The sequence below is a fragment of the Abramis brama genome (genome assembly GCF_963993115.1).
Source record: "Abramis brama genome assembly, chromosome: 11".
NCBI classification, from domain to species: domain Eukaryota; kingdom Metazoa; phylum Chordata; class Actinopteri; order Cypriniformes; family Leuciscidae; genus Abramis; species Abramis brama.
Genome location: NC_139973.1, coordinates 37878394 through 38022572, shown reverse-complemented (window position 1 = coordinate 38022572; position 144179 = coordinate 37878394). Strand labels below are relative to the sequence as shown.

The 144179-nt window shown below is 36.5% G+C and overlaps 8 protein-coding genes and 1 long non-coding RNA gene across 13 annotated transcripts in view; 6 read left to right on the top strand and 3 right to left on the bottom strand.

Moving 5' to 3' along the window:
• Window positions 1–112, bottom strand: part of LOC311091852 (cytochrome b-c1 complex subunit 6, mitochondrial-like) — a gene marked incomplete at its 3' end in the record, with an annotated part of 50565 nt that extends 50453 nt beyond the window's left edge. The window contains exon 1 of the mRNA XM_084127958.1: window positions 13–112. Coding sequence (XP_083984084.1) covers window positions 13–15 — 3 coding nt within the window. The 5' untranslated portion in view covers window positions 16–112. The remainder of the gene's footprint in view (window positions 1–12) is intronic.
• Window positions 113–4005: 3893 nt separating this feature from the next.
• Window positions 4006–27965, top strand: LOC311091745 (fatty-acid amide hydrolase 1-like). The gene is made up of 15 exons (XM_084127817.1): window positions 4006–4311; window positions 4980–5093; window positions 14987–15130; window positions 15218–15351; window positions 17076–17282; window positions 19596–19636; window positions 19718–19842; window positions 19934–20059; window positions 21085–21182; window positions 21330–21429; window positions 21561–21604; window positions 22083–22122; window positions 24536–24644; window positions 26046–26191; window positions 27142–27965. The coding sequence occupies exons 1-15, from the start codon at window positions 4099–4101 to the stop codon at window positions 27286–27288; spliced, it is 1788 nt and encodes a 595-aa protein (XP_083983943.1). The 5' UTR covers window positions 4006–4098; the 3' UTR covers window positions 27289–27965.
• LOC311091749 lies at window positions 5826–8552 on the bottom strand. Of its 2 annotated transcripts, XR_014608154.1 has the most exons (5): window positions 8360–8552; window positions 8101–8210; window positions 7622–7700; window positions 7003–7112; window positions 5826–6242 (listed from the first exon to the last, which is right to left on the bottom strand). It is a non-coding gene; the product is annotated as an uncharacterized lncRNA (long non-coding RNA). The 2 variants fall into 2 exon arrangements; XR_014608153.1 differs by having other exon boundaries at window positions 8101–8552.
• Window positions 27966–34279: 6314 nt separating the features above from the next.
• On the bottom strand, window positions 34280–41333 carry dmbx1b (diencephalon/mesencephalon homeobox 1b). The gene is made up of 5 exons (XM_084129597.1): window positions 41207–41333; window positions 38416–38569; window positions 38024–38202; window positions 36877–37246; window positions 34280–35862 (listed from the first exon to the last, which is right to left on the bottom strand). Exons 2-5 carry the CDS (start codon window positions 38567–38569, stop codon window positions 35459–35461), a joined length of 1107 nt encoding a protein of 368 aa, XP_083985723.1. The 5' UTR covers window positions 41207–41333; the 3' UTR covers window positions 34280–35458.
• A 35722-nt stretch (window positions 41334–77055) lies between these two features.
• Window positions 77056–106695, top strand: col28a2b (collagen, type XXVIII, alpha 2b). Its single transcript, XM_084128830.1, has 36 exons — window positions 77056–77185; window positions 77433–77606; window positions 79143–79696; window positions 87995–88015; window positions 88132–88191; window positions 88968–89021; window positions 89101–89145; window positions 89244–89270; window positions 89918–89962; window positions 90043–90087; window positions 90174–90227; window positions 93864–93932; window positions 94011–94079; window positions 94172–94240; window positions 95237–95305; window positions 96393–96461; window positions 96562–96630; window positions 96745–96813; window positions 96967–97038; window positions 97130–97198; window positions 97982–98053; window positions 98176–98244; window positions 99189–99257; window positions 100230–100298; window positions 100433–100501; window positions 100592–100660; window positions 101812–101880; window positions 101968–102036; window positions 102118–102198; window positions 102457–102492; window positions 102571–102607; window positions 103450–104007; window positions 104766–105022; window positions 105150–105345; window positions 106075–106266; window positions 106358–106695. Coding segments are annotated over exons 1-36 (3624 nt in total). The 5' UTR covers window positions 77056–77184; the 3' UTR covers window positions 106366–106695.
• A 1193-nt stretch (window positions 106696–107888) lies between these two features.
• Window positions 107889–114545, top strand: klhl41b (kelch-like family member 41b). The gene is made up of 6 exons (XM_084128833.1): window positions 107889–109470; window positions 110331–110488; window positions 110605–110712; window positions 111757–111942; window positions 112415–112561; window positions 114056–114545. The coding sequence occupies exons 1-6, from the start codon at window positions 108367–108369 to the stop codon at window positions 114165–114167; spliced, it is 1815 nt and encodes a 604-aa protein (XP_083984959.1). The 5' UTR covers window positions 107889–108366; the 3' UTR covers window positions 114168–114545.
• A 2176-nt stretch (window positions 114546–116721) lies between these two features.
• Window positions 116722–124903, top strand: ppig (peptidylprolyl isomerase G (cyclophilin G)). 2 transcript variants are annotated; one of them, XM_084128831.1, is made up of 13 exons: window positions 116722–116852; window positions 117563–117627; window positions 117720–117794; window positions 118217–118324; window positions 118408–118452; window positions 118531–118618; window positions 118884–118913; window positions 119559–119698; window positions 120273–120444; window positions 121208–121417; window positions 121567–121648; window positions 121940–122091; window positions 123501–124903. In XM_084128831.1, the coding sequence occupies exons 2-13, from the start codon at window positions 117567–117569 to the stop codon at window positions 124453–124455; spliced, it is 2118 nt and encodes a 705-aa protein (XP_083984957.1). In that variant the 5' UTR covers window positions 116722–116852; window positions 117563–117566; the 3' UTR covers window positions 124456–124903. The 2 variants fall into 2 exon arrangements, with proteins under 2 accessions (XP_083984957.1, XP_083984958.1); XM_084128832.1 differs by having other exon boundaries at window positions 116736–116852; window positions 118838–118913.
• Window positions 124904–126021: 1118 nt separating this feature from the next.
• phospho2 (phosphatase, orphan 2) lies at window positions 126022–128198 on the top strand. 2 transcript variants are annotated; one of them, XM_084128846.1, is made up of 2 exons: window positions 126022–126128; window positions 126255–128198. In XM_084128846.1, the coding sequence occupies exon 2, from the start codon at window positions 126256–126258 to the stop codon at window positions 126979–126981; it is 726 nt and encodes a 241-aa protein (XP_083984972.1). In that variant the 5' UTR covers window positions 126022–126128; window position 126255; the 3' UTR covers window positions 126982–128198. The 2 variants fall into 2 exon arrangements, with proteins under 2 accessions (XP_083984972.1, XP_083984971.1); XM_084128845.1 differs by having other exon boundaries at window positions 126036–126128; window positions 126250–128198.
• A 3012-nt stretch (window positions 128199–131210) lies between these two features.
• Window positions 131211–138746, top strand: ssb (small RNA binding exonuclease protection factor La). 2 transcript variants are annotated; one of them, XM_084128835.1, is made up of 12 exons: window positions 131211–131313; window positions 131755–131816; window positions 131901–132004; window positions 132830–133004; window positions 133216–133323; window positions 133796–133899; window positions 134000–134071; window positions 134154–134196; window positions 136418–136555; window positions 136672–136864; window positions 136968–137084; window positions 137673–138746. In XM_084128835.1, the coding sequence occupies exons 2-12, from the start codon at window positions 131760–131762 to the stop codon at window positions 137765–137767; spliced, it is 1206 nt and encodes a 401-aa protein (XP_083984961.1). In that variant the 5' UTR covers window positions 131211–131313; window positions 131755–131759; the 3' UTR covers window positions 137768–138746. The 2 variants fall into 2 exon arrangements, with proteins under 2 accessions (XP_083984961.1, XP_083984960.1); XM_084128834.1 differs by having other exon boundaries at window positions 131212–131313; window positions 131758–131816.
• The last annotated feature ends 5433 nt before the right edge of the window (window positions 138747–144179 follow it).

Here is a 144179-nt window from a genome sequence, read left to right as displayed (position 1 = left end):
CTGAAAGGGAACCATGATTTCAGCACAGTTTTCCAGAAGTGACCCTCTGTAGACTGTAATAATCGCCTATGGAGGACAGCGTGACACTTTCCGGAAGTTGTAAGAGCTTAAAGAGGTTCTAGCAAAGAGAGACGTCCACCTCTGCCAACTTCCGGTTCACCGCGTTCATGTCATGCAAACACCAATATTATATATCTGTTGGCTCGGAGAATGAACGTCAGTTGACGTTCCATTAAAAGGTAGAATATTATTATCCAAAACTGAAGGGTTATCAGGTTTAGTGTATACAACTCTTGTATTAGATGTTCCACAATCAGTCATAATAGAAGTGGATAATATTTTGTTTAATTTCATAATTTCAAATTGAAAAATAAAATGCAATTGGTGATTTCACATTTCATTTTCACTACAGTCTCGAGGCAAGACTGACAATATTAAAATGAAAAGCCAAACGTGAAAAAGAAACTACAAATGCAGTTTTTACAATGCTCTTTAGTAACGCTCACGCAATAATAGTGACACAATTCAAATACAAATGTAAATTTTCGTTTTCATTTTAATTCCTCTTTTATTTCACAGTTTTCATTTTCGTTTTCATTTTCAAAGACAACCTGCATGCAAATTCTATGTTAATGAGTGGGTGTGGCTTATTCTAGTAACGGCGCTGAGACACGCCTTCTGTAAAGCTAAGTCATCGACGTCCTGCATGAGTTTAATGTGTGAAACAAAATTATTTAAATGTGATTATATTGTAATTGAGACGACGAGATATGGCGAAATCTGTTAGTGAGCTTTAGCGGGAAGCTGCCGCAGCATTAGAACATGGAAACAACCAGCCTGACCATGTTAGTTATGATGTTAGACTCAGGCTAGACCATAATCTACGATGAGGTTCATTCATGTATTAGGCTGTTTTGGAAATTCAACTATTTGGGTGTACAGAAGTCTTAGTAACACAATTTCTACAACAATTATAGCCAGACATTAATACCCACTGGCTTTAACCGAGACACTCGGCCAATGTTTCATTCGCGTCGTGCCTAACAACGCCCTTCAGCCGTGACTTATTCAGATACAGCACTAGCCTAGAGTAGCCTACCTTATTGCTTTTATAAAACGGTTACCACGCAATACAAATATTAATCCCGAAACATATGTATATATGCAACTTTCATGAAGTAAAATGAATCACTAAAAGCCAATTCCTTCCGCTGGAGAAAAAAAAAATTAGTCCCTGACCATTTGCAACAGAAGAAGTTATATTATTTCTCCATTAGATGGAGACAAAGACTGTCTTAATGAGTGAGTCAGTCAGTCAGTAGAGAAGACTTTTGAAATGACTCAAACTTGTGATCACGGAGAAGAAAGACGCAACTGACATGACTATAGGCACGGACAACCCCTATTAACTGTTAAAAGTACAAGATATCACACCGGGTATTCAAACGGATTTTTTATTATGAATATAGGACTGACCTGAAGGAAATATCTAGCCTACTGTAAATGCAGGTACACTCGCTTTCTCGGTCTCATCCAGAAGTTGTTACTGGAAATGAAAATCAGCATTGTGATTATTTTTGTACACAAACTTAAAATAACCAAAAGACACGTAACAGTTAAACAGCGGACAGATACAGGCTAGTGCTGTATCTGAATAAGTCACGGCTGAAGGGCGTTGTTAGGCACGACGCGAATATGAAACATTGTCCGAGGTCCTCGGTTAAAGCTAGTGGGTATTAATGTCTGGCTATAATTGTTGTAGAAATTGTGTTACTAAGACCTTTGTACACCCAAATAGTTGAATTTCCAAAACAGCCTAATACATGAATGAACCTCATCGTCGATTATGGTAGTCTGAGTCTAACATCATAACTAACATGGTCAGGCTGGTTGTTTCCATGTTCTAATGCTGCGGCAGCTTCCCGCAAAAGCTCACTAACAGATTTCGCCATATCTCGTCGTCTCGATTACTATATTATTTAAATAATTTCGTTTCACACATTCAACTCATGCACACGGGACGTCGACGACTTCGCTTTACAGAAGGCGTGCCTCTAGCGCCGTTACTAGAATAAGCCACACCCACTCATTAACATAGAATTTGCATGCAGGTTGTCTTTGAAAATGAAAACGAAAATGAAAACTGTGAAATAAAAGAGGAATTAAAATGAAAACGAAAATTTACATTTGTATTTGAATTGTCACTATTATTGCGTGAGCATTACTAAAGAGCATTGTAAAAACTGTATTTGTACTTTCTTTTTCACGTTTGGCTTTTCATTTTAATATTGGCAGTCTTGCCTCGAGACTGTAGTGAAAATGAAATGTGAAATCACCAATTGCATTTTATTTTTCAATTTGACAGGGATAATGCTGTGAAAATGAAATCATTTAATTTCATTCTCAATTTTGTCACATATTTTGCGTACTGTTTTCTGTAATGAAATCGTTAATCTGGTTTTAATTTTCATTTTAATCATTTAATTTATTTATTTAAATTTGGCAGAAAATGCCCTCCATAGTTGTGTATATAGGCCTATTTATGGAATATTTTCCCTGAATTGATTTTTGAAAAGTTTTTAATTTAAAAAAAAAAAAATTTAGATGTAATTTTGATATAAATAATGTTCTGGTAAAGCTTTCTTGTTTTCATTGTTTGTTTTATTATTATTATTATTATTATTATTATTACAGATGCTTATTTTTAAACATAACTTTTCTCCACAACAAATATATTATACGTTTAAAAACAAGTCCTTATTCTACAGCAACTGGTGATAATGGCATAATATTGGTGAGACAGTCTATTTAAGAATAAAAGACATCTATTTAATTACTGTGAATTCCTTAATTATTATAAGATCCCTGTAATTGAATTAAAAAAAGAGTTTGCAATAGTATTTGATGCCATTCCTAGTTGCCTTATTCAACTTTTATTAGGTCATATATCCTCTGAGTCTATCTGAGGTAAATAATAACAGTGTGAAGATTAAAGATAAAACATTTTTTTAATAACTTTTATATGAAAAAATTATGCAGAAAAATGTCACTTGCCTAAATGCAAATCATTTTGGAATTCAATGTAACCAGATTGAATGGAAAGAGGTCTGGAGTTTAGTTACTGTCTCACCAGTAAAGTTATGGAAATTACATATAAAGTTATTCATCTGATTTACCCAGTGAGACATGGAGACTACTGTACATGTGTGTCTTTTAGAGGAAGAATCCATATCTGATATTTAAACTCACAAAATTAAAGATTCAGCTATTTGGTAAAGATATATTTTTATTGTATAAGAGTAAGCGTTTGGAGCAAAATTTGGTGATTAATTTAATCATTATGTATGGAAAATACCATATACATAAACAAAAATGGACAAAAAATAAATGTGCATCGTATGTTTTTTATTTAAACTGAACTTATGTATTAGGCTATATTGAGGCCCTAAAAGGAAAACGGATATTTAGAATTTTAGAATCCTTTTCTCGTAAATTTCTTGTAAATTAGTTTTTCCTCCTTTTTTTCTCTTTTTGTTATTATGAACATAACAGTTGAATACATTGTGATCATTGTGAAGTGTATATTATGTTAAGGTTCTTGTTAATGCAATAAAAAAGTTAAATATAGACTGTTTAAATGTTCGTTATGGCAATAATTATATGTATAATAATAATAATTATAAGGCACATTTTTACTAGGAAGGTTAGATCAGCATGGCCTAATTAATATTCATGAGTTATAGACGTGGAGGTAGAAAACTCTTGTCAAAAATAAAGGTGAAGAAAAAAGGATTTCTTTTGAAAATATTTGAACAATTGAAATAATGGCAATTCCTTAATCTTTTTATTAGCAATACACTGTGTTTTACATGTAAACGTAGCCATTGCCTTCCATTCAAACGTACAGCATTTTGAGCGCAGTTTGTAGCCTCCCTCTTTATCGAAGGGCATCTCCATTCTTCCAGGAAATTGGTTAAGAGTTGGTTAATATTTGGTAACACCGGGCGTTCATTTGTTGTGGTTAACACTTGAGTTCTTAAAGACCCAGAGACAGACTACACACTGTCTCAACCGGTCACAACACACTGAGCAACAGTTATGGAGAGTTTTAATTTGCAACAACTTACCTCAGATATGAATATTAACTGGACGCCGATGTTTGCAGCCTTAGTTTGCGGTACAGGTGCGTTAATTCTCTTCTGGAAATGGAGAAATAACCAGAAGATTCAGAAGAAAATACTAAACGCACAGAAGAGACGTGATAAATCACTTCAACAGGCTGAACAAGCGGTGCAACAATTTAAAATACAGGTAATGAAAATCTAACATGCATCAATTATTAATGCATTATGTATAGAGTAAGTGTTTATGAATATGGATGTCATGCATTTAGATCATGGGAAGTCATGCTTCTCACAGCCACTGAAACTCTGAAAATATCATGTTGTCACTATATTGTGTAAGTTGTCACAGCTGAACCTGCCACTGCTGAATAGAATTTTTTAGCAAAATTTATGTTACTGTAAAAGTGGAGGCGGTAACAAAAATCCATTGTTTTTTCTATGATATAATAATTAATACATTTAAAGCAAATCAAATACAATTAAATAATTTATTAAAGTAATCAATCCATAAACTTTAAATAAATTAATAAAATTAAAACTTTCCCCTATCTGACTTTTATGGAGAACAACCCTCAGTTTATCTTCACTATATTGTTGACTTTTGACCTAATGTATGTGAGTGTGGTGTTATTGTGTTCATCTTAACAGAAATTATATTACAAAAATATTATGATACAGGAAAACTTCCCCTATATATTTTTTAACTAAATGTTTGGAAACCAACATAGAAAACCACCTCTAGAGAATATATATATTTTCCTCAAGTTAGTGAGATCAAACCACTGTGACAACTAGCCCCAGTCTCCCCTAGGTGAATATGTAAACATCTGATGTTTGTTTCTTGCATCTTTCCAGAACCCAGACTTTGAGAGCAGTTCAATAGTATCTCTGTCTTTGTCGGAGCTCACTGGGAAACTCCAGGATGGCTCCCTGCAGCCGGATGCTGTTCTACATGCTTACATGGAAAAGGTTGTGACTGCAGCCATATTTTACCTGTCGATAACTCTTTATGGGATTTATGAGTTTATAACCAGCTTCAGAGGTTTACAAATAACTTTTTTTATTGTAAATCTTTTTAAACATTGATCCATCTTTTGCTGTGTTTTCTAGATGCCATTTACTCATATTATAAATCTCATTAAATAAGCAATAAATATGTCTCTTCTTCAAGAAAGAAAAGTTCAAATTTCTAAAAATATAACATTGCAGTTAGTATAGTATATGGCAAATAATTAATTTGAATTGATTTGGTCATAATGTGGGAAATCAAACCAACATTGGGCATTCTGAGTTGATGCATTTAAGAAAAATAGACATGAAGCCCAACATAGTAATAATTAACAGAAAAAAGACAAGAGCGTGTATCCGTCTTTTGCCTGGATCAAATGAACAATCTGCCCATACAGGCTATTTTGAACAAATGTGCATAAATCACAGGCTATGAAGACGCTTGTAAATTACAGTCTCTATAAATGAAAAGAACATAGATTTGAGCCTTCACTGTCATCCCAGCAACACACCTATGTGGGGCCCAAACGGGCTGCAAATGGGCTGATATCCGGGGCCCACCTGGGCTACCCAACTGGGAACCCAGATCATTTTGGCCGCGGTTTCCATGGAGGCCCCACATGTGTTAGCCCAGATGGGTTGATGATGGGCTCTTGATGGGCTCCATATCGGGCCCATATGTGTAACCTAGGTAGCACCCATTTAGGGCCTACAGGAGTCTGCCCACATGGGTTGATGATGGGACCCAGATAGGTCTTATCTAGGGCTCTTATGGGCCACAACGGGTATATATATGGGCTACCATATTTGTCTGTTTGGGTTACCTTATTTTACAGTAAACCCCTAAATACAATCATTACATGTAATCCACTAAACTATACTAAAATGTTAAAGGTATTCAATGAACAGAAAGCAGTAGTTCACTTTTAAAGTTACTTTATTAAGCAAGTACAAGTATCACAAAACAAGAAAAGAAAAAAGTAAAATATATATATACATATATATATATACATACACGTTATATATGCATATCTGAAAAATTAACCATTTCACAAACAAAACAATAACCGTGCAGCTTCTCACTCCTCTGTTGTCGCTCTCCCAACGGCCCTTTGAAAAGAAAAAATAAATCAGTCAACCATTATGCCACTTTTTGAATTCCTTTTCACAGTTCAATCAGATGTGTCAGGTTAGCCTTTTGGTGCCCCACATCAAGTGTATCTAGATAAGGGGTTTGCAAACCTGTCCTGGAACACCCCGTGCACTGCACATTTTGGAAGCACAAAATGTACATTTTGACCAACTTTTACCACTTTTGTGTTGTAGATCATTAAACCGTTATGCTGCCTCATAAGTCTCTCTGAAATCAGAATGGTTACTGCTCAAATACATAAAAACTAAACTAAACTAAATCGGTTTTGTGAGGCACCTTAGTGTGTAAACGCTGCCTGCTAAGTCGTTGCCTGATAGGGCAGCGAGACAATGAGTCAGCTGCCTAAGTTTTCAGATGCAGACTTTGTATGTTTCCCTTATCTAATATACCTGATTCATCACATTAGCTCATTTATAGAAACTGCAAGATCTGAAGTGGGTGTGCAGTACTGAGTGTTCCCAGCCAGGACAAGTTAGAAAACCAAACATTTGCCCATCATTCATCCAACTCAAATATTGCTTATCACTTGACATGCAAGTAGTAGCAACTTTACAAAGTCTGCTCGCTCTAATGTTATGTTACAGAACATATTTATCCTGTTTTACAACATTTGCACTGGCTCTTAGTTCAATTTTAAAAACTAAACAAGTTGGCTCCTTTATATCTTCTTCATATACACTCCCTCCACTACATGCTAAGATCGGCTTCTGCACTTACACTTGTTCTTCCACGCACTCGGACAACTTCCATGGGGTCACAAGCTTTTGGTTGTGCTGCTCCTGATGCCATCACTTCCTCTTCACTTCTTGCCTGCTGTCTATACTATCCTGTATAAATAAAAGCAAGAAAACTCAATACAAAATAAGTCATGTACAAGATTTTCACTTTACAGTTCAATTAGTCGGGTAGAAAACAAAGTATACAACACTATCCATTCTAAAACACATTTTATGTATTCACACAAGCAATTCTTCAGAGCCCCAACATGGAATTGTAAAAAATTTAATATTACTCCCATGTGTCAGTTACGATTACTATAACGATAAGGTCATGATTTCATCTTTAAAACAGATGAAGAAATCAACAAATTGTGGTGTTGAGCTGAGAGGGTTGTGGTCTGTTGCTCTTTGACTTATATCTTTCAATGCAGGTTTATATTGTTTCAACAATTTTTGCCTGACCCCTGGGGGCTCCGTATATTTCTGATAATATTTGTGGAGAACCATTACACTGTTTTAATTCAGAATCCTAACCATACATTGTAGGCTACTAATTAAAAGTAATTTATTAAATCAAGTAAAATAAAAAATAACACAAATGGCCAATGAATCTGTACCAGAAGTGATAGTGCAATGTAGCAGCTAAAGAATAATCCTCCACCAAATTGCCAGTAATCAGCTGGATCCTTGGCGAATCTGAAGGGGGGAAAGAAGAAATTATTCAATGAAAAGTCCTTAAAAAGCAGTATTTTTTTTTATATCATTCCTTTAAACAATCTTAAATTGTCAATCGATTTCTCGATTTTAATTGATTCTCATTTTTACGAAACGATATCAATTCTTAAATCCCAAGAATCGATTAGTCATCCTGTTTTCAGTTGATGAATGAATGGAACATTGTAGCGCGCATCCCATACAATAAATCCAGCCCTAGTAATGTCATCTTTGAGACTGTTAGTTGTTACATGATTAAAAATGTAAACATAAACTTTAAGCATGGCAATCCCATCAGAAATGTGTATCATAGCAAGGGAAGCACACACAAAAAAAACAAAAAAACAATTGGTACCAAAATCAAACCATCAAATAATTTTACCTGCAGCCATTTATCCTATTATGACACGTCTGAGGGTCTTTCCCTTTATGGTGTCCAGTGATTAAAGAAAGGACTGATGAAGGTGACATGAATCCACTTTCAGTGCGCCACTTCAGCAGAAGAAGGACAAAAGGACAAAAAAGTTACTCAGACTTTCTATCAGTAACATTAAATGTCTTACTTTAAAGGTGAAAATCATACTTAATACTATATATTAATCCCAGTGTAGGTTTTTGAACAGTGGGTAAAATTAACTTACTGTAACAGTTAGTTGGTGAATGGGTCTTTCTGTTGGGTGTTCTCCCCAGATAAAAAATATTCCAATGCTTGATCAAAAAAAAAAAAAAAGTAACGTTAAACAAATATTTTAAATACTGTTATCAGTGTTTGAAGAGGTTATGTAAACTTCTAACGAATAAATGACTGTTTTATCACTTTACTCATTCCCACGCTTTTTTACCTCTCATGCGTTTTTAAACTAACGTTAGCTGACAACGTTAACTACCAACAACAAAACACAGCAATGTCAGATGGTACTAAATTACATTGAAATACGTGCTTATATCGCTACAGCAGTACAAAAACACACACAGAGATAACTTATTTAACGTATAAGGTTGCATTAAGCCTATGACCGTTACTCGTGTCCATAAACGTTAATTTAACTGACTGCTAAGGACTGAAAAATGTTTTCTTACCTGATGTCGCCAGTATTTTTACAGACCACGTACGACCCCTTCCTCTGTTCACATTCCAGCTTTTGTTCTTCATTGATATCAACGTAAATTCGCTCAAAATTTAAGAATTCAACAGGCAGATATAAAATAATCCACTCTGACCGAGTAATCAATGCAAGCAGCAGCTGCTCAGTGCTCAGTGCTCACCGACCGAGAGTAACGGACGTATTTTCAAATGTAAAATATTGAGTTTTATTTGCAGTCTGTATTATTATTTAATTAATTAGTCAAATGACATGACAGTGTATGAATACAAATGTAATAATGCAATGTAAACGGTTAGGCAAGCAGACAAAATTGTAAATTCACACAAAATCACATTATGCCTGGTTCAGATTACACGATTTTTTTTTGTCTGTTACGATAGTCACTGTGTCAGATTACACGATTTTGACTCCTAAAAATCTTGTCACGTCGTGGACAAGAAACATGTCAGACTACACGTTGTTTTCCAACCAGTCATCGCGAGCCGTCTCACATACTCATTCACTCGCACATACACTCACATAGCCTAACACGCACTCACACACGCACGCACTCACTTTCTCTCTCTCTCTCTCTCTCTCTCTCTCTCTCACACACACACACTCACTCACTCACTCACTCTCTCTCTCTCTCTCTCTCTCTCTCTCACACAGACACACACACACACACACACACACACATGCTCTCTCACTCACACACTCACTCTCGCGCACACACACACTCGCTCACTCACTTACTCACTCGCGAACACACACTCTCACTCACTCTCCCTCACTCACTCACTCGCGCGCCGTCGTCGTGGAGGACCTTTAAAAAATTAAACATGCTAGTCTTTCTGTCGTGATGTCGTGAGGCATCGCAGACGCGACGTTGGTTGTCGCCCACTATGACACACTATACGAGATGAAACGATCGAATCTTGCGTGCCGACGCCCGTTGTCCTTTGCGAATCCCCACGACACCCTACGTCAAACGGATCGTGCCAAAATCGTGTAATCTGAACCAGGCATAAGGCAAAAGGTTTCTGCTGCACTGCTCTCTTGAGGGTGAAACTATTATTGTTAATAATGATAATTATATTTTAACATATACAGAGCTGTTATATCAAAAAAATTATGAAAATGCTAATTAATTGTCACAATAATGTTAAAAGGCAGATATTTCTGTTGTATGTTGTTTCAACGTACAGATCTTGTAAAAATGTCAACGTTGATTTAGAAGTGTTTTAAGTGTTTTTAATCTTTTACTTTTTTCTTTTCTTGTTTTGTGATACTTGTACCCAGCAACATGTCCATGTGGGCCCCATGTGGGCTTTTGATGGGCTGTAACTTGGGCCCTGCATGGGCCACCCAAATGGGGCCCAGATAAATTTGTCCATCGGCTCCACATGGGCTCCATGTGTGTTAGCCCATATGGGTTAAAGATGGGTACACAGTGGGCTCCAAGTTAGGCCCATGTAGGAGTTCATTTTATGGGCCCACTTGGGTCCCAAATTATATAATATTAATGGGCTGAAAGTGGGTCCCATACTAGTGTTGGGTCCGAGTCCACCATTGTCGAGTCCGAGTCGAGTCCAAGTCCTTAACAATCAAGTCCGAGTCCAAAGAGGGCCGAGTCGCACTTGAGTCCGAGTCCTTAACATCCGAGTCCGAGTCGAGTCCGGCCGAGTCCACAAAGATTTAAATAGTTTTAAATTGACCTTTAACAAAGACCCGCCCCTCTTTCTGTCGCTACGTCTGACAAGCCATTCCGCTCTCACTCCGGAAATATGTTCTCACACAGTGAAATATATATTGCGGAGCAAAGAGGACACTGACAATGCGCCAACAGACAAGACAAGGCTACTTCTGGTATGAAATAGTCTCAGCTTTCAAATTTTGTAATTTTTATGAAATTAAAACAATACACACCGTTTTGTGGTGCTTTAATATAGGCCTCAACTCAAGCAGCACATGAACTGATAATATCTTCTAGTTATAGCACGAATTAAACATGAATGAACATCAGAACTGCAAAAAGAATTCAATACACAGCATTTTTCAAGTTCAAGTCCAATGACTTTAATCTACTATCTGGTTTGGTTTGTTTGTCGGACAAAAATGGCAGGTATCTGCATTATCTGGTCAGATCGCATGTCAATCAAATTCCAGTGAAAGGTCTCAACACTGAGCTCTTAAATTAATATGTTAAACCTTACAAAATGATTCCAATGTATAGTTACAGTCATACGTTTACCTATCGTACATCTTTCAGATTCTGCACGGTAATGCTCAAGAATATAACACGATGCATTAAGAGCCAGGAGTAAACTTTTGAGCAAGATGACGTTGATTTTTTTTATTTTCATTTATTTTGATTATCTTATTTTGTTTTACATGCTAATATCTTATTTAGCCTCTAAATAGCAGGACTAAATTAATTAATGAATTTTTAAATAAAATAAGAGCAATTTACACCAATGATCCAGTTAAAAAATGTACACCCCCTGGCTCCTAATGGTTGCTTCCTTCTTGAGCATCACTAAATGTTTGTAGGGTTTGTAATAGTTGTGTATGAGTCCATCAGTTGTCTTCAGTGTGACAAGATGGATCTCACAATCATAGTCACTGCTAGTAAGGAGAAATATGCAGAAGATGCTGGAAAAGCAAAGAATGTGCAGGAGCTGGAGGATTTTTCCTCATGAACAACCATTAAAAAAAACAAAAAAACAAAACAAAAAACTTGTGGATCATTCAGGTAAAGAAACACAATATTAAAATCAAGCATATGTAATTTGTCTTGTATTTTGTGTTTGTATTTTTTCTTGTGGACTTGGCTATTAAGATTTTTCAGGGCAGTAATAAATAGAAACAATGTTTTTATGATCATCCTCATTAAAAAAATAAAAAAATATTACATTTTGGAGATTCTGCAAGGTGTATGTAAACTTATGACTAAAGTGTAGGCTAAATCAATGTAACAAAAATCATAACATTATTAGACGCCAAAATGTTGCTATGGTTATCACGTTCTCATGTTGCTATGGTTACTGTGTCAATCATCGCAATTTCATGACTCACAGGACTAAAATTCTGCGGATTCTCTCCCACATTTAAATGCAGTTATCACTCTTTTTAATTTACAGTGTGAACGTAACCACTGGTCCTCTACAAGCATGAAAAAATATATTATTTAGATTGTCAATAGCGCTCACTTTAAGCCATCACTTACTTACCGCGTTCTGCACTCTCACTGAAACTCTCGTCATAAACACTGAAGTTGTCCGCACTGCACAGCGAATCTCTTATTTATATCGCGTCAAGACTTTGTTGTTTATGAGGAGATTTGCGGAAGGATAAAACTCGCGCTGATTCTGAACATACGTTTTGAGCGACTTCTCCGCATGGTGACTCAAAACGCCTCTGATTGGCCACTGTGTTCATGCGCTTAATATACATATCTGTGATTGGCTACAATGCTCATCACTGACACAACACAATGTAAGCAGTTTCGTTTCGTTTTTGAATAATATTGTGTCCTCCAGTGCCCGGACTCGACTGTACTCGGCAAATTTTCCGAGTCTAAAATGTCCGAGTCCGTGTCAAGTCCGAGTACAAATTCATCCGAGTGCGTGACAAGTCCGAGTTCATTCAAAATTGGACTCGAGTCCGGACTCGAGTCCGAGTCCGAGTTCGAGTAGCCTACCCCAACTCTATCCCATACATCACCCTTATGGGGCCCTTATGGGTAAATATTACCCATAATTACTGGACGTGTTTTGGAGAAAAACATTTATTTCATAATGTGATTTACCGCCCAATTTCAATTCTTTTACTTCAATGAAAGGTTTGATTTTTGCGAATTTTTTGAATGAAAGATCAAAAGGATAAACAATGCAGATTTATTTTTTTACAACCATTTTTGATCATATTTACCAGGGGTGTCATTAATTCTGACCACCACTGTATGTGCGTGCATATAAACTTATGTAGTAGAAAAAAACACAAAAACAAAGAATATATATAGAATATATGGAAGCTTGTTTCCACCACAGAATAAAAAATAAAAAAAGTTAATTGCGGCTTTTTATCTCACATTTTTGACCTTTTTTTTCTCACAATTGCGTGATATAGTCGCAGTTGTGAGTTATAAAGTCAGAATTGTGAGAATATAGCAAGATTGTAGGCATCAACTTCCCCTCTCTCTCCCACATCTACTCCAACAGAGTGGCAAAGAAGGCCCAATCTATTGCAGCTGACCCTAGCCATCCCTTGTCCTGCCAGTTTTAGATACTTCCCTCAGGCCGTTGGTACTCCATGCCCAGATGCAGGTCCAATAGACTCAGAAACTCTCTTATCCCGACTTCTATTTCGATTTTAAACAATTTGCCAGAACTGTTTTAAATATTTCTTTACTATTGTGTTTCAGAGATGTTTTGCTGTATTGCTGTGTGTTTTGTCCTTGTGTTTATCTGCTGGCTGGACAAATAATTGGTCCTTTGGGGACAATAAAGTTACCTTGACCTTGAGATATAAAGTCGGAATTGTGAGTTATAAAGTCAGAATAGAGAGATATAAACTCACAATTCTGATTAAAAAAAAGTCAGTCTTTTTTTCCTTAGCATTTGCGAGTTTATAGCTCACAATTTTGAGAAAAGATGTCAGAATTGTGAGATGTAAACTCGCAATTGGGAGATAAAAAGTTGCAATTATCTTTTAAAATGTTTTATTATGTGGCGGAAACAAGCTTCCATAAGAGTATATATATACCTGCACCTGTTTGAGGTCGTTAGCTGCATAAAGACACCTGTCCACCCCATACAATCAGTAAGAATCCAACTACTAACATGGCCAAGACCAAAGAGCTGTCCAAAGACACTAGAGACAAAATTGTACACCTCCACAAGACTGGAAAGGGCTACGGGGAAATTGCCAAGCAGCTTGGTGAAAAAAGGTCCACTGTTGGAGCAATCATTAGAAAATGGAAGAAGCTAAACATGACTGTCAATCTCCCTCGGACTGGGGCTCCATGCAAGATCTCACCTCGTGGGGTCTCAATGATCCTAAGAAAGGTGAGAAATCAGCCCAGAATTACACGGGAGGAGCTGGTCAATTACCTGAAAAGAGCTGGGACCACCGTTTCCAAGGTTACTGTTGGTAATACACTAAGACGCCATGGTTTGAAATCATGCATGGCACGGAAGGTTCCCCTGCTTAAGCCAGCACATGTCAAGGCCCGTCTTAAGTTTGCCAATGACCATTTGGATGATCCAGAGGAGTCATGGGAGAAAGTCATGTGGTCAGATGAGACCAAAATAGAACTTTTTGGTCATAATTCCACTAAACGTGTTTGGAGGAAGAAGAATGATGAGTACCATCCCAAGAACACCATCCCTACTGTGAAGCATGGGGGTGGTAGCATCATGCTTTGGGGGTGTTTTTCTGCACATGGGACAGGGCGACTGCACTGTATTAAGGAGAGGATGACCAGGGCCATGTATTGCGAGATTTTGGGGAACAATCTCGTTCCCTCAGTTAGAGCATTGAAGATGGGTCGAGGCTGGGTCTTCCAACATGACAATGACCCGAAGCACACAGCCAGGATAACCAAGGAGTGGCTCTGTAAGAAGCATATCAAGGTTCTGGCGTGGCCTAGCCAGTCTCCAGACCTAAACCCAGTAGAGAATCTTTGGAGGGAGCTCAAACTCCGTGTTTCTCAGCGACAGCCCAGAAACCTGACTGATCTAGAGAAGATCTGTGTGGAGGAGTGGGCCAAAATCCCTCCTGCAGTGTGTGCAAACCTGGTGAAAAACTACAGGAAACGTTTGACCTCTGTAATTGCAAACAAAGGCTACTGTACCAAATATTAACATTGATTTTCTCAGGTGTTCAAATACTTATTTGCAGCTGTATCATACAAATAAATAGTTTAAAAAATCATACATTGTGATTTCTGGATTTTTTTTTTTTTAGATTATGTCTCTCACAGTGGACATGCACCTATGATGACAATTTCAGACCCCTCCATGATTTCCAAGTGGGAGAACTTGCAAAATAGCAGGGTGTTCAAATACTTATTTTCCTCACTGTATATATGTATATATATATGTATGTATTTTGAGGTTGGTACGTTGAATGAAACCACCTGTTATCACAAACTGAGATGTGTAATGTCACACTTCAAAGGCTCTGGAAGTGAACAAGAATCTGAACTGCAGCACTGAGATCTTAATGGAGTCTGTGGAGCAACTGACCGAAATCAACACTCAATCAGAGAAAGGTCTTCTGTATGGAGTGCCGATCAGCATCAAGGACAGTGTTGGATATAAGGTCAATATAAGAGAACAGAGCATTATGCAGGTGAAGACAGGTGACTTCCTGTTTGTGGTGTATGTAACTTCCTGTTTGCGTGTGCAGGGTCATGATTCTTCATGTGGTGTTGTGGGTAAGTTGGATCAGCCTGCGGTCGTGGACAGTGTGGTGGTTACAGTGCTAAAGAAACAGGGCGCCATCCCGTTCATCAAGACCAACATACCACAAGGCCTTTTCAGGTGAGTAAACACTGCACATCATTCCTGTGGGAAAAACCTGGTGATATCAGATGATTTGCAGAGCAAGACGAGCCATGGGAATGAATCTTAAGCCAATGAGAGAGTATGAAGAGATTGTGCAGTTAGCAGCTCTTTTACTGGAGCTTAGTCAATAAAGTTAATATGTATTTTTTCTGACATTATTAATGACAGTAAGCACCTTTATCCTCCAGTTGTTAATGTGAAAACTTATTTTCATTATAATGGGAAAAAAATATATTACTTAAGTTGTAAAGTACAGTTGTAAGTTTAAAATATCAGTGTTTGTTGTACTGAATTTAATTTTGCTCTTTTTAATAGAATAAAAATAAAACATTTGGGGGGAAATGTGCATGTTACAACATTGTCACAATGCAAAAAAAAGATAATAATAATAATAATAATAATAATAATGCTCCTAAAAGATGAGGGTTTTTTTTTTTCATTCTTTAATTTTTTCTTAATGAAGGTAATGTCATTTTCATTTTCATTTTGCAGTGACCTTTCTTCATGAAATTGAACTTTTCACCTCGTAAAGCAATTTATTTGGTACTTTTTTCTATAGAATAGAGACATGCCTCTGTTCAGGCTTTTTTTCTTCTTCTTTTTTTCTTTTTCTAAAAGTACTAGTCTAATATACTAGTACTTCATTTCTCTCCTGCAGACCTCAGTATTCATAACAGAGAATTCACAAAAGAGCTCTTCAAATGACAGGTCTTATTAGCATCTGTTAAAATGATGGTATTATGGCATTATGGGCTGCTATTACATGGGAAATGTGTGATTTGTAAGGCTTAACTTATGCTGAACCATGATTTTCAAGATAAGATCTTTGTACTGAAAAACAAATTCAAGAGTGGCCATCTTGAGTCACCATCACCTGGGGCTCCACAATCATTAAACATTTTATGACATTTTATGACAAGTCAAGTTTCAGGGGTCAGCTAGAGTAGTACAGAAACTAGAGCAGAAGTGAGAATGTGTCTTCAGTTGTCTCTTGAAGGCTGTGATGGTCTCAGGAAATCAGATAAAGGCTGAAAGCTTGTTCTACCACAGAGGAACTGAGAGTGAAGGTTCTGGAAAGCGATTTTGTACCTTTGTATCCATTGAGACTTTTTCGATTAGTTCAATTGTAGGGATACGATATTATTGCGATACTCCAAGACATAAGGTAAAAGGTTTAAAAAAAAATTAACTTGATTAAAATGCTAAATTTGGTTATACATTGGGGGTGGAAATGAATATGGCTAGGACTTGGTGCTGATAACCCAATGCACAGGACAATAGACAATGACACCAGAATAAAAATATTCATGATTCTGAAGCTGAAAAAAACAGAATTATTTCAGACGAATATGCTTGCACTCTGTCACTGACAAGATATCAAAAATAATACTTTTTGCTGGTAACATACAACATTTGGCATTATCACGACCCACACATGATCCTCCATTGCATTATTATACATTATATTCAACATTATATATAGTAGTTTAATGTAGTACTGACACTAAAACTCGGTAAACTTGAATTTTTTTCTCACATAGTAATTTTCATTTTGGGTGAACTATACACAATACTTATTGTCACTATCCACGATACATATTGTTGCATTTTTGTATTGCAATATATTGTGACACGATATATTGTTACACCCCTATTTAATTGTTTCCAACCCAACCCCTCTGTATTTGTATCTACTGTAGTTATGAGTGCAGTAACCCCATTTATGGGCAAGCCTTGAACCCCTGCAACCTCAAGAAGACACCTGGCGGTTCATCTGGAGGAGAGGGAGCTCTGATTGGAGGAGGCGGATCTATCCTGGGCATTGGCACTGATATTGGAGGGAGTGTTCGTATCCCATCAGCCTTCTGTGGGATTTGTGGATTTAAGCCCACATCGAAGAGGATAAGGTTCGTATGTGTCTTTGGTCACATTTGTGTGAGGAGATTATATGTATATGGTGAGGAAAAGTTTCATTTTCAAAAGCAAAGGGTTCACAGCAGTTCTTGCTACAGTAAATGACAACAAAGCTTTTAAAGATTCTGTCAGACAAATAAGTGTTTTATAAAATGCCTTGTGCCACCTCAAGGTAAATTAATGGATGTTGAGATTTTGCTTTGTTTACCTCTGATTATCTTCATTTGTGCCGACACTACTTATCTTTAACATTTAATAACACAATAACATTTAATTTTGTAACAGAATAATAGGGTTTTTTTTTTTTACAAATTTAATTTTACTCTGTTTATTAATGTTTTTACTCAACATTTGTGCAGTTTTTGGAGGATTTAAGATATATTTTAAATTTCTATAAATAAATAAATAAATATTTAAATAGGCTTTTTACAAAAAACAGCATTTTATGTAAAATTCACTTTATAAAAGACCTATATTTCTAACTTTCATTCATGGGGATAACATGGATAATTTTACATGGTTTAGTGTAAAGATTTTGCCCATATTTTGTAAAATGTAGTTTTAAAAGTAAAAAATGATCATTTTAGCCACTAGATGGCTATAGAGCTCCACTATATGCTATTTGCTATTTGACTAACTGAAAGATATCTTTTCACAAGTTTTTCCAGTTGGATTTATATCTAAATATTATAAAATCACATAAATTCTATAAATTATAAATTTATAAATTCTAACAATAAAATTACTTTTTTTTCAAAGTTTAGCATTTTGTGTACTGAAATTTAGTTTTTTTCAATAATGTTACATTATGATTAGAATCAAACCTGAAAAAGATAAAAGTTGAGTTTTTAGAGTTTATCATTTATTTCAATCTTCTTTTTTTCATATAATTGTACAAATGTAATCTACACTTCAGTTACTAACTGTAACAGAACAGATATGTACAGTTATATATTGAGTACAAATACATGACATGAACATCAAAAAATGCAATGAACTGAACAGCATAACAAATGAGCAAATAAAGCAGTAACTTTTGTCTCTTTCTCTCTCTCTCCCTCTCTCTCTCTGTGTGTATGTGTGTGTGTGTGTGTGTGTGTGTGTGTGTGTGTGTGTGTGTGTGTGTGTGTGTGTGTGTGTGTGTGTGTGTGTGTTCACATTATCGATGTGTCAGTGTCACCAAATTTATTTTTGTGGTGGATCCGCATTTTGGACTATTTTATGTGACAAATTATTAGAGAGCAGTTTTTATAGTCTCACAAATGTATTCCTCTGTGTGTGCGTGTGTGAGCATGATAATTTTGCATTGTGGATGTTTTTTGCATTGTTGGAAGTGTGCCACTTTATTTCTGTCTATGTGTTCTGCGTTGTTTCTGATTTTGATGATGAATTTTGTATATTTACATTGCGGGGTCTCCAGGGACCCCGAAGACAACTAGTGTCACTATTTTTTTTCACACTAACATAATAACAGATATCATTCCAATTTATAATTTTTTTTGTAGATCTAGAAAGTGTTGAGAGCCGTAGAAAGTTTCATACCATTTGGAGAAAGAGAACTTTTTTTTTTATTTGAGCAAAAGTCATTTGCGGGTTAAAAAGACCCTGAAGATAACCAGAGGGTTAAACAGTAACAGGGTTAACGTTTCATGATGTTGAGCCATTACTAGCCTTGTGCTCAAGGTCACGACACTACAAGGTGTTAATATAAATATAATTTAATGCCCATATTGCCATATTGTTTACTATAGAAAGTCAAGGCAACAGAGTTGATCATTTAAGAGACAAATCTAACAACATTTGAAAAAACATGTTAACACATTTACAGCATACAGGTGTCACTTCATAGTGATGATGATGTCTTAATTTTTTGTGTGTAAATTCTGATTAAGATTAAGAACACAATCTCATAATCAAGAGTATGATTATGGTCATTAAGGGATAGTTATAATGGCAACAGGGTGGATGCATAACATAGGAAAACAACTTCAAGTATTTGAATAATGCATTATATCTATTAATATCTTTAAAAAAATACAAAAAGAAAGAAAAAAATCTAGAATTTGTTGCATATGTTTTTTCATAATTAAAATGATCTTATTTACTAATATAAAAAGGGGAATTTTGCCTATAATAACATATCTGTAAATACAGATGTTTATATGTTAAAGAGGGACACAAAATCACAGTAAATGTGCTCAATTTCTGAAAATTCTGTAGCTCTTTTGTTGAGATGTTGTGCATATAATCTACTTGTTTTTTCATGTTCTTTGATTTACTTTATTTTTTATATCATCCTTGTTTAGCGGTCAAGGAATCAGTTCTTCTGTCAAAGGCCAGAAGTCAGGTAAGATCAGGTTTATCAAACTGCTGGTTTAGTTTTGAACTGTAAATAAATATAAGACATAATCTATGTGCTGGATTACAGTGTTGTCCTCTGTTGGCACTTTGGCAAGAGACGTCGAGAGCGTAGCTCTGTTTATGCGGGCACTGCTTTGCCAAGATATGTTCACATTGGATCCCAATGTTCCTCCTATACCATTCAACCAAAAGGTCCTGTATAAATAAAGCACATCAAATGCTTGTTTATGGGTCAATTATAGGTGAAATGCAGAATCTATGATACTTTCCTCTTATGAAACAGGTGTATGAGAGCTCAGAGCCCCTGAGGATTGGTTATTATGAGAACGATGGTTTCCAGCAGCCGTCTCCAAGCATGGCCAGGGCCTTCAGGGAGACTAAAGCCCTGCTGGAGAGAGCGGGTCACACGGTACACAACTACACTACATTAATAGTTCTTATATTAGCCATTAGCAGTTTGTTGGCAAGCAAAGGATATACCCTTTTCAAACCATTAACACGCAACAAATAGTTATGTATTTGTAAAATACAGATCACCCATTATTTACTGGATGTAACATCACAGTCTGAATGGCTTTTAAGATCTAAAAAAATATATAATAATAGTAATTCGGACTCAAATATACATGTAGCTATCTTGTTAGAATTTAAATGTAGTTTTCAAATTCTACATGTAACACCAGTAATTGTATTTTTATGAGAGCAGGGACTATTGTTGTAGTAGCCCATGAACGTAATTAATATGTAATTAATTCAAATGAGTAAATGTATGTGTTTCTGTATGTACAGTATATTTGTTTTTATATCCATTATATCACACATTGTTTGGAGGACAACATTGGGCAGGATGTGATTTTTTTTTTTTTTTTTAATTTAAATAATGGGTTAAAATTAATTCATTTTTTTAATAAATAATAAATGTTACTAAATTCCTTGTACAAGTTAGCTTTTTTTGCTTTTGTTTATCATTTTTTAATTTAGTAATTTTAATTTCTGTTTAAAAATGGGAAGCTGTAACGCAGACTCGGACGAGCGTGGGTTGAGATCCATGTGCAGCTTTATTAGTGAAGACAGTAGAATCAAACAAACAGTCAAGGGTCGGCAACCAGCAACGGACAGGACAGGCAGCAAACCATCAGGAACAGAGAGTGACAGCAAACAGAGGAAGGTCAACAAGCAGGATAAACAGTCCGCGCGTCACAACACAGAAATGATAAACTATGGGGTATATGGGACTGATTCTCTTTCTCTCTAGCGGCCAGTCGATGAATTTTAACAGTTTAAGTCACTTCTGTGCTGGATTCAAGAGAGAGACCGGAAAGGTTGCCGCTTGGTTTAAACACTATACATTATACAGAACGTGTGATAAGTTGAGATCTGCAGACTTGAAAAGCAGGTCTGATGTTCTGGTCTGGTGTGTTGTTCACATTTCAGCTGGTTCCTTTCCCACCTCTACGGGTCGACAAAGTCTTCTTTGAGTTCATTATTAAAGGACTCATGGCTGATGGAGGCAGAACGCTCTACAGTCATCTGTACGTCTGGTATCAGCACATTCACACGTCATGATTGATATCCATTAGAACTATTCCAGTGTTTCTGGCCTCATTAAAGACGCTGTAGTCACCTCTGATTCATAGTAATCACACATTATGTTTGTATTCATATGTGTGTGATTTCAGGAAGTCAGGCCCCATTGACCCGTGTCTCCGGAATCAGGCCGCCCTGTTGCGGATCCCAGGCTTCATAAAGAAGTTACTCTCTGTTGTTCTGAAGCCTGTTGTGAGTTCTGTAAATGTTGTTTCTGTTTCTCGTTTGCATCTACTGTAATTAAGCAATCTGTTTTATTCAAGCTAATATGTTTTATAACTTTATATGTATAATAACTCTTATGTTTGGATTAATTTCTCCAGTATCCGCGGTTGTCTGCAAGCCTGAAAGCAAGTGCTGGAGTTGGGTAAGCTACAGACATTTTTTGTTAATATTAATTTGCATAATGAATATAATTATGCTGATAAATCTTGTGTTCTTGAGTGTGATTAAACAGTAAAGACAGTAAAGACCTCTACATTATTACAAACTGTGATTTTTTATTTTTTTATTTTACTTTCTATGCATTAAAGAATCCTGACAAAAATCTATCATGTTTTCTATAATAATCTGAAGCAGCACAACTGTTTTCAACATTGATAATAATCATAAATGTTTCTTGAGCAGCAAATCATCATATTAGAGTGATTTCTGAAGGATCATGTGACACTGAAGACTGGAGTAATGATGCTGAAAATTCAGCTTTGATCACAGGAATAAATTACATTTTAAAATATATTCACGTAGAAAACAGGCATTTTAAATTGTAATAATATTTCACAATAGAACTGAGCAGAATTGAAATGATATCATTCCTTTGAAAGCTTTTTTTTTTCTTTTGCCAGGTCTGTAGCAGAATTATGGAGACATCATGTAAATATTGAGGTATTTTTATTATTTTGATTTTATTATTAATATTACGTGGTCTTCTACAACTTTCATCAACACCACTGAGATTGTAGAGATGATTATCACAGTGTAATAGAGGCCTATGGTTCTCTCTGGTCATTGCTGTAGCACATTGAATCACGTGAAGCATCACATAATGCACATTGTTTCTTCATTTTCATTCCTGGAATAATTTATAATCCCTGCTAGGAAACATTTAAATGCCATCCTGACAAAAAAATTAAATAAAAAAAGATTATTATGTGTCACAATTATATGATTATTATGCCTAATTGCCAGAGGCGGACAGAGTACACAGCTACATTACTTGAGTAAAAGTACAGATACCCCTTGCTAAATTTTACTCAAGTACAAGTAAAAGTACTACAGTCAGATGTCTACTTAAGTAAAAGTACTAAAGTACTTGTTTTTAAAAGTACTTGAGTATCAAGAGTACAAGAGTACATTTTCTAAATATTGCATTACTACTGCCACAGTGCTTACATTGGTAAACACAGCAAACACTTGAAGCGAAAACTATCATTAACTTGTTCAGAAAATTGAAATAGTCTGGCGAGGTGGGGCCACGGCTTGGCACATTCCCGGGATGCAATATTTTTTTTCCCAGGATGGTAGGGGAAGACTCATGAATATTCATTAGGGAAGTCATCCCTGATTGGTCTGATGACCTACCCCTAACCCCACCCCTAAACCTACCCGTCACTGGGGTTAAGACCAATCAGGGATGACTTCCCTGATGAATATTCATGAGTCTTACCCTACCATCCTGGGATACTCCCGGGATGGACCTGCTGCGTCTTCATCCATTGTTTCGTCCATGGTTTCGTCTCTTATCTAAATCTGACCATGGAGTTGACTTTGGCGGAAAGCTGAAGGTGATTGCTGATAGGCTGTCCCAATCAGTGGCGCCTGCACAATCCAATCACATTTGAGAGGGTTTCCGAGATGTTTCTTTTTTCCTTTTTTTTTTTTTTTAGAAGTAACGGGTACTCACAGTTATGGATAGAAATGTAGTGGAGTAAAGAATACAATATTTGCCTCTCAAATGTACTTGAGTAAAGTCATGAGTACTCCCCAAAAATGATACTCGAGTAAAGTACAGATCCCTCAAAATTGTACTTAAGTACTGTACTCAAGTAAATGTACTCCGTTACTGTCCGGCTCTGCTAATTGCATTAATTAGTTACTTTTTATAGACAGTAATGTGTTATGTTCAGGGTTTGAAATTAACTTTTTAACCCACCGGCCAGTTTGGCTACAAATGTTTAAGTTACCGGCCATTCAGAACTTCTACTAACCAAAAAGAAGAAGAAATTAACCAGATTAACTACGTCACAGCTTTTATATATTTTCATACATTCATTTCTTATTAAAACAAAATCCTGTCATCCAGCAGTCTCCTCCTTTCCACATTTATTTTCATCTTTTTTTTTCTTTTTTTTTTTTTTTTTGGTTTTAGGTGGAGAAACGTGTAGGATGATGTAAAGAACATGTAGTGTGTTGGAAAATAGCAATGTCTTTTCTGTTAACCAAATGTTTTTTTAATCTTCGCTATTGCTGAACTTCCCCAGCAAAGTGCAAATTGGCTAGTGATTTGACAGCATTACCCGCATTTGGCGGGTGTTAATTTCAAACCCTGGTTACGTTACTTTTTCTCACCTGGGCTGGGTTTGCTTCTTTGTTTTTTTTTTATTTAAAAAATAATAATAATAATAATAAACAAAAATCTATTCTTGGCAAATGTAAAAGACCTTTCACACCAAAAGTGAATAAGCCTCAGGCTGAAGGAAATATTCACGTCTGTACAGCAGCTCAAACAAACCTTTCAGCCGTGCTGCGATTCTGGACCCGGAAGAAGAAGAAAGTTCAACTCTTACTTTAGCATTAGAAACAAAAAAGAAACGCATATGATGTTTATGACGGAATACCACAATATTTAAAGGTGTTTAGCAGTGATATTTCTATTTACAGCGTAATGATAAAGTTTACAGTGGCTTCATAAATTTATTAAAAATATAAAAAAGCAAAACACCTGATGCACATTTCTTTGGTCTTCATTTTTTAAGAACCCTGCTGTATTTTTGACACAGGGCAGGAGAGCTGTCAGTCAATACATGGGAAAACAAAGAAACCTATTACTTATTTGAAAAAGTAACTCAGATATTTTGTTGTAAAATTAATAGTAATTCGTTACTTCAAAAAAGTAATCCGATTACATAACTCGCGTTACTTGTAATTCGTTACCCCCAACATTGATTGACAGTGCCTCCCTGCAGTTGAGCAAATTAATCTTCCTGGCACATACTGTGTATAAAAGTGATTCTTGTTCTGACATGATTGTATGTATTTTGAGAATGTGTGAAAGGTTTTTTGTTTTTCTCATCTGTAGGAATACACTGATGAGGTGATAGCAGAGTGGAGGAGACTGAATGTGGACGTTTTGTTGTGCCCTATGCTTGGACCAGCCTACAATTTACATTACAGCGGCCGTGTCACCAGTACTTACCTCACATTTACATTACTATTACATTATCTTTGTGTCTGTAACCTTTTTGTCATGAAGTGCAATTTTTTTTAATTTGTGTTGTCAATCACTGTGCCACATCCCACGTCTCCTTGCTTTTAGCTTTCAATTCCCTTATTATGTAAGGGATAATGTAGAGCGAGGCGGTTGTTATAGCGAATACAACCCCGACAGGCTGATCGGGACCCCGACGCGAAGCGGAGCTTGAATCAGCCTGAAGGGGTTGTATTCGCTATAACCGCCTCGCTCTACATTATCCCGCTTATTACATGGCTACCCACCAAATAAATCAATAATTTGACACACAATATTGATTTAAAAAGGAGTTTATTGATTTAAAAACGATTGTATTGCTTCCGCTAAAGAAAATAGTCTGTTCCGTCTCTATGGTTAGAATCCTGCGTCCATAGCAACGCTCTGTTTTTCATGGCAACGGTGTGTTATACTTCGCAGCGTTCTGCTATCAAGAAATAACAGACCGCATTCTACACTGGAATTCAACCAAGCCATGTAATAATACTAGTTAATTTAATTGTGACTAGCAAAAATGTGTTTCCCGTTTCATGATTTACTTAAAGTCGGCCTGAAACAAGTTTTGATAGACTTTTCTTCCCTATTGTGTCGTATACCCGAGTGAAACGGCTTCTGGAACAAGAACAAATGTGGGCGGGGCTTGATTTTGTCCGTGAGGAATTGATTGGATGGTTGTGGTTTGCTATTGGTGGATCTCATGTGAGTGACAGGTTGCTCCGCCCTCATCATCAGAGAAGAGAAGAGATCCTGCAAGTGGAAGGGAAAGTTATTTTGGTTAAAATCCCCCTGTAGTCAATAATTTTATCCCTTAAAACTCATCTTTGATCACCAAAATGACACATTTAAAGTTTTTTTCCTTGAAAAAAATTCTTCATGCCTTAGAATAGCTTGACTGTAACTGAATATGAATATGCAAATGAGCCCCGCCTCCACTTACTCACAGCAGCTCAGAGATCCACTCGTTGACGATCACACGTTGATCTGATTGATTACAAGGTAGTTTGTGACATCAGAAACACCAGCGATTTCAAACCGTGTTTTTGAGACTGTCTTTGGTTCACTGCAGTTTTGAGGATAAAATACTCACTTCTCCTAATTATGTGCACAGATATATAATTTATAACAAATACTGCAATATTCCATTAGAAATAAGAATGGTCAATTTTGATTTCATGGTGGCTTTAACAAAAATGCTGATGTAGATTGTGATCCAATGTCTGATATTATGCAGTAGGTGTCTGCGGTTTAAAGTTAGGCTACTTATTAACTCGACAGTCATGATTTCAGCATTACATACGGCCTTCAACCTTCTAGATGCAGTAATTTTTCTCCACTCCTGAAGGTGCTCCCAGCTACACATTCCTGTACAACCTGCTGAACTTCCCAGCCGGGACCGTGACCGTGTCTACAGTGACGGAAGAGGACGAGGCACAGCTCAGTCAGTATAAGGGTTTCTATGGAGACGTGTGGGACAAACTCTTCGTTAAGGTAGGTTTTCACAGTGCAAGACCACTGAAGTTAAGTTGCATTAAATCCATAGTCTGTTTTTGTCAGCCTTAAAGTGTTGTGATAAATTGTGAGTTGTATGCCTGGCAACCACAAGGCGGCAGTATAGTCACGATTACAAATACAGAATCACGACTGGGATCAGTACTTTTATAAAACAGACATGTCTTGGACAATGTGATATATGTAAAGCTCTCCAGTAACCAATAGTAAAGCCATATATGGGACTATTTGGACTGTGTATATTTTAGGGCCCTTATATGGAGAATTTATTTTTTATGTCTAATTTCAATACAAAAAATAAGCCCTTTTTTTTTAAACTATTACCCCCAGTATCCCAAATATATGTTGAGTGTTTTTTTGTTTTTCTTACTAACTCTTAAACACTCCATTATTTCAACCTTGTCACAGTATGTTTGTGATTCATTTAATTTGAATAAGTTAATTTGATAACTCTGGTAGTTTTACATTAGTTTTGGTATGCTTTGAAATATATCACTCATTATAACATGGGGAAATAATATTAATAATTAATTTAAAATGTTTGCAGGTTGAATGGTCAATATAGAAACGACCTTAGTGAACAAATGTAATTGTACCAACCACATTATTTATTGTCAACAATAATTTGTGCCATGAAACATTTTTGTGAAATTTATGTTATGTGATTAAAAAATATATATATATATATTGCTTATATTATATATATATATATAATATAAGCAATATTTAGGTAGATTGTTTACTTTAATTGCCTGCAATTTTAATAAATAACAAAAATAAAAAATAAAAAAGTTAAGCAAAATTAAAAGTTTAGCATTTTTGCATTTGCATTACTTTTGCATTACAAAGTCAAACCCATCCTATAATATCACATCAGTAATATGTCATGGGATACAAATGTGTGTGTGTGTGTGTGTGTGTGTTTTCAGGCAGTGAAGGGTGGTGTAGGTCTCCCTGTGTCAGTACAGTGTGTATCTCTACCGTGGCAGGATGAAATGTGTCTGCGCTTTATGAGAGAGGTGGAACGGCTCACAGACAAAAACTCACCAAAAATCACCAGGAAACACGATGACTGAAATTCAGCTGCGTGTGTTTCTGAGCTGCTAACGGTTCAGTCGTAGGTGAGCTATGAACGGGCCGACGCAGAATCTGGGACCACAGAAACATCCACAGAATTTGATCATTGTTCATCAGGTGTTTTAGCTGATGATGCTTTTGACTAACAACAAGACTGTAGTATGATGCATTTCATTAATGTTTACATCTGATCGTTCTTGATTGTGTGTTGAGTTAATGTGTATTTTTGATGTTTAAATCAGATTAACATGTAAAAATGACTAAAAGACATTAATAGGTTGATCTGTTTGTCCAACCAGTGGCAGACAACGAGAAACTATTTGAAACTGGGCTTAACTTTTGGTGAAGATAGTGGCACTGAAATTACACACTTCACCTTTAATAAACAAATAACTTTCAATCATTCTTCACTGTTTAAATAAAGCGTGAATATTTGCAGTCAGTATAGAAGCAATGCAGCTTCATCAAGCCTGAATGAGGATTTAAATGCATCTCTTCATATCTGTATCATTTTGCATAATTTAATGCCTTACAAATTCATTAAACTAAAATGAATCGGTACATCACAGGTTCAAAGCGTGTTCCTTGCTTGTCTGTCGGTATGAGATGAGCACTGCTCGTTTTCTCTGCCCTGAATGATGACTTTGGTTGGAAAGGCTTTAACTGGACTTAATGACACATGACACCATCAGCTCCAGTGTAATGTAAATATTTGTCTGTTCTGGGTTTTGGGCACATTTTATTTCATTTGCATTAGTCATCAAGGATGGGAACTCATTAGGGACATTTTGATTTCTTCTCATTATATTGTTCTCTTTCTGGGTCCAGTGCTGAAATGAACCCTAACTCTAATTCTGGCCTGAATAAAGAAATGTATTAAAAAAAACATTGATTTAATAATGTAACATGGAGACGTACGATGCGTTACTTTTGGGATCAGTAAGGTTTAAAAAAAAAGAAAGAATACTTTTATTCAGCAAAGATGCGTTAAATTGATTAAAAACAATAGTAAAGACATTTAGTGTTACAAAAGATGATTATAGTTACTAAAGTTATAATTATGGATATTTTCCTTACAAAAATGCATCACTTCACTTCAGAAGAAAGTCATATACACCTAGGATAGATTGAGGGTGAGTAAATTATGGGATAATTTAAATTTTTGGATGAACTATACCTTTAAATTGTGGTTCAAAATGAAGAATATTGATATGGAATGAATAACAATTGTAGTTATTGAAACTGATCAGTATAATTTCTCCATTCTCAATATTTGTGTTCAGTTTCAATCAAAATATGCAAGTATGTCCTGTACTAGTATGTACTAGTATGTCCTATCCCATAGGCCTAATTTCTTTTAATGAAAATACTTGATGTAGCCTAATTTAATTGTTGGATATTTGAGCATTTATTTTGGTAAATCAAACAAAAACAATTACAAGTGACATTCAGAGATGTTTTATCAGTTATTTATCATTGTGATATTCACAAATCCACTACTTTTTTTTAAGAGTAGGCCTAAAGGTTCCTAGAAAGCCACAGGCAGAGTTTGATGAAGGCTGGAGCTAAACTCGACGTCGAGGGCATCATGGTTGCGAGGGTTTCTGAAGAGAAAATGTAGTTTTTAGATTACAAGCAGTGGAGACAACTCCAGTCCAGATGTTTCAAGCATGTAGCCTACAGTAGACGCCTCACTGAAACTTGAAAAGTATGTCTGGCCAGGGACGTACCGCTGGATTAGACGATAACGATGACTGTAAAGATTTCTGCGATTCAACAGTTCAGTGATTCAGGTTTTGGCGGCTTTGTGGTTCTTATTGCACAAATGTGAAGCATCGCCTCTGGACAAGATTCTCTTTTCTCCTGTGCCGTTCTGCTTCTTTTCTTCTTTTCTTTCGCCATGTCTTTTTCTCTCTCTCTCTACGTCACACCACCCCCCACAGCGCTTCTGCTACGTTTGAGTTTTCCTTTCTTTCCTTCCGCGGTGAGCTCGCCCCGAAGCCCTTATAGCCAAATTGGTTTACATTGGGGAGATAAATGCTCTGCAAATGCGCTTAAACACATACAGTAAAAATGCAGACAGTGCGTATCGGGATTACCGACCAAGTCAGGAGGCGGAAAAGAGAGCCGCTGCTCGCAGAGTCTGTCTCATCCACTTTCAGGAAGAGCAGAAGAGGATTTAGCATATCCTTGCCTGTCAGTAATTCCTGGAATTATATAACGCCATGGCAAGAATAAAAGTCCGGCGGTATTGTGAAAGTATTGTTTTGCAGGGCTGGCAGAGTGAGTCGTCGGGCGGGTCAGATGGAAGGGGTAAAGACTGCAGAGTTTTCAAGTGAGGATCCTGTCTAGTGGAATTATGGGAAATCGGAGTTAAACCTTCTGGATTTCTGCTGAGCGGCTTCTTCTGTTGTCTTAACTCTGAGAGCGTGGAGGAGTTTGATGCTTCACGTCACTCCTATAGAGAATGCTTTGCTATAGTGGCCGAGTTCAGTTTTCTGCTGGTCGAATCACTGAATTCAGTTCAGCCATTTTCTCTCTTTTGTCTGAATTTAAAGTTGCACTCTGTCATATCAGGAGCCTAATAAATGGTTTGTTTACATTGAACAGGTCTCCTCAAAACATATAGGGGCCTATTGCAAAACAATGCATTAATGATTGAGAGACGAACAAATAAAAGTTCCTCAAAAGCCTGTTGAATCATATTTGATTCAAACATTTGAATTTTTTTCTTTCTATAGATAACCAAGAAAAACTAAACTGCTTCAGTCCAGTAAGTGTTCATCTTGAAATACTAACAAAATCTAAAATTTATTTTTGTTTACTTCATTAAAATCCGTAAAGATTTCACAGCTAAAAAAGATGTGTATGACCTGAAGTGCAGATATTGCAGGTAGTATTATTCCTAAACAACAGAAGAACCAATGATAAAAGTAAAATACCGGAAAGACCATATGCAATTATTGGGCGAGTGCATAAGAAAAGGTTCTGTAGGCTTTTTGGTCTAATTTGGTTACAATATTGACAGTAAATAAATCATTAGAATTCAGACCTACCTAAAAATCCACCTTTTCTGTGTTTTTAAAAAAAAATTTATGGCATAATGCACACCTCATGTAATAAACTAAAATAAGTCAAATGTAAGCAGTAAGCACACTTCACTTCACTTCAAGCAACTAACCCTTTAAAGCTCTACACCCACTGAGATGGAGAACATTTAAAGGGGTGGTTGATTATGATTTCACTTTTCTAACTTTAGTTAGTGTGTAATGTTGCTGTTTGAGCATAAACAACTTCTGCAAAGTTACAACGCTAAAAGTTCAAAGCAAAGTGAGATATTTTCTTTTAAAGAAATTGCTTTTTAAGGACTACAACAAACAGCTGGTAGGAACTACACCACATTCCTCCCGGGTTAGTGACATCACCAACCCTAAAATTTACATAAACCCCGCCCCCGGGAACGCGATTTATAGATTATCAAGACAGAATATGCTTATCAATGACTAGAAGATAACTACACATAAGCTACATAAATTCACCAACTAACCATTCAGAAAAGTCATGTTGCTTCTACATGTTGTCACTTCTTCTTGAGTCTCTCCATCATCATCTGACTCTGGTTTGAACATAAAAGGCTAAAAGTTTTTGAAATTTTCAGTGCATGTCTGTGTGAGTGCAAGCTGTTGAAGCTCCGCCCCCTGTGCCGCGAGCAGCAGCTCATTTGCATTTAAAGGCACAGACACAAAAACGGTGTGTTTTTGCTCACCCTCAAAAAGTGACAATTTTAACATGCTATATAAAAATAAATGTGGCCTATTTTGAGCTAAAACTTCACATACACACTCTGGGGACATCAAATACTTATTTTACATCTTGTGAAAAGGGCATTATACCACCCCTTTAAACTTATAACTTTATGAATACTTAAAAATAAATGCTTGTTCTTGCAAAGTCTCCAACCCTCCAGAGTGTTAAAACCAGACGCACCCCACTGATATTTCATGACTCCTCTACTTTATGCACATCCAGCAAGGTTAGAACAAAACTCATACCATGCCATTGAAACAGCCCCTTTTCACACTCTTTTATGGTTCCTCTAAAGGTCTTAGCTGTGCAGCAAAGGAGAGCTGTCACTGGGGAACCTGAGCCCATTGATGAACTGACAGCCACTGCCAGAATATGATCCTAATCCTGTTCCCAGCATTCTTTAACCCACTGCCATCGCAGTACCGCCACATATTCAAGCAGCTGTCAACTCAGAAAATCCCTATAACAGAGCACAACCCTGATACACATCAAAGAGCTCGAGAGGACCTCAACAGCTTAACACACACACACACACACACACACACACACACACACACACACACACACACACACACACACACACACACAGACACACAGAGATGAAAAACACCCAACCCAAAAACTGCACATTTTTACACTTACCAGCACACACTAAATGTTGGTTGTAAAACTGTCAAACAAGAGATTTAACATGTTGTATTTGTCATCAAATTAATTACATTAATGATCACTGAAGCAGTGGTTTTCAACTGGCTTTGCTTCAGGACGCAGATTTTATCTCAGAGATTTAGTAACTAAATAAAATCGAGTGTTGGCATTTTTTTAATCCTGACCTGCATAGAACCCAAAAATGTGACATTATTAACATGGCATAGACTGAATAAGAAAATTGACATTATAGTAGCTAGTATGCACTCTTTTTAATGGTCTAAAGTGCCAATAATTCAAACCATGTTTATCTTTGTTGTGAAAAAAGTGAAGCATATTTCATGTAGTTTGAAAAGTTTTTTTTTTTTTTTTTCTTCACAGCCTTTAACAAAAAGTTTGGGAAGTATCTTCTTCTCCCTTTCAGTGTTATTTTAGCATCACTGAGCTACTAGTTTTTATTAATACGTTCAATTAGTTTTTATTTTGACATTTTTCAGTTTCATTTTAATTTGAGTGATTTTGTTGTATGTTTTTGACAATATTATTATTATTATTTTTATTTTTAATTTTTTTGTTATTTTAATACATCAAGCTAAACTGAATTAAAATGAGAAGTGTTGGCACCTAGCTAAAAAATAAGGTTAAAAGTACACCATGTATCTTTCGGCCCTCTAGTGCTTACAAAACTAAACTGCATGCATTTTGCGGAAGAACATTGCTTTGGTTGTGCTTCAACTCTGTGTGTGTGGATGAATATGGTTCTTTCTCATAACTAAAGAAAGAGATAGAAAGATGAATCTGCTTCTCATAAAACATTCACTACCAGTTTAGATGAAAAGGATCTCAAGCTGACTAGCTGAAGACGTTACTGTAGCTTTACCCATTAATAGACACGATACTTCACTGATTTTTTTTTAGCAGCAACTATAATGACATGACTTAAGAATAGATAATGCTTTTCAATGAACTCTTTAAGAGAGCTACATATGGCAATTTATCTGTTCAATTAGATACTCTACTCACCTGTTGAGTAATAAAAACACCATCATCTCCGCCTCACTTTTACAACATTTCGAATCCCTCAGTTCTCGCCATCTCTGAAAAGCCAAACTAATGTTGATTCTCTTTCTCTTTTGCCAGCAGACTCTCCTTTGTTCGGCGTTTGTTTAAAATGGGTGATTCCTCAGAGATTTAGCGGCTCCATGTCAATCTTTCTCGCTCATTGTGACAACTAACCCCTGCTACTCCCACACCAGACACACACACACACACCCACCCACCCATGTACGCGAAAACCATCCAGACAGGTCTAAAATATAATAGCTTCGCCATAGTGAATCAGGGTAAGACAAAAACCCATTTTGGAAGAAGGATTGATTATGTATTGAAGTTTTTGTATATTTTATTATAGTTGTCGTTAATTTTATTTCAAGTAACAAAAAAGACTTTAGTTTTAGTTAACTATTATAACCCTGCTCCCTTTTAAAAGTTAATAAGCATACTTATTTTGTCCTATTTATGATTACATTTTATTGTTTGTGTTTATAATTTTTTTCATGCTGTCTGTGACACACCACTTTAGAACAAATGCATTATTATGCTTTTGTTAAAGATCTTGTCTTTTCTCCTCCCTTTTCTGCCTGGAGTGAGAATGAAATCCATCTTTTTTAAATTCACTGGAGTGCCAGCATATAAAGTATGGGCTGTTAACAGGTGTCTGAACATGACATGTCTTCTCACTCCATTCCTCTGTTCTTCCTCAACTTAATCCACTGGTATCCTGACCCATGTTAATCTCCTTACTGCAGGGAGTTGTGCTTCAGAGCTGCCAAACCTCTGACAGGAGGGTGGCGACGGCCTCGCCGGGGTGATGTGGGGTGATCCACTCGTTTTCTGCCACTGTGTTTTAAGCTTTTCACTGGATCTGTTATCAAGATGAACATGCACGCAAAAGAGGGGAAAAAAAACAGAGAGAAAGGGCATGCATGTAGAAAACATTACATTCCATCCATTTATTTAGAAATGGTGTGCAAGTAATGCAATGCAAATGGACAAATGCAATGCAATTTTTAACAAAAAAATCATGAGAAAGGAGCATGCTTAAAAATCTAATCAATATGTCTTTGTAAATTTCTTCATAAATATTGCCAAACCTCAAATTAATTTGATCTCAGTGCTCTGATGTAACTTTTCCTTATTTTTTATATAAATCTCTAATTATGATTTTTTTGCCATTGTAGAGCTATAGCTAATGTTAGTTACCTTTTTTAACTAATTCATGATCAATTTAGCTTCTGTTGTAATTACTTGTAAAATTACAGAATTTTTAATGACCATTTTTAAATTGTGGAACTGTAAGAAATGCATGATTATTCTTATAATAACTTTTTAAAAAGCAGGATGAAATGAATGTGACTCAGTGGCAGAAAAAGTGTGCATTAAATATTGTCAAATACCGGTGTAATAGAAAAGAAAAAACATAAAAATCTGAAATATAGACTCATCAAACAATAAAACTACTGTTACAGATTCAGTTCATATATGTGGTTTATTCCCTTTCATTTCACTGATAAATTATTCACATTTATTTAAACAATTCAATTAGACTCTAAGATGACAAATCACATGGCATGGCATCAAGAACATCAGTCCATGTGATGCTGAAGTCTTTCTGATGTTTGCAGAAGCTTCATCCATACGTTTACGTCCCTTTATAAGATCCACAGACAGTTAAACATTTCTTCAAATATACAAACGGGAGGCTTCGCTACCTTCTACTAAGGCTGTGGACCTGAATACGCTTATTTACAGAGACAAATTAATTTAATTTAAAAAAAAAAATGCATTTCAAAGTGCAAAGCAAGGGGTGTTTGGAAAAGTGTAAAGCCTCTGCCATGCAGCCAGACCTTAACATTTCAAAGTCGTCCAAACTTCACTCCGTCATGCTAAATGATAATGAAACCGCTCCAGCTCAGCCAGATGTCACGTGATTTCTGCACACTAATGTTGTGCAGGCCCTGTTTACGCCTGGTATTAAGATGTGTTTTGGTTGATCGGATCACAAGTGGACGACACTAAATACAGGTGTAAACAGGGTGTAAAACGTTTTGAGCTTGTCCACTTTTGACCACTTCCAGAGGGATTCAAAAACACATTAGACCAGATTGCTTTCGTAGTGTAAACGCTCATGTGGTCGAATGTGTTCAAACAGCCACAAAAGACCGTCTACTCTCCGTCTACTGAACTAATGCGTACACATTATGGGAAGAGCTCTAGCCAGACGGGATTTAAACTTTGTCGGCTGAAGACCCAAGTTTGGTTTGAAGATGAAAAATATACCAAGCACAATGTTCTCTCCCCATTCCTGATTTCTAACACACACTCACAGCGTTCGGCTGGTCTTGTGTCTGTCAGAGCAGGGTTAGCAGCGTCTGATGCTCTCTGTATGTTTTTTCGTCGTCTCCGGGCGTTCATATGTAAATTGCATGAGCTTTATTTTATAAAGATCTGAAAAAAAAACCCCATATATTTACCCACCCATAGACCCTCCCCTCAAAGAAATCAGGACAGAAGTGGTCAAAAGTGGACAAAAGAGACGAATTAAAACACCAGGTGTAAACGGGAATGTGTCTCCCTCGTCTACTTGTGATCCGATCGACCAAAACACATCTTAATACCACATGCTTTAGATCTTGGACACAAGACATTGAGAGGTTAGTTTGGATGCGTGTCCAAGCCGAGAGATGCAGCGTGTTGCTTCGCCCTCAGACGTAGGTTTTCGATGCTTGTGGTTTTGCTGTTGAGGGCCGGTAGAGCACCAGAGCCCTGCATCAGAGGGCCGCTCCACATCTGCTGGGCCTGGGACAGGGACTGGTAGTAGGGCTGACACGGCAGCGATCCCAGCGGAGACGCCATGTTCATGTTTACGCCCAGGTAGGGTAAGGAGGAGGGCGTGGACACGTCGAAGGCGGGGTAGTGCATGATGTTGTTGGTGGCGGCCATGTGCTGGCGAAACTGCTCCTGCAGACGGAAGAGACTGAGAGGAGACGAGGCGTAGGAATTAGTCTGAGCCACTCCACCACTGGAGGAGGGAAGAGCCGGAGAACCAAGCGGATCATCTGGAGAGAGGGGTGGATGACAATGTAATACTGTTTCCATTTGCATTCAACATTCTTAAAGATACTGTTCACTCAAAAATGTATATTCTGTCATTTACTCAACGTCATTGATGTTCCAAACTAATAAGACTTTGGTTTAATTTACCAATGACACATAGGCTTCCTATAAAGGAATATTCACCCAAAAATGAATATTCTGTCATCAATTACTCACTCTCATGTTGTTATAAACCCACAAGACTTCTTTGTTCATTCTTCGAAAGACAAATTAAGATATTTTTAATGAAACCTGAGAGGTTTCTGTCTCTCCATTGAAAGTCCAGGAAACCAAAACTTAAAAGATCTAAAAAGGTTATAAAGGCTTTGTAAAATGAATCTAGTGGTTTAATCCAAGTTTTGTGAAGAGATACAATTGCTTTATATAATGAACAGATGAACAGAAAGACGACGCCGCGTTTTTCGCATAAAAACGACAACGTTGTCAAAACGATCCCCAAAAATGATTAAAAATACTGTATTCTGCTGTGAGGCCAGTAGATGGCGATGTCACTTTGTAAAAAAACAACAACAATAGACTGAACACGTAATACGCACCGTTTTCACAAATTCGTGTTTTTTTTTAGTTTACATGGAGACAATAATGGTATCGTTTTCAAAAACTTGCGTTTTCAGGCCATTGTCGTGTAAATGAATGGCCAAAACGCATTCAAATGTTTTCCGTTTTCGGTTGAAAACGGTGTTGTGTAAACGGCCCCTTGATTTAGGCTTTTATTTACATCTAAATAATGATCAACGTACACAGATTTTTAACCTATAGTGTAAATTCTGTCATCGTTTACTGTTGAGGTGCTTTTTTTTGTCATTTCTTCAGTGTTTCTCCTTTTCTGTTCCCCGGAGGAGTTTGGAATGATGTGATTGAGTAAATTACGACAACAATTTCATTCTGGATGCCACTTCTTTATCTATTTGAAAGCGTTTGTGAAAGAAAGATCATACATAAATAGCTATTCATACCTAATTTAGGGCTGATTGGTTTGCAAGAAGGTGAAGTGTCATCTGTCAGGGGAGGCCCCGCCTCTTTTGTTTCATCTTTGATTGACAGTGATTCGTCCTCTCTGTCAGTCATGTCCTCCGCCCCTGACTCCGCCCCTGACTGTTCCGGTGAGGTGACATTGACCTCCTCACTCGGCTCACAGGGAGGGGCACACGTGGGGCCACGCCCATCTGAAGGAGAGGGCGTGGCTTGAGCCTCAATGGGCGGAGCTTCTTCTTTTCCTTCTTCCTGCGCGCTCTCCATCCCAGCATCCTTCATCCGCTGAAGCTGCTCTTTCTGCAAACTGCGCTGCTTCTTGCGAAACTTCGCACGCCGGTTTTTAAACCACACCTGTTAGTGTGAAGAAATTGGTGTTTGTGAATCTTCAAAGGTTGACAAGTGAATCATTGAATTAAGGGAAGACACCACTGGTGATATAGGGTAAAAACTTATAGGTATGACCATACATCCCCAAATGAGTAATCAAAGTACATCAAGAAAATTGTTTTGTATTTCAAGATTTCTGAAATGTTATGTTCAAATATGCAAATGAGACAATATCTAAAGTATGCACAAATGTAGAAAAATGCAGAAATCGCTTGCTTCATTTTTGTAGGGTTCATGATTTTTTAAAGAGGGGATTTTGGATATTTCTTTAGCTCCATAATTTAGAAAATACTATCAACAGCAAGAAAAAAACTATTTTCACCATGTTTTTAGGGAAAAAATATAAAACATGTGAATTATACATGAACAAACCCCTTTGTAAAAACCTTCAGAGTATAGATAGGAGTAAAGCAGGAAAGTTTAGTGTATAGTAAGTGCTAATATGTATTTGTAACTAAAACCTACATATGCAAATATATACAATTTAGTAAAAAAAAAAAAAAAAACTCCTAATTGTGTATTTTCTTTGCATTTGGTCTAAAGTAAGCTGAATGAAAATTGAGCAGTGCACGAAAAAAACTATGATTTCTGCCTGTAGTGTATTTAATTAAGGTGCACAATATGTAACATTAGCGATGTATAATTCTGCCTATTATACTACAAACTCTAGTTGTGTTGTGCCCTGGCATCTTTTATGTGCTTTTTGATCTTGAAATGATTTCCCATTGGGTGTGAACTGACCTGCACTCGAGCTTCGGGGAGGTTGGTGCACATGGCCAGACGTTCACGCATGACCACATCAGGGTAGTGAGTTTTCTGGAAGGTCTTCTCCAGCGCCTCGAGCTGCTGCGCGGTGAAGGCTGTTCGGCTGCGGCGCTGCTTCCGGTGCTGAGAGCCGTACCGAGCCTCTAAGATGATGTCTACACACACACACACACACACATTGAAGATGAAGAATTATTGGAATCTGTCGATCTATCTATTCATCCATCCATCTATCTATCAATCAAAGAATTTGACCTATCTATCAAAGAATTTGATCTATCTATCTATCTATCTATCTATCTATCTATCTATCTATCTATCTATCTATCTATCTATCAAAGAGTTTGACATTTCAGGTGAGCGGTTACCTGCCAGTCTCTCCGCCAGGGTGAGCGCGTGCACGGAGGGCCGGTAGTCGGGCGCGTGCTGCGCGTGCTGCGCGGCCTGTTGATGCAGGTTGTACATGGCGCTCAGCGAGTTCATGGCGTGCAGAGAGTAGCCGTTCACCCCGTAGTGCTGCATCTGATAAACGACAGAACATGCAGGAGATTACTTGCATGATTACAATAATCATTTAACGTCTCCGTTAACGAGTTCATGTTGCATCTCACGCATGTGTTGGTCATAACGCATAATTAGACCTATATCTATAAAGAGACCTGAATCATGGAAATAATTTCACCACCTGAAAAATAAATAGGTCTAACTGACCGAATTTGAACATACACTTAAAAAAAGTTCTTTATTGGCATTCATGGTTCCACGAAGAAGCTTTAACATCCATGGAATCTCACCATCGCACAAAATAGTCTTTATAGGAAAAGGGTTCTTTAGATTATTAAAATGTTCTTCACACCAAGAAGAAAAAAAATGGTTCTTTTAAGATATTCTCACTGAAAGGTGGTTCAAAATGATTATTCTATGGAATCAAAAAAAAAAAAAAAAAAACTTTTGGAAACTTAATTTTAAAGACAGTAGGCAACTCTATTTTTTTGAATAGGCTAATGTAGGCCTACCTGCTCCACATGCATCTTATGTTTCACTATAAATACATTAATAATTTATTTATCGCATACCGTATTTAATTGTAAATTAAATAGGCTACATTAGTTCCCTCATAAATCAAGAAATAATTATTTCCTGTAATAGGCCAATGTCTTTCACAGAATATGTGCATTGCACTCTTTGTCTTACAACAAAAGTTGTGTATCAGTCGTAAACAAACACCATCTGTGTGTGTTCATAAACTTTCTCTTCATATTTTTCTTGTAAAACGCTCGCAACAGTTAATACAGGCTACGTATTTTTCGCTATTTTATTTAATTTGTATCGAATCATTTTTTGTGCTAAAAGTGCTGGTTAATTCTTTGTTTTTCTTCTAACATTTTAAGCAAATACTAACGTTTTGATAAATTAATATTAGCTTATATAGGTATAGGCTATAACTTTTGTGTGCATTCACTTTAATTAAATTGGAAAACGCGTGAAATGGAAAAGCTGTTGTTTACTTTTCTTTCTTTTTTTCCAATCTGACTGAGCAAAAACATTTTATTCATCATGATGGCGTATATAACACAATCGATGATGAATGTTTTCGTTCAGTTTGCAAGCAGCCGTGACAGATTGACTTTTGATAGGTCGTCTGTCAAATGAAATATAGTAGATATGAATAATTCGTTTTGGGTATGTTGAAGACATTTTAAAAAGTGTATTAATTTTTACGCATTCTCTAGAACTGCTCGAGGGCATATTTGACAATATCTGTCAAAAAATGAAAAATCGCTTTAACTGCATTAATAAATAACAATTAGGCCTAGTAGATAATAGCAGATTATTGAATTTGAATTCATTCAGTAGACTGTACGGATTTTCCATCATTAAGCTGCAGTTTGATCACCCTTTAATCGGTGATAATTGGCTACAGTGTAATAATCTCTTTATTAGTCATAATTATTTTTTGAAGCAAGAATAAGTGTAAGCAGCCTGAGGGTTTAGGATTTAGTCCTGACTAAAGAGCCCGTGGCATTTGTGTCACTGACACTAAATTCCCCAGTGTAATCATATTCCAGCCACATGGGAATACTTTAATTCGGCTGAACAAAAAGTGCTTTGCTAAACATTTACTGTGTGTGTCTGTCCCTCCCGGTGTTGAGCTCAGTCGGGGCTCTTTCTGTCGCCTCTGGGCTGGTTCTGTTGGAGATGTGTGTGTGCATTTATAAATGCGCCTAATGTTGCTGCAAATATAGCTTTCATAACCAGTCTGACTGAATCTGACCTAATGGACGCGATGTAGTTTGTGTTTGACGACACTTGGTGCTTTTTTTTTTTTTTTTTGACAACACGCCACAATATTTCCGAGACATTTTGATTAAAATAATTTTGTGTTTGCAACATATTTTTGTGTCTTCCATTTTTTTTCTTCCAAATTATCTCTAAAAAATAACTTTGGGTTTGGGTAAAACATGGACAACCGTTTGTTTAAAAATGTAGGCCTAATTAAAAAATTTAAACCAACAATTGGGTTTGTCCATATTTGACCCAACCATGGGTTGAAACAACCCAGCATTTGAGTAAATCATGGCTTAATGTAGGCCTACATTTAGTTTAAACCTATATATTTGAATATTTTTAAAATTTACAAAATATAGGCTACTCCATATAAATCAAAGTTTAGTAATTTCTAACTAATCTGAATGTACATTAACTAATGGTCTGTCAAGCATTAAGCTACTGTATTTTTTTTATTAGGTTTAAAATCCCAATTAAATTATAAATGTAAAATATTATTTAATATGACTGAATTAGCTTAGGTTGCACCAGACAAACTCATTTGTAAGGGTCCGATCATAAATATATCCTCAACAATTGCACACTTTCACCACCTACAGTTTGTAATTCAATGTTTGTTAAAGTTATTAACAATTTAATTTAGCCTATTATAATAAACTTTAAAACGGTCAGTTTCAAGTCTTTACAGGTTTAGGACCTGAAAGAAGGTAGGCTATACAGAAGGTATAATAACTAAAATAATATTTTAAATCTCATTAAAAACAAATTTAGGTTAGCCTATATGTGTATGTTAAAACACATAAACTCATGAAAGCAGTTTTTAACACTGATTTTCACGGGCTCATATGAATTTTTAAAGTGTTTACTCACCTCTCTGAGAAGTTTTTCCCCCTCCGAATTGTAACAACAATTTAGCAACTGAACAGAAGTGATTTTTCCCAGTCTGTCTGTAGTTTAATATCCCGTTGGAAGTCAAACGTATCCGAGACTGTTTACAACTGCTCTGTTCTGAAGAATGTTTGATGTTAGTCCTCAAAAAATATCACAGCCTCCGCGGGTCAGAGCGCTGGAAGCTCCCGCCCATCGACCAATGAGGAGCGCGATCAGATCACAGCGGAACCTGATTGGCCAATTTCGCTGTCAGTCAGAGGTTCTCCGTCACCTTCGGTTCTTCCCGTTTTCACGGTTTCATGCTGACCTGTGCAACGGTATGCTTTTTTATGCTCTTTTTATAAATATATGACGAGTGACCGAATCAGTTAAGAATTATAAATAAATTATTATTAAATTATAAATAATACTTTAAACATGTTTAAAATAGCTAAAATGTTTTAAACGTCAAAAAGATACAAAGACAAAAAAGGCTGGGTTGTTTCAAGCCATGTTTGGGTCAAAAATGGACAAAACCAACAATTGGGTTTAAAAATTAAATTAAAAAATGTAACGGTTAAACAATTTAACCCAACGGTTGGATTTGTCCATATTTGACCCAAAACATGAGTTGAAACAACCCAGCATTTTTTTAGAGTGTAGGCTCTTTAGAGTGTATCTTTCTATTAGGTAGAATTTTTAATTAATTAATTAATTTGATTTATTATTGTTACACCATTAAGAAAGTGCAAAATCAAATGTAGCCTACTTTTACATTAGCCTAAACGACTATAAAGAACAACTTTGACGCATTTCCAAGCTGGAATCTTAATTATGAAAATGTGGAGGGGAAAAGAATTGTAAACTATTATTTGCGTTACACCTCTGAGTCTGACAAGCTGATTTTAAGAGGGACCGAAGCACAGGAGGAGGAGAGAGAATGAGATCTCTAATAGATGGCAGAATCTCTCCCGGCCCGGAGGATTTAGAGACAAGACGCCATCTCAGCCTTTAAAACACTCTTAAAATGACGGATGGTAAGAGGATTAAAACAATAATGCCCTTCTCTTCTTCAGTTTTTTTAAAGGTTTTTTTCTTCCAGAGGGGGGAAACATTTAGGCTGGAATTAAGAAGAGGCCCTTCAATGTAAAGCTTAATATTTTGTTGAAATGCTGTGGAAAATTGGAGATTCAGGGTGATATTTTTAGTCTTGGCTAAATTGAGCTATATCTTGAATAAATATAAGTCTTTATAGATGATATATATATATTATTTAGTTATTTTTTTATGTGTTTTATTTATTAAATAAACTATTGTATTTAGGATAGTCTACTAGCCTATAAATCATTAGTGCGTTCCTCTGTACGGCTTAATCTAAAATTATTTAAAATAGTAAAACCTTTACTTTTTTTTATAGCCTAGGCCTATATAAGGTTCCTGGTCTATTCGAAGTTCATCCGGTTCGTTGTAGCGCCTGTTTAGTCCACATCTGCTTAAGGTCTAGAGGGGAAAAATCCGATTAACTTTTGAATCTGTGGAAATAATAAGTTAAATAGGAGGTAAAGCTGGGTAGTGTTCTGTGTAAAGACCGCTTTTAAAGCAATTAAAGCGAGAAGGAATTCCTCCGTTTCTCAACAGACTCTAATGCGCATGCGTCCGGCACGTCTGAAGGGTTTGTCGGTCGATAAATAAATAACATTCCCGCCAAAAAATTATTTAATTTCTCGGCAGATCTTGACAGTTTTTAATAACAACTCTCAGTGCTACCCAACCAATAAGAATTACGCTGCGTTTATGTGATTTACCATAATTAGGCCTGAACTTAAGGCTACAAAAAAAAAAAAAAAAAAAGTTTTAAGAAAGCTTTACTAACGTTCCATTGAGTTACGAACGTTAGGCTATTTCATTTGTAAAAAATTTTTTTTAAAACGTGCAGTTAAATGTCCAGTTTTTTCAATAAAACACAGCTATTGACCAATCAGAATCAAGATTCGGAACTAACTGTTTTAGCCTATAAGAAAGTTTAGCTAACTTTGCATTAAGTTACGAACATTATTTCAGTTGTCCGTTTTTTTTAAAATGTCCAGTTAAAAAAACAAAACAAAAAACAAACAAAAAAACATAGTTTTTTTCTTGGTTATGAATGTCAATAACCAAACAGTTGATGGCTACTTATTTTGTGTTCAGCAGAAGAAATTCATACAGGTTTGGTACAAATTGAGGGTGCACAACTTTTAACTTCTATCACTTAACTGCACCTGGCATCATGATAAAGAACCATAATGGCAGCAGGCTCAGCAGTTAAAAATAGCTCTGTTTGGTATGACATTTTATTAGATGGTGAGCTTTCTATGTTCTCATATATTTTTATATTCTAGTTATTTAGTTCTAGTAGTTAGTTGTAGCATTTGTAGGCTAGCAATAATGCTCCTTTGAAAGTGAATGACTTTGCTTTTTCTCTGCAATTCACATACGAGTAATTGTAGCGACACTTGCCTTAAACACCACTAATCTAAGATGTTTTCAGTACGCATTCCAACATGTACAAAGGTTTGAAAGATGAAGAGTTTTTAAAATGTGAAATCTGTCAGTGTCTGAACTGCATGGCTAAAGTTTAGTACCACTGTTTGAGGTTATTTTTCACTGGCCACCGTTTCTAACCACTTTTGCTATGCTAGCCCACATCTGTGCTAACATATTTAGTCTGTTATATCTCTGTATTTTACTATGAACGGGCTCCATCACAGAAAGCCTCTTTAGATGATTTAACGTCTTTCCTCTTGGAGATGATGCTCTCGTATGCCAGATCTTCAGAACAAAACTTTATCCTCTCTTAAAGCTCAACCGACCAGCCAAAATGTGCAAGCTTACTCAATGAGGTGTAAAACCAACTTTAAACCAATGAGCCAAATGCAATACGCAAGGTTTTAGTTAGCCTACTCGAATTTCATGTTTAGGATATGGATGCATCCAAGGTTTTTGGCCGGAATTCGAACAAGTCTTGAGAGACATATAAGGGAATGCTAGCAAAATGATCTCTTATTGTGTTTTGAATGTAAACAACCTACTTTGCCATTGGTTTCTTGTCAAGGGTATTGCATGTGCTGATATAGGCAATATTAATAATTTTGATTATTGGATCTAAGTTGACTGCTTCCATGGGGACTCCTGTGACAAGAATATATAACAACTTGCCAGAAGCAAGACATTTGGTTAAAAAGTTTTCTTTTCACTTCTGCTGAATCTGATTAAAAGGAGCCAAAATAACACTTGCCATCAATCAATCCTTCCTCAATAATGCTAAACAGCACTGGAATTTTTCTTCTTTAACGTGCACTTTGAGCTGAGGGTTGAGATGTGTGTTTTTTTGTGTGATGTTAACACAGTATGATGTTGCTGTTGAGACAGGGATTGTCTGGCAATGTTTTTTCCTCAGGCATAGCGATGGCTTTGAAAAGATTTTTAATTACAGAAACTAGTGTCTGTAAAAATCCATGAAATGGCTCAACGAACACAGTTTTGTTAAAAGTGTTGGAATATTTCAGAAGCAGGAAGTTTGGGTGGATATCAAAGTAAATAATAATAATTTATAGATTGTGCTTATAATTTGCTAGTGAAAGTGTTTTTTGGGTATGGACATTCTCATTCTTGGCCATTTGGGTATAGGGTAGCACTTTATTTTACAGTCATATACGTATACATATGTACTTATTATAGTAATTACAATAACTGGGTAATAGCTAACCCTGAACCTAACCTTAACCCATGTAGTTACTAACCAGTACTTTCTAAGGTAAGTACACTGTTAATACACATACCAGACCAGAAAAGAGACAAAAAAGTGTTTAAGATTTGTTTTTCTAGATATAACACATGGGACATTCTTTGGATTCTTTCCTGAAAGAAGGATTTTGAAGAGTTGTAACTTTGGTAGCCCAAAATCTGAACTGCGTCTGAACCGTGAGTATTTGGACACCAGAGCTCTCCTCAATTGATTTGGCCAACTTCCCATCCTGAGAACATTGACATATTGAAACTGGCAGTTGAGTTTCTTCCCTCCAGCCTGTGGCCGGACACAACAACACCTTTTGTGTTGGTCTAATCCTGGGGCTCCACCGTCTTCGCAACTCTAGGGGATAAAAGCACCATCAAACCACTACTTTAGGGGGAAAATCTTCCCTAATCCTAGCTTTACCTAAACAAAAGGAGGGAAAAAAAACAAGAGGGTGGAGAGAAATTGTGCAGAAACAGGGCAAGACCCGGAGCAAAGATCCATACAAACTATTTTCCTGGAGAAACTAAGCATTTCTGACAGGCTTTCAGGGCCACTAGTGACACAAAGTACCAAGTCATAGAGAAAGTTCCATCTGACTCTTTCAATAACAAAGCACTATCATTTTCAAACTTTCACAGAATTTAATTTTAGGATTTATTTCAATAAATATGTTAGTTTTGTTTCTAGAAAGTATCTTAACATGAACTCTTCTATTTTCCCCCTTCTGAAGCTAGTTAAAAGTCTGTTTATATATACTGTATATATATATCACTGTAAAAGTTGTTTCAACTTAAAAAAGTAAGTGTTCGTGCTGCCTTAAAGTTTTAAGTGTAGTCAACTCAAATATCCAAGTTGTCACTTAGTGCAACTTCACATTTCAAGTTGACTAAACATTTTAAGGCAGCAGGACCATCACAATAAAGAGTTAGTAGATATTAAGCAGACAGTCTACTAATACTCTAATGAAAGTTAGTTGACATGTAGGTGCAATGTTACTTATAGTCAACAGAATGTTCAAAAGGGACCATCAAAATAAAGTGTTACCAATTTTTACACTGATGTGTGTGTGTGTGTGTGTGTACAGTATGTGTGTAATCGAATCTGTTTTTAAAAGCCCTGAATGATTAATAAAATCAATGCTATTTGTAAAAATCGTTTTTCTTCAACAAAAATTGCGCTGATAGTCATCAACAAGAGGGCAATTTATAAAATGCAACTAGGATAGCAAAATCATATTCTTTAATATTGAGAATTATTTTTAGAACTATACCTTTATCGTTATCTTTAGTTATCGTCCTTTGAGGTGAACAGGCCTTAACATGTAAAAGGAAATACCACCTACATTCAATATGGGTTACAGGTTTGTTGGTGTCTGGTTGTTGAAGCAAAACCAGTTGAGTGATCAGCTCAGTGATCTTCTCCATTGGAGCATGAATAGGTCTGGATTGGGCCTTGAAATCTGTTGCATTACAGTGACTGATTTCTGCAACTGGTATAAATCTTAAATACGATTTCCTCCTAAATCTCACCCTCAGTGGCCACTTTATGAGTCTAGCGATGAAGTCTTCCATTTTCTCCCTCACACTAAACATTTCACGAGAGAGCCGTTGTAGTCCTGATTCTTTCCTTCAGAAGGATATTGAGGTAAAGAATGAGCTGATGGAGTCTGACTCAAGCCATGCAATGACTCTCTGGAGTCTAAACACAGCCACACACACCAACGCCTCGAGCAAACTGCTTCTACTGACCTCTTTGTTTTCTATAAGTAGCCTACCTTAAGACAGACCAGTCTGATGAATAAAAAACCTTATCAGTACACTATATACTCAGAAGCTAATCCAAATGAGTGTTTGAAGCACTTGATGGGATTGTTAAACAATCATTTAAGTGTTTTACGCTTCAATAGCACTTCCTTAAGACATAGTGAGAATGTCATTTTTCCAGTTTGTGTGTGACTGAGGATTCAAATTCAGAGAATTCCCCCAGAATTCAGATTTCAGTCTGAGAGGAAAATATGGACATATTTTGTTGATCCTGGAACAACATTCTTGTCTAAAAAAAGTAGTTCCTACCCCTAAATCTAACCCTACCCATAACTCATCCCTAAAATCAGAAGGGAATGATATGTAAATAACACTGATGTAGAAGCATCTAACCCTGGATCTAAGGCTAAACTTGAAAAGTAAACTTTAAACTTGTCCCTCAAATCTGATTGGTTGATGTTGTTCCAAGATCAACAAAGATGTTGATCCAGGATCATGTTGCACTTGGTGAAATCAGGTTCACACAATGAAGATCTGAGTAAAGGTAGAGGAATTTAAATGAACAGTTCACCCCAAATCATTATTTACTCACTTTAATATTCTAAACTGAAATTACTAATGAATTTTAGCCATTCAAAAGCTTTTGGTAAGAAACAGATATTTATTTACACTGGGACTCTCAATATATCATGTCAATATGTGTCAATATATATATATATGATGTGTGTGTTGCAGTTGATTTTGTTGCACTAATAGAGCATGCAGTGTCACAGGCAGCACAAGGTTATAAGTGAATATCAGTTCCTCACAAAAAGATCTCCTGAAAACTAATTTGGCACAGAAAATATATATACTATATGTACTATATCCTCTGAGAGTTAGTTGACATAGTTGCACTCTTAGGATGTCTAAAGTGAACTATTGAAATAGTGAAACCCAAGAGGGTGATAAACATAAACAAAACATTAGGTATCTAATCTCATCAATATTTACAATTTCTCAATGAAACTGAAACATTTCTGTGCTGCTTTTTGCTTGAATAATTTTCACAGGTAATTACTTTTTTTAAATTTATTTTATTTTTATACCCAACATTGTCTCTCTTCTTTTTTTAAACTTAAATTTCACTTTTTAGGCTTTTTATGCCTTTTTTATTACAGAAATGTGGTAGACATCCTTAGTTCAAAGCATTAGTTTGTTGTTTTAATAGTAAAATTGGAGAAATAATAAGTCACATTTTCTTTTGAAAACTTTGAAAACTCTCTCTCTCTCTCTCTCTCTCTCTCTCTCTCTCACTGTGTGTGTGTGTGTGTGTGTGTGTGTATGCGTGCACCCACAGGGATTGTAGCTGCTTCAGTGGAGTCAAGGCTGTCAAACCGCTGACCAAGTGTGTCTAACTCCTTCACAGATGCAAACACCGAATGAACCCTCCAGCCTGCCTCTCACTTAGCTGAAAGAGCCCTCATTGGGCTCAACTAACCATGTAATGAGTGAGAGCAACCTGTTAGAAGAGGGACTGACCGGGGAACACACACACACCGCTCAGACGCTTGCCTAAACACAGATAATCCCTGTAGCTCACTGTAGCAGCGGGGTGCTAGTGAACTGAGCAGTGATGGATGTGTTTGCCTACTTATCTTCCCCTAATGATCAATTGATTTGCTGCCCCGGGACAGCTGCACAGTCCAGCTTTTGACCGATACGGTGGTAGTGAAACCCAGCTGAGGTCAGTCCAAATTATTTCCACATGTAATGCTTCCATGCACTGTTATTTTTTTGTCCATCCAAAAGTTTCAAAATCATTTTTGATGGAAGCAGTTGTTCGGGACAAGCACAGCATGCAAGTTCACCGCTCCACATAATAGCGTTCATTATTTACAAGGGAGTCCTCTTTTTTCTAGGAGCACCTGGAAAAATCAGTTAAGTTTATCTAAACTATAACTGAGTCTTTTCACAGTCCTGCCGTGTGTTATATATTATCTAAAACTATTTTAAACATCAATCTGCAAATTATTTTTAATGATTATTATACAATACATTTTAAATATGGGGCCATTTAAAGACCCTATATATTAAAGGGATAGTTCACCCAAAAATGCAAATTCTGTCATCATTTACTCACCCTCAAGTTGATCCAAAACTGTATGAATTTAATTCTTCTGCTGAACACAAAAGAAGATATTTTGAAGAATGTTGGAAACCAAACAGTTGACGTTAGCCATTGAATTCAATAATATTTTTTTTCCATACTATGGAAGTCAATGGGGCCTGTCAACTGTTTGGTTGATATTAAATATTTATCTGCTAAAACTTGCTTTTATTAGGTGTGCATTACCATATAGATGATGTCGAAGTTAACAGGCATTGACTTAAAGCTACAAAAGTGAATCATACTGTTAGTACAAATGAATTCAGTGTTTGCATATAAATCATCAATCAAATGTTGATTTTTCTTCCAAGGTTTGTGCAGTGTCTGTTCACATTTCAAACCAAAATGTGAATGTTTTACTTAGTAATTCTTTAAATTAAATTATATTCATTAATTTTAATAATTTGCAACATGTGCAACAGCCAGTTGTCCACAATAACTCAGTGGTGAGACACTGGTTCAAACAGACGATAGAGAAAGTATAGCAGGAGCAGTACATTTAAATTTATATAAATGTTTCCCATTCGAACAGCTTTTTAAATAAGGCTGGGAATAATCTGTTTCCTCTGTGCTGCGAGATCCTGCAGGGATTTACAGAAACATTCGCCCGTGACACAGATCTACATAATCATTTTAACTTTCTCCCCATTCCTTCCCATGATTCTCCTGCTGTCACTTTAGATACTGTTAAAACTGATTTGGGTTCCTTAATCTGGCGGCATTTCTTACACTTTTAAAATCTCTAATATTATAAGGAGATTATTTCATTTATAATTGATTGAGTGCATTTCCTGGAGTGCCACTTCAAAGTTGCTGAATTGAAGATGCATTTAATAGCCAGAACATGCAGAAAAGAGAAGAGAAAGAGGGAGAGGGAGGGATGGAATAGGGAAGCCAGTCAAGAGCTTGACTCTTATGCTGTGGGAAATGAAGCTTGCGTCTTTTCTTAAGAAAGCAAGAGGCGAAGATATCATGAGGTCACTGACACAGGGCAGGAAGTGATGGTATGCTCCTGCTTGATTTGGGTCTTTAATGGTATAATTCAGACTCTACATCATCACCCATGTGATCAAGTGTTACCTGAACTGGTCAAACAAAGCAAAGCAGAGAAAAGCAAATTAAACAGACAAATGGTGAAACGTCTTAGGCCAAAGGAATAAAGGTACACAATGTAACTTTTTTCTTCTTCAAAATTAACATAGTGTCAATCGTTCTTTCAAAAGATGATTTTGTCTTACCCTGATTCACTATGGTACGCCTATTATAAGTGTTTAGACCTGTCGGGATGGTTTTCGCAGGAAACTGTGTACATGCGTCACATCGCTCCGTGTGTGTCTCGTCATATATGTAAATAGAGTTGCTCTGGCTATATTCACGCATGAATGGCACTGTAAAAAAGAATACATTGATTTTATTGATATCTAATCAATAAAATTGAGGCAACAGATTACAAGCAATATTATTAATTAAATGTAACAAATTAGAATTGAGTAATAATTAATCAAATTAATTCCTTAAAAGTTAACCATTTAAAATGAGTAAAATTTACAAAATACATTTTATTGCCAACATTGAAGACATGTGGTGTTAACAAGCAGAATCACTGAAGGAGAAAACCATAATTAAAGTCACCATTGTGGAGATCAGTGTGTGTTTTAGTTGGGCTCTTGACCCTTAAATCATTGACTTTAAGTTTTGTTTGGCTGCTGTATCTGAGTTATAACAGCCAGATGAACAAAGAGAAAAGGTGATCTGATGGTGTTGGTTGTGTTTTAACATAATCATTATTTCACAATCATTTGAAAATCAACATTGGCTTGGCTTTTCGGAGATGGTGAGAACTGAAGGATTTGAAATGTTGTAAATGCGACGTGGAGATGGTGTTTATATTACTCAACAGGTGATTAAGGTATTTTATTGAACAGATAAATTGCCATATCTCTCTTAACAGAGTTCATTGTAAAGCATTATGTATTGTGAAGGGTTATATTCATCCACAGTCACGCAGAGCTGAAGCACGCAACCAAAACAATGCTCTTCTGTAAAATGCACGCAGTTTTGTTTTTTACAAAAAAAATATTTTTTCAATATAGTACATTTCATTGAAATAAAAATAAATTCAGTCATTTTTGACCCACACACAAAGAGCACCAGAGGGTTGAGAGTGTATATCTCCAAAAAGAGCTTTCTCTCTCTGCATACATGAGTTTAGACCGGGTGCGATCAGGACGGCTCGCTCTCGCTCTTCATTAACCCAGTGAGGAGAGGAGGCTGGGGGTTGGAGCACATTTCCAGAGTATGGGATTGTCATCTTGCTGATCATTTATGAGGGAAATGAGTTTTGACAGTGAGAAGGATGCCCCCCCACAACCCCTCATCTCAACGGGGCCATGGCCAAATGGGATCATAATCCTCTTAGTGCCCATCCTTATTAAACACCTCTCTAAATGGCATGAAAGGCTCCGGCAGGGGGAAAAAATACTATTATTCCCCCCAAAATAGAATCCTGGGTGATTCACTGTACAGTGTGTGTATTTTACTTTTGGTTTGGTGACAAGTGTGTCTAAGACTTCTCAAGAATAATATATGAGAAACCTCGCCCCACCCCAGCGCTTCTGATATTCATATTGGGCAGATTGAGGGCTATTAGTGCTCACTTGATGAACTTAGTTCTCGGCCTCTCCATTAAATTAACAGCTGTGAGACTCCTAATGTGGACTAATTCATTTAACAGACTGCTTAACCCTTTTACTGTAAAAATAATAATTGGTTTGTCCTATTTTGTGTTTGCCTCAGGGTGAGGCACAGGAGACAGAGAAGAAATGGCAATCAAAGACTGAGATGGCAAATAAATAACGAACAGAAAGTAAATTACAAATAAATTTGGTAACACTTTATTTTAACGTGAAATAGTTTCACGTAACTGCATACTTACTATAGTAATAGCAGTAAATTAAGCATAATTACAAGGAACTAACCCTAAACCAAACCTTAACTGGGTTACACTTTATTTTAAGGTGTCAGTATTACAGTGTAATTATACATTTAAATACTGAGTAATAATAATTAACTACATGTACTTACTATAGGGTTAGGATTAGGATGAGGGTTTGGTTTAGGGTTAATTGCATGTAATTATGCATAATTTATAGTTATTACTACAGTAATTACATGTAACATATGTAACAATGACACTGTAAAATAAAGTGTTACCTCCTAACTGTAACTCTATAGTAAGTACATGTAGTTTATTAATATTATTCAATACTTATTTGAGTAAGTACCATACGTCAACTTAAATGGCTGTTTAAACTGCGGCTGCTGTCTTTTACTTTCGTTTTGTATTTGTTTATTTTATTTTTAAAGTCATTCTTCCCACAACATCTAACCTTGTTACATACATAAAAATAGAAAAGGTTGAAAAATGTTGTATAAATGTATTGTTTTGTAAAATGGAACATTGCTTTACATTTGTTTCAATTTTGCAAGATCATTTCACAAGCATACCAGATCAGATCTACAGCTTGTCTTGTGGAGATCTCGTTAAAAGGCCTATGAAAGTGCCTCAAACAAAAAAATGTACATATTCTATAAAAATGTTTGATGCACCTGGAAAACGGCAAAGCCAGCTAGTGATTAGTTCTTCCTCAAAAGTGCTGTTACTTTATAAACACAACTTTGCTTCCAGGTGGACTGATTAAAAACATTGTTGTGTGCATTATTGTTAGAGATTCTGTGTTTCTGTTCACTTATTTTGAGATTCCTGCGTTTCCTCTGTTGCCATTACTTATTAGTTGATTGATTTGTCGCACCTGTTCCTTGTTTTCTCGCTGTATTTTGTGTAGTTCTGAAAGTCCTTTATCTGTGCTCATCTATTATATGGTTTTTGGCTCCTGAGGTTTTTAAAAAAAAAGTGTTTTGGATTGTTTTTGTTTTCTTTAATAAAACTTCTTGCCCATAGATTCATTTCTCAGCTTTGTTTTGAACCATGCCATGACAATTATATGCATCAGACGGTCAGTAAACAGAGTGTAACCGTTCTTTCTGAAACTTTAGCACTTATGCATGATAAAACACATTAAGCTTATAAAACGCAGTGTTTGAAATAGAATAAATGGGCTGATTTATACTTTCCAGGGTACAGTAGTAGAGCTGTCAGAGCTGTTGCTCTGGGTTAATTCTTTTGGTTTTAAATTCCTTATATACTTCCTGTCTGTCTTAAGCTAGTGTGAGGACTGTATTATCAGAGTCCTGTCAGAATGTCACACCTTCATTAAAAATACCTGCAGTTTGCCTTCACTTTGACCTGCACTAGCATCATCTAAGCGCGCTCTCTTTCACGCAGACATGCTAGAAGGATGGTCACTTTAATCTTCAGCCGAGAAATGTCTGGTCAAAAGCTCTACGCCATATGTTCAGAGCAACCACAGCATGTTTATGAGATGAACTAACAAGTTACTTAAATAGCTGTAAAGGGTAAAGTACACAAGAGTCTGTGCTTTCTGAAGAGAGGAGAGCTGAGTGTGCGTTTGTTTTTGGGAATACTGGCAGAGAAGGTCAGAGAGTCAGTCCAGGAGTTTGTGAGATGAAAAGTTATGTCACTTGTCTCTCCTCACAGGAATCTCTGGATCTGTAATCTCTCACACCTTCTTCCCATGAAACCTCTTGAGATTGTCACACGGCTCTGTCAGAGTTAATATTTACCGTGACCTCTTGTACAGAGAGCTGTGTCTGTATCTGTCAGCACTGTGTACGCGTGTCTTAGACACGCTGGTGTTGTGAACGTCTCTGTTTTTCTGTCTTTCTATTTTTACTGAATCACAATCACAGAATGAGCTTTATTCGGCTAGTGTGCGCAAACACACAAGGAATTTGTTGTGGTTTCCAGGAGCTCTGGGGACATATATAATACAAGAGAATAGAAAGAACATTTAAATAACATTTAAATTAAAAACAATAAAGTAATATGCATGTGCATAATGTAGCCTACTGTTTGTAAAACTATAAATAAAAATGTATTTATTGCCTGACGGTAATAGGTGGCATAAACACCATAAGAGTACTGAGTTATGAATTATATAAAATAGATCTTTTTATAGGGAAAACATTCATGGATGTTTTCAAAATGCTTTAACCAAATCCGAAAATAATATTTAGTGCTATTGCTGCATTCTTACACTGAAAGCATATCATTTGCTGTTGATGGAAAAGTAATTTTGAGTATATGCCAGACTTGGGACCACTTGTTTACATAAAACTATAATTATTACCATAAAATTAAATTACTTTAACAATGCAACCCCACATTTCAAAGAAATAAATGGTTAAACATAAATGGATAAACATTAACAAATGTTTTTTTTTTTTTTCATAATAAATGGAACTTTAATTTAAAGAAACATTAACTCTTATTGCCAAAATACTGGCTATTGTTTTTCCACCGTTCAACATTTTGGGGTCAGTAAGATTGTTTAATGCTTTGACTTAAAAAAAAATAATACAGTAAAATCAGTAATATTGTGAAATATTTTTACAATGCAAAATAACTTTTTCTATGTGAATATATTGTAAACTGTAATTTATTCCTGTGATCAAAGCTGAATTTTCAGCATCATTACTCCAGTCTTCAGTGTCACATGATCCTTCAGAAATCATTCTGATATGATGATTTGCTGCTCAGGAAACATTTCTGATTATTTTCAATGTTATTAAAATTTTGTGGAAACCATGATACAAGTTTCTCAGGATTTTCAGGATTCAATTTAATGTGTCCTTGCTGAATAAAAGTATTAATTTCTTTCAAAAATATAAAATACTGACCACATACATGTGAACAGATTTGTTTTAATACTCCTTTGAAGTACTAAAAGAACCAATAAGGAACTGGTTAATTGGAATTAGAATAATTAAGTTGCTTGCAATTTGCATCCTTTTTGGGGATGCACTAAACCTAACTTTGCACACTATATACTATGGACAGTATGGGAATTGGGATTCAGCCTGTGTGTCTTTTCTCTAAATGCAGTTGTTTAGAAACCAAATAAGCGAGCTGAATATCCACCCTCCCTGTAGGAGGCGCTGCAGGGGCAGGCCGGAGGGATTTACCCCGCGTATAGGGATAATTCCCTGGAGTGTGATGGCCAGGGCGACGCTGTCTCATGGGGACAGAGATACTCAACACGCGACTCCACCCCTTCTTTTCAGAGTCTGCGAGGAGCTTTGCGATGGCGTTAAAAGAGAAGATTAGGTTTCCTCCCAAGAGCAAAGCTGCTTAAGGAGTATCGGTGTGCCTCTCACTCGCCTGGTCACTAACAGTGAGAGGAGGAGGGGGAAACACACTGCATTTATAATAACACACCAATGCAAAGGCGGACAGGGTCATCTCGTACACTCACGTCTGAAAGATAGCCGTGATGTGATTATCGAGTCGCCCATTCATGTGGCTTTCATGTGGGGTGGCGAGCTATTTTTACACAGGCCACGTTCGTGGCATAGACATATAATGTGCTTTTGCTCTTGCATATAGCTTTTGCTTATTTAATCCTAATTACTGTGTGATTGAAGACGCCACGCAAGCAGACAAATCAAAAGGAGTCGCACTGAGGCAAGAAAACAGTGTGAAGCCAAACTATCTGTCCCTGGCTTAAATTGTGACAGGAGAGCAAGGTCAGAAATTTACCAGGTGATGGGGTGAAAATGTCACTGAAAGTGACACACAAAAAATGCTGTTATCTAGCATTTGCTATTTTTCAGACTGGTTCTGTAGCTCTCAGATACTGGAGGTCTCAGAGGAGAATTTGTAAGTGTTTTTGATGAAGAAAATCAGGTCTGAACACTGATAGTGCACTCTGAGCAACTCCAAAATCTACCGTATAGCGCTGTTTAATCCAACATAGTGGCCAATGAGTAACCATACAGATTTACAGAGGTAATGCAATATCGACCCTGGCAAAGACATGTCCCACCCGCAAATTACGCCTATTGATACCAGCACTGGGATGTCCACTGTTGTCCAAACAGTTCACTGCTGTTGTGTGGTTGATAACATCATCCCAGCATTTCATTTACACTCAATAGAGAGAGAGCAATAAAGGAAAAAATCCTTGCACATTCCTTTAGCCGACTGAAAACAGTGATGACGGTGCTGAATGAAAATGTGGAGCTAAATAATCAAACCACTTCTTCAGCTTTGTAGCGGGGGCTGGATCAGCTTGATCTGGGCCATTCAAATCCACGCCGGTTCCCAGGAGGCTGGATAACTGCTCACGTTTCAGGACTGTCAAGGCCTGCCAATGGCCATAATGGCTCCTAATTCCACATTAATGCAGTCTAAATGAAGTGTCAGAGGAAGATTGATCTGTGTGAGCGTCCACTGCAGTGCCTCAGGGTCCACAACATCAGCATCACTGAAGGAGCGGAGCGCAGACCTGCTAAACGTGATGGGAGGATGTGGGAAACCTGTTCGTTTGTTAACAAGAACATGGGTTGGTTTGAACGTTTGACAGGATGCTAAATTATTTTTAATGATATTATATTTGAATGACTGATGGTTGTCTGAAAGTTTTGCTCTTAAGAAGACTCTGGTTCAGGCGAATCACTGGTTCTCATCTGATGGATTGCAGGTCTGTCATTCTTGTGGATATAATAAAAATAATATGCAACCTTGGCTCAAATTGGAATAGCATACTTGCTATTGCTCTATGTAAGACAGAAATAGTAAGCATAGTATGCATGCTTGCTATTTTGCATTGCATATCTATCTATCTATCTATCTATCTATCTATCTATCTATCTATCTATCTATCTATCTATCTATCTATCTATCTATCCATCTAATATTTCTAGTTACAATAATATTTGTTATCACTGGTTAATGAACTAACAATGAAAAAATATTTCTAAAGCATTAATTTAATCTACCAATACAGTATTGAAATCAAAAGTTGAATCTATTAATATAATTTAATAGACCTGGGGTGCGTTTCCCGAAAGCATCGTTAGCCAACTATGGTCGCAAGTTCCCTCTTTACCAATAGAGTTCAATGGACATTGCGATGAACTTGCGGCCATAGTTGGCCAACGATGCTTTCGGGAAACGCACCCCTGATCTAACATGAACTAACAAGTTGTAGTTTGTTGTTAAATAACATTAAAAATATTAATAAATATTGTAACAAATGTATTGCTCATTGTTAGTTCATGCTAGTTAATGCATTAACGTTAACCAATGGGACCTTTTTTTTACTGTAAATTATTATTTTGTCAATTGGAATAAAATCTGGCATCCATTAATGTCTGACCTCTGTTATATAATAGTACAGTGCAGACCTGTCTCTCTCCTATTACAGATGACCCTCATTGGACTGAAACTGTGTCGTGTCCTGCAGTGCATGCTGGGAAAAGCGTGTGAAGCGCTGAAGCTGCAGCGGCTGCAGTTTGATTAAGCGTAAAGCAGGGTTTTAGAGACATGCAGGCAGGTTAATGAAACTCTGCAGGACAGCAGCTTCTTCTGGTTTACACCCTGCCGGAGAACTGCAGGTGACAGAATAAGGTTTAGTATCTCTAGTTAAATCCCACACCTTCACCTCAGCCTACCTGCTGACTGCTGTGCCACCACAGCCCAAACATTACACTCTACTTTAACTCTTATAGTGCCGTAATATCAGTGCTAGACTTCTTACATTTTCTTAGGAAAGTGTGAGTGTGTTTGACTATATATGCAAAACTTTACTATGACGTGTTCTGAGTGGTTGCCAGGGTGTTGCTATGCAGCTGCTAGGGTGTTCTATATGAAAATGATATTAAAAGTTGTATTTAAATTAGATTAGAATAGTTATTTAAAATACAAAGATTAATGAAGGGAATAGGGTATTAAGCATCATCTTCAAAATCATGCATTCTGATTACTTTAATTTTAAATATAAAAATATCTTAATCAGAATTAAAGTGCATTATATTAACATTTTTATTGACAATTAATAAGTAAAATTATGTTAAATACTAAATAAAATAAAATAAAATAAGAAAAACATTAAATTAGGGCCTTGAAACACAGACATAAAAAAGACGATTTATTTATTTGTTTGTTTATTTTTAAGTCTGAATTTTAATGAATAGGGAGCATCATCTCCAAATACTTATATAAAACTATTTTAATCAGAATTAAAGTACAATTTATTAACATTTTTATTACAAAGTAAAATACTGTTGAATTAAAAAACATTAAATGAGATTCTTAAAAAAAGACGTAAAACAGACACACATTTTATTTATTTATTTGTGTATTTGTCTGAATTTTAATGATGGGAATAAAGAATCAGCTCAAAATCAAGCATACTTTATCTTTTTATTTTTAACTATTTTAATCCGAATTAAACTCCTTTATTAACATTTTCAGGTAACACTTTATTTTGATGGTCCCTTTTGAACGTGCTGTTGACTATAAGTAAGTTTGCAACTATATGTCAACTAACTTTCATTGGAGTTAGTAGACTGTCTGCTTAATATCTGCTAATTCTTTATTGTGATGGTCCTCCAACAGACACTCTACTAACTATAAGTAATTTTGCAACTACATGTCAACTTAATCTAACCCTAACCCTACCAGTCTATTAATACTTAACTAACACTCTAATGAGAGTTAGCAGACATGTGCTGTAGGTGCAGCGTTACTTATAGTCAACAGAACGTGTTAATGGGACCATCAAAATAAAGTGAAACCCATTTTGATTAACAATTACAAAGAAAAAAGCTGTTAAGACTAAATGAAAGAAAAACATAACAAAAACATCACAGCCTTGAAATAACAGACAAATATTTTTATTATAATTTATATATATTTATTTATATATATCATTTTTTATTTTATTTTTAATTAAGTCTGAATTCAAAAGTACCAGGATTCACCATGATATAGAGTATAGAGCTCCTAAAGCTATAAACCTGTGGTACATTTTCCAAACGATGTCCATCCATCGGCTCTAAAACTGCTGTCAAGCAGAACAGAGGTATATAAATGGCACTAGTAAGGGAATGTAGGTTATAGTCTAAATGCACCTGCCTTTCATGTTCTCCTTAAGTGTCTCCTGCCTCCCTAGCGGCTGCAGATGCAGAAGTAGGACATGGCGCTGGGAGAAGAGGCAGTTTTCGGAGGCTCCCTGCCTCCTCGGGTCTGGGGCGGGAGGGGGTTCGTCTAATCTCGAGCGATCCACACTTGGGTCTTGGATTTATAAATTCCCAGCAATCTTGGATTCTGAAATCCGTCTTGATTTGGTGGGTCTGCGAGGGTGCGGGGTGGCGTATAGGGGTAGTGCTGGGGGGTTGCGAGTTGTTTGTGATGTCCTTTAGAAAAAGAGCTTATGGGTTCAGTAGAAGAAACGTGGGGAGCTAATGTGAAGATTTAGGACTTTCTGTGAGGCTTGGCCTCCTCTAAGCTCTGTTTGCTTGAGCCGTTTGTGGGGTCCTGCTTGTACTAAACCCAGATTAATATTCCTTTATATCCAGCAGCCCAGACACACACTTACACACTCACAGTGGAATCAGTCCCCCCTCCAAACACAACACACACACACACACACACACGCACACAGATGCACACACTCACACACACCTCCTTCTGGCCATAATCGCCTCCAGTCTCTAATCCATAGCTGCTCATCTTTGCTGTTATCTGTCCTCGGTAAGCACCTTTCTCACAGGTTATTTCCATATGGAGAACGTCAGGAACGACACTACCGTGTTTGCTGTGTTTCACTCAGTGTCCTTGACCCCATACACCAGTTTTATTAATTAGGATTTCAGTCCAAATGCACAAAACCTTTTAGAAAGACAACTTTTAAAAAAAAGAAGGAAAAAAAAACTTCTTTTTTTTTGGTCTTGTGTTTATTAGACATACATTTGGTAAAAAGTAGTTGAGATAATTTCACCATCAGGTTTTTAAGTTAAAATGTATATAGTATCTAATGGTAGAAACATCTACTGTCATATTTTAGAGTTATAGTAGTCATAAAAAGTCATTAAAAATTATTTGAACAATATGTCAACTAATCAAACATGTCACCAACTTCATGAAGTATCACATGTGTGATAAGCACTTGTTTATATCTATTACTGTAACATAATAAATAAATAATTACAATTTTGTATTATTTTTTTATTTAAAAAAATTAATACATAGTCTCTCAGTTAACAGTAAAGAGGACAAAAATGCATGTCACTGCTCAAAGGTTTGGGGTGGGTAAGATTTTTTTTTTAAAGAAGTCTCTCATGCTCACTAAGAATGCATTTATTTGATCAAAAATACAGTAAAAACTTTAAAATTGTGAAATATTATTACAATTTAAAATAACTTTTTTCTATGTGAATATATATTAAACTGTAATTTATTCCTGTGATCAAAGCTGAATTTTCAGCATCATTACTCCAGTCTTCAGTGTCACATGATCCTTCAGAAATCATTGATGATTTGCTGCTCAAGAAACATTTCTGATTATTATCAGTGTTGAAAATACTTGTGCTGCTTCATAATGTAATGGGAACTGATTCTTTGATGAATAGAAATTTCAAAAGAACAGTATTTATTTGAAATATGTAACATTATTATTGTCTTTACTGTCATTTTTTTAATCATTTAATGCATGGTTCCTAATCATTTTTTATTATAGTATTATAATAATCATAGTATTAATTTAAAAACTCTTGAACCATAGTATATAATAATTGTACATGAATTAGAAAATTGTTCTTTAAAATAAATATATAGAGAGTAAGCATGTCACAAGTTCCAATTTCTGTACCATTTTTTTTTTTTTTTGCCTTATTCTCTTAACGTGAGACATGATACAACTAATGAAATGGCAAGTGCCCGCAGCTCTCAGTCAGATAAACCCAAGCAGAGAGAGGCCTTCAGTGCTTCTTCTCAGCCTAAAAGCCTCTTCCCTTTCCAGCTTTGTCTTCCCTTCTGCTTTCTCACCCACTTTTCTCTTCTCCACAGTTAAGTCACTGTGATAAAAAAGAAAACAAAGTGAGAAGAAAGAGGATGAGATTTAGCACACTGAGGAGCCGATCTAAACCAATTACCTAAGTGTCTTTTATCCGCTATATGCTTTTGTGTCTTGATCAGCTTTGAATCTCTTGAAATCCCTCCCTGAGATAGCAAACAAATGTATCAGAGCAGCGTTTCGAGGAAAAGCCTTTTGGCGTGCATGGGAAAATAAACTGGCATTGGTTTGAGATTTCATCTGTAGGGAAAATGCATCTAGTTATAGGAAATCATGTACCCACTTATTGAACATTCATATCATTATACTCCTCAGGAAAACCTGACAATAAACAGACTTTTTTTCAGCTCTTGTGACAAGCCATATGTACTCAACTAATCTGGTCTCCCCTTCTTATTTAATTTGAAATTAAAGGAGAAAAAACTGATTCAGTCATTATCCTTTAACATCCATTAACACCATTAATCAAATTATAAACCATATTCTTTCTTTGGTTTTAATTTTTACACTTCTTACAAGAGTACCCTGTCTCTGCTGCATCATAAAAGTTTAATTGTCCACAGGAATGAAAGAGATGTGAGGTATAATGTAGTGTTCAAAACCACTTACTATAGAATTATCTAAGTAAATAATAATATTTTTTAAGTGAAAGAACCCTTTTGTGCTAAAAAAAAAAATTGTTTGTTTTTATATGGAACCTTGATCTGAAGAACGCAAGGGTTCTATATTGAACACTAATGAATCAAAGTCTAATATGTTGATTTCATTGCAACAGTTAAACTCTGGTCACTAATTAACTCATTTTATTGTGCAAAAAAGGCTGATTGGAGATTCTAATTCATTGCATGTGAACCTGGTTTTTGAAAGCGTAGCACAGTGAATGCACCATGTCTGTGAATAATCTTAACAATGCATGGCCATTCTCATCAGATTTACTGCAAAGACCTTTCAAATAGTTTTGTTTCTCTTTAGCCTGAGGCAAGAAACCGCTGAACAATTGAGGTGATGGGTCAAGAGCAGGTTTAATCTGAACATTCTTCATCCTGGAATATAATATGGCTGGAAACCAAGGAGCATGTGAAGGAAGAATGTGTTAGGGAAAGTAAAAAACTGAAAGAAAAAATCAAAAATGAACATTATGTCATTAAACGGGCTATATGTAGAATTCAGAAACCTTTGTTTTTAGCGACATCTGTGGCCGTTAAGTGAACTGCAGCCAGCAACTTACTGCTCGTGCACGCGCAACGTAAATGATAGCCTACTGAACGTTGACAAACTCACTGTGAAGTTTTTTCCTGTTCTTTGTTTAGATGTAAAAAGAAGTTGGAAATAGGCCTACCTTTGCATCAATATGCTGTTAACGTACATCCCGACTCCGTCCACACTGCTATGCTGAGAGCGTTTAGATGAATATGTAAATTTGTGCTGCGCTCTTTCCTCTCAATATCAAAATAAACACAACAAAAATAACAGCGGTAGAAAACAGCAGTTAAGAAAGCATCTGATTATAGCGATGTGGATATGCTTGGAGCAGCTCTGCAATTCACCGGCATCATGTGGACAAGATGAGGTAGGCCTAATTAAGATTACAGTTTTATGTTAGATTATAAAGTATAGATATGGCTATGTGAGTTTATTAAACCCTCTTCTTTGCAAGTTTGCATCACACAGTCGACAGAATGGCTCTTTCTGCTTGTACTGAACATTGTATGCTTTTATTTCATGTGTCTTTGAAAGAGAGTCACATCCTTTTAATTTTCCCGCAAAAACTTCTTTCACATAAAATCAGTGCAGGCTTTCATAGACAACTTAGGAAGTCAGGGAAGGTGGTTGGCAATAAAAAAAGCGATTAATACATAAAAATTCTTACAGATATTGTCCTTTTAATTACTCCCCTAATTCTTCAAAAATCATCTTTTTGTGCTCCACAGAAAAACTAACAACATGTGGGTTTGGAATGGAACCACATGAAGTTTAGTAAATAACATGATCTTTAATATGACCTTAATATGTATGTTTGATAGTTGTTATGAACTATGACAATTCTTCCAGTATAGCTGTCTTTCTCTGCCTCTCCCAGTGGATATTGGAGAAAATAGATGTCATTAATAACAGCTTCACTCTTCCACCCTGTGTGTGGTTCATCAGCTCCACCGTGCTCTCCTGGAGCAAGTCGTCGGTTCTAGGATGTCACACAATTACCTCTTAAGTGCTCAAACAAATGGAGAGACCTGGCAAGTGACATCAAATCAACTCTGTCACAGGTGATTGAGTCTAGTCATCAAGTCAGGGCGAACGCTGCTACCTGTCAGGAGAGAGAAAACACAAGAGCAGGACAGTGAGGGTTTTCCATCAGGAGATCGTAATGGACTCCTATTAATACAGAAACAATTTTTTTTTCCCCTGAACATTTTCAGAAGATAAAGATGGAAATATATTTCACCTGTCCTTTAGTGTATTTCAGTCTCTTGCAAGCTTGTGGGCCATGTAGGTCCAACCCTGGAAAAACCCTGCATGGTTTTACTTAGGAAAATTTTAAAATAGTTAAGCAGAGAATTAAAACATCTGAAAGCATTTTATATATCACTGTAAAAAAATAATTGTTTCAACTTAAAAAAAAGTAAGTGTTCGTGCTGCCTTAAAATTTTAAGTTTAGTCAACTTGAAATGTGAAATGTACTAAGTTGTACTAACTTTTTTAAGCTGAAACAACTTTTTTTTTTTTTTTTTTTTTTTTAAGCAAATCTCGTTCGCTACTTTTCTAGTATTTCCAAAAGAGGATGGAAATTACCTTGTTTATTCAGAATATGCCGATTGCCTTATATACAGTAAAAAATTCCAATAACGAGACATCTTTTTCAGAATAAAGTTTTAATCATCAGATGAACATGGCCATTTATAACGCACAATAATATTTCAATATATTAACATGAATTTGGTCATATTCTGATATTGTATACATATGCATGTAAATGTTACCTGCCATAGCCTGGATATTCAGTTACTAGAAAGGAGAGTAATTGCAAGTGTAAATAGACATTTTCATATAAACACTTTTAATTCCTCTAGGGAAATCAGTTAAACACTGTGCTACAACATTGCTAACAACAATCATATCAAAGCCTAATAAAAAGCAGTGATTTTTATAATTTTTTATACCAATTTTGACAACAAACCACCAGTCAACCAAGCTACTTTGTGAGCAGAGCATGCATGCAAACGGGCCGTGAGCGCTGGAACACACATCTGATGGAGCCAGGAGGCCGTAGGACATTATCAGTGAGATAATATTGTCAGTGGCTGATGTAAATTGCAGGGCGACATAGTCAACAGACATGGATGAGTGGCTGCAGTGTGTCGGGGCCGTGACACTGACAAATGGAATATTTTTAGAGGGCTTAATCGCTGGAAATGGGGTTCTGTCTGATGGTGACATGCACACCCCTCGCTCCAATGGCCGCAAAAAAGAAAACTGATTGTCTGGCCCGCTCACTCAATCTCACCTCCTTCAACCTTGCACCTCCTCCCTTCCCAAACACACACACAGAAACAGAGATACACAATTGGTTTTTCTCTCGCGTCAACAAAAGGAGGCCTGAAATGCAAAGACACATTCATCTGATTCATTAAATAGGGAAATTAATACGTTGTGCTGTTTTCATATTCAGTTCATTCCGGAAAATTGTATTGCTCAGTGATTGCCCTTTCATAACTCAGGACACTTAATGGAGTGAAAATGTACTGTTTTCCCTTAAAATCAATAATTTTTCATATGAAATAAAATGTGCAGATTACACATCTTTTATGCATAATTTGCCTGTTATGGAAGAAGAATGGTCACACTCACGTTGGCTTTATAAACAGCCGACGAAAAGCAAAATACAAGTTATTTTTATGTATTACATTATAAATTTAACGTTGAACTTTGATTGCCAGTCACCGTCATCTTTGAAGTTTTATGTTTCTGTACGAGTCTCAACGTTTTCTCAGGCTGGCTTGACTGCAATTCCACACTCACTTGTTATGATTTTACATTAGAATAACTGCAGTTGTCATTTTTAAAAAAGGTGCTAGAAGTCAAATTAGCTTTTCACTAATAGTTTTCCAAATCCATTCAATGCCAATTCACAAGCTCTTATTTCAGTGTTTCAGCAGCAACGTTTCAGTGTTTATGTAATTGTTTGATCAAGGTATAACATGCATTTAACAAGCTCTGACTTCACTTTATTTTCACATCCAAACTGTGTGGCTGAGCGACTGGTGCCAGATTTGAGACATCTTCAGGATGAGATAATGCACTTTAAAACTTGTTCAATTGAAAATTGTGATTAATCAGAAAATATACCCAGTCCTGCTATATTTCTGCATCAACCAAATTAAATATTTTGCTTAGAATAACAAGCATATTATTTTACAATGACTGAAACGCTACTCTTAATGTGTTTCACCAACTTTGTCCATAAATCTTGCGATGTGAAGTTATGGCTAGCAAGTGCTTTTGTGCTTTATTCTTCAGAGCACTATAACCACAAGCTCAAAATGAACACTTTTCATCTCAATGATGTCTGTGATTAGAAAAGTTGGGATTTTATGGTCTTATAGTTTCCTGTAATGATTTTGATAATGATAGCGTGTGGCCTCGAGGAGTGAATGTCAGTGTCTGGGGCCGAAATAAACCTCTCAGCTTGAGAAACGGGAGCTATGCTTTATTATGCGGTCTCATGCTGGACGTGCAGGTGGAGAGACGTCCCCTAACAGTGCTTCATCTCTGTTGTTACCGGCTGAGAAAGAGGGAGACCGTCCCATGTCAGGCATGAATCACTTCCAAGTGCGTCTGACCCGCTCTCTGTAGATCAATGATAATTACCAGCGTGACATGAGTACAATTATTACTGTACAGGATCAGAGGCTGCAGGGGAATGCTGGGAGCTTGAGTTACGGCTCTCGCAGGGCCTGCACAAGTCTTGGTCAATAAGCAAGCCCTTTTACTCTCTTATATGACAGCTTACAGCGGGATATACGCCTTAACGCTGGTTGGTCGTGTAAAGCCTGGCCTGTTTCACCTCTGCTTCTGCCCTCACATTTTACTTGGTTTTTGCACAAAGTAGTATGAAAATTTACAGTCTGGACAGTAATTTACAGACAGGACCCCTTTTACTGAAACTTAAGTTGCAAATGTTTAGATGGATGGATGGATGGATGGATGGATTTTGATCTAAACTGACATTTATAGACATTTATAATGTTACAAAAGTTTTCTAATTCAAATCAATTTCTAATCAATCAAAGAATCCTGAGATAATAATAAATGATTATTGAGCAGCAAATCAGCATATTAGAATGATTTCTGAAGGATCATGTGACAGAAGACTGGACTAATGATTCTGAAAATTCGCAGGAATAAATTACATTTTAAAATATATTAACATGTAAAACAGTTACTTTAAATTGTAATAATATTTCACAATATTACTGTTTTACTTTATTTTTGTATTTTTGATCTCATGAATGCAGACTATATATATATATATATATATGAAGAGTTCAGATGCAAAAGCCTCTAAGTGCCATCTGAAATTTTCTTCTAGAATGATAATTTTTATCAAGCTTGTATATTTAAGTTCAATAATTTCACTTAAATGGCAATGCAAATTACCTATTAATTGTCATTTAAGTGAAATTACTTAACTTAAATATACAAGCTTTATAAAAATTAATATATATATATATATATATATATATATATGTGTGTGTGTGTGCTTTATATATAGCAGCAAAATAGGGCATGTTTAAGGGTCAGAGAGAAGGCTGAAAAATGGTAATGAATAACTACTTTGAAACTGTTTTAGGTGCAAAAAACTTTCCTAATGTTGTTAGTGGACCTTAAGAAAAAGCTAAATAATATTAAAAAAGGTTTGATATGACCCCTGAATGCACCTGCTTGACAAGTACAGCACCTCTCATTCGCACACACACACACACACACACACACACACACACACACTCTCACATCCTCTTATCCCAGTATTTTCACGCTATGTTTGGCAGCACTCATCTTCCCTTTGATTCCGTAAGACCGCTTTCCTGACGTTGTGTGTGTGTGAGCACGCGTGTTTTCAAGGATCCAGTCGTACCTGTAATCATAATCTACGACAGGAAACTTCAGAGAATCAATTAGTCCAACCCTCATCCTGCGAGCGAAGACGATTCCCCTCGACTTGAGCCGCAAACACCTTCTATCACGAGTCATTTTGCCTCCCTAACACCCGACTTCTCTTCCCTGAGCCCGGATAGGTTTGACTCTAAGCCTCTAAAAAGTTGACAACCCAAAAGCGCTTTTCCCCTTCTTGCTCTCGCCGAAGCCCTTCTCCCCTTTCAGCCTGTCGCCAAAGAAAGCTGGATTTGTTTTCCTGCGCCACCGATAGCAGAGCCTGTTATGGCATTTCATCCCCAATTAAATAAACAGTCTTTTAGAGTCGTTTAAATAGGCGAGCCTGCGGGGGAAGCCGGTGGCTCTACTCTTTCCTTTGTCCCGAGGAAAATGAGCCTCTGAAGAGAATTCATTGTGGCCCTGTTGTTTTTAAACGCGGCCGCGTCGCACAAAAGGAAACGTAAACCTGGCTCGCTCCTCTCGGCTAAAGTGGCTCCTCGGCTGGAACAAACACCTCATTCAGGGGTCAAATTTAATCCACCCCGCCTCAAGCTTTTGTATTCAGATTAGAGACTAAGGAGGATTTGCAGCGGCTCGAAGCCTCTTGTTAAAAGGCTGTGTTCCCCACTTAACTTGCAATTTACCTGTCACTTAAGCCCCAAGTGGAGATGGAGCTCACCTCTTCAGGAGAGGTTCAAGCCTTTCTCCTTCCCTCTCAATAAGTGCTTTCTCAAATGCTTACTGTACCGAGAGAGGCAGAGACAGATTAGAAGAATCAAAACCAACCGGCTGTTTGGATAAGTAAGAAAGCATGCACTGAATGAAACCGAGAAATAAAACATAGACTTGTGAGACAAGCATTTTTACCTTCCGACAAAGGATGTAAATCCGCATGACAACACCGCAGTAATAAAGCACTTTCAATAATAATGCACTTTTGTAATGATTCGCACCGCTAACTGTTTAACCACTGTGTGTGTGTGGTCTATTGCACGCTCTTTTTGCTGTTCAATTTTTGTAAGTTGCAAGGGTACAACAGGGATAAAGTTCCTACTCACACACAGAACATATGCTTTTTTTGTTTGTTAATGATGATCAAAATGCATTTATGCATACTGAATATTGATGGAGCAACACAATTTGTCAAAAGAAGGTTGTTTAGTTTAAGACTCATGTAAATAGGCCGCCACAGGGGTCTTGTAGTTCACACTTTGGGTAAACGCTCCTCAGCATGTGGGAAATGGCCCCTGGGGGAGATATAGTGATATAGTGTAGATATAAGGGCAATAATTTTGCAAAGCAAATAATTTTGATATAGCAAGGTACTTTTAAAACAAATCTAAGATTTTATGTTTTTGAAAGAGGTCACTTGGGCTGCAATAAAAACAATAATATTGTGAAATTACAGTCACTTTAAACCTCTCTCAATTGTTGTCCTCTCACAGGCTAATCACGAGGAAAATGTATTTTATTTCTATTTACAAAACACATTATGCATCTACATTAGCTCAAAGTCAAGCAGCTTGACTGGAAAAATCAAACCAAAAAGGAATGAAACGTGTCTCGGTTATGAGACCGTAATGGTCTTTCCCATATGCTGCCATCATCCTCAACACAAGACGGGCCACTGTTAATCAGAAACCATTTCGATTTTTAATGGGAAAAAGAGAAGAAAGAAGTGGGGCGCGAAGCTTTCGTTAAATCTCTATGAGAAATCACTGTTTATAAATATGGATTATTATCGAGGAGTTCAAAATATGCTTTCTGCCTTCTGGTTGGTAAAGATGAGGTGTGTGTGTGTGTGTGTGTGTGTGTGGTCCTGTTTATGGGGACAAAATGTCCCCACAAAGATGGCAATATCTGAAATCCTTGTCCTGGTGTGGATAAATCTTATAAATTATTTTTTTTTGAAAATGTAAAAATGCAGAAAGTTTTGTGTGATGGGTAAGTTTAGGGGTCGGGTTAGTGTAAGGGGACAGCATATACAGTTTGTACTGTATAAAAATCATTATGTCTATGGAAAGTCCCCATAAAACATGAAAACACAACGTATGTATGTGTGTGTGTGTGTGTTTGTATATATGTCCGGACACACTCTCGTCTCCACCCGTCTGGAGTCCCTTGGCTCCTCAGCATTGTTCTCCATGAAATGATTGTATAAATGCAGAAGGCCCTAAGGCCACAGCGGCTCGGTTCTCTTTCAGGACTGGATAATTGACTCTTTTTCCTTGATAATTCATAGCTTGCATATGCCAACTAATACATCAGCTAGAGAGCCTGTGGCCCCTCTTGCATCACCCCTGAGACCCTTGAGGAGGTCGAGACGAGGCAACAGACAGTGAGAAATGAGCATTTCTGGCTGTATGAATACATCCACAAAACATCTTGATCAGTGCCTGTTGTCATCTTGTGTCTACAATATTATTAATTCGCTACTTAAAATAAGGAGAGGGAGGGAGTGAGGGGGGAAATGAATCCACCAATCGGCTGATAGAATATGAATGATGTCTGTTTTGTTGTTGGTCTTTTAATAAATTCATCAAAAACCGGCAGTTCCTCCCCTAGTCTTTAATATAGCCCTTTTCAGGAATGAGATTAACATTGTCAGGAGAAGAAAAAGACGTCATTTGTTATTTCAATAGGCGTGTCAGATACTCTAGTTCTCTGTATGGATTCATTTGTGTGCTCATTAAAAACATTGTGATAGAAAGTGATTTCCAGTCATAAAGATGGTAATATATTTTCCCTCAAACTTCCAACTTTTTCCATTATTTTCTTGTTTCACATAGTGTTCAGGCGTTGGTTTGGAAAGATGTGTCTAAATGCAAATAGGTCAGGTAGATGATGCTGGGAATTTGGGATTTTGGAAACAAATGCATCACACTGTTATCCCGGACAAATTGTATCTACTTAAATTTGAGCAAACTGGTTGCCCTCAAAAAAATTAAGTAATGGTAAGTTAACAATTCAAGTTCATTTAACTTAAAATTACCTCCGGCCGGAGGTTCAAGCAGTTACACTTTCAGTCTCAACAACAGCTCTTTGAGTGAAAAAGAAACAATAGGAAGAAGAAAAAAAGTATGTCGAACTCGACGGTGAGGGATTCAAGCGCGATGTCCGCTGGACGCGAGTGAGAAATCTAGCTAGCTTAAACAAACACACTGATTTTCACTGCTCGCAAACGGACTCTCGAGGAAAACAAACAAACAATAAAAAGGTAAATGTCGGGGAAAATGTCCATAGAACTTGCTAAAACAAATGGTCCAGCTTCTCATCAACAGCTCCGTGAATTCACACACACCACGACAAAATGGCGTTGCCTGACTCGTCACAGTGTCAAACCACTGTGGGGAAGGCGTGGTCAGGAGAAAAACTTCATAATTTGAGTCAATCTAACTTAAATTTATTCACACATTCAAATCATGTCCTCAAAATAGTAGAATATACTTATATTTTATAAGTAATGCAATCAAAAATAAATATTTTAATTAAATTGTAATTAAATTCTTTATTAGATAAAATGCGGGCTAACAGTTCATAGCCTTGAGATTTTGCAATAGCTCAAATATCTCAATATCCTTGAGGTATTATTATTGTGAAACTTTGTTTTGAACATCTTTTTTTGTAATTGTAAAGAATTATATATTTGTGTGTGTACAGTGTGAGTGTGTGTAAAAAATAAATTTAACACGTGGTTCTGCTACCCTCTGCTGGCACATAAGCATACAACAGGATCATTCAGCCTTCTTATATGATATTCAGTTTACCTCGATATTAATGTTTTTGCACTGAAATCGCCTGAAAGAGTTTATTTTCCCAGAGGAACCACCGTTTCATAATTTCACAATGTAGGTTCACAATGTTTATGAAGCAAAATATAATCTAATAATAGCCGAGGAATGTTTTCCATGCTATTTTTTTTTAACTAAATAAACAAGAACATTGAATCGTTTTCATTTATGTAAGGCTAAACATTTTTAAACATCAATATTTATCCACATATATATTTTTTTTCATTCATTTTTTTATTGAAGGAAGAACAAAGAAGTTTTACAGACAAAAGAGTTAAAAAAGCTCCTTTTGGTTTTACAAAAAAAAACAAAACAAAAAACAAATTCAATAAAAAAATAAAATAAACCAACAATTAATAAACAAATGAAAACAAATTCCACAATGGAAAAAGAAAATCTCAAAGTTCTAATAATACAAAGAGTGAGGAAATAATTGACATCATTATTAGCCCACTGTGTCTGATTGCGTTATCCGTTACATTGTGCACAGGACTTTTCATTTCACTATTAATTTTAGTTTGGGGGAAGAGTTACTCCCTTTTCAAAATATGAGATCATTGGAGTCCATATTGAATAAAAACGTTTGGTCCAATTTTAAAAACAGCATCACACCACTAAGCCAGAGTGAAACTAGGTGGTTTACTTGATTTCCAATCAAGTAATATTCTTCTCCGAGCCAAAAGACATGCAAAAGCGCATGCGTCTTGACAGTTTTTGGACATGACCACACCTTGATGTAGAATTTCAAAACTAGGCCTGATAATATAATATATGCCTCAGACAAAATTTTAAATAGTTTTCCAGTAATCAAACAGCCTGGGACAAGCCCAAAACACATGAGCCGAGTCTGCTTTAGCACATGTATCGACTACATTTGCATGTATCTTGGACAGCCTAACCTTGCCGTAATAAAGTCTGTGGAAGATCTTGAACTGAATTAAACCTAAACGAGTACAGGAGGTTGTTCCATTCACTCTAAATATTGCATTATTACAGGTTTCCTCTGATCCTGCCAACTGCCAAATCCTTTGTCCAAATCCTTTGAAATTACTCCCTTCAAATGTAATGGAATGTTTAAAATTGCTTCCAATCCTGTAATGGGAGGAATGGAGGGATAAGTGGGACAATGATTTTGGATTAGATGACAAATTTGAAATTATATAAACAAGTGTGATCTTGGCAGGCTCTATTTTGAGGAGAGCGGGGCAAAAACGTCGTCAATAAAAATATCACTAAATTTGGCAAGACCCGACTGTTGCCGCAGACTGAAGACTGAGTCCAGTTGAGCTGGAAGGAATAGGTGATTCTTGCATATAGGGCTGGCGGTGGAAAAGTCTTTAAAACCAAAACATTGTCTAATATGGAGCCCCCCTAGTCCCACTTTGTCAAAAAAAAAAATTATAACTATCTTGTGGCCTCAAGATAGTAACTCGTGGCCTCAAGATAGTAACTCGTGGCCTCAAGATAGTATAACTCGTGGCCTCAAGATAGTAACTCGTGGCCTCAAGATAGTATAACTCGTGGCCTCAAGATAGTAACTCGTGGCCTCAAGATAGTATAACTCGTGGCCTCAAGATAGTAACTCGTGGCCTCAAGATAGTAACTCGTGGCCTCAAGATACTATCTCGTGGCCTCAAGATAGTATAACTCGTGGCCTCAAGATAGTAACTCGTGGCCTCAAGATAGTAACTCGTGGCCTCAAGATAGTATAACTCGTGGCCTCAAGATAGTAACTCGTGGTCTCAAGATAGTATAACTCGTGGCCTCAAGATAGAATAACTCGTGGCCTCAAGATAGTAACTCGTGTTCTCAAGATAGAATAACTCGTGGCCTCAAGATAGTAACTCGTGGTCTCAAGATAGTATAACTCGTGGTCTCAAGATAGTATAACTCGTGGCCTCAAGATAGAATAACTCGTGGCCTCAAGATAGTAACTCGTGTTCTCAAGATAGAATAACTCGTGGCCTCAAGATAGTAACTCGTGGTCTCAAGATAGTATAACTCGTGGCCTCAAGATAGTATAACTCGTGGCCTCAAGATAGTATAGCTCGTGGCCTCAAGATAGTATCTCGTGGCCTCAAGATCTGAGTTACTATCTTGAGGCCACGAGATAGTTATAGTTATTATTATTTTATTTTTTTTGACAAAGTGGGACTAGGGGGGCTCCGTAGACTAAATTGAAAATATCCACATATTTTTATTAAAACATTTAAATATAAAAATTAGTGATGACGAGTCTAAATGAACCGCTGAATCAGTTGTTCGATTCAATTCATTGAAACAGTTTGAATTGATTCACATAAAATGTTCGGTAGGCCTTCATCACACGGCTCTAATGATTCAGTTCTTTGCTAGCGAAACCAACCAAACCAACACTGAAGCGGGGAAGTATGAAATCTAACGAACACGGTTAAGTCAAGTGGGTGTTTTATCATCTTTTACACCAGAGCCAGGGTTGAATTTCATTAAAAATAAGTAGTTATATAAAGTGCACTGGAAATGCATTTTGTTTCACACTTGTCTCACATACAGACATTTAACCTGAACATATGAAAATCAACGATAAAAATACGTAGGCTATCGCATTTTTGAAACTGGTCATCAGAGTGAAATACATCTAAATTTTAATTTATTGTGTCAAATAGTTTTATTTTTTTGTTTACGAAGGTTAAAACAGGGATAAGTGAGGTAAACAATTAAGGAACAATCGAGGTAAATATGGTATTTCCAATCAAAATGCATTTTATAAAAATGCAATTATTTAGGCTAATTGTATAGATTTAGGATACATAAAATGCTGGTTGTGATGTTTTCCATTTTATATTAAAAAAAAAATGAAAATGTTTATTTATTAACATGGTGAAAATGTTCACAACTTTCAGGGGGAAAAAAGACAAAAATGAGAAACTCATGTTATGCATGCATGTCCATTGTTAGGAGACAAACTAAGAGTGTGAAAAATGTTTTACGTTTATTTTCTGTATTAGAAGTTGACTAGTCATATCACATAAATTGTCAGGTGTCTGAAAAAATAAGCATCTTTTAAACATTGTTTATGTTGCCCTCTGCTATATCTTCAGACTTCCACCTGTGCCATCCATGTAAATACAGTCTGACACAAAAAGTTGCTCCCATTTGTTTGTCATTAGTTAGTTTGAAACTATGCAGACATAATTTGGTACTCACTTAGGCCTGGTCTATGCACTGTTACAAGATGAAGAAGATTCCACTTGTTTCAATACGAAAAGTCTTTAATAATAATGTAAACAGAAGGTGTAACAGTGTGCGTGAAATGAACATGGACCAACAAACACAGAGTGAAGGTGAGTAACTTAAATACATATAGTGATGAACTGAATGATGAACAGCTGTGGTTAAGATTTGTGTCCATGGAAACTGATGAGTGGCGGGAAATTCAAACAAAGGACAAAGGAAAAACACGTGATGAATGAAAACAAATTAAAAGCCCATGAAAACGACACAACTGAATAAGCATGAGGTTTATATGGTCTACTTTTCACATAATCATGATGACTTGCTCCTCTAGTTTTATAATAGGTTTGATGGATTTGGGGTCGTAATATAAACGCTAAAGTTGCTGAAGGCAGGAGATCGATCACCTGTGGATCACACACATGGCATGGACTGGATTTTTAGACATGTCTCATAAATGGTATACATCTGGTTTATTGAGATGTCTCATTTACTTGTTCTCCAGGCTACAGCTAATGTAAGTTTCTGAATCAAACGAGTCGTCAGTCAACTTATTTTCTGAGCGGCAGAGTATTTGACATTTTTCCATTTTAATGGAAAAATTACTTTTCAAATTACTCTAGATTCAAGATTATTAGAATCTAAACACTAGATTATTTTTAATTAATATTAAAGTTAATTAATAGTAATTATGATCATATCGTAACTTCAAAGTGTCATGTGTTACCTTTATAGAGCTTTAATAAATTCTGCATCATTTAAACGAAATGCTGATATATGAGATGAACCTGACTGACTGTGTTTCTTCAGTGTGTGTTACAGGCCGTAAAGATGTCCAGAGATCCGAGTGAGGATGATGATGGATGTGAGACTGCTCTCTGCGAGGTTCAGCTTTCTGGGAATCAAACGAAACACAGATGAAGTGCAGGTGAACATGATGTATGATGTATTTCATTCTGGGTGAGATTTAGCTTTCAGTTTTAATGTCATTTTAACTGGTGAGAATAACAATTAGTTATATCTGCAATTTACTAGTCATGATTTTCATTCATTATAATTGTATTTTTTCTAGTCAAGATTGATTTCTACAGTGATCATTCAAATTAAGGGGAAACATACTAAAATGAAGTACTTTAATTAAAATCTTTAATTAAAAAAACATTGGGAGTCAATGGAGACCTATGAATAGTTCAAATTTAGTTAGGCTTATTTGGGCTTATTTTGGGCCAAAATTGTATTATGGGAGAAAAAAAACTTAAACCTAATACTGAATTACTAAAGTTAACCCCTGTTCGCGTATCGGTCAAAAATGACTAATCTTTTTTTATTCCAATTCAATGAATAGCCTATACTATATTTTAGTCTCATAATGTTTTTTTTTATGTAATATTTTATATTTTTAGGGGATTTTATGGAACTAAATTATATTTATGCAGTAGTTATAATCCATTTATTCACTTTTTGAGCATAGTCCTGAAAATGAAATTTCCAACTTAAACTGCCATAAATCTTGAATGCTTTGCAGCACAGACTTAAGTTTGGTCTCTTTTTAAAGACAACACTTGGTAGATTATTACTGAAGCAAAAAAAGTTTTTAAAAAGTGAACTTGGAAAAAAGTTATACAATTTTATATTTATTGTTATGAAAAATGCCCAAAAATACAATTTTCAATTTTTATATTAAATATATATTTTCCAAAGCACTCTAAAATGGTGAGAAAATCAAAGTCATAAATCTAAACAAGCTGTGTTCCCAATTTGAGGTTGATGTCTGAAACATTTCCAGTAGATGAAACTCGAATAGATGAAACTATTTTTTTAGGACCATTTGACCTTTTCGAATCATGTGTGTGTGTGTGTGTGTGTGTGTGTGTGTTTACACAGCAAGTACCAAAACCTTTACCAAGTTTTGTACCATTCCAATGAAGTAAAAAAAAAAAAAAAAAAACGTAAACTTTTTGTCCGAACAGCACTGGAGGGTTAAATGGATATCTATAATGCAGTTTTTACTAGTCATAATTGGATTACAACTAGTACTGCTGGAGGCTGCAAAAGCTAATACAGCTTGCTTTAGAAATGGACCAAAGTTCAGACATTTACAGTGATCATACGGTGCATGTTGCTTCTCTTTTGAAGCATATAAAATATGAAGCATATAAAATATGGTAGGCCTATGCTATGTACGTTTTTGAGATATATGAGGAAAATAATGTACAGATATTCTACACCATGTATTGTTAGTTTGCACATTTATGCAGTTCCATGGCACACAATTAACATCTCTAAAGACTGGTGTCATCCTGACTCATTCTAGCTCAGCTGACTTTACGCCCTGCCGTCATCATTGGCATAAAACAGAATTTATGTTTCCCCTCAGATTCAAAGTTTTTATTGTTTTATTACTGCCTGGCATGCTTTGAACACCACATGCTTTGATGTTCCAGCTTTATTTCAGTGCTGTACAGTGGTGTTTCCACACAGCATGCGTGTAGCTGTATATCACAACAGCTCAGGACGTTAACAATCCCTGCTGGAGATTTTCCATGAATCCTTTAAGCATTTATAAGACTGTTGACGTGTACGGTATTTTTTATTTTATTTAAAGTTATTACATACAAAATCATTAAGAGCTGTGCATTCGACTGTACATTTAAAAGAAATGATCCTCATACATAGCTGATTTAATTAGTAGTAGATCAGTAGTTACTGTATGTTTTAATGTTCATGATTACAAAATAATCCTAAATGAAAATAATTTTAAACTCCACTTGCTTTGAAAAAAAAGTCTTTTTTACAGTTATGCACAGTCATGCATTTTATATATTATAATATATAGCTTTATATGTAAAAATGGGTGTGTTTATGGGAGGAGCTCTGGATATTAGTGTTCCTCTGGATGGCAGCAGATGCTTTACATGAATGGAGCTGATGCACATTTTTACGTTTCTTCTCTTACGCAGCAAACCCATGCGCTCTTCACACACCTCCAAGGATTCTCAGTCATTTCATATGGCATCTTTTTATTGCGTGTGAATCTCATACAGAGAAGAGGCTATGAAGTCTGTCATGAGCTTCTGATCTTCATCGTTCAGGTTGTACTCAAGCCGGTACTGTACTGAAATCAGAGCTGCTTTACACAGTAAGTGCATATTTTGCTTACATTTGCTGTTTATGATTCTGTTCTGTTTGGAGAGTTCAGTAAAATGGGTTAAAATCATGAGAATAACTTCTTTGCTATTCCACTTTTTCGAGGTAATGTGGCAATATGATGTCAATATTATTTAGAGTATTTAGAGTGAAAAGCAAACTTTGAATATGGCAACGCATGTGATGCTTTTGAAAGTAAGGTTATCCATCCTTAATGTTGTCTCTCTCTCGTACTGTAGTGATGATACGGCTGTGTGTGAGTTGGCTGGTTTTGCTGTTGGGAGTTCAGCTTGTTTTGGCTCAGCTGGAGGATCTTGATGAAGATGATGATGATGCTGATGATGTAGAAGACAAGAGAAATGGAAGAAACAAAAATAAACCAATCACCTCAAATGTCATCCCAAAAAACAACGGTAAATATTATTTGCCTTTCAACACAGCAAACAGCAGGTGGCTTGCAAAATCAGGTTTTACTTTTTATGATGAAAAAGGGCTGTGAAACGATTCCAAAATCCCAAATAAAAGTTTGTGTTTACATAATATATGTGTGTGTACTGTGCATAATTATTTTGTGTATATAAATACACACACATGCATGTATATATTTAAGAAAAATTTGTTATTTATATATAAAATATTTATAATACAAATTATATATATATATATATATACAGTATATATAAGCAACTATTTCTTAAATATATGCATGTGTGTATATTTATATATACAAAATAATTATGCACAGTACACACACATATATTATGTAAACACAAACTTTTATTTTGGATGCGATTAATCGTTTCACAGCCCTAGTTTCAACTAAGCACAAGTATGTTTTTGGTATGAGATAATCGAGACCGATTTAATTCATGCATCTGTCATGTAGGCTGTGGTCCTCAACTTTCAGATATGTGAAGTATGTTGATTGAGTATGATTTTTTGAGCATATGAAACTGATTTAAATACTTCGCCCTCCAGTCTGCTCTCCTCTCCCGGGCTTCTGAATTTGATCTAAATACTGCTCACTGTCCTGGGGCAAATTTCCTCTCTGACATGTTTCTTCTTCTTCATAAATGTGATTTACTGTAGACTAGGGCGATTCCAGATGGATCACATTTAATTTTACCTTTACATTTGTTTTTGGCAGACACTTTATGGTATTTATGTAATACCTAAACAGTCAAACGATTCAAGTCAAATAGGAGTCACTGGCTGTCCTTTAGTGGCAGAACACATTATACTGTATGAGGTCACAATTCACAATTATTTTGTCACTTTGTAATTTCAAGTCTCGCTTAAAAAAAATAGTTCATCCCCAAAAAATTGTGTTTGCTAAAGTTTTAAACCAAATATGGCATCCCAAACCAGTATGCTGCAGTGTTATTTTAGTGTCAGTGAAATTATATTGTTAAATTTTGATTCAGATTTAATGTTTATATTTGGTGTGTTAATTTTCATTTGAAAGTTTTAGTAATTTTGATGTGTTTGTTATTTTTATTACTTTTAAAAAATGTCTATATAATTTTTGTTCTGTTTTATTTAGCTTTAGTTATTTTAGTACTTCAACTGAACGAAAATGCAATGTTGCCTTGGCCACTAGCCAAAATAAAATAAGATTAAGTTTTGTTTTTCTATTTCAATTAATGTTTATTAGTAATTTTAGTTTTTGGTTAACGATAATAATCCTAGTATGCTGTTATTTTTTTGGGTGGTCCACAAGATTTTTTGAAGAATCTTCCCTCTCTTACAACTCTTTTACATTCAAAAACGCTACATATTTACAGCTGTCAAGCTCATGTTTGACGTCAATGATATTTGCTCTCAGCAAGTAACAAAGATGTTTGAAAAAGTTTTTCACATCCATTCTGAAATTATATGTCAAAATAACATGCTTTTGAATTTATATTTTTGTACTGATGTTGTTGTTTTTTGTTCTCTCCGTCTTTTAGATGAGGACTGTCATTTGGAACTGGCATTTTTGGTGGACAGTTCAGAAAGTGCCAAAGGCAACCATGCCCAAGAGAAGCGCTTCGTTACAGATCTTGTTACCCGGATCCAGAACATCAATCTCCAAACCGGACAGGGCTTGAACTTCAGAACTGCTCTCCTTCAGTACAGCAGTCATGTGATCACCGAGCAGAGCTTCAAAGATTGGAGAGGCGTGCCCACCTTCCATGACCGCATTGCACCCATTCCCTACATAGGGCACGGTACCTACACCACCTACGCCATCACCAACCTCACCCGCATCTACCTGGAGGAGTCCGGCCCTGGCACCCTGAAGGTGGCCATTCTGCTATACGACGGCGTGTCGCATCCCAAGAATCCCGATATTTTCTCTGCTTTAGCTGATGCCAAGAACCAAGGGATTAAATTCTTCACAGTAGGTTTCACATCCGCTGCCAACGTGGAGCAGCTGCGACTACTGGCCAGTCCTCCAGCCGCCCGCTACGTACACAACCTACAGGACAAGAGCGTCGTGGACAAGATCGTCAAAGAGATTGTGAGTAGTGCTTTTTGTTTTCCAATAGGAAAATCTTGTCTATTATTATTTTTATTTTTTTCATAGTTTACATTAATCAAAATAAGTGGACAGCAAATGGGGATTTTGTTCTGGTACTCAAATATATAAAAAAGATCCACTGATCTGAGCTGCGATCTGCATTTATTTTATAGCTCTGTTATGTATACCGAATGTTAACAGTTGTGTAATTCGTGTCTATTTTTATTTCTCCTGCGGTCTGTTTGTAGAAATATCTGAAAAACATTTTTCATCAAGTCTTGTGAGCCATGAAAGAGCAACATCTGAGCAGTAAAACATCCATCAGGATTGTCCAAACAAGGCAGTTGAGTCAAGAGCTGTGAAAACAATAAGCTTTTGGTTCTTGGGGAGCAACTTTGAAGTGTAGAAATGATGTTGCTCAGATGCTTGTGAAGGCCAAAATGAAGGATTTATATCTCTTGAGGCATCTTAGATCAAGGGGGGGTGGGGGGGGGGGGGGGGGGGGGGGGGGGGACAGGGTTTCGGAGTTTGTGTGCTACTGTGAAGCCTCACTCTTCTTCATCCACACATCTGCAGTATAGCAGCTATGGAAAAGGGGCTGTCTTATCTCTGTATCTCACCTGAGGACATGGAAAAAAGTTGATAATGAATTCCTTGAACAGGGCATTAGGCATAATGAGTAAATGTTCACTCATACACCGCTTATCTCAATTTAAAAACCCCTAAAGGAGAAGTTGCTTTGCAGTACTAGTGAAAAGTGCCAATTCCTAAGCCATTTTTTTTTTATCACCTGATAAAGAGATACAAAGCATACCTGAAAAACAAAAATCCAGATATGCATCAATGTATTTAGGCAATAAAAGCAATTACCAATGATATTGGATGTCACCCAATTGTTTAAAAACAGCCAATTATCAGGGCCGCTTATCCTATCAATCAAAAGGGGGGCAAAAAAAAAAAAAAACTGATTGGAAATCATGCTGTGTATGAAGAAAATGTCTCTTGTGAGACATTCACTTTGAATCGAGTGACAATGGCAACAGAATTGCAATATGTAATCTCTGCACTGCTAGAATTTCACAAGGTGGAACTGTAAATAATGTTTTCTGTTTATAACTGAAAGCAGTTTCTCTTTAACTTTTATTCTCTCCATAACATGTTTTCCTTGTTATCTACATTTTATTTCAAAATTGTGTAATTAATTGTAATTAATTTGAAACAAGGTACAGAACCACCAAATTCTCTGTATCAGTATCTATATAGGCAGATGTCATTTTAAATAATCGGATAATAATATCGGCACAGAAATGTTTCATCTGTGCATCCATATGTTACGGGTGATCTGTGTTTGTTTTGGGTGGGTTTCCTTCCTGTGTTTCAGTTTGTTTCTCTATGGTTTTTCATTGATTTGATTATCAGTTGCACCTGTTGTTCATTTGGATGATTGGTTTGGTTGTGTATTCTGTTGATTTCAGTTCACTGTCTGTTCTTGTCATTTAAACTGGTTGTTTGAGTTGGGGTTTAATAATCGCCACAGCTGCGTTTAGATCCTGCTTTTCTCGTCTTGTTTGCAACTGAACCATAACCGGACACCATACACCCAAATACCTTGCTGAAAACACCATCATAATTTCTTTGCTGATGCAGGTTGTTTCATGCTGGTGAAGATGGTCATCAAACATATTCTTTCCAATAAAACTGGTTTTCATGTCTGTCTGTGTTCAAGAGGGAGATTCCTCCCATCTGTTTCTTCATGGTTTTATTAAAAATCCTTCATCAGTTCCAAATGACCTTGGCTGACGTTTTTAGGATTGTTTCCTATTAGTAGACTGGAATGCTGGATCTTAGTGTATCTGGAGTGGTGTAAACCTACAAAATGTCTTTTCTGACCTCAGTGTCTCACAGCACAAAGCATCTGCACATGGTCAGGAAACTTTTACGACTGAATATGTTAGCCAGCGCTGCTGTCTCCTGCTAAAGGTTCCCCTGTGCTTTTCTGATAATAGAAAACAGCAGATCACAGAAGAGACAACCAAGCCCATGACATCACACCATAGCTGCTGGAAGATCCAGCCAGAAGCAGCATTTGATGGTTTTAAATGTTCCTTCCAGACTGGACAAATTGAGATACTTTTCCCAAAAGCAAGTTCCATTGTTACCAACAGAGATCAATGGAGCTTTCGGCCATAGTTAGATAACAATGCTTTTGGGAAATGCACCCCTGGTAGATGTTGACCATAACTAGTTAGGACTGGTAGGCTGCCTTGGCTAAGCTAGTGGGGGCTTGATTGAGCTGATTAACCTTGGGGTTGGGCGATATGACCAAAATCTTTTATCACGATATGAATAATTTTCTTTCATGATAACAATATATATCATGATATAGTTATTTTTGCTTTAAATAAAGTTTTTAAGATGTAAAAATGTAATTGATATTTCATACATCTCATCACCAATTTCAATCCTATAAAAACTAATACTAGCTACTAAATACTAATACTAAACAACTCAAGCTCACTGAAGTAAACAGTCAGTGATAAAATAGGAACAAATACAATAAAGCAATAGACAAGACAAGACAAAAAAAAGACACAAATGAAATAGACCAACCTGAAAAAATGTAAGCACTATAAAAAAACAAACTGCAACGAAGCAGGTTTATTAGACTGCTGTCACTTTAAGTGTGAATGCACTGATTTACAGTTTTTCTCGATTGTTTACACACATTTTCTGAAAGCATGCCTCATATTCTCAGAACTCTACACACAAATCCAAAAAAACACACACAATGGGCAAAACCCCTCAATTCTCCTGCAAAAGGAAACTTTACATTCAAAACAATGTTATTTCTTCTCAAAATGGTATTTTGTTTTCAAATGACACACACAAACCATCATATGAATAGACATTTATAAGAACCAGTTGAACACTGATGTGCTCAATGTAAAACACTATGATGAATGGAAAACACTTCTTCTCCATTCATTATAATGACTTAGGCCTTTTTTTGTTCAGTGTTACACTTACTACAGACAGTACATACCAGGGTTCCCGCGGGGTCTTACAGTTTTTCTTGATTGTTTACACACATTTTCTGAAAGCATGCCTCATATTCTCAGAACTCTACACACAAATCAAAAAACACACACACAATGGGCAAAACCCCTCAATTCTCCTGCAAAATGAAACTTTACATTCAAAACAATGTTATTTCTTCTCAAAATGGTATTTTGTTTTCAAATGACACACACAAACCATCATATGAATAGACATTTATAAGGACCAGTTGAACACTGATGTGCTCAATATAAAACACTATGATGAATGCAAAACACTTCTTCTCCATTCATCATAATGACTTAGGCCTTTTTTTGTTCAGTGTTACACTTTCTACAGACAGTACATACATAAGTGTGTTGTAAAATATTTGAGAATATTGTTTTTATACTCAGAACACACAAATACACGGTAACAAATATATTTTATTTTTCCCACAAAAACAATGTACACAGTGTACATCCCAACCAACACAAAGTTGTACATACAGTGGTCTACATACAAAACAACAGAAGAACTGACTGTATACAGTTACAGTAAAAATAAAAAAAATAATCCAATGTTGGCATCCATTGCTCCATTGAAGAGCTCACCTGTTGCCCTTTTATGCTAAAGCTCTGATTGCTAATTGTAAAACTGTGTGACGGGTGTTTGCCCATGTGATGAGTCAGTGTGCATATTTGAATGGCAGTGTGTTCCTTCTGAAAACAAGAGATTTTCTGCATGAAAATTGTGCCAAAAGCAGATAATTGTGTGTAGCGTTTTGAAAAAGGTGTGTTTTAGAACTGCAATCTGAGTGTAAAGCAGGAATTGTGCTTGTAGTTTAGCAGAATTGGTTCAGGGGGTTGGTGAATTAGTTACATGTTGTGCTCATTGTGTCTCAAGTACCAGAAAATGTGTGTAAACAATCGAGAAAAACTGTAAAAAGTCTTAAAAAGGTCTTAAATTTGACTTACTGAAACCTGCAAGAACCCTGACATACATAAGTGTGTTGTAAAATATTTGAGAATATTGTTTTTATACTCAGAACACACAAATACATGGTAAAAAATATATTTTATTTTTCCCACAAAAACAATATACACAGTGTACATCCCAACCAACACAAAGTTGTTCATACAGTGGTCTACATACAAAACAACAGAAGAATTGACTGTATACAGTTACAGTAAAAAAAAAAAAAAAAATCCAATGTTGGCATCCATTGCTCCATTGAAGAACTCACCTGTTGCCCTTTTATGCTAAAGCTCTGATTGCTAATTGTAAACCTGTGTGATGGTGTTTGCCCATGTGATGAGTCAGTGTGCATATTTGAATGGCAGTGTGTTCCTTGTGAAAACAAGAGATTTTCTGCATGAAAATTGTGCCAAAAGCAGAGAATTGTGTGTAGTGTTTTGAAAAAAGTGTGTTTTAGAACTGCAATTTGAGTGTAAAGCAGGAATTGTGCTTGTAGTTTAGCAGAATTGGTTCAGGGGGTTGGTGAATGAGTTACATGTTGTGGTCATTGTGTCTCAAGTACCAGAAAATGTGTGTAAACAATCGAGAAAAACTGTAATATACTGATACACATGCGCTTTCTTTAAGACATAAACGACTTTTATGTTTTTATGTTAATGAAGATACTACTCACAAAGACAAGAATTTTTAAATATAAGTATGTGTATTTGACTGTTCAATGGCGCTAAAAAGAACTCTAGGCGCTATGTTCAGTGCTAAGTTCAGTATGAGCAGCGGCTTTAAGTGCGCTCGTTTCAGGTGTGTGCGCTCAAAAACAGTCTCTCAGACAGCGCACGCATATACCAAAACAGAACGGTAACGTCACGCGAGCGTAACCGCGATAGAGTCCAAAATTTCTACCGGTTAATCGTGTCTACCGGACTATATCACTCACCCCTAATGTTTTATCATCGCAAGCTGGATTTCAACAGAGTTAAATATCTGAGAAAACATCTACTGTATGGCAGGCAAATCCATATTCTCAGATTCGAATGAAATGTTCCTGTCCCTGCTGGATTATCCAGCCAAACTACATTTACAGTGATGAATGATTTGGTTTTGCAGGGTCTTATATGGTCCAAGCTGGTAGATTGTGGAGGTTTTAATCAACCAGAATACCAGTTGATTGGGCTGAGGTTGACCAGGTTGATCTTGATCATGCTGGTCAGAGCTGATCGACTACTTTGACTAAACTGGTGTAGACCTGGCTCAACTGCTTGACCAGTTTAACCACCTTAAACTGTTATTCTTTTCAGCAGGAATGGCTGTTTTTTGGCTCAATTTGTGGGTGTATGCGTGATATTCCCAAAATATTCCCAAATTATGAGAGTAAGCTGACCAAAATAGTCTACTACTACAGTTTACTCTGGTTTTAAATAATGAATTCATTTTTTAAATGTCTTTTTATATTAATTGTATCAGTTTTGTGGATATAACCAATGTGTTTAGCTTCTCGACTGTAGATCTGATGTAGTCAATTAGGATTACAGGGATGTCTTTTGGAACAATGTAGTAATTTTCCTCATGTATTGAATGTAAATAGTCTTTACAGGCGTACATCTGAAGAATCTCCTTGACCGTAAGCTGGTATGATGGCAGTATTACTGGTATTACACTGTAAAAAATTTCTAACCCTCCCAAATCAAAAATTTCAAGTGACCGATAACATCTAAATTTTTCAATTGGCCCAAGTGAAATTCTTGTTGCAATAGTCTGTTAACATTGGCTCAATTAGAAATAATACGTCAGACTAATTGAAAAATTTAGATTTTATATTTTATATTTATATTTTTAAAAAAAATATCGGTCACTTGAAATTTTTTTTTACAGTGTAGAGCAGAATAACAGTTAGCGGGTTGCAGTTTTTGCAAAAGGAACATCTGTTTCTCATTGACTGTGCCGGGTCAGAGCTTTAGGGTACTACGAGCAGCATGATCCTGCATGCAGAATGAATATCTCACCTTCTGCACGCTATATTCATGCTCTGGAATGACTGTTGATGCAGGTGCTTGTCATAGAGACAAGAAAAGCACAGTTAGATGCTTTAATCGAAGGCCAGGAGCATTCAAATGGTCTTCTCTGCTGCTCTACTGTCTCGGTGTTTGCATCTGTTAATCAGCTGCTCGTTCAAACTAAGCGTTGCACACACTTTAAGTTACATAGGAAATGCGTCTTTCCAGTGTGTCATTATGTCAACGGTGTGTGCTGTTAACAATCAAGAAGAAAGCTGCAATTAAATTTCCTTTGTTCTCATGGTTGCCTGTGATTCCCAGATTACGCCATCTGTCTATCATTGCTGACTTTAAAGTTTAAACCAGATCTTTTAGCTAAGGAATGTTGTTGGAAATGTGTCTCTCTCTGTTTTTTGTTTTTTGCTTTATTTATACACATGTGCACCAATCATGCAAAATACACGCCGTCTAGTCAAATCTGGCATAAGAAACACCTAATAAAAAATCATCCTGGCATGTGGAACTTCAGGCTTTCTTCCAATATATGATGTCATGACATTCTGTGTTTCGAAAATTAGTTTTTCTGAAAGTTGTTTGGGACATTTGTACACTTTGTGAGTGTCAGTGTTATTGTTCAATGCAAAATAAGAAAGAAATTGTCCCTCTTTTGGGTTGCTTGATTCTGAATTCCCATTTCTAGATGTTTTCATGACTGAGGGTTAACTGGGCTTCTAATTTTCGAGAACTTGCCTTGACAGCTTACAGTGACTAGTATTACACGTTCAAGGTTAATATAAAAAGTGAATTAACTGTTGACAGCATATCTCAGAGACCGCCTGCAGACATTCACCACCTTTTCAGTTTACATTAGATGTCTGATACCAAAACATGCCACAATTTTTGTGTTACAGTTTTTTTCGATTGCTAAACGACAGTGGGCACAACTGGACAAAACATGTGCAAAACTCGAACTACAGTCTGCACAGCAGCAGCTCATGTGGACCAAACTCTAGTTCGGTTTTCATTGCTTGAACACAGTTTTCAAAACTCTACACACTTATCCCATGACTTTAACCACAACCTGCACAACACTGTGGATTTACAGCACTTTGTTCAAATGCTAACACACTGCTGTCAAAACTGTGAACCACACATTCAAAACAGAATAGATTTCAGCCTTGTGCCTTTCAAACACTGCTGACTGCAATTTCAGCTGAAAGGCTCCCATACACAAAATAAATATATTTGAATGAAATATATTTTTGGAATATATGCAAATATTCGAAATTGGCCCAATAAATATATTTTGGTTAAATATATGTAAATATATTTCATACTTACTGTAACATCATATATTTTTGTTATATTTCAGAATATATTTCAAAATGATAAATATAAGTGACCAACAATGCAAATATATTTCAATGTATTTGGAATATATGCCACATATATTTTCGACACTTTACATAAAATATATTTCAATATTTTTTTTTTCTGTATGGGTGGAGGTGGAAAGTGTTTGGTCACCACCCACATGACCAAATGTCTCTTTTGGAAGCCATGCGTGCCGGATGTGAGGACACGGCTGCCAGGGATGGATAAGGCACTCCAGAAGGTTCTTCCAGAGGTGCATGGCAAGAGAGAACATTAGATGTGATGTTGATGAAAACCTGTGGCCTGATGCTAGAGAGAGGCAGGATTAGCCCCTCAATTATTTGTTCGAATTACAGCATGTACTTTTAGTTTCTACCTTTTTTTTCTCATTACTGTAATTCCGTAAATTACTAGAGACTATTGAAGCAAACTGCTAATTTTCATTTACCTTAAAGAATTGTTATGTTCTAAAAATTTAAATAAATCATGTGAAAGAATGTCACTCTTTTCTTTGAAGAAAATATTACTTTGTATGAAGTCACTGAAATTGTTCAAACTGTAAAGATGAAAAGTTTGTATTTTCTGTATTGGTGTTTGATGCTAGTGTTTTTACTCTCAGTGTGTTCTGAGTGACAGTGTGTGTTATCTCAGTGAGGGTTGTGCAGAGTGTTTGGCTGCACTGAGCCTGTTTTGAGCCGTGTGTTAAGAGTTGCTTGGAGTTTTGCAGGTGATGTGAACTGTTTAGCTCAGGTGACTGTTGGTAGTGCAGACTGTAGTTAGAGTTTTGCACATGTAGCTCCAGTTGTGCTCACTGTCGTTTAGCAATCGAAAAAAACTGTAATTACATTCTTGAAAATGTCTTATAATTCTTGTGCATTTTTCTTGTTAATTCACCTTTGTCACTTTTGTTCCCTTCTAGACTGAGGTAGCTAATGAAGGGGTAAGTGTTTGTCTGACCACATTCATTTAGGACACTTATTAATGACATTAGTGTGACTAAAGCTGTGTGTGTGTGTGTGTGTGTGTGTGCGTGCGTGCGTGCGTGTGTTCCAACAGTGTCCTCTTTCCCCAAAATGCACTTGTGAGAAAGGAGATCGAGGACCCAGTGGACCCGCTGTAAGTGTTAAACATTTGTAAACCATTTCCAGCCCCTTATGTGATGTTTAAACACCGCATTTAATATAAATTCTGAGATTTTATGTTTCTGAACATTTTTAATAAAGAGAAGAAACACCCACCCAGATTGATTAAAGTGACTGAACAAACAAGAATTTTAACTGCTATGAGCAATAATAAAATAAATGGTTCAGCCAAATATTTCAATTCTGTAATTATTCACGCTTATGTCATTCCAAACCTGTTTGCTATTATTTTTGTATTAACAATTTTTGCAGTATATCCACACAGATGTTGTCCATATAGTAACATAAAAATAAAATAAAAAAATACCATAAAATCAGTCCCTATGATGGTAAAATTTTGTTTAAATATTGCAGTCAAATAAATAATTAAAATATTGATAGTATTTTAAAACAAAAATGCGTCATTGCTATTTTAAGCATTTTCATAGTTTTTTTTTATTAGGTCCAGATTAGAGCACATACGCATTAAGAAATGATTCTGTATTGACTAGTTGTACCACTTAAAAATAAAATTCCTCATCTATAGACAGTCAACATAATGATTTGGGGCCAGTTGCATAAACATAGCCATTATGTCGAGACTGTGTCTTAAGAAATAGTCTGACTGGTATCAAAATAGACCAGTCTACATTTGTATGTACTGTAACTGACTTAAAAAATGAATGAACAGTCTTAAAGAAAACAATTGGATGACTAACTTATAAGACTTAGCTGTTAATGCAAATCATTCTCTTTCTCTGAGAACCACAGGGTAAAAAGGGTCGTCCTGGAGACGATGGAAGTCCAGGAGCTAAAGGACAAAAGGTCAAAGTTGTCTTTAATCAACTATCATATTTGTGAATTATTTATCCCATGTTAACATCTTGTGTTGAACGTCCTACAGGGAGAGGGCGGTTTCAGTGGATCTCCTGGACGAGACGGGACAGAGGTGAACCTGGCTAGAACAAGGCCTAGATTCGCTCTATTTTGACATTATCTGCTTGCGTAATTGCTCTTTCTCACCATGTGTTCTGTACTGATCATTAGGGGAAACCTGGGTACAAAGGAGAAAAGGTAAAATGATGCATCACAGAAGAAAATCAGCTGATATTACAAAACAAGTGGAGCATGCTGCTAGCAATGCCATATCATGGGTTAGAAATCAAAGGAATGCATGAACTGATTAAAAAAAAAATATACCTTGAAATGCAATATGCAAAAAAGTCACATCAGCCAAATGCATAAATGTAAATATAAACAATTTTTTGCAATCCTTAATGGTGTACTAAATCATTTTTCTGTTTATGTTGTGCTTTAACTGTCTGTTAATATAGACAATTAAATATATAATTATACAATATAATTTAAAAAAATGTGGAATTTCATTTTATAAATTGTTTAAAATGTCTCGTTTGTTAGTCGCTTTGGATAAACGTGTTTGCTAAATGAATAAATGTAAAATGTGTTTAATCTAACTCAAGAGATTTGAACGGAATACAAAAGATCAGATTTTGCTTACCCGTCTGAAAAGCCAAAGTAGTATTTGACTTGCAGAATTCAATTTATGTAGAATAAAGGCCACTGCCATGAGTCTATCAGATTAAAGATATCTGTCAAAAGTACTTCATATTTCTATAAGTCCAGAAAATTACTTGGCATAGCTTTAAATTGTATTGTGTGTGTATGTCCAAAGTGGTACTGACCATGAAACACATTTTTAGGGAGAGCGAGGAGAGTGTGGAACACCAGGAGTCAAAGGAGACCGAGTGAGTGACGCTTCAGTGCAGTTCATGCACAATAACATGTAACTATATGTTTAATTTTGACTGAGTCTGATTCTTTTAAGGGTCCGGAGGGTCCTGTTGGGATCAGAGGAAGTCGAGGGCTACAGGTATGTCTTTTAAACTGCATTTGTGAAAATGCGAAACAAGCATTGTTTCTCTCTTTCAGTCGTATTTTACCGTATTCAATCTGCAGGGTTTACCCGGACCAAATGGAGACATTGGACCGGAGGGCCTAACAGGCAAGAAGGTGAGTCGGATTCAACAATCTCAGCTTTCAAATACAGTAAAGCAGCACTTTTCCAGAAAAGTATAGGAAATGTTTGGGACAACCCAATGCCATTGACATTCTTCTATGTTCATGCATGATAACTTAAATCCCGTGTATGAGCTTGTAGGGTGCTGACATTAAAAGATTGACATTAAAACATATTTTTAATTTTAACACTCAAAAGATCTAGTTCTCTGTGGTGCTGATATGCATGTGTGCTAGTAAGGAGAACTCAGAGCTTAATTATTTTCCTGGAATGTTCTTTTTTTTCATGCACTGATGGCTGTCATGTTTCAGCTGAGCAACATATTAATGTCTGGACTTGCACATGCAGAATGCATGTGTGTGTGTGTGTGGCAGCACAGATCAGTATTTCTGTCTTTGACAGGTTAAGGTGTTCTGCCTAATGTGTGTGAACACAGTAATTGCAGTCTTTAGTTTGTAAGAAAAAATTATGTGGACGTCGAAGATCTCAAAAATGAAGTTTATTACAGCATAGCAGTGGCAAGTACACGAAGCACCTTGGGTTCACCGGCGTCAGAATGAACCCAGAACATCCAAATCTCAAACCTTTTATCCTGTTACAGTTTTACCACTCTTAATGTAAATGAAGTTGCTCTTGTTGCAACAGCTTTGGTCTGTGTGTTAATGAAGTTGTGACACCCCATTGTCTGAGAATGTTCTCTGTGTCCCACTCCCATTCCCATTCTACAATTGATGATGACCATTTGCTCAGGATGTGATCAACCCAAATGGTGTAGAAACAATATAACTTGACTTTCTTTCATCTCTATGATAATTAAGCCATTTTGGGGATGAGCTCATTCTAAAACTTATTTTGGAGTGGAATCTGGGTCGAGGCAGACTACAATTTCTTACAAGTTCAGTGTGTCTGACATGAGCCATGTGTCCTCAAAGACTCCCATTGCATCTGCCCAATTTTTCCATTTAACAGATGCTGATATTCAAAGCAGACACATTCAGCAGCACGTGTTTATTTTGGTGCCCATATTAACACAGGCTTGAAGACGAGCACACTGACTTTATATTCAGGAAATATGACTGAATCCAGATCCGTTCCATTTTCCAGGGATCCGTTCTATGTTGATTAAATGCCATTGTGATTTAAATATGATCACCCTCATGTCGCTGTAAAAACATAATGAGAAATATTGAAGAGTGGTAGCGTTGTTTTTCCAGTGATCAGGGACTGTCAAGATGCAAACCCTTGCTGGCTGTAACAGATTTTATATAATTGATACCAAGCTGTGTATTTTGGGCTTGTTTAGTATTAAAAGTCCAGCATATTAAATCTTTTTATTTGGGATATTATTGGTATTTTGGTTACAGAATTAACTGTATTGGGCATTTAATTCAGCGTAAACACGTGTGGCCGCCCCGTCACAGGAAGGAAAGACTAAAACATTTGCTGTGTTCATGCCATATCGGAACATGTGACGTTCTATGTTGTTAAATTGTCATTACGAGATCTATGAGGATGTGAACGCTTTTTATAAATTTCAATCTCGTGTTGACAGTAATAACAACATGGCGTGAACGCACCTATTAACACATTCATTAGATTTTATCATATCGGCACAATAATATATTTTTTTATTACCCTTCTTTAAACACATGATTATCTGCAAGATCCTATATCGATATTTGTAATATTTGTTAAATTTGTATGTAGATGTATTGTATGTAGAATCTCAATACATGCAGTCATAATTTGTTTTTGTTTTTTACTAGTGGGTGCAGGACACTGACTATAGTTCATTTATGTAAGTGAGGATAGCAAAGTAAACTGTGACATATTATACCCAAAAGTTCTTCATACAGTGACTACCAGTAAAATGTATACAAATTTTGGACTAAAAGTGATTCTGACCATGTTTTGCTGAAGTGTTTTTTTCTTTAATTGCTAATGCAACCTTTTTACACACAGACTGAACAAAAGTAAGCACTGCTTGATAACTGGTTGACCTAAATTGGTATTATATAATTATGTAGTTAAATGTAACAGCTGACAGATATTCAACATAATTCATCTGTGAGATAGTCTAACAGAAGGTGAAATATAAATTAATTTGGTAACTCTGAGTCCTTGTCATATTTTATTACCATTTTCTAAACAATAGCGAATAAATTGTGATAATGTGAGAAATGTTGAAGGTGTCTGAATAAATTTTGGTTAAATTTTGACTAAGTATATATTGAGTAAAACATATAGTGCAGTTGCAGTTACACTGGTTTGCAGTTAAATGTCTGCCTCAGCCGGTTTAATTATATAAAAGAATCTGATATACATTTATTTTGAGATTGTATCGGGTTGTTCTGTATAGACATACGGTAATAATTTTGTTTGTGCAGGTCTAAAAGAAAAAGAAAACCCTGCAGAAACCCTTACCAGCATAAAATGAGTAGTAATTAACTCTAAACTAGTGTTGTCATGATACTGGAACTATGATTCGATACCACAGGGAAAACTGCCATATGCAGTATGCCGCCATACAGATAATTTGTCATTATCTCATAAGTTTTTTAATAATTTGGGTAATTTGGCTGCAATAGCTTACACATAGAACAGGGAGGATTTATTTGAATCGTTGATCTAAATTTACAACAACAAAAAAAGACACGTAAAACAGTCAGTAATAAAATAAATAAACAAACTGCAAGCGATAGCACAAATAAACGCAATAGAATAAAGAGACAAATGAAATCACTGTAATCACTGCATCACTGTAAACCCAAATAAGTTGGCAAAACTCAAAAAATGTAAGGCAATCAGTTGCCTCAAATGTTTTAAGTTAAGAAATTCAAAGTTTAAGTAAGCAGAACTTGCCGATTTTTATTTTGTACTTATACATTTGAATTGTTCTTAACTTGAAATGTTTGAGTACTCTAATTCATACATTTAACGTATAACTTTCATGTAATCTCAATGTGAACACTTTTATTAGTAAAAGCTTTAACAAGCTAGTTTACTAACATACTAATTTGTTAACATGTTTACAATAGTATGTTATACAGTAGCACTTGCTGTATTAGTGCAGCAATTTGAAGGTTTTATTTGCTCTCAAATCAAGCATGCACCACTTGTCACCATGATGGTCACTATCCTAAAACCAACATTAACAGAATTCTTCTAAATTAGCATAACAAAACATTAATCACTACTAAATCTCCCACTTAACATTAATCTTGCACAAAAAAATATATATATTACACTTAACTTTAGCATTTACTCTCCATTTCGAGTGCCATCGGCAAAGCATGCTGTGAAATAGACATCCCAGTCATTTCAGTTAAACTTAAGATCATCTAAATTAAAAGAAATAATTGAATAAAACTCAAAACAATGAAACAGTTCAGTGTACTTAAAATATATCAGTTCTGTGAACTTGAAAGAAAAAGAAAGTGCTAAATACTAAAAAAGTTAATTTGACTGAACTAATTAAGTTTAATTTAAGTTTGTCCTACTCAAACCAATCAATTATTTTGAGCGTTAGGGTTTACAGTGATGGCTGAGATAAGTGGAGAGCATTGCGTTCGCAGATTACACTTATATTGGATCTGTTGTCATTGTTCTGAATGGTTCTGCTTCTTCAGGGGGAGAGAGGCTTTCCTGGACCACCAGGAATACAGGGCGAGACTGGCACTGGGCTTCCTGGACCAAAGGTTGGCCTGAATTATATATAAAAACCTATGATATCTGGAACCCAATGTGATCATAACGTGTGTTTCCTCAATCTGTAGGGTGATGTGGGGTTCCAAGGCAGAATGGGTCCTCCCGGGCCTCCTGGGCTCGGCGAGCCGGGTCTACCGGTAAAGATGTGCAATTTGTTAATGCTCACACTAGGGGGCGCAATCGACACCGAACACAGTATAAAACTCTACTATCATGTTCACCTCTACAGGGGCCACAGGGGCCGCAGGGTTTGCCTGGAGAGAAGGGCCCTACAGGAGAGGGTTTACCGGGGCCAAAGGTACACACATCACTGCACGCAGTTTTAAGTGTTTTTATAATTTTTTCCGATTCAGTGTGCATGAGTCATATCAAGGCTTTTAGGCAAGGCAAGGCAAGGCAAGTTTATTTATATAGCACATTTCATACACTATGGCAATTCAAAGTGCTTTACATGGAAAGGAATAAAAATAATCACAAAATAAAAGCAAGGAAAATTAAAACAGTTATTCAAAATGCTTTACATAGAAATTAAAATATCACACTATGGCAATTCAAAGTGCTTTGCATAGAAAATGAGCACAAAATAAAAGCAAGGGAAATTAAAACAGTTATAAAAGGAAATAAATGAGATAAATGATACATGATAAAATGAATTAGAGTATAATGAATTAAAGTAGTAAAAAGATGATAAACTTCTCATCTGGCAAAACACCGGTGTATCTTATTTTGCATATAGTTTTACTCTTTTAGGAGGTTTAATGTTTATTTTTAATGCAAGCCGTGTCTTGTGTGCGTGTTTTATATCAGAGAACCTTTGAAATGTCTGAACTTTGTGTCCTTTGGCTTCAGTTTATATTCCTGAGTGATCCTGCATTCTTTCATCTGTTTTTTTAATTAAATAATGGAACATAATCAATCCTGCTGTCGTTTGACTCTGCATGTGAAAAATGCAGGGTGTGTCAAATACTGTTTATTTATGCATTTGACAGATGCTTTTCTACAAAGCGACTCAAAGTGCATTTAGTGAGTGTTACCTTGGAATCGAACCCATGACTTTGGCATTGTTATCGCTCCAGTTGAAGTGTGTTGGCACAGGGCAGAATGAGTGATTTTAACTAGTGGTGTTTAAGGCAACCATTATTAACAACCACAACATCTTAGCAACCACGTAACAACTCCCTGGCAACTACTCAGATACCATATACTGATACACTGAGATAATTTAAACTCAGAAATTGCTAGTATATTTCAGAAATAATAGTTATTAGATGGTTTAAACATTTGTCTTTCACAGGGTGAGAGGGGTCTGGAGGGCCCGAAAGGACCCAGAGGACCAGCAGGTCCTGGCATTAAAGGAGACAAGGTAAAACATATAGATGGGCTTTCAATGACACGTCGATGGCATAATTTTTATTTTTAGGTGAACTATTCCTTAAATCGCTTTCTCTCTCAAGCTCATATCTCATGCATGGGTTTACTGTAACCTAAAGCTGCTGTATGCTAGAAGTTTTGTTTTCTTCAGAAAACACTGATGCGGATTCCTTTCTCAGTATTCATCCACATTTGAAATGTTCTTAGCTATAAAAAGTTTGTGTAATGTATTTGTAGGGGTGGGCGATATAACCAAAATCTTATTTCATGATATGAGAAATTTTATTTCACGATAACGATATATATCACAATATAGTTATTTTTATTTTATTTTATTTTTGTTATTAAAAATAACAAAGAAGCAATTTACAAACAATAGGACAAATACAATATAACAAAAATAAGAATTAAACAAATTAAGTTTTTCAGGTACAATAGATGTATTTAACATGCAGTTAGAAATCATCCGGTTACTTTCACTTGAGAGATAATAGGCTGTGTTTACATGAATACTCCACATAATGTGCATTTTGAAATAATTGCGTAAAAGAGAACTGAACGAACTGAGTTATTTTTCACAGCATATTGCACTTAATAACTCTTTTAACATTGGGCACGTCCCAAATATGTGATCGCTTTCTGAGAGTGGCATCTTTCCATTCGCGCACTTTATCAGTCAATTCCTTTTCACAACTAATTGCGCTTAATAATTTTTTTGTCTCATTCATGCGTTTCATCACTAAAGTGTCAATAGTGCTGTGCTACTCATATACTGTATTTATATACCACGATATACACGATGTAGCAAAATCTCTAACAATAGACATTTTATGCCATCGCCACAATATATATACAGTAATATCTTCTTATTTGCACAATTTGCATCATTGAGCCCCTCTCTGTGGATGTTTGGAGGAACATGTCACAGCATGCAGTTCAGTCACTTCTCAGCCTGTGGCCCAGACATATGAATAATATCAATGTTGTATCTACTACACATTCCAAATCATTTTAATAACTAGATTGTACATGAGCTGACAAATTTGCTTATGCATTATATTTGTGTTTATTCCCTTCAGGGTGATATTGGTCCTCCTGGGCTTCAAGGCCCAGTTGGGCTTCCTGGAGAAGGGATCCAAGGACAGAAGGTGCTGACAAACTTATGATCTGTGCATGATGGCATAAAAACGTTTTGTATATCCATAGCCAAGAATGCATTGATCATTTTTCACATGCTGATTGTTTTAGGGTGTGGAAGGACCACGTGGACCCCCGGGAAGCAGAGGGCCGTCGGGCGAGGGCTACCCGGGATCAAAGGCAAGAGTTTCCCAACATGCTATAAACACAATTGCCAAATAGTATTAGGTCCTGGATAAACGTTATTTGATAACATATGGAAATGTCTGTATGTTTGCAAATGTGCTCTTGAAGGGTGACCAAGGTTTACCAGGTGAGAGTGGTGCACCAGGAGAGAGAGGAGCAGGAGAACCGGGAGCTAAAGTAAGTCTTCTTCACTTTACTATTAAATCAACATGAAAACATTTGTTTTTTATATGCACATTAAAGAATGTAGTTGGCTTTTACAGTGTATATATGTGTATGCTCAACTCCTAATGATCCTGATTTTCAAGTATTGTCTCTATACATGTGTAGGGGGAACCTGGAGCTCCAGGGTTTTCAGGATTACCAGGATTACCTGGGGAAGATGGAGCTCCAGGACAGAAGGTACCAGTCTCACCTTAGTCACTGAGACACTTGCTCAGCATCAACACATCAGAAGAAGACACTCATTGTTGTATCTCTGTGTGTATTTCAGGGAGAACCAGGAGCCTCTGGGTCGAGGGGCCCTGAAGGGGCAGCAGGAGTGGGCATCCAGGGTGAAAAAGTATCTCTTTCACTTTTCTCACGTTTACCTTTCTAAAATCTTAACCCTATAAAGCCTACTGTATCACATTTCTAAGGCCTCTAAATTATCAGGATGATCAAAACTTTGCTGTAAAACCTGTTGCACACAATCTACTACATGCCTTCTGTCGTATGATTGTTGCTGTGAAATCTTTTATATTGTTAGTAATGTTTCAAGATGAAAGCTTACTGGACTGGACTTTGGTTTACTTGATTATCTATACATTATGTTTAGAAACATCATGGTAAAATTTGATTATCAAATATGATCAATCAGGCTTTTAATGAACTTTTATTTGTTTATTATTGCATTGCATTATATGATTTGCCCTCCACAAATACAACTACAGAGCTTTGATCATAAAACTAAGCATTTAAATATAATTTTACCGAGACATATTATTGGGAAAATAGAATGAAATCTGATATTTATATGCATTTTATGTAAGTAGTCTGCTAAACTGTTATAAAAATCATAATCATAATTTTATCTTACTTTTTGGTCACATGCTATATGAGCCATAAAGGTTTGATGTATCAAATATGACACTCAACAAAAAGCACACATGCACATACACTTTTTTTGTCTAAAGGTTCAACGAACTGTTTAATATGGACTTTTATTTAATATGTTAGGCTTTACAGGGTTAAAAAACCCATGAAATGAAAATTGTTGCGTGTTCTTGTTTCAATATGGTGTTTTACTGTGAACGCCAACTTGATGCTTATTGATGTAGTGTTTTGTTAATGTGATGTTGTGCAGGGTGATCAGGGTCAGCGGGGAATCCGTGGGTTAGCAGGGCCATCAGGAATAGCTGGACCCTCAGGGTCAAAGGTGAGGGAGATCAGTGAATCTGGAAGATTTTGTCTTTTGGTTTATTATATCATACAAAATGAGTTTGAGGGTAAAAATAACTAAAATAATTTTCATTCTGTTTTTAATTAATGTCTTTGTAGGGAGAGCCTGGTACCCCTGGGCGACTGGGTTTACCTGGACTACCGGGACGTGCAATACCAGGAACAAAAGTAAAAGCTTTTCTATTTAAGTTTTTTGGTATTTGCACTATAAAACAAAGAAAACTTAAATTTAAAGTTACTTTCAGACTTTTGGACCACACAATATATATATATATATATATATATATATATAGCGCATTTATGTGCCATTAAATAGTGCATATGTGCCCTATATAGTGCATTATGTTCCATTCAAAATAGTAATTTTGTGAACAAGTGACCGATTTTAGCCTCAGCGTCTATTTGTAGTGTAGGGGGCGGAGCTTCAGATTCTAGAGAGCATTTGATTGGACAGAAAATCTGATCAGAGTGATGTCATCAAAATAGTTGATCCATATTGGCAGAAGTGAGAGACTGTAAGTTTTGAACACTTATATCTTCTAAATGCAAATTTTGTGATAGTTTTAGAGCTCACTAGCTTATAGATAACCGTACGGCCAATTTACTCATACTAGGTCTTCATTGGCTGCCCGCAAATAATGTCTACTTTGATCCTCAAACACTTTAGTTGTAGCTGAGACTCTAAGAGTTAGTGTCGACATGTCGAGAAGACGATGTTTTCAGCTGCGAATCCACTTTGCATGAACTTCAAAAGGATAATTGATATGGAAAAACCAGCGGCATTGTTACTGTTCATATCACTGTGTATCAAGCTCTGAGGAAGCCTCCGGAGCTGAAATTCAGATATGGTGATATGCATTTTGTTTCCAACATGCGCTGTAAGCGGTCGACCATCATAACAGATTGGGCTGTCTAACCAATCAGAGCAGAGCAGACTCTCATAAAGGAGGGGTTTAGAGAGACTTACTCATCGAACAAACAGTTTTTAGACTCTTTGAGAAATTATGTGATGTGCAATGCATATTATGAGAAAATTAAAGTGTTTTTGACCTTGGATGCATGTAAACCTGTTGTAGGAGACTTTAAAATAACATAATAATGTCTCATTGTAGGGTGACCCGGGCCCATCGGGTCCACCTGGTTTAGTAGGAGAGACAGGATATGGACTTCCTGGACCAAAGGTACTTTTAATTCTTATTTATTTTTAAAGTTGTAAAATAAATATTTGACTCTGTTATTAAAGGATTAGTTCACCTCAAAATGAAAATTTCCTGATAATTTACTCACCCCAATGCCATCCAAGATGTTCATGTCTTTCTTTCTTCAGTGGAAAATAAATTAAGTATTTTGAGGAAAACATTTCAGGATTTTTCTCCACACAATGGACTTCAATGGCAACCAGAATGTTGAAGTTCAAATCAATGCCGTTTCAAAGGGCTCTGCACGATCCCAGCTGAGGAATGGGGTCTTATCTAGCGAAACGATCGGTCATTTTCTAAATAAAATAAAAATGTATATACTTTTTAACCACAATTGTTCGTCTCGTGCTGGTCTGCGATGCGCCACATATTACGTCATCACGTTGGAAAGGTCACGAAAAAAAGAAGAAAATAATAATAATAAAGGTAAAACAAAGATGTCGGATGATTTTGAAGTTGGAAGAGAAAATGAGATGGAATTTTTCACCCTTCCCTACCTTTTTGAACAGGAGTACACAGACAAATAACTTAGATAGATAGCATGACGCATGACCTTTCCAACGTGATTACGCAATGCGTGGCGCAAACCAGCACAAAATGAACAATTGTGGTTAAAAAGTATATACATTTTTATTTTTTTTAGAAAATGGCCGATCGTTTCGCTAGATAAGACCCTGTTCCTCAGCTGGGATCGTGCAGAGCCCTTTGAAACGGCATTGATTTGAACTTCAACATTCTGGTTGCCATTGAAGTCCATTGTGTGGAGAAAAATCCTGAAATGTTTTCCTCAAAAAACTTCATTTATTTTCCACTGAAGAAAGAAAGACATGGACATCTTGGATGGCATTGGGGTGAGTAAATTATCATGAAATTTTCATTTTGAGGTGAACTAATCCTTTAATGATGTCAGTTCTTGATCAAAGTTCATTGGATAGCTCATGCTTTGTTTCTCAGGGTGATCGTGGTGACCCTGGTCCTCTTGGTCAAAGCGGCCCTAAAGGCGACGGCTATCCTGGTCCCTCAGTACGTTAAACATCCACAAAATCCTATTGAAATCCCTTTCATGTTCATGGCATCATAGGAATCTTCATTTTTCAGCATGAGGCTATATTTTGTTGTTGTTGTGTGTGTCATTTGTTTGTTGGCTTCCTTTTCAGGGGCCTCCTGGTGTCCCTGGTCTTCCAGGAGAACCTGGTCAAGAGGGCATCGGAATACCAGGACCAAAGGTAGGATGGTTCTTATGTTTCACCCTAAAGTGAAAATATTATGAACATATAGTGTGTAAACACAGATATTTTATCATGACTGTGTCTCAGGGTGATGTTGGCTTCAGAGGTTTACCAGGCCAACCTGGACCTCCAGGGGAAGGACTGCAAGGACCACCCGTACGTCATCAAACACAGTCCGATAGTGATGATGTGTTGAGTTAGCCCTTGTCAATCTCTCTCAGCCCTTCTTAGTCTTGATTTACAAATTATTGCATTAGATATTCTCCCATTGTGCCATAAGATTTCAAAATGGGATGGGTAAGATGCAGGCATTATAATTAAATAAGTAAAATTTATTTAAAATGTGAAAATATAAAATATAAATTCTAATATTTACACTACCATTAAAAAGTTTGGGTCAGTAAGATTTTTTTTTTTTTTTTAAAGAAATAAATGGCTTTATTAATCAAGGACACAATAAATTTCAACAAAAGTGAAAGTAAAGACATTAAAAAACTGAAAATCCTGAAATAATATTAATATAAAGCAGCACAACTGTTTTCAACATTGATAATAATAAGAAATGTTTTTTGAGCAGCAAATTATCATATTAGAATGATTTCTGAAGGATCATGTGACACTGAAGACTGGAATAATGATGCTGATATATATGATATATATATATGTTCACATAGTAGAAAACACTTCTTTTAAATTGCAATAATAGTTTTTATTTTTAAATGCTGTTTTTACTGTATTTTTGATCAAATAAATTCAGCCTTGGTGATCAGAAGACACTTATTAAAAATATTATCAACCACCAATATATAATATTGGTATATAATTTATATTTTATAGTACGAAATATTAAAGTGCCATCTGCAAACAAATGTAGATGGTGCTTTTCTCATATTTAATAGAGATAAGTTGTAATAAGTAAAAAAAATTGCACAATTTCTTTAAAATAAATGACCCTTTCTTTGTTTTATCTAATGCAATAATATTCAGACATTTTTTAAGTATCTAAATACCTTTTTGGAGACACTGTATATGCCAGAGCACACTTTCTTTGGAATACATCCCATTCCTCAAAGGTTTCATCGATTACCACATCATCTTAACACCACATTTATCATAGTACTGTATCCATGATCGTATAGTCACAGCCAGAAACACACATGCACCTGCCTCAAATCTTATACATATGTCCAACAAATCCAGATAATGTAATCCAGTGACATAAACGTCATTCCAGATGTCCGAGTTCTGCTTTTATCTCTGCATGAATGAGTTTTAACTTTTGATTTATGCTGAATAATCTCTCTCAGGGCAACATGGGAAGACCAGGACCTCCTGGGCCAGCTGGGACACCTGGACAAGGCATACAGGGTCCAAAAGTGAGGCACTGGCATACACACATCATAAAGATTTGAACACATATCTATATCTAAACCTAAGCGCACATCTTATATACTCTATTACAGGGAGATCAGGGGTCGCAGGGTGTATCCGGGCCAAGGGGACCTCCTGGAGAAGGAATTCCGGGGTCAAAGGTCTCAGGTTTTGTTATATAATCTGTGTTACATGATTGAATATTCAAATATTGTAATGTAAGGTCCATTTGTGTTTCTCAGGGGAATCGTGGAGGTCAGGGCGAGAGAGGGATGAAGGGAGTTAAAGGTGACATGGGAGATTCTGGCATTCCTGGACAAACAGTTAGTAAACTAACCTCAGCGTTAACAGAGCATTTATAATCGGTCATAATACTGCACGTACGAGTTTCTGTTTCATTTAGGATGCAGCCTAAACAGTAGACTGCAAAATAAGTTGTGGAACCAAGCCATATAGTCATAATTTATTATTTAGGCTGAGTAAAAGATAGGCAGAATTATGTTTATAAAAAATAATCTCAGTAGTGTCATTAATTATTTAATGAATTAATTATTGAATCATTAATTAACTTACTTTTTCAGGGTAGGCCAGGAATCAAAGGAGACTCTGGGCTAACGGTACGTCTTTCACATCATACTACAATATTCAAAACACACTGTGCATATTTCACTCATTCAAATGATGTTTGTTTTTAGAGGGACGACATCATCAGATTGATCAGGGAGATTTGTGGTATGTTGCATCCCACATTACACTTAATATACAATGTAATATGCTTCGTTCAAAAGTTTGGGGTCGGTAAGATTTTTTTTTGATGATTTTGATAAAAGATTCTTCTGCTCACCAAGGCTGCATTTATTGATGAAAAATACAGTGTATTGTGAAACATTATTACAATGTTTCTGTTTGAATCAGAGTTATTATTGTTTTATTATTGTTTTATTAGTATTTTGAATTAGCTTTTAGTTTTATATTTTTAGTTTTCTTGTTCATTTTGTTTTCTGTATATACAAATGTGCTTTTGTCATTGTATTTAAAAAAAAAAAAATATTGCTATTAGGTTTGATTTATTTTTATTTCAGTTTTAATTTAGTTTTAGTTTTTATTTATTAGCATTTAATAATTGTAGTGCTTCAGCTTAAACTTATTTCAGTTTATTTCCAAAATGTCTAATTTTCCTTTAGTTTAAGTTTTTCAACTAAACTAAGTGTCACATAATCCTTCAGAAATCATTCTAATATGATGATTTGATGCTCAAGAAACATTTATTATTATTATCAATGTTGAAAACAGTTTTTGTTCATATTGTTGTTGAAACTGTGATAATTAATCTTTTTCAGGATTCTTTAATATATAGAAAGTTAAAAAAAAACAGCATTTATTTGAAATCTAAATTTACATTATAAATGTCTTTACTGTCACATTTGATCAAGTTAATGCATTACTCAATAAAATTATTAATTTCTTTAAAAAGTTTTACTGACCCCAAACTTTTAAATGGTAGATAATATAGCATAATTTTAGGCCAGTCTCACTGGTTTTAAGTTCATGAAATATACTGTACTGTCTTTCAGGCTGTGGAGTCAAATGTAAAGAGCGTCCTATGGAGCTGGTGTTTGTGATTGACAGCTCTGAGAGCGTTGGGCCTGAAAACTTTGAGATCATAAAGGACTTTGTGGCCGCACTAGTGGACAGACTCACTGTGGGACGTAATGCCACTCGAGTTGGCCTCGTTTGTTACAGTCTTGAGGTCCAGCTTGAGTTCAACCTCGCTCGCTACATGACCAAACAAGATGTTAAAGAAGCCATACACAGGGTTCCCTACATAGGTGAGGGCACGTACACCGGCTCTGCCATCCGCAAAGCAACTCACGAAGCGTTTTACAGCGCGAGGACGGGTGTGAGGAAGGTTGCCATTGTCATCACTGACGGGCAAACAGACAAACGTGAGCCTGTGAAGCTGGAGATCGCTGTTAGGGAGGCGCATGCAGCCAACATTGAGATGTACGCTCTGGGGATTGTTAACAGTAGTGATCCGACACAGGAAGAGTTTCTCCAGGAGCTTAATCTCATTGCGTCGGACCCTGACTCTGAGCACATGTACGACATAGACGACTTCAACACCTTGCCAGGTAATAGATACAGCAAGCTTGAGGCTGAATGCCAGTTCACATACTTCTACTGTATGAAAGTACTTCTGGTGATGGGAAGGTACATACCTTTGAATACTGAACGTATGGATGTGTGCAGTCTGCCGACAATATGTGCATGATGCTTTTTCCCACAGAATTATTTTTTCCACATCTCTTTTTATTTTTAATTATGATTTGATTGCACTGCTAACAACTTAATACATTTTACACACATACTTAAATAAACTTTAGTATTAGGATAATAACTGCACTTCACTTAATAGAGAGATCATGCGGTGCAGAAATATGCTAGAATCATTCATAGTTTTGTTTCATTACCAGTACATGATATATCATTATTATAATTTTTTAGATTTAAACACATACATTTAAAAACTGCTGCGGAAGATTCTTTTATAAAAAATGTTTACACTGTTAACACACAGGGTTGTTGACATGGGGAAAAAATATAGGTGTACTATTCTGACACCTTTAGCATACTATTTTCAACACCGTATGGTTATATATATATATATATATATATATAATTTTTCAAAGTTGTAAATATAACAGATTTTTGGAGTATGTTTTACAAGAAAATATTATTTCTTTCTTTATACTTTAACATTTCATGTTTAATTCAATGTGTTACTTGCCATTTTTGTAATCATTTGTGAAATGTACTGACTGAAAATTATTTTAAAGTAAATATATAATATTTCCCATTTTTCTCCTCTTTTTAATTGTCCCTCATACAGCTCTGGAGTCCAAACTAGTCAATCAGCTCTGCGAGGATGAGAACGGAGCACTTATCTTCAGTCGCATTAATGGTTTTGAAAACGGATATGGAATTAATGGGAACCGCATCAATGGGAACGGCAGGTATAATTCTGGCACCAACATAAATGAAGGCGACAGAGAGAACAAGGGTTCACAATCTGGGATGAACACTGTTACTCAAGAGCGCGGGAAGGGAGAAACGTTTGCTGTAACATTTGGTCCAGACATTAATAAGGTTAGTGCACTGAAGAGAATGAATGGATTTTTATATTTGTACTCTAATTTAATTTTGTTTTGAGTGTTTTGTGTGTGTGTGTGTGTGTGTGTGTGTGTGTGTGCGTGTGCGTGTAATGTTCCCTTAGGAGGCTGAGCGTGTAACTGAGACACCAGACATAAACACTTCAGAGCAGAGCAGCGGTAGAGGAGATACTCCAACATTCACTGGGACATCCACAAATAGCAGACCTTCATCAGGGACATCATCATCATCCACAACTGTGAACTCATCATCATCCTCAGTGCTGTATATACCAGCGCCACGACCACCGTTACCTAAAGGTAAACACATGACACACTCACTAATACAATAAAAAATACACATAAATTTGGAGTCAGTAAACATTTTATATATATATATATGTGTATGTATGTATGTATGTATTTATTAATTTTTTCAATTAATAATTTTATTCAGCTAGGATGCATTAAATTGCTCAAAAGTAACAGTAGAGACATATATAATGTTTCAAAATATTTCTATTTCAAATCAATGCTGTTCTTTTGAACTTCTATTCATCAAAGAATCCTGAAAAAATGTTTCACGGTTTACACACACACACACACACACAGAAATATTACAGATCCCAAACATTTGAAATTTGGTGTGCATAAAAATACAAAGAGTCACTTTTCACAAGGCGGCAAATTCCTGATTTTGTAGTTACTCATTCATTACTTACTTGCCTACTTACATTAATGGGCGAAATCCAATCGGAAATAAAACCTAAAAAATGTGCCATCTCTTCTTTGGACCATGCATTTAGTCACATTTATGGTGGCAGAGAGAGAGCTTATCATGCTGCAACTAAAGAAAACACATGCATATAGAAAAAACACCAGCTTTGTGAAGGGATTCATGTGTTCACTTTCATTTTGGGCACATAAACATTATCTGGAATTCGCCCAATAACAAAAGCAAGTGACCAAGTGACATATTCTCAGACATTGCCCACCAGACAGGAACTGAAATGTAATCTTGCTAAACATTGTTTTTACATCTATGTTCAGAGTTTGTGTCTCTGGACCCCCGTTGTGAGCTGCTCCTGGATCAGGGCCCTTGTCGGGACTATAACATCCGATGGTACTACGACCGGCAGGCCAACGCCTGCGCACAGTTCTGGTATGGAGGCTGTGATGGGAACCGGAACCGCTTTGACACAGAAGAAGAGTGCAAGAGGACGTGTGTGGTCGTGAGAGCAGGTAAAACACACTCCTGATAAGTAAATATTACAGCAAATGAAAATGGACACCAGTTCCTGCTATTTAGTCACACTATTTTCTTTGCATTTAGGAGGCTGATATCAATTGTGGATACATTTTCCTTTTTCTGTAATTCCTCACTTATCCGACGGACCTGCACTGAAAAACACAAAGCATAAAAATGTTGTAGGAAAGGACATTTATTATGGGACATTGTTATGCAACAGTAGCTAATCGAGAACTGTGAATAATCAATATTGTAATATCGTACACTGTTATAGTTAAACAACATTAATTGAATTGGCATTTATGTAATAAATGAAATGTGTTCTTGATTTTGAGAACTAATGTTTTCAGTATCAGTGAAAGTTTGTAATTTTTATCTCGTACTGTATGTACTTTTTGTAATAAAATATTTGTATGTGGATTAATGGCTTGGCTGTTACACTGTCAACAAATTCAAAAGTTCTGTAATCCCATGTTCACTAAATGACGCTGTATTTTATGTTCCGCTCAAGGAGGATTTGTGCTCCGTTTTACTGAACTCTGGTTTTTATTATAATAGATTTATAATGAGGTAACGTGTGGTTCTCTTGAGGTTAGACTGCCATCTTCTGGAAAGAAACCATATTGTGATATTGTGATGTCCAAAGATGACGGTAATACTTGATCCGTTAGCATTCACATTCATCTCAGTGGCAGTTGCATGGGATGCATTCTTGGAAGTACATGACCTGCCATTTTTGTTCATGTGACTAATTAATTTGGAGCAAAGGGTTGGCGTCTTAGCATAGTCCAGTTAGCTTCTTGCTACTGGTGCCCATACTACACCATTATAAACATTATAACACCTCTTTCTCCATTTTATAATCTTTCCACAAATGTATATGCATGAAATTCCTGGATTTGGTTAAATATAGTTGGGCACCAAGATAATCAATCCCAAAATTCTAAGAATGCAGCATCCAAAAAAAACTTACCACGGCTAAAGTCTATCTGTCTTAAAATATGACATCAAGCTGGTATATTAGTAATTTATCTCTGTTATTAATATCTCCTCATGCTTTAACAGTCTCACACATCTGTCCCTTATGCTTTGACTTAAATTACACATGACTCCTTCCCCCAACACCTTTCTGTCTGTTTTAATTTTAGTAATAGTGTCTCTAGTCTGACTGCCGCTCTCCCCTGAGCCCTGAGATCTGCCCATTTTCTAGGTTTGGAAAAACATGGAGTCCAGTGTATTTGTGATTGTCAAGTTCACACATCCTTTTGAAAGGCACTCATATTCCAATGAAGTTCAAATGATCAGTTTGAGATGTCTTTGTATTGACTCCAATTATTGTTTAACTAGGAAGTATTCATCTTTGTACCTTTAGGGGTACAACAACTTGTCACCGGGGCAGTATAACTTTGTAGCTTATCTACCCCTAAAATGTGCATATTAGTACCTTAGAGTAGTAATATGTACCTTTATGTTACTACTATAAAACTTGTAGGGGTAAATAAGGTACAAAGATGTCCCTTTGAGCTGTACAAGGTACAAGTTTTGCACTTTTCTTTCTTTCAAGTGTGACTAACTACACTCAGCATTTCATCTCCTCCCAGGATCTGACGCATGTATAATAAAGTTGGGGGGACTCGAGGCACCGAGTGGTTGAGGCAGCTGAAAATGTCTCATCACCTGTTGTAGTCGCAGCTGTCTCTAAACTCTGCAAGCGAACCCTTCATTTATGTGAGTAATTGAACTCAAAGACTCTTGCACAGAATCTTGTAGACAAAGTCTAGAAGAATAGAATTGGATTGGTAAAACTTGCAGACGTGTGGCTCGTCCTGTGACAGCTGGCGTCTTGGCTGGCCATCACATTGGGATCCCCTTCTTCACAACCAGGATTGAGGGATGACAGAGGCAGTGGGGGTGGACAAGAGCGGGAGGGTTATATTTAGAATGGCAGGATTAAATAACAACCCCTTCACCCTGGGAATCTTTTCAGCTCTCTGTCCTTTTCCAGCCCGGACGGTGTGGCGAGCAGACCTGCAGCCACTTTCTCCACTTCTTTCTTCTCTAGCCCTTCATTTCCCATCTTGAAACACAACAACATGGATCCCAAAGCCATAAAGGAGGAGCTGCGGCTGTTCCAGAGCACCTTGTTGCAGGATGGACTGAAGGAACTTCTGAATGAGAACAAGTTTGTGGACTGCACTTTAAAAATCGGCGACCGCAGCTTTCCCTGCCATCGCCTGATCATGGCCGCCTGCAGCCCCTACTTCAGAGAGCTCTTCTTCTCCGAGGACGGCAAGGAGAAGGACAGCGGCAAAGAAGTGGTTCTGGATGACGTCGATCCCAACATCATGGACATGATCATCCAGTATCTGTATTCGGCTGAGATCGACTTGACGGACGACAACGTTCAGGAGATTTTTGCAGTGGCGAACCGTTTTCAGATTCCCTCAGTGTTTACAGTGTGTGTGAACTATCTTCAGCAGAAGCTTTCGCTGTCCAATTGTCTAGCCGTCTTCCGGCTCGGCCTTGTCCTCAGCGTTCCCAGACTCGCCATAGCGGCTCGCGATTACATCGCTGACCGTTTCGAAACCGTGTCTGCCGAGGAGGAGTTCCTTCAGCTGGCACCTCATGAGCTTTTGGCCCTCATTGGTGGAGACACGCTTAATGTGGAGAAAGAAGAAGTTGTGTTCGAGTCGGTGATGAAGTGGGTGCGCAGCGACAAGGCCAAGCGTGCCAAGAGTCTAGGAGAAGTTTTCGACTGCATCCGCTTCCGCTTGCTTCCGGAGAAGTACTTCCGGGAGAAGGTGGAGAACGATGACGTGATCAAGGCCGATCCTGAACTCGTGAAGAAGCTGCAAGTCATCAAAGATGCCTTCGGAGGAAAACTCCCCGAGAAGAAACCCAAAGAGAAGAAGGAAGGAGAGGCCGGGGAAGAGGAAGAAGAGGAGCTGCTGCCTGGTTACTTGAATGATACTCGCAGGCTGGGGATGTACGGACGAGATCTGATCGTTATGATCAATGACACGGCTGTTGTGGCGTACGACGTGGCCGAGAATGAGTGTTTTCTGGCTGCCATGTCAGAGCAAGTGCCGAAGAACCATGTGAGTTTATGCACCAAGAAGAACCAGCTCTTTGTCGTCGGGGGCCTGTTCGTTGATGAAGAAAGCAAAGAGTCTCCACTGCAGTGCTACTTCTACCAGGTACAAATCAACTTTGAAAACTGGGTGTTGGTGTGATGGTAACCAGACTAGGTTTCTTAAACTAGCTTTACCTCCATAGTCTATATGCTGGTCCACCGGCATTTATCCAGTCTGGACCAGCATGGAAATATTCTTTTCATCAGTCTTTAAACTAAATTAACTCGCATCTGCAAACTTAAATAAATTTTCAAGATACTTTTATGGCATTTTTTTTTTTTTAACAAATTACGGTAACACTTTACAATAAGGTTCAGTTTGTTAACACTGGACATCATGAGCTAACAATGATCAATAATTTTACGCATTTAGGTTACGTTATAGTCTACACTAATACATTTTTATTATTTCAAGTTTTATAAATGAACATGAATGTTGTAAACCAATATTAATTACCTATGTATGTATACCTATCAAGTCAAGTCAAATTTCTTTGTATAACACTTTTCACAATGCACATTATTTCAAAGCAGCTTTATAGTAAATCATGACGTTAATGTTTATAATATCTTGATCTCTTCATGCCTTATAGTCGCATTTAGCAAATTAGAGCTGAGCAATAATATAGTTTTAATTTTGTAACAACAAGCAATCAAGAAGTTGAGATTTGCTAAAGTATACATCACCCTAACTTTATTTAAGAGCTGGGTGATAATATGTAAACATGAAATATCTGAAATAATATGCATATGTAATCAATATTAGCCTATATTTTTAAATGAGCATGAACCTATTTTATGAATGTAAAAATATTGTTAATTTTTAGTTCATGATATCTAATCTAATGTTAATGAGTTGAATCATAGTGAACCGAAGTGTTGTGGAATTTATTTGTCATTTTAAAACTATTTTGTCGTCTCCAGCTGGACAGTATCGCTGCTGAGTGGACTGCAATGCCCCCAATGCCCAGCCCTCGATGCCTGTTCAGTCTGGGTGAATGTGAACACCTGCTGTTCGCCATCGCTGGCAAAGACCTGCAGACCAACGAGTCCCTCGACTCAGTCATGTGTTATGACTCTGAGTATGAATGCATCTAATATGTCCATCATTTTGTCTGTTCGACTGCTGATTCTGCCCTTCACACATGAGTGGGCTACTGGCTCAGGCGTGTGTCTTCAATGTTTCATTTCATTGCAGAAAGATGAAATGGAGCGAGACCAAGAAACTTCCTCTGCATATTCACGGCCATGCAGTTGTCTCACATAACAAAATGGTGTACTGCATTGGAGGAAAGACAGATGACAAGTAAGTGTGTGTGTGTGTGTGTGAATGAGTTCACTGGTGCTCTCATTCACGCATATGGTGTAGTTCGCAGTTGTCTGTGCTCCATCAAAGTTCCTCAACAATCCTCTGTACAATGTGACACTTAAGGCAACAGACGGCAACAGACGCTTCGTTGGGTTTTGTCAGATCAGTATGTTACCCCTGTCGGCATCTGCCGGCTCTCGTTTTCACCGATTGAACATGCTGAACCTGCATTTGTCAGTCTTAGAATGTCTGAGAAATGACGTACTGTAGTTGGTCTGTCAATGCAGTGTGAATTGGCCTTTAAAGCACTCTTATCATGAGGAATCAATTTTGCGTTCATCTTCATGAAAATCAAATCTTCATCTTCAGTCCAAAAAAAGCATTTATTGACATCGAGCAGCTTAGACATTATTATTACTAAACACCTGAAGAACTAGAGTGAGTAAAAAGTAAAGAAACTGCGCCAAATCTTCTCTGTCTGTGTAGAACCTTCTGAAGAATTATAATGTTTAGAAAAAATGGCTGAAGTTTATTTTGATATAAGTAAATAATAATAACAATTATACAAACATTTATGTAACATTGTATAAGTATAAAAATAATCAAAAAGAGTCAAAGTCAGTTTGAGTAAGTTACTAGAAAGTTACTCTTTCAAATAATGTGCACCAATTAATTTTTACACAATTACACCAAGCATTTGTATTACAAATGTATATACAAAGTTATGTCATGAAACTTTAGAGTAACTCAATCTGCCAGCAATCACATGATTCTCTATCGGACACAGCTGATTGGTTCCTGCTGTATCAGTAGCCAATGAGCTTACTGTTTTGCATCTGTAGCAGATCTATTCTGCCAAGACCAAACATATCAACATTGTCTTATAACCATTACCATGCCAAACACTCGAGAGTTGTCATGACAGAAATAAAGTTATAAAGTTTTGATTTTAAGTTCAAAGCTAACACAAATCAGTGCCCTGTAAATCCCTTTTGATGAAAACTTCTGAAAGTAAATAAATCTCTCTTGTCTCTCTCACAGCAAAGCTGTCAATAAAATGTTCGTGTACAACCACAAGCAGTCTGAATGGCGAGAACTGGCTGCTATGAAGACGGCCAGAGCAATGTTTGGTGCCGTAGTTCATAAAGGAAAAATCATTGTAGCCGGGGGAGTGAATGAAGAAGGACTCACAGCTCTGTCTGAAACCTACGATTTTGGAACAAACAAGTATGATTCCACACCATTGTTATTTTAGTATTATTTATATACTTTTATAGTATTTATTTTAGTTAAAGTTTTAGTCATTTTGTTATGTGTTTTTGTCATTTTTATAAGTTTCTATTTAGCTTTCATTTATTTTTATTTCAGTTCTAGTTTTAGTAATGTTAGTACTTTTAATGAATTTCAGTTTTTCAGCGACTATTTATATTTTATTTTATTTCAGCTTCATTTCAATTAACGAATAGTTCTAGTTTTAGTTGACTATAAAGCACTGTTCCTCACTGCGAGTAGTGCGCCTGAACAAACTAAATCGATATTATGTTCTTTACAGGTTTGCTTGCCACACAAAACGATAATATTTACCATTCTAGATGTTGTCTTCTTGTCAACATCTAGCCATCTTTTTTCATCTCTTCACTGTTTCTGCATGTAAAAATCTATACAATGCATTAAATGAATTAATATAATTTGCTCTCAGGTGGGACACATTCACAGAGTTCCCCCAAGAACGCAGCTCTGTGAATCTTGTGAGCACCGGAGGAAACCTCTTCGCAATTGGCGGCTTTGCTATTGTAGAGCTGGAAGACAAAAACATCGGACCCTCCGAGGTCACTGACGTTTGGCAGTAAGTCATCCTGATTTTGTGTCATCCAACCAATCAATCAATCAATAAATAAACCAACTAATTAGTCAAGTTCCAATAAAGAGCCTTGGAATAGAACTGGATGTCAAAATATAAGTAATATTAGTAAAACCCTAAAGGTAACTTATGTAAGATTTTTTTATTGAAGACATTCAGTAACAGAAGTGCAAGCCAAATTTCGCTGCATTTAGACCTTCAAAGATTAAACATGTCAAAGAAAACGGGGCATTGTGATGCTACGCGCTACACTGAAAAAATTTTTTTTTACTTGAAAAAAGCTAGGCAACTTTTTTCACTCAGAAAATGCTAGTAAATTTACAAAGATTTGCCAAGTAAAAACCTAAACATATTCATCAGTAGCTTTAATTAGAAATCTTTAAGTTAAATTTACTTGGAATATGGAATTAAGTAAACTTTACTTAACCTAGTTTACCACAGAAAATAAGTAATTTTAACTTGGCTAGTAAAAGGTTGATTAATATCGATTTAGTTGAAATTTCCTTTGCATTACATTTCACTCAAACAATAATATTGAATTATACCAGTCATTTATAGTATGTGCTTTACTTAGATTATCTAAGTAATTTATACTACAGCATGTCAGATGTTAAGCATCATGTGAATGCAAAGACCTCAATACTTAGTAGACAATACACAATGACGGTAACACAGCAGAAAATTTACTCGAAATGTCACAAAATGGCAAGTTACTAATCCTGACAACAAAAGCAATGATAAAACAGTGTAAATACAGCTGGAAACCAGTGAAAAATTAACCTCATTAATTATTCAAGGTCCAGTGCATGATGGGAACCCCAGTATCAGAAAAGCTGAGTAATTTTTACTTAATTTTATTGAGTTGATATTTACGCTTTCATTTCTACTCGCTTGAATTAAGTACTGATATGGAATTTACTTCGTTTTTTTAATTCTTGCCTGAACTAACTTTTTCATGTAAATTACATTGTTTTTTTTCAGTAGTATTTACTTCACCAAAAAATATTTTTTTACAGTGTACAATGGATGTTTCAATACCGTACAACATCATCACGCACCCATTCACAAAGACAAATGTACCAGTTTATAATGTTAACATTGATATGTCAAGTTTAAACAGCCTCAAACTATTGTGGTGCATGTAAAAAAAAAATGCGCCCGGTGCAGATCTGTTGGATGGGTTTATCATAGTCAACACGCTCGCGTTCACTTTAGACAAGAGTGCTAGTCTACTCAATTGCTTAAATGACACATAGCAACACAGCTAAAAGTATTCCTACTTTTACCTGTTGAGACATGTCTCCACAAGCACCCATAAGAGCTGTGTCTGCAATGTTTGAGTTGGGGAGGCGCGAATGAATGCTGAATATGCTGTATTTTAGTAATTCCCAGGTGCCATTAGTGTCGCAGAAAGGACATACTTCATATGTAAACAGCTATTGATACATGACGCGTGCATTGACCTGCTTTCTTTCACAGGTATGAAGATGACAAAAAGACATGGAGCGGCATGCTGAGAGAGATGCGCTACGCTTCTGGCTCCTCTTGCGTTGGCATGCGTCTGAATGCGGCCAGGATGCCCAAACTCTAAATGAAACCCCTCTTTTAAAGTGTGACTCCATATGGTCATGTGACCTTTGACCTCAGCACACAGCTGTCCGTGGTCATTTAAGCACAGTCTAAAATGAGAAACCAATGGAACTAAAAGTGCAAAAAAGCTTTTTGGGTTCTCTAAAGTAGTTTTTCTTTTACATTTTAGACTTAACAGTTAATGTGAAATGAATGTGTATGTGTGTGAACAAGCCATTTTTCATTTAATGCCATGACAGCAAGAACAGGTGCACGCCTATTTCTGTGTTGTTATTATACTGTAATAAAAATAAAAACTCTAGTATTCTACTCCAATACTAGTTGGTTACTATATGTATATGCATTTTATTTTGTAAAATAAACATTTTTAAACCATATCAACTAACTTGTGGTGTTTTTCTAGCACAGGTGATTTCCCTGATAATTGCAAAAATAAATAAAAACTATATAGATTCTGGCTAGTCACATTGTTTTTATAGCAACAAATTTGTATTATTTGTTGATCATTGACTTTTTAGTTTTCATATATTACACTGCTTTTGTGAAGTTGAACTACTATTTCTTTCAGTACTGGGTGACCGGGATCGACAGCTGTGGTTTGGACTTGGGTATAGAAGCACAAAGATTTGGTTCCATTGCCAAAATGACTCACTGTGAGAAAGAATCATAAAAAAGTTTTTAAATGAACATACAGAAGATAAACACAAAAAGAAATAGGGTTTAAGGTCTTAACGCAAAGCAGTGTTTGCTGTCAAAGCATCAGAAGAAACATCTGACTGTCTTCAGGTGGGACAAACATGTCCGTCAGAATCCAGCAAACACGTTCTGATGCCTGAGAGAAGATGGTGTTGGTTTTGCCAGAAACATCCTGTTTGTTCCTGTCTGGTGTTTGCTTGAAGAGCTTCATCGCATCACTGATGAATGTCAGAATCATGAGCATCTCTCACAAATCTCATATATCAACTTAAAACCCTGTCAGTGTCTGAACACTCACCTGCTGGTGAGTGGTACATCACAGCTTTTATTTTGTCCTCCTCTGATGCATTTGCCTCAGCCAGATTCTCAGTCTGTTTCACAGGCATGTGCAATGTTTTAATGTTTATCACTGATATGCTGAAGAGCAGAGACACACAAACCTCCTGGAAGAAGCTGCTTGTGTGTGTCGTCATGAGATTTCTTTATTATATCATATTATATATGATATTTTGTCTTACATTACATTTACATTTAATCATTTAGCAGACACTTTAATCCAAAGTGACTTACAAATGAGGAGAGTAATAGAAGCAATCAAACTTTCTTTAAAAACAATCAAACAATCAATCTTTAAATGTTTTTAAATTATTAAATTACATTTAAAAACATATTTGTATAGTACTGCATATAACACAGTATGAGAGTTACCTGTTAGGAGTTCTTTTTAAGTGTGTGTTATAATTCATTATTGTATTTATTGCTTTTCTATTGTGTTTTTATTTATTTTATTTTATTCTTTTTAGTTTTACTGTTTATTTTATATTGTATGTACAGCACTTTCGTGAACACCTGCTGTTTTAAAAAGGTGCTCTATAAATAAACTTGATTTGATTTTGATTTGAAACAGCAAATATGCAAGTGCTGTGACCAATCCCAGTTAGTCTAGCACAGTACACGTAGCAAGTTATTATTATTTTTTTAAATAGATAATTGTAAGTATAGATATATGGGTCAGATATATGGGTCAAGTGTTTCCGAAAGAGATGCGTCTTCAACAGTTTCTTGAAGTCAGGTTGAGATAGGCAGGTCATTCCACCAGCAGGGAACAGCAGGTAAAGGTCTGTGAAAGTGATTTTGTGCTGTTCACGTGCAGAACGCGAGCTTCTGGAGGGCACATAGGTCTGAAGTAGGCCTAATGTGTTTATATAGGGGTACAGAGCCAGTGGTTGTTCTGTAGGAAAACATCAGTGCCTTGAATTTGATCCGAGCAGCGATTGGCAACCTGTGCAAGTTTATGAAGAGAGGTGTGACGAGCGCTCTCTTCGGCTCGATAAAGACACTCTTGCTGCAGCATTCTGGATCAGTTGCAGAGGTTAGACAGTGCATGCTGGAAGACCTGCCAAGAGAGCATTACAATAAGTACGTTTCCAGTGAAAAGGGTAAAGAATCACCAATCTGCTGGTGAAATAAACAACACAGAGACATGAACGTAAACCAAATCTAAATGAACACGCAGGGTCTTGAGCGTCAGGGAATTAATGAGAGTTTTAGTGTATAGCATTGCATTATACAGCAAAAGAAGATGTTTTGAAGAATATGGGTGACCAAACAGTTTCTGGTTCCCATTGACTTCCATAGACTAAATGGAAGGAAGTCAATGGGACCCATCAAAATATCTGCTTTTGTATTCAGCAGAAGATAGAAATCCATTCAGGTTTGGAACAACTTGAGGGTGAGCAAATTATAGATTTTTGGGGGTGAAATATCGCTTTAAATTCAAGCGAAACTGCAAACCGCAGGTGATTTTTGTCCGCATTAAGCTTCCATAGTCTCCAGTTGAGGCTGTTCATCTTTTTACCCAGAATGCTCCGCTAGTCGCACGTCACGGCGCCATTTTTGCAGACCTGCGCGCTGAGGACACGAGAACGACAGTCAATGTTGTTTATATTCTCTTCATTTTAGTATAACCGGTTTAACTTGGATCAAACATGTAAGTTAAACTCCGAGTTTACTAGTAAAAAAGGGAAGAACAAAATGGAAATATTAAAATACGCAATAATGGACACAAATAGCATGTTAGCATGCTAATCATTCAATCATGATTAAATGTTAAATCAATCGTAAGGTTAAATGTTACGATTGTATTGCTGGTAAAAGCAAACAGTGCTGATTATACACTTCACAAGTCTAAGTTAGATAATTATGCAGTTTAAATAATGTGGTACACTGGTGATTTCAGTTAATGTGTGTTTATTAGCTCATCTGTGCCGTGAGGCTAGGACAACATGCAGCAAAGGTTTTAATGTTGTTTTATTAAAAAAGTTATTTAGAATATCAAAAGGATCATAAACTCATGTTGAAGTGATCTTTTTGACGTGTTCAAATGTGTGTTATTCTGCTGAAAGTGAAAGTGGTTACATTGACATTTACGGTCAGTAACTTCATTAATACGCTTGAGTAGGCAAAAACTATCGATATGTAGTAATAATAACTTCCAGTGTTTTCTATGGTGGATGTTTCAAAATCTGTCATAGACATATATCCATGTTAAAATGCACAGCTAAATCAAAAGATCCAAGTGCACATTAGTTTGTGTAAGAGTGTTGTTACACTGGTGAAACAAGTTTGTGGTGTTGTATTGAGTCTGTAAGCACAGATCTGTTTCTGTACTACAGTTTGATGTGTGTTTTGTGTTTGCAGCGTGATGGGGGTGAAGGCGCAGCGTCCTCGCTGCTTCTTAGACGTTGGTATCAGTAATGTGCCAGGTAAGACTCAGTATGCACTTTGTAAGACAGCCGCTCTTTAATTTCTGAAAATGTGGGATTCATTTCTTTCTCTCCCGGTTTTCCTTTCACAGCGGGGCGAGTCGTCATCGAGCTTTTCTCTGAGGCGTGTCCCAAGACATGTGAAAACTTCCGCTGCCTGTGCACAGGTAAAAAAAATACAAGCAGATTTGTTTTATAAAACTGGAAAGCTGTCTCTAAATTTCACATTTTTAAATGTAAGCAGTTTTATATATATATTTGTTATGAAATGGAAGGAAAGGAAATTTTTAACTATTATTTCAACAATACAGACAATTGGTCAATTACTTCTTGCCTACTGTTTTATGGGTACTGTGAATTCAGACACTTCTTTTGACACACACTGCTTTTCGCCTACTATATAATAGGGAAGTATGCGACAGCCCAAGTCTTGCACTGTCCTGGGATGCGTTTCCCAAAAGCATTGTGAGCCCAAATGAATCGTGGAGACCAGTGGCACTAATGTACTCGACGATCAACTTAGCTCATGTTACTTTTGAGAAACGACGCCATGTCTGTATTTATACATTGTGAGGTTTTTCTTCTCCAGGTGAGAAAGGAATTGGCAAGACCACCCAAAAACCTTTGCACTACAAAGGAAGTCTGTTCCATAGGATAGTGAAGGACTTCATGATACAAGGAGGAGACTTCACTGAAGGTACCACTGTCTTGCTTTTTTTTCTGTTGTATTATGTTTATCCTGTGTGTGGTGACATTTGACAGACATGTTTGCCTTAACAGGGAATGGCAGAGGTGGAGAATCAATATATGGAGGATTCTTTGAAGGTAAGTGTCCTTAAGATTTTACTCATCAATACTAATAAAAACACTGGGTTCAATATTCCGCCATTTTTCTTTTTCTAGATGAAAGCTTCTCAACGAAACATACCAAGGAGTTCCTTCTGTCAATGGCAAACAGAGGGAAAGACACCAACGGCTCACAGTTCTTTATGTGAGTCCAACACACAGGCTTCTTCAGGCGTCCCTACTGTCCTCTTGGATAATGGATGATAATCTGCAACTATCGCTTTCTTTTTTTGCAGCCTTGATGTAAAATAAATGTATATGTCCTCAGTGCATTCGTCTGGTCTTGAACGAGTTATGAACTGCGGATGATAATGGCCCAAATCGATTTATGGTGTGCATTAATCACTGTTTTTGTGTTCGTTAGATTTGTATTTACATTCTGCCTCACTGTTTTGTGTCCCTGACCATAGAACTACAAAACCAACTCCTCACTTGGACGGGTAAGTGTGCAGCACAATGTGATCTATTAAAGGGATACTTCACCGATCAGCATTATGTATTTTTTATCAGTAGAAACCCGGTAGTATTTTCGAATGACCGTGCTTCCCTCCCTCATGTCCCCCTGAGACGAAAGATTTCTGTATTGTGTGTCTGGAAAAAAACCTCCGATATTGTCATTGATCGTCATCAGAGGCTTTTTTGTCCAGAGGCGAGAGACTACAGCCAGTAGGAGGAGCTCGTCCCGCATGTGTTCAACCCGCCCATAGGGGGATCTCACGATAAAACGCCGTCTTTTCAGTTTCGAGTCGACTAGTAGCCTAGTTGTGTCATTTATTCCGATACTGCCCTCTGTAACCGGTAGGCGTGGCTTGGGAGTGGCCTCGTAGGGCAGCGAAGCAAGTGCATTCTGGGAGTTGTTGTCTTTCATCCACATGAGCCAAAAATACATGTTCTGGCTTTTCTCAGTCTAGAAGGCACCAACTTCTAAAATAATTTCACATTTCTACTACATAAATTACCCAATTTAAATACACATTCATCTTTCCAGCAGTGAAATATCCCTTTAAGGAATATGGATTAGAAGTATGTTTTATATGTGCTGTATGTCTAGTGTTTAATGGTTTTGTTACTCTTTCCCCCACCAGAATTCATGTGGTGTTTGGTCAGGTGATCTCCGGCCAGGAGGTGATCCGGATGATCGAGAGTCAGAAGACGGATACCAACAGCCGACCCTATGCTGAGGTCAAAGTGCTCAACTGTGGGGAACTTATTCCCAAATCTAAAGGTGATATTTTATATTTTCTCTTCTCATTTTTAGTAAGTTGTATGCATTTTTATGTTATTAGCTTCTAGCTACAAAAGATTAACTTCACGTGTCATTGCATTTCAGAATATGTTGGCATGCAATTCATAATTCATTTGTATTTATATAGTGCCTTTCCAACATCCAAATAATATTGCATGCTTGTATAAAAATACATTTTTGGCCTAAGACATGATTTAGGTCTAGTTGCTTTTTTTAAATCTGACAAATTAACTTGCACTTGCATTATACTCGTTTATTAAGTAACGTTAATTGTGATAAGACTGTCCAGTGTTATGGGCATCAATATTTACTGTCACGGTCACTCATGGTTACTTGTGTTATTCAAGGGGCTTTACTTGAATTGTTCATTCATACAGAAGGTTTTATATCCATTCCTGTAAACTTGTATGAACTCAAATTATGCTTGGCAGTGCAAAAATATCTGAATCCCAAACAGTTAATAGTGGCCTTCACACTTTAATTTAATCCTGGTTTAATCATCAAATTATGAAAGTGTGCGTTTTAAAGTATTGTTTTAACTCTTTTCATTTAGCAAAGAAAGAAAAGAAGAAGCATCATTCATCCAGCGAGAGTGACGACGACTCTTCTTCCGACAGCTCCACCGACTCAGAGGAATCAGAGAAGGAGAAAAAGAAACGGAAGAAACACAAGAAGGAACATAAGAAGAAGAAGGAACAAAAACACAAGAAGAAAGAGAAGAAAGGGTACTTTGCTAATACAGTTTACTTTTGCACATTTACGATTAGAATCTTTCACCGTTCAACAACTCGAGTTGTTTGAAAGTTTGAAGAATTTGCTTTCCACATTCCTTGTGCATGCCAGTACTAAAAGGTCGACACCGTACCAAAATGATCCCTGAAAAATAAACAATCCTTAACGTTTTATGTATTAAAAATATATCATAAATAAAAATAATCTAAATATCTGAAAAGATTTCGGCAGCCAATAAAACGTGTTTTATTTTGTACAAATCCTTGTTGAAAGTGAACCTGTATTTAAATGTGGTCTGGGTTGTATTTAAACCTTTGTCTAGTTTCACTCATGTTTTTTTTTTAAGGATAAGAGCATGAGGTCACAACACCTGTCCACGTTAGCATCTGCCTTAGGCCCTGTTTACACTAGTGTGTTTTCGTTTTAACGTGAAAACATCCATAGTGGCGTTTCAGAAACTATCTCCGTCCACACTACACAACTGAAAACACGTCACATGACCGCTCATGCACACTGGGTGTGGGTACAAGTGTAATAAAAGCTCTAATAATAGCTTGCCTCTTGTGCATGGCAGCTGCAGGATTATAAAATGCAGAGTTTAACAGTGGCTGTGCAAAAGGACAACAAAGTCCTTCCAATAATTTCCACAAATAATTATATGGTTCGTTTAATTTTATTATATGCATCGAGTGCTGTTTTCGTCTTCTGTTGACAACTTCATCATAATGGAGTAAGAATTTGAACATGTTTTTCCAGGTCTGATGAGGAAGAGGCTGATCCCCAACCTTTGTCAACCATCCGCCCAGAGGAAGTCCCGCCCATTCCAGAAAACCGCTTCCTAATGAGGCGAAGCCCCCAGAAGGCCAAAGAAGAGGAGCAGGGGAAAGAACAGAACAAGGAGGACTCTGGGAAAGAGAGACAGAGAGAAAGAGACAGGGACAGGGAGAGAGAGAGGGAAAGGGACAGGTAGATGTGGTATTTTAATATTTCACCCAGTAATGGTGTGGATGATCATTTGTTTGTACAGACATTTTTATATTGTGTGATTTTTATTATTATTATTATCATTATTATTATTTTCCTCTCCAGTTCATAACTTGTATGTTATATTCTAGACCCATGGTGAATTCACGGCCAAACCGCACAAGACTGGTGATGACCAGGTCAGGGCGCAGGATTAAAGGAAGAGGACCGAGGGTGAGAGAATAACTGTGGTTTGCTTTGAAAGACCGATTATGAGTTATATGTAAATACACTGCCCTTCAAAAGTCTGGGGTCGGTAAGATTTGATCTGTTTTTGCAAGAAGTCTCTTCTGCTCACCAAGCCTGCATTTATTTAATCAATAATAAAACTTAAATAGTGTAAAATATTACACCCTCAAATAACTCTTTTCTATTGTAATATATTTCAAAACGTAATTTATTCCTTATTAATTAAAGCTCATTTATGCATTTTGTTTTAACGTTATCTCTTCTGTCCGTCTGCAGCGCTATCGGACTCCATCTCGGTCTCGCTCACGGTCGTGGGATCGGTTTCGGCGCAGTGAGACGCCTCCACACTGGAGGCAGGAGATGCAGAGGACACAGAAAGCTAAATCTAACACAGCCGCCACCCAGGACAGGTGGATCAAAGGAGACAAGTATGTCCAATTCTACAGTACATGCAAACATTGAGGTCGGGATTCATGTAATGAGGGATTTTCAAGCTTATTTAATTAGAAGTAGGGCTGAGCGATATGGCCAAATAAATTATCATGATACATTTTTTCATATCATTCAATATCAATAATTATCATGATAAATGTAAAATCTTTACAAAAAAGTTTAAAGGCAGATTTCTGCTCTGAAGTGGAAGTTGTAGAAACCAGCCCGGTAACTTTAAAGAACTTTTTACTGTCAGAATTCTTAATTTTTTCTTAAAATAAAGAAAAAATATTTCTATGTTCTGCATGTTCTACCGGGTGATATTGTTTCAAAATCATGAAATAGATTTGTGTCGCCTGACTTTATTAGCACGTATCTTTGGCACAGTTTGCGGTGCAGGCTGCGATATTAATATTATTACATGTTTTGTCTCTTAGAAATGCACATTTGACAGTAGCTTGAGTTAGGGTGCAAAAACTGTAACATCTGTAAAAATTGTAACAACCTCATTTTACATGGTAAAATGTAAATATTCAGACTGTTTGAGTTTTATTATAATTAATCCCCAAAAAAGGTTACACTTTATTTTAAGGTGTCATTGTTACAGTGTAGTTATATATTTAAGTACTAAGTAATATCAATTAATGGCATGTACTTACTATAGGGTTAGGATTAGGATTTTGGGTAACCGTTTATTTTACAGTGTCATTGTTACATGTCTTACATGTGCTTACCATAGTAATAACAGTAAATTCTGCATAATTACATGCAACTAACCCTCAACCAAATCCTAATCCTACCCTAACCCTATAGTAAGTACATGTAGTTAATTATTATTACTCAGTACTTAAATATATAATTACACTGTAACAATGACACCTTAAAATAAAGTGTAACAGGATTTGGTTGAGGGTTAGTTGCATGTAATTATTGCTATTACTATGGTAACTACATGTAACATATGTAACAAGGACATTGTAAAATAAAGTGTTACCCAAAGCATACTGTAATTATATTACAGTACTTGAATACATTTAATACATGTTGACATTAATAATATAATACAATTCTATATGAATATTCCACATTTCTGCCACAATACCATGGTGCAGTTAGTGTTACTACAGTAAATCCATGGTAAATATGGCGATTTGTAGATTGAAAAGCCTTCAGACTGTATCGTTGCGCATCGATGCGATTCATCTGGCTTAAAAACTAAATCACAGAGACATTTGTGTTCTTCGCTGGATCCGGGCGCTTCTCACTGGATCTCACAGCGATTTTATCAAGGGAAATTATCCCGATAATTATCATTATTGTTTTTTCGCCCAGCCCTAATCAGTTATTATTATTGTTATTATAATTAGCTGGAAATTAATGTTTCATGTGTATTTTTTAATTTTAGAGGCGATATGTCAGAGGACAAAGCAGATGCCACTGAACCAGCCAGCGAAAACAAACCTGCAGGACAAGAAGCAGCAAAGAAGAACTCTGAACGAGAGAAGAAAGACGCAAAGCGGGACAAATCACGCAGTGCATCCAGAGGAAGAGATAGGAAGAGGGACAAACATCGCTCCAAAAGCAGAGATCGGGACGCGCGGAAAAAGACTGATGCCGATGTGGAAAAGAAGAAAGCTCGCAGCCGGAGCAAGAGCAAAGAAAAGAAGAGAGAGAAGGAAAAGCGCGATAAAGCCGATGACAAACGGGGACGCTCAAGCAGCAAGGACAGAAAAGAGAAAGATAAAGATGCCAAAGAGCGAGAGAAGGAAGGCGAGCAGAAAGACCGAAGCAAAGAAAGGACCAAACAGCATCCGGATGGGAATGAAAAGGAGAAATCGAAGGAGGTGGAAAAGAAGAAGAATGGAGAGCAGCAACGTGACCGATCGAGAAGCAGAGAAAAGGGTCGGGATGCGTCGCGTAGGTCCCGGTCGAGGGGTCGAGGTCAGCGTGGCCAATCACGCGACAGAGGCCGTGAGCGGCGTCACAGCAGCAGCCGGGACAGAAGATCCTCTCGCCGCTCGAGAAGCAGAGAGCGGGACAGAGCTCGAGATCGGGGGAGAGATGCAGAAGACCGAAACAAGAGGAAGAGCACAGATGAGGCGAAGAGCAAAGAAACCAGAGGACGAGACAGAAGCTCCAAAGAACGCTCTTCCCAGAAAGAGCGAGACGACCGAACGAGCGGGAGGAAGAGGAGAGGAAGGAGCGACAGTGGAAGCAGCGATTCTGAGAGCGATGGCGATAAACGGAAGAGAAGTAAAAGGAGCGAGAGCCCAAAATCAAAAGAGAGAGCAAAGGATAAATCTAAAAGTCCTAGAAAAGATGCGAAGAAAAAGGACGCGTCTTCCAGCGACAGTGACTGAGACTCTGCATGTACCACTCCCTATTTTTAGTTATCTGTTCCCCACACAAGCATCAACGGTCTGCTGTTCAGCAAACGATACGAAGAGACTGACATTTTAGTCATCGTGTAAACAGTGTGGACACACCCTGGAATACTTTTAATGACTGATGCAGACCGTCATTTGTTTCAATTGAGTCGGTTATATTCGTCCTGCTTTTATCTGACGTTTGTTTTTTTTCTTGCCCATATCTCGACGCAAATGTCTAGTGAGTTTCTTAGTGAAAATGGTTGCTTATATATATATTTTTTTTCTTCTTCTGTCTGATCTGAGCTGTTTTTTTTTTTTAAGGGTTTGTTGGGGACATGTTTGCGTACCTTGGAGTTTTGTAAGGGCTTTCTGTTTATAAAGAGATGACTGTGAGGTTCTGCTGAATTTGACAAATAAAAATTGGTACTGAACCTGTGAACCTCGCTTTCAGTGGTCCTGTTGATTGAAATGTCTTCCTAAATTTAAACAAGTGCAGTTAGCTTATTAATATATTGGTAGAGGTTTTTTTATTTCATTTATCTGTTTTTGCTGATATGATTTTTTATTTATTTTTTGTTGAATTTGAAAAGGTTTGAACATTACCGCAAATCTTTAAAAGCAAAAAATAATTAAATACCATTAAATGTAAAATTAAGCAAATCTAAAAGTGAAATTAATTTTATTTTTGATTATTTTAGTAATGTTTTATATCAAACTTTATTTCCACCATTGTTCATCCCCATTAGCTTTTCGATATTTAATGGATTATAGATTTAAATTCCAAACTTTAAAAGCACTTATGTACATAAACTTTTGTTCCCCCCCATCTATAGTCTATAGGTTTTTCAGAGGGTTTATATGAATAAGGCATTTATATAGCGCTTTCATATGCACTATACACCCAAAGCGCTTTACATTCCAGTCAGGGGATCTCTCCTCAACCACCATCAGTTATATAATCAGTATATGTATATAACATTTTATTCCTAAAAACATGATTTTATCTATTCCGAATGTTGGTATTATATTTTATTTTTAATTATTGAGTGATAAAAATAGATATCCAAAATCCTGCTTATAATATTATCACATACATTATCACATAATATTATTGTGTAGATTTTTATCACTCAATAATTTAAAATAAAATAAAATACCAACATCCAGAATATATATATATATATATATATATATATATATATATATATATATATATATATATATATAACATTAGGATTAGGATGTGGGGTAACACTTTAGTGTTACATATGTTACATGTGCTTACCATAGTAACATGTTATTTTCTCACTCATGCTTGAAATTATTGTTGCAGACATAAATTGTGCTGACGCATAGTTTTATGACCGCACTGCACTATTCTAAAAATTATTTCCTAGCAGTGTTTCTAAGACAATACCGGTTTCATCTCGAATAAACTGAATCGGTTTACTGAATGAATAACTGACTGGAAACAGAAAGTAAGAACGCCCCCAAGTTGACTTGAGTGTTATGACTGACCAATCAGAACGTCGCATGACGTTTGAGTGACGTGCGCCGCAGCCTATCAGAGACGAGCAGTGACTAATCATGCTTTGTGTTGTAAGCAAGTGTCCGTCTCAGAATCGCTAACCAAATCGAATAATTCACTCAGGCTGCCGCTTCAGGTTGGTACACATTTGATTACATTTCCTTACATGCATCTCGTTTCTTGGCTTGCTGAGAAAGCATCGTTGAACATTTGTTCGTCAGCCATCGTGTCAATATTGTGTTTTGTGTTATTCCCAGCGCAGGATGAAGACCTTAGTAGTGTTCGACTTTGACCACACTATAGTGGATGACAACAGCGACACATGGGTGATCCGCTGCACTCCCGACCAGACGTTACCGGACTGTCTGGAGAAGTCCTACGAGAGAGGCCGCTGGACCGAGTATATGGGTCGAGTCTTGACCTACATCGGGGACCAGTCCGTGAGCCCGGAGCACATGCGCGCGGTCATGGAGAGCATCCCGCTCACCGAGGGCATGCTCGAGCTCCTGACCTTCATATCTGAGAACAAGGGCGACATCGACTGCATTATAATCTCCGATTCTAATACTGTCTTCATAGACTGGGTTTTGCATGCATCAGGGTTGAAGTCGGCTATAGATGACGTCTTCACTAACCCTGCAAACATAGATGCGCGCGGCTACGTGAGTGTGCGCTGCTTTCACGCGCATGACTGTACGCAATGTCCTATAAACCTGTGCAAGAGGAGGGTGCTGCATGATTTCAGAGAGAACCAAGCTAAGGCTGGTGTGCATTATGAGAGGATCTGCTATATAGGAGATGGAGGAAATGACTTTTGCCCCATTAAAGAATTGAGAGAGGGGGATATTGCGATGCCTAGGAAAGGATTCACCTTAGAGAAACTGTTGTGCAAAGCCATTTCAGAGGGTCCAGAGGCTCTCAGTGCGAAGATCATGCCATGGACAAGTGGCAATGAAATCCTCCGGGAATTACGAGCTCTAATTGAGTAATACAGTATTATATGAGATAATGATAGACTTACTGAACCAATAGAATATCAGTATGTTTATTCTGCAATCTGCAGTAAATGCATCATGTGCATGAACTATTATTAGGCTATAGATAATTTACACACACACACACACAGTCCCTTAATTTACTTGATAAATTTATTTGGGCATGGTGTAATATCTGAGTTTATGTTTGGTGCACATTTTAAAAAATATATATTTTACATGTTCATTTACATTTAAGTGTTTATGAGAGTATAAATGCAATTTGTCTTGGAGATTTAATTCATAAAATAAGCTCACTGTTAGGATTTAACAGATATTTAACAGTCTGAGGTGCTTTATATTTAATCCACTGAAGTTTGCTGTAGAGCATTGAAATGAACAAATGTAAAAGTTTTAACATGCTGGCTAAATATTTATTTGCACGATATAGAAATTCCCCTTTAATATCTCTGTCTATTAATAATATACAAATGAATGCCATTATTGTCATGTTATGAATGAATGCAGCCTGGCTGTGACAAAATCCTTTAACACTGCAATCTTGTACTACTATAAAATGAAAATAGTCTAGAATATATTATACGAACCAGATTATTATTATTATTATTATTGGAAGCCCTAATTTGCCTTATAGTACCATATTTTCATATATACAGTGGGCCTAAAAAGTCTGAGACCTTATGAATTCTGGAAATATTAAAACTATGTCCAAAAGCAAGACATAACATTTGAATTTTAAAAATTGTATACAGCACAACTTATTATTATTATTATTATTGAAATGCTCAAACTATTTATTTCCAGGTTTTCAACGTGGTCTCAGACTTTTGACCCCCATTTTCTCCGGACACCAGCGGTGTTTAAAAAGCCATCCGGGTCATAGTTACTGACAGCATATGAAGTGTTAGACTTGCTGCTCTTGATGTAGATTAACAGTGCTATGAATGCTTCTTCTTGAATAAGCCAGAATTTTAGATGTGTATTGGAAATGCAGAGTGTTGTATTCAAAGCAAGCAGAGATGAATGGAGGAGATCGTGGACTTTAGTGTTGGTTTATATGACTATTTACAGGGAAGCTTGGATCTGTCAGAACAAATCCATTTATATGACTGGATCGTCGCCATATTGACCTATGAGACCATGTTCCTGTTAATATTTACAACAAATCTTGTGTCCTTTGCACTTGTGACACACATGTTTAGTGTCCCATTAAAAAAAAAAAAAAAAAAAGAGGCCTGTCTTTTGTTTCTTTGAATAATTGTCTGTGTCGGATAGGAGACGGTAATTTACTGAAGCTTAAACTGAGTCCAGCACTTATTACTGCACAAACCTCTTCAGCTTAATAATTATAGGTTATATGATGCATTTTCTTGTGGCTTTTATTAAGGCGATACACTACAGGCAAAAACACTGTTTTTCCATGCATCTGTCAGTTTTGAGATTTTTGGCTTTGCATAGTTTTTCTTTTCTTTTTTTCAGACTAGTGGAAAGAAAACATCCAAAATACACTTGTAAGTGTATCTTTTTATAGCACTTTATCTATTTGCGTCTGTAGATTTCAATGACAGTACATATCTTTAAAGGCCGTTTTCTCAAATGGGTTTTTTTATCCTGAAATCTCCACACTTACATATGCCAAACTTTACAGTTTTATTCTATATTCTGAATGTTTTTATAGAAGGGTTTGTTCTTTGCCTGATTTTATGCAACATTTTATTCCTAGAAAAATGGTGAAATTAGGGCTGTTGACTGTGTTGGAGTGATAAAAAGAGAAATCCAAAATCCCCTCTGTAAAAACCTTTGACTCCAATATGTCAAAAAAACAAATTTTTTGAAGCTTTATCCAATGTTCGGATTTTTGTTCTAGAAATGTATGCAAATTAGTGCATATTTAATTAGACAATGCCTCATTAGCATATTTAAACATACCATTTCAGAAAACTTGTAATATAAGTAATAAGAAAGCATTCTTAATGTTATCTGTGAATGTGATAGGTGGACAGTAACAAAGTACATTTACTTGAGTACTGTACTTAAGTACACTTTTTGAGTATCTGTACTTTACCTGAGTATTATTTTTTCTGGAAACTTTAACTTCACTACATTTAAAAGACAAATATCTTGCTTTTTACTCCACTACAATTCTGTCAGGTCCTTGAGTAGATAATGTCAGTCAGGGGATGACTTTGGTCGCAGGGACCTGCAGGGGTTGCATTTTTGCAGGGGTTGCACTGTGACTGGAAATGAAAGTCGAATTGACGTCAGAAACCGACATGTTGGTTTCTAACCTCAACCCAATTTTCGTTTTCAACCACAATACAACGCCTGTCCAACGTTGGAGATTAATGTCAATCCGGCGTTGGATTCTGACATCAATCTGATTTTCATTTTCAGCGTTGGGTTTGGTTTTCTAAATGCAAATTTTGTCATTATTTTGGTGCACACTAGCTTATAGATAACAGTAAGGCTAACATATTCATACTAAAAGCCAAAAAACTTTCAATAGGGCAGTATTTGAGGGAACAGCCATTTGGGTGTCCGAAAGCATTGTGGACGTTATTGATAGGGCTGGGCAAAAAAATCGATTTTTCGATTAATCGTTTTTTAAAATGTGGTCGATTCAAAATCGATTCTCAAACGCCAAGAATCGATTTTTTTCCATCTTTATTTATCTATTACCCAAGAATTAGTTTTCCTCCACTGTTCATATAGGCTTGCAAACTCAATTTTATAGCTAATGCTATGAGATTTTATGTTAGTTTTTTATCTAAATCATAAAATAAACTCAATTAGTGCTGCACGTTTAATCATATCGCAATCGCGATGTCAAGCCTATACGCAATTAGGCTATATGACGCAAAATGCTACGATTTTGTATGAAATAAACAAATTTGGGCTTTTAACGCAATGCAGCATCTGTTAATTGTTTGTCATCCTTTGGCTAGTGTTACATGATCCCGCTCTTATTCATGCAAATGCTTTTAAACCATTCATACGCGACAAGACAAAATAGATCTCGCTGCCTGTGAATGTCGAGACTGTGACACAGAAAAACTTGCGATGATATCGTGCGTGCGCACAAGACAGCCCAGAATAGAGTTATATTTCGCGCTTGAACGAACAATAAAACACATAATAATGCCAAAATGTCTTTTTGTTGAGTATTTTCATAACATAAGAACAGTCTTATGATGAACGTGAAGAGTTATGACTTGTGAGAGAATGAGGCGCGTGTGAGATCCGCGTCTCTGTCTACAGCGGCTGGTCTTAAAGGGACAGTACACAGTAGCCACTAATTATCTCTGTCGTTAAAGTTAATCAAATAACAAAGGGAACAGAGAAAAACACTTGCATCAAAATCCTGTCTATTCATTGTATGCATTTGAAATATAGAGTTGGGTTCTGTTTTAATGTACCCAAGTGTACCTAAAATAAAAAGAGTTTAATATACAGGTTTGTGGCTCTTAATTTCTTTTTATTAATTAAACACTTGAAAACTTATGTTCACTTTTCTTTTCTTTTTCTTTTTTTAATAAATATAGGATTTGTATTAAATATTCATTGAGTCGAATCGAAATCTAATTCAGAATCGAAATCGAAAAATCGAATCGAGAATCGAAATCGAAAATCGAATCGAGAATCGAAATCGAATCGATTTGAGAGCTTGTGAATCGAAATCGAATCGAATTGTAACATCTGAATCGATACCCAGCCCTAGTTATTGAGTGCACTTATTCAATCTCACATTCAATCCCACTACTGGAACTGTGTTCTAGAAATAAATTTGATATTGATATGAGAGTAGGCAGGCATAGATTCAGAGGTAAGTGTAAGTATTACACAACAACAATGCAAAAATAATAAAACAATGCATTGAAAGTTACTTTTGATATTAAGTACTTTTAAAAACAAGTACTCCTGTACTTTTACTTAAGTAAAAATCGGTCTTTACAACTTTTACTTGTACTGGAGTAATATCTGACCAGTAGTAGCCTATCTGTTTCACTCAGAAAGTTGTGTACTTTGTCCACCTCTGGTGATATCAAATTGTTTTTTTTTTGTTTTTTTTATCTGGTTTGTCTCGCCTTAAAAATATATTATAAAAGACCAACAATGTTGCCTACTAAAAAATGTATACCCAATGAATATTCTCAAACTGAAAAAGCTTGGATATGAGTGTATTCCGTTTTGTACTCAATTTCCCAATCTCCCCAGTCTCTGCGTGACATCATAACTGCGCGACGCCATACTTGACCCACGGTCGGAATCGGATATCGTTTAGTGTGGCGTTTCAGCGTGATCAGACAGATTCAGAACTCAAGTAAAGTGAGTATGACGTTTTTTCTTGTTTTCCCTGATATTTAGAGTGTTGCGATGCTTCAGATCGGACCGAAAACATACAACTGACAGATTGAGCGCGCGACGTTTGTTCAGTATCATTCTGTGACATGTGGCGCGCGTGGCGTACATGATTTATAAACACTTATAAATGCTGATGACTGAATTTATAAATATTATTCACAGCGTATTTTTAGTGCTGTTAAACACTGGGTTTATAAACTTAAAGAGTCAACATTTCTATTAAAATAGAAACTGCATGCAGTTCTGCTGTAGGCTACTCACACGTGGTTTGAAAATCATGTTCATGTACATTTTTTATGATAATATAGGCTGTGATGTAACTTGCTGATAGAATGTGCAAAAAATAAATAATATATGTGTTCAGACTTTTGAACGTTTGCAAGAAAGTGTTGTTTATCATCCTAGCAGAGATGGCAGACAATCAGGAAATGTCTCCTCTGGAGAAGAAGGTGGCAGAACAGATTGAGGTGAGATAATCATCAGTATTTTATCTTTCCAAGCCGTCGTTCATATCAGTGACATGAATAATCAATGTTTCTGTCTGTGTTTAGTACTATTTTGGTGACCACAATCTCCCCCGAGACAAGTTTCTGAAGGAGCAGATGCAGTTAGATGACGGCTGGGTCACTCTGGAGACAATGCTGAAATTTAATAGGTAATTGCAAAAGAAATGCATCATGTTTCTGAATAAATCAAGTACACCTGGCTGTAGCCTGCAGAACGGGGCGGGGCTACACGTGTCGCTCCGCCCCATGCCTAATCTGATTGGCTCGATCGTCTTTCATAGGGATTCATAAGATAAAAAAATGTGGTTAAAATTTATATGAACACAAAGCCTTTATTATAATGGACGGAAGAAGAAAATATTAGCCTGTATCTCACAATGTTCTTGAAACTGTTTTGCTAAATTAAGCTGGTCTTTAGGCTAACATGCAAACAACGCCACAACATTTAACCCTCTGATACTGTTCGTGTGTCGGTCAAAAACTGTATTTATAATCCAGTTATTACATTTTTGAGCATGGACCTGAAAATTAAATTTTCAACTTAAACTGTTGTAAATCGTGAATGGACAGAAGAACAGAATAAACTTCATCATGCTCAATAAATGAACTATGTTGTATGGTCTTATGGAGACATGCGATAGGTTTGTGTGAGGAACAAAGTGAAGTTTAGTTCACAAATGTCTTTCTCACGCACGTTCAAATTTATGTGTGGCCCCTTTGGATGTGTCGTGCCAAACATTTTTGAAGGAAAATTACATTTTAGAGCTGCAATGGTGAGTTTACAGTCAATATAATAGCTTGAATTTTGTTCTGTTTCTCACACAAAGCTTTCATACTGCTCCAGACAAATCAAAGTATAGTTCACAAGTTACATAAATTACTTTAATGAGAAAATAGCTACATGAAGATTCTTCACTGTGTCAGTCCATGTAACTTTGCTGCGATTGTGTCCCATTTTTTGTATTTGTCCTCAGACTAAAGACTCTCACGTCAGAAGCAGCCTTCATTGTGGAGGCGCTGCAGAAATCTAAAAGTGGTCTGCTGGAGATCAGCGAGGACAAAACCAAAATAAGGCGAAACCCGAGCAAACCTCTTCCAGAGAACAGCGAGGAATACAGGGACGCGCTCAAACACAAATCCATCTACATGGTGAGCGAATGGGAACAATGACATTAAGTCCTCTTTCTGCCTACCGGTGTTGCCTTTGCTCTAAAGCAAACAGCTTAGAATAATATTTGAACATGTCTAGTCCTCTGTAAAACTGGGAGATGTTGTCTTGTCCTGTTTTTGAATCCTACAATAGGATACTAAACCCACATTCTGCATTTTGTTGATTGTTATTAATGTTTAAATTCTACAGAAAGGTTTTCCTCTTGAAACTACACTGGATGAGGTGAAAGAGTGGCTCGCTGATAAAGGAACAGTCGAGAACATCTACATGAGGAAAGGACCCCTGAAGACTTTCAAAGTAAGGGTTTTAAGAAGTCCAAGTTCTCTTAAAGCCGACGTGAAACGGAAGTTGCGATTGTCTTTTTTTCCCAATTATGAGGAATTTCAGAGTGAATTTCTGAGCTTCTCAATTAAGGAAAATTTTAGTTTTAGGGCATTTGTTTCGGAAACTGGTGCGTTTTCTCCCTCAATTCGGTTAGTTTAGGCATATGAACACGGCAATCACACTCGGATCCACACAGGACAGTTTTACTCGCATGTGACTTGCATAAACACATTTTGTTGCCTTGTCAAAGTGAACCTAACCAAGAAGAAAATGCAACATTGTAACAAATTAAGTTATGGTCTCGGAACAAAGCAAACAATCTACAGGTCTAAAATGCCCTTAGTTAACAACATTGGGATAGATTAAATTTTATTATATGAAAACTGTAGCTATGTGCTGTCAACCTTATCAAAACTGAGCTCTATACTGTTGCTGTCGTCTGCAGGGATCAATCTTTGCGGTTCTAGAATCTGAAGAGGCTGCCAAAGCTTTTGTTGAACGTGCCGACGTCAAAGAGTACAAAGGGAACGAGATGATCGTTATGATGAAGTAGGTGCTTTTTAGCATTTACCCATTTAGCATTGCATGTTTACTTAGTAACTGAATGGCATTGAATATACTGGTGTTAACCTTTGACCTCTGTCTGTAGAGAGGCCTACTTTACTAAAAAGATGTCAGAGAGGAAGCAAAATCGCGTTGAAGCAAAAGCTAAAGCAAAAAGGTAATGCACAACACTACATATTTTCTACTAAAAAGTGAGATGAGATCTAAAATGTTATAATTGGTAAATTTGTGCATTTCAGTGAAAAGGAGGGCAAGCAGAAACAAGCTGAAGAAGAAGAGCTGGTGAGTTTCATGCAGAAACACACATATTCTCAGATGTGTTTGTGTTAAAGGGGTCCTGTTAAGCTTTTTTACATTTTCAAGGCATCACCTTTATTTATATTGCGCTTTATACCATACAGATTGTTTCAAAGCAGCCTTACCGTGATAAACAGGAAAATAACAATTCGGTGATGCAAACAGAATTCAATTCTGCTTTAAAGCCTGCTTAAAAGACAATAGTAAACGGTTATTATTCAGTTGAAATCAGTTCAGTGTTGATTCATTTCGGTTCAATAACTGTGTAAAGTACATCAATTCTGAAATGAGTTGAATTCAGTTATAAAGCAGCTCTGCAGAAATCAGTCCAGTTCAGTTCTCATACAATGGTGTCAGTACAGTCAGATTAATAATATTGTTGAATCTTAAGTGTCCCCAACTAAGCAAGCCAGAGGCGACAGTGGCAAGGAACCCAAACTCCATTGGGTGACAGAAATGGAGAAAAAAAAAACCTTGGGAGAAACCAGGCTTAGTCGGGGGGGCCAATTCTCCTCTGGCCAACCAAAGAACACGGTGTGTTTATAATTCAGGCTGCAAGTCAGATTGTGGATCGGAAGCTTTCAAAATATTTCATCCAGTTCCTTCTGCTTGAAGATCGGTTTCATCATGCTGGTATGGAGCCGACGCTGGCCGTAGGGGTCTGTGCGGAGGACTTGTCTGGTTCTTGGGGTCTTTGCTGAGGATCTGTGCTGATGGCTGTCATATCAACAAGGTCTTCACAAGGAATTGTTCTAGTAGACACGGTCTCTGCTGGCATTCAGGGCTGCGATACTTCCTGGTTCTAGTAAGAACTCTATCTGCTGCGTTTTGGACCAGCTGGAGTTTGTTTATTAAGCGTGCAGGGCAACCACCCACTAGAGCAATACAATAATCTAGCCCTGAGGTCATGAACGCATTAACTAATTTTTCTGCATTTGTTATCGAGAGAATATAATAAAAGATTGGTATCAAAGAGCACACCCAGGTTCCTAACTGACGACGAAGACTTGACAGAGCAGCCATCAAGTGTTAGACAGTATTCTAGGTTATTACATGCATATGTTTTTGTCCAATAATTAAAACCAGTTTTTTCAGAATTTAGTAGGAAATTACTAGTCATCCAATTTTCTTATATCAACTATGCATTCTGTTATTTTGTGAATTGGTATATTTCGTCAGGGCATGAAGAAATATAAAGCTGAGTATCATCAGTGTAACAGTGAAAGCTAACACCATGCTTCCTAATAATATCTCCCAAGGGTAGCATGAAAAGCAATGGTCCTAGTACTGAGCCTTGAGGTACTCATGACACCTCTTCATTTACTGCTACAAACTGATAACGGTCGGATAAATATGATTTGAACATGCCAATGCACTTCCACTAATGCCAACATTATGTGTTTCTATTCTAAATAACGTTGTGGTTGATGGAATCAAATTCAGCACTAAGATCCAGTAGGACTAATAGAGAGATACAACCTTGATCGAATAAGAACAAATCATTTGTAACTCGAATAAGAGTATTCTCCGTACTATGATACGGTCTAAATCCTGACTAGAAATCCTCACAGATACCATTTCTTTCTAAGAAGGAACATAGTTGTGAGGTCACTGCCTTTTCCAGTATTTTTGACAGAAAAGGGAGATTCGGCATCGGTCAGTTCTCTAGATCAAGTTGTGTGTTTTTTAATAAGAGGTTAAATAATGTCCATCTTAAACATTTTTGGTGTGTATTCTAATGGCAATGATGAATTAATAATAATAAGAAGAGGCTCTATGACTTCTGGAAGCATCTCTTTCAGTAGCTTATCAGTAGTCGGTATAGGGTCTAACATACAGATGCTGATTTTGAAGATCTAACAAGTTTAGACAATTCTTCCTCTCCTATAGCAAAAAATTAATGGAATTTTCAACTTTCTTTAGTGTGTAATGTTGAAAGTCGTGGTTATGTTAAAGGCAGTGACATTTCCAAAACACACTAGAAGCGGGTGGCCAATCACAACACACTGGTGCAGCCGACCAATCAGAGCATGTTGTGCTTTTCTTCAATTTTTCTTCTTTTGATAAAATGTCAAATATGTAAAAAAAAAAAAAAATTACAAAACATTTCAAGCATAAAAAACCTATTCTAGTAGACCCCAAAAAGAAAATCAAGACTTGTGCATAATAGGTCCCCTTTAATAATATCACTCTTCTGTTTACCCAGAAATCCCTGAATGATCAGAGAGGCTGTCTGCTGAAGTTCTCCGGTGAATTGGGTCAGACCTCGAGAGAAGATTTTCATACAGTCTTTTCTGATCATGCTCAGATTAAATGGATTGATTTCACCAGAGGAGCAAAAGAGGTGAGAACAGAGAGTGCTTCACATATTACTATAATGACAAAATCATATAAAGTAAATAATTTGATTAATACCTTAAGGATGTCCTCCATTAATTTTGTCTTTGATATCCTTCTCAGGGCACCATCCTGTTTCACTCAAACGCCAAGGATGCCCTGGAGAAAGTCCGCGAGGCTAAGGGAGGGGAGGACCCGAAGGTTAAAGACCATGTTGTTCAGTGGGAGATACTTGAGGGAGACACCGAGATGGAGATGCTGAAGAAAATCATCGAGGATCAGCAGGAGTCCATGAACAGACGCAAACAAGGCAGAGGTAATTCACAGGACACAGTAAAGACACGCATCATGTGTTTGAACCCATATCTCACTTTTTAAAACATTTGTGCTATTTTCCACGCTGTATCCTATAATTGCAGGAGGTCACAGGGGTCGTGGAAGAGGCAGGGGAGGCCGCAGAGACCGAGGAGGAAGAGAACAGACACAGTTCAGGGGAAAGAAGACCAAGTTTGATAGTGACGAAGATGGAGATGAAGGTAAATTGATGTCACATATGTGGGTGTTTTATTTTTAACAATATAACATAACATAGTACTATAATAATATAATATATTTGTTTCAAATATAATTTCATTACTTTATTATTATTATTATTATTATTATTATTATTATTATTATTAATAATGTTTTATTTTTGCATTAAATTTTCTTTACCTCCAAGTTCTCATGCCTAGCAATATTTATAATTTTTTTAAACCATTTAGAGGTGTAATTATATTCTATACTTAAGACAAAGTCTAACAAAAATGTAAATTTACTATAATAGTAATAATAATTCATCTTATTTTGCAACAAAGTAGAAGCTCATTTAAATCATTGCCACTCTGTTCTGTAGACAACACTTAAGATGTTATACGTAATTGTTGACTTTCCCTTCATGCAGTGGATTTGCATGGCATTTTTTTTTTTTTTTGTTATTGTAACTATTGTAACTATTTTATTAAGAAGCTAGTTTTTTTTCCATCACCCACAGACTGGTCAAGTGTTGAGTAAATAAATGCTGAGTTTGCTTTAAGTTTGGCTTTAGTCATATGAAAACATAAATGTATTTTCCCCTTCAACAGAACCCGCCAGTCCAAAGAAGAGACCTCTTGATTCGAATGGGCAAGATAATGGAGAACCGGTTTCCAAACAAGCAAAAAGCGAGAATGGTTCTTAAGGGCAAAGAGCCGTGGCCTTAATTTTGTACTGTAGATGTTCCCTAAATTCAAGAGATCTGGAAAATGCTTTCTCAGAATACTTCCTGTGTCAAAGGCTAAAAGCTGCACAAAAGCTTTACGCCACACTTTACCCCTTAAACTCGTCATGAAAAAGGCATCATGCATCAAATTCTTATGGAATTGTTTTCTTTGAAGAAACATCATGGATGCCGTTTATTTATTTGCCATATACACACTTATGATTGTTGGTATGATTTAAGATCTCATATGCGGCTTTATAAATGTGGCGTTTTCAAAATCTGTTCAGCTTAACACAGTTTGCTGGTAACGCTTATATAACTATTGACATCTTTGTGTTCTTTCATTCCTAGAGCGGTGACAGTCTGATTACTCTGTACCGATTAGTTTTTCAGCTTTATCAAGGAGCTGATTATTGGTTCTGACAGCATTTGTATGCAATACTGTATTATTTTTAGAAATGTCTGAGGTCTACAAGTAAACTTGTAAGGGTTTTGGAAATGTCTGAATTTTTAGTCTTAATCCAGTTATTTTTTTTCATTAACGAAAACCTGTTTTCCGACTGTTAGAATATTCTTTAATTTTGCCACTTGCACAAACGTAGCACGATAAGTGTGTGGAATCCTTATTTGTTTTTCTGCGTTGCTGTAAAGTTGCTTCAAGTGGTTACAGAGGCATGTAGGTCTGGAGAGTTTTCATTAAGAGTACTTAATTTTGACTGAAGATTTTTTTTTAAACTCACCTTTTCTTTATCACAGCAACCGAAACATGTCTCTTAATCTAAAGTGCTGTTTTAGATGCCATGCTTCATATTTACCCCTTCAGGGCTTCAACAAGCACTCATTGTTCTGTTTTTTTTTTTTTTTTTTTTTTTTCCTTGGTTTTTACTGTATCTCATGTGTTAAGATGAATATTAGGCTACACACATTTAGAATTTCAATAAAGATCTTGAAAATCAAACCTGTAATATGTGGTTTTACCTGGAAAATGGACACTATTGATGCAGTAGATAGTAGGGCTGGGTTCAAAATATTGATTTCTCTATTTTAATAACTCATTTTGATGAACCAAATCCATCTTTTTAAAAACAAAACTTTGTAAGTGCCTCCCATCCAATAAATCGCAATAAAATGTGTACTGTTACTTTTGTTAATCCGCTTTCAAATTCTGTTTATTATTATTATTATTTGTGTGTGTGTGAAATTCAAATAATATAAGTAACGTGTTGGCTCTCTTTAATGTCACGTGACGGATCGCAGTACCGCCTCAGTTCAAGAGAAGCGCACGCGTGACGCCGCGCGAACGATCATCTCTTCTGTTTTACTGATATTTACAGCACGGAATAAACCTGAATGAACATCAGAAGGTATGGTGAAAGATACATTACAGTTTACCGAAATCCTTATTCTCGTGCAATTGCTCAATCAGTGTTTCAATCGCCATAAAGACACCAACAAACCGCTTGTTAACATTAGCCCCTTTCACAGAGCAATCCTGGTAAATTACTGTAAAATTACCACTAAAGACTAACTTATGTGTGAAAGGGGCTAGAATCACTTACCTCAGAAAATTCATTCAATGTCCATAAACTCGCTAGTTGGCTTAAAAAAAAATAACTCCAGAGAGGGGCATCTCGCTGAATATATTTTTTCATATTTATTGTATTTTTATGTAACCTTTTCCCTTTAAGTGCCACTGGTGAGCCCACAGCCATTACATATTTAAAACAGTAATATCCTATACTAAACCTAAACTAATCTTGACAAACTATATATCATTTGAAAGCTTACAATCTCTAGTTTTCATATTTGTGACCATGGACAACAAAACCATTCACAAGAGTAATTTTTTTTAAAATTGAAATGTATAACTCATACCAAAGCTGAATAAATAAGCTTTCCATTGATGTATGGTTTATTAGGGTAGAACAATATTTGGCCAATATACAACTATTTGAAAATATGGAATCTGAGGAAATCGCATTTAAAGTTGCCCATATGTTCGCGATTTTGCACTGCATTCACTCACAAAAATAAATGTTTATAATTCTATTGCAAATATGGTGTATGTATCCTTCAAGAATTATGCTTATAAAGTCTGTCTAAAGCCTAAAGTTCGTTTTATTTGCATATCACCATTGTTTCAACTACGACCTGTAAAGTCACTTTTAAAAGAATGAAGTCACTTTTACATTATTATGACCTCCATAAGACTTTACATAGTAAATGAAAGTTTTGAAGGGAGTAAGTGTAAAGCTCAATGTCTTTTAGAGGTTAAATTTTCATTTTATTGTGATACCAGCTTACAACCAGCAGGTGGCGTGATGACTCCTTTTTTAGTGTCCAGCACTGCAGTTTTTGCACGCTAAATTCAGGGTTTGCTTTGCTTAGAGGTGGTTGTGCCCTTTAACGTTTTGCTTTTGAGTGAGAATGCCAATTCTACTGTCTGTGTTGTCCCTTTGGCGCAGTGTTGTCACTGTTGAGAAGCAAACCAAATTTCCAGTAAATTGTTGTTGATCCTCAGCTTACTGCATCAGCGCATTGCAGTTTCTTGAGCTCGTCCACTATGGCATGTGAGACTCATTTGTTGAGCTTTCTGTTTGAGCAACCTCATACTGTTTGGTCCATATAGATGTTCATTCCACTGTGAAAACCAGTGCGAAAGTCAAGAATATCACAGGCTTGGGCCAGTAAGAAACCACCCGCAAATACATAACGCACTAAAACTACATAACAATGCTTTAGCAACCAACTTCAACTGGGTCTTAGCTAGTTTAAGCTGGTCTTCCAGCATGGCCAAGTCATTCTTCAGCTGGTTTAGCTGGTCGGCCAACTGACATAAACCTTCTAAAACCAGCAAACCAGTTCAGGCTTTTTGCTTCTTCTTTTTTAACCCATGGAATCACTCTAATAACATGGTGATGAGTTTTACATGTGCAAACATCACTCATATGTGTTTAAAATTATTTTCTGATGTTTTTCCTCTGAAATGTCCTAGAAGATTTTAACTATTTTTTTGTATGTTTTTTTTTCCTTTCCCCCCATTTTTGACGTCATTTGACATCGAGCAGCTTACGGTATTCATTTGACACACACACACACAGGTCTTCATGCTTCGTCGCGCGGTCTATTGTCAGCCTTGTTTTGCATGCACACGCAGTCGTCAGCATGCCAACGAGTGTCCCTGGTGTCTTTCAATGTCTGCAGCAACTGAAAGTCAAACATTTGACGGTGACACCAAAACCGCTGCTATTCAAGGCACATAAAGCACGTCCTGGGAAATGAATGCGAATGGGTTTATGATCGTTTACAGAGATAACCACGGTAACGTGACATGAATCGTTTGATAACAAATGGCTTGTTGTTTGTCATATAACACAATCCAATATCTTCAATGCATCAGTTGGAATTTCGCAGCACATGTTGAAGTCAGGTAGACATATTCTTCAAGCTATCAAGTGGCTGGATATCATGTATTATTATACAGTAGTGGCCAAAAGTGATGTCCGACCTGGGAAAATTGACATCTTGACGCGTTCCTGCCTGAGTCAACATATTTTGTTGATCCTGGAACAACATTCCCATCTGAAAATGTAATCCTAACCATATCCCTCCTAAACCTAATAACTTATCCCTAATATCAGAAGGGAATGATATGTGAATAACACTGATGTAGGAGCACCTAACCCTGGTTGTAAGCCTAAACTTGGCATAAACTGTAAACTTGTCCCTCAAATCTGATTGGTTGATTGGAATGTTGACAATGATGTTGATCCAGGAACATGTTGCACTTGGTGAAATCAGGCTCTGCAACATCCTTACCCTTTATTCAGATATTATTAATTTTGTGTAGTTGTGTTTGGAGCTTAATTTGCAATAAGGCAATGAAACATGGCAAATGTGCGGACATAATGTTTTGGCCAGGCTGTCATACAAAGAAATTATGAACACATGCAAAAACCAATGAAATATTAATTTTGTTTGTCGCCAGTGTTCCTGTGAGCTTTTTGTTTTTCTATGTTTTTCTATTGCATGGTAATAACCTGTTGCTGTAGTTTGCCTTTTTTGCCAAATCATTTTGTCAGATAAATATGTTAACCAAGTTTAGCCTTTTGTTCTTCCCTCATATTTAAAATATTTAAAAAATATTAAAGGTTTTCCTCTTCTTTTGATTTTTTTTAATCAAACTTATATGGTTATTATTAAAAAACACTTTATTTTTAAATATCCTCAAAATTGATTTGTGGACAGTAAAGGCTTATTTGAGGATAGTAAATGATTTGATTTATCCTCATATTTAAAATATTGAAAAAATATTAAAAGTTTTCCCATTATTTTCATGTTTCAATCAAACTTATACGTTTACTGTTAAAAACAAATATCGGTTACACTTTATTTCGATGGTCCACTTTAGACATTCTGCTAATTATAAGTAACTTTGCAACAACATGTCAACTAACTCTCATTAGAGTATTACTAGACGTAGGCTGTCAGGTTTGGGTTAGTAGAACAAGTTGTCTGTTGGTGGAACATCAAAATAAAGTGTTATATAGCCGATATTAAGCAGACAGTCTAGTAATATAATATGCATGTAGTTGCAAAGTTGCATATAGTCAGTAGAATGTCTAAAGTGTCCCCTCCGGACTTCACTTTTGGCCATTACTGTGTGTGTTGTAATGACCTTTTTGCATGTAAGCAACCTTGTGTCACACTGATGGAAACTGTCACGTCACTCTGTCCCAGCATGCACTCTGCTGATGGACACCCATTGTTACATGTCCTTGAAAAGTGCAGGAGTATAACGCTGACGGACACCTAAAGCTCGCTCTCATTCGCGCTGGTCAATACCTGAGCGATCAGGGCTTTAGGAAGAGAATCTGTGGGTGGCGAGTTCTTTCAGAGATGAATGGACAGGGAGAGATCAGCCTGATAACGGAGGTTTAATTCCAGCATCAGTGCATTATGTGCAGCCGTATTTTAACTTGATATAGTGTTGTAGAGGTTAGATGAACAGAACCATGTGTGTTGCGTGCAAGAAATGGGGAATGTCCTCTATTCAGTGTCATGTGCAAAATGTGCAGTTGATGAATGCTGGATGTGTATATCTGGCTGAGATGTAGTTTGACATAAGATGTACAAGGGCAGCGAATCAAATTGGGGTTCTTTCTTTTCTCCCTTAGGCTGTCTTGACACCGCACTGACAAGATGATTAATTTCTATATTTAGTCCTGTCCACTCCAGAAACAAAACTCATGCTATGATCTCTACTTGGTGCAAGTCTTGAAAAGATGTGAGCGGTCTCTTTTGATTACTTAGCAAGTTTTGTCTTCAAATCATATTATGAAACGTCTCCGTCCTTTTAGTTAAAGGACAATGTTCAAAATGTCAAAAAGTGGCAAGAACATATTTAACTTTTCTGAATTCTGTGTCCGTCCATGCATAGATTACTTACTGGTAGGGACACACCGATATGAACACTGATAATTCTTTATATTTAAAAGCCGATAACCGATATATTGGCCGATAAATCTAAATCCAAATTTTTTATTTAATTTATTTAACTCGAAAAATGTGAATATCGTGCAAAAGTTCATGTATTTCAGTAATTCAACTTAAAAGGTGAAACTAATATATTAATATATTATGTAAGCCATAATTATAACAAATAAAGGCTTGAAATATCTCACTTTGCATGTAATGAGTCTATATAATATATTAGTTTCACCTTTTAAGTTGAATTACTGAAATACATGAACTTTTGCACGATATTCAAATTTTTCGAGTTTCACCTGTACATTGAAGAAGGAACTAGAGACCTAGCAAAGTTCCTCGAATCACTGAGGCAATTTTTGCATGGGAAAATATAAAAATCTGGTTAATTCTGTAGACCCGTTTGGCTCTATTAGGCCATCCTTAAAAATATTTTGGTTTGCAGTAACAGCAAAAAAAAAGAAAAATAGGGTCGTTAGGTAGGTCTATATTTTTATATATATAAAAAAAATATTTTTCACCGATGTCTAGGGGCTGTTTACACCAGGCCATTTCATGCGTTTTCTCAGATCGGATTGCAATCTGATTTATCAAAACAATTCCATTTACACCTGGTTACATATACAAATGTGTGTGTTTTTTTGCGGATAAATCCGATCTTCAATTCCCGTTATATGCAGATTTAATGGAGTGCACATCACCGAAAGCAACAGTTATGAGATACATTATTTTATTGATCATCAGCTAAAATTTCTGAATCAAAGCCCGCAATAAGAGAAAGCGGAAACAGCCCTGGTAAGATCATTTCGTTTCTTTACATTTAACGAAGATGATTGTGTGTTAAGCGTCAGCGACTTACTTTCACTTTGATTTGCGATAGCACGTTGATGCTCAGCTTCATCTG

What these genes read in the sequence shown, in the direction of transcription:
- col28a2b (XM_084128830.1), top strand. An exon ending in ACAAGATCGTCAAAGAGATT is followed by an intron (nt 79,697 to 87,994) that starts GTGAGTAGTGCT and finishes GTTCCCTTCTAG; the next exon opens with ACTGAGGTAGCTAATGAAGG. An exon ending in GAGGAAGTCGAGGGCTACAG is followed by an intron (nt 90,088 to 90,173) that starts GTATGTCTTTTA and finishes TTCAATCTGCAG; the next exon opens with GGTTTACCCGGACCAAATGG.
- ppig (XM_084128831.1), top strand. Translation starts at nt 117,567, where the DNA reads ATGGGGGTGAAGGCGCAGCGTCCTCGCTGCTTCTTAGACGTTGGTATC. An exon ending in ACTTATTCCCAAATCTAAAG is followed by an intron (nt 119,699 to 120,272) that starts GTGATATTTTAT and finishes CTTTTCATTTAG; the next exon opens with CAAAGAAAGAAAAGAAGAAG. An exon ending in TTAAAGGAAGAGGACCGAGG is followed by an intron (nt 121,649 to 121,939) that starts GTGAGAGAATAA and finishes GTCCGTCTGCAG; the next exon opens with CGCTATCGGACTCCATCTCG.
- klhl41b (XM_084128833.1), top strand. Translation starts at nt 108,367, where the DNA reads ATGGATCCCAAAGCCATAAAGGAGGAGCTGCGGCTGTTCCAGAGCACC. An exon ending in TGCAGTGCTACTTCTACCAG is followed by an intron (nt 109,471 to 110,330) that starts GTACAAATCAAC and finishes TGTCGTCTCCAG; the next exon opens with CTGGACAGTATCGCTGCTGA. An exon ending in GGAGGAAAGACAGATGACAA is followed by an intron (nt 110,713 to 111,756) that starts GTAAGTGTGTGT and finishes TCTCTCTCACAG; the next exon opens with CAAAGCTGTCAATAAAATGT.
- ssb (XM_084128835.1), top strand. Translation starts at nt 131,760, where the DNA reads ATGGCAGACAATCAGGAAATGTCTCCTCTGGAGAAGAAGGTGGCAGAA. An exon ending in ACAATGCTGAAATTTAATAG is followed by an intron (nt 132,005 to 132,829) that starts GTAATTGCAAAA and finishes ATTTGTCCTCAG; the next exon opens with ACTAAAGACTCTCACGTCAG. An exon ending in GAGATGATCGTTATGATGAA is followed by an intron (nt 133,900 to 133,999) that starts GTAGGTGCTTTT and finishes CTCTGTCTGTAG; the next exon opens with AGAGGCCTACTTTACTAAAA.
- phospho2 (XM_084128846.1), top strand. Translation starts at nt 126,256, where the DNA reads ATGAAGACCTTAGTAGTGTTCGACTTTGACCACACTATAGTGGATGAC.
- dmbx1b (XM_084129597.1), bottom strand. Translation starts at nt 38,569, where the DNA reads ATGCAGCACTACGGGGTGAACGGCTACTCTCTGCACGCCATGAACTCG. An exon ending in CCTGGCGGAGAGACTGGCAG is followed by an intron (nt 38,203 to 38,415) that starts GTAACCGCTCAC and finishes GTGTGTGTGTAG; the next exon opens with ACATCATCTTAGAGGCTCGG. An exon ending in ACCAATCAGCCCTAAATTAG is followed by an intron (nt 35,863 to 36,876) that starts GTATGAATAGCT and finishes CCCTCTCTCCAG; the next exon opens with ATGATCCGCTTGGTTCTCCG.
- LOC311091745 (XM_084127817.1), top strand. Translation starts at nt 4,099, where the DNA reads ATGGAGAGTTTTAATTTGCAACAACTTACCTCAGATATGAATATTAAC. An exon ending in AGGACAGTGTTGGATATAAG is followed by an intron (nt 15,131 to 15,217) that starts GTCAATATAAGA and finishes TTGCGTGTGCAG; the next exon opens with GGTCATGATTCTTCATGTGG. An exon ending in TGGAGAGAGCGGGTCACACG is followed by an intron (nt 20,060 to 21,084) that starts GTACACAACTAC and finishes TTCACATTTCAG; the next exon opens with CTGGTTCCTTTCCCACCTCT.